Raw genomic sequence first — 121789 nt, 5'->3', positions numbered from 1 at the left:
ACTGTTTCTCTTCTCTTTTACAATGAATTTGACTTGAAGAACACTATTGATTCAAGGTCAAAGGTCAAGGTTTAAAATTAATAATGCTCAATTAGTTTCCAGATAACCTTAGTTCAACTGCACTGTAAAGCAAGAAAAGAACTGCAAATGTAAGTGCCAGAAAAACAAAGGTTGTATCTATCATGTTATCGTCAGTGTCAACATTGTCAAGATAATGTGTCTTTTATTTTTAGCGTGAAACTTGCAAACAGCATTGAATTGGAGCAAGAAAAAGTTAGGAACAAGTTCTGATCATCTTTTTCTTAGAAGATTGTATCAAAATCCTCGGTCATCTGACACTATTTCTATGGAATTGACACCATGGTAAATTCTTCCAACTTTTCTGCACATGCGTACAATAAAGAGGAAAAGTGAAGCAATATTTTTGTGTTGGGCTTTACAAGAATTATTTTTACTTTTATTTTTCTCCTTCAAAGTAGATTTTTTAGGTTCTGAAACCTGTAATTTTCTGAAACCTAATATCTTCAAGAATTGAACAAAATTTGCATGTGTCATGTAAAAATTCTACTTTTTATCAATTTTTCCATCACAGTGTCTCATTAAATTTATATGAGTTTTCCTCTTATTGTAAAATACTTCTCTGTATAAAATTCAAAATATTATGCTGAAAACCGAGTTTATATCGCATCACAACAAAAGTGTAATGGATTTACATTCAACTTATCTATCTTCAAATTCCCTTATTTATAAAGCAATATACCATTATCATCTGCATTTGGAGTTTTCTTCTAGTTGTAGATAGAATGTCCTATCGTTAAAATGTTAAATGTCCTACGGACCCAGTTTAACGATAGAATGCGTTCCGTGTATTGTCAATGTAGCAAAGAAAATACGGGAGATAACTCCAACTCTGTGCATTTACTATGAAAAATCCCGAGAGTTCCGAATGTCAACATGGTGTGTAAATTTGAAATGAGTAAAAAAAAACGGTGGTGAAAAAGTGTTGAATTCTTCCATTATATGGATTAAATTTTTAGATGAAAGGTATTAACAGTCTCAAAAAGGTTTGTTATGATTAATTTGACTATTATTTTCAATGCAACTTCATTAATTTTCTCCAAAATCGTTTCAGAGTGGTTCTGCTATTTTCTGCTACATTACGGGTATATGGGAGGCATTCTAACTGTGGTGAGGGCCTGTCCCAAGACACAATTGGATTATTCTAACTATTCTAGTTGACTCAATACATAAGAGCATGCTCTATGCATGAACAATATCTAAAATGAGGCAAGCTATTGACAAATAAGTTGAGGAAACACCAAGTCTTCTTTAAAGTCAACATTTTGCAAATTCTATGGTCGATAACGATGACCTTTGCAACAAATACTATCTATCATTAAGTTGAATGTTGACTGACATTTTCATACAAATTGTTAGGTCATTTTTCACACCAACTTGTCTACTGGTTTTTTCATTTGCCAGATCATGACAATTAAGTAGCACATGGTGAGTGTGACCAGTCTACAGGGGTTACTTGCTCCTCCATGGCACCTGACCCCCCCCCCCCCCCCCTTTGCTGAGTTTGAGAGGTCTTTGTTTGCTCTGCTCCAAATTTGTAGTTTCAATGGACTTTTCAGCTTGATTACTGTTCTTTATATTGATATTTCATTCAAACATTTACACTGACAAAATTAATCTGACCCAAAAAATTATATATCTTTGCTGTTATGGTAAAGTACTTCTCTATTTGAGTTATAGTATCATAACAAAAGTGTAATGGATTATACCTTCAAACCTATGTACAGACAGACAAACGAAGTGATTAAGGAGGTTGGATCCTGACATTAAAAGTAATGAGAATTTTTTATCAAGTATATTTTTAGAATTTATACACATAGCTTAATTAAAAATCAAAACAAAAAACTGGGGTCAATGCGCTTCTTTTGGCGCTACAGAGCATTTAGTTTGACCTTTTTGCACTGTAAAAACGTCTTACACATAAATCAACTTTTTAAGTTTTTCCTCCGATATTTTTTATTCAAATAAGTTCTGGGAACAAACAGTTTTATTTCATCTTGAATAGACCCATTAAAATTTTTGACAACGAAAATTTTTTTTAAATTACTCCGCACATTCAATTATTTGACCTTTTTGCACTCAAAAAATTTCATTTTGCTAGCATTACAAATTTAACAAGCAAAAAACTCATTTAAAAGTAATGACATTTTACTGTATTTAAGAAGAATGGCTAAAAGTATCTTGTATATTCAGAAAAGAAAGTTAAAAGTGGGGGTCTGTGATGTTAATTTTTAGATATTACTAAAATAGTGCTAATTTTGAGCTTAAATTAGGGCTATTTTTTTTTCTTGATTTTCACAATATATTTGATTTACTTATCAAATTTGATGATTGAATTCATGAAAGTTTATTAAATATATAATTTAGGACCAGTATAAAACAGTTCACTGCACAAAATAACTCTGTGTGCAGACTGCATGTAAAAATAGGAATCCAAACTTAACATACTTTACTTCGAAAGAGAAAAAATGATCATTTTCTTCTAAAAAACCTTCCGCCACAAAATATAGTTCCTCACTTAATGCTTTTGGTATGGAATTTAATCATGGAGTTTTAACTGAATATAGTTTATTTGGCATTGTAGAATCCAAATTTATTGTAAGAATTAAAGCATTACTCAGATTTTTTTATATATAGGTTAAAATAAAAATCTGCTCAAAAGCTCAGGAGCGAACCTCGTTAAGTCTTTCCTTAAAAACCGTTTAAGTTATGGTGTCACAACAAAAGTATGGATGGACAGACACTGTCACAAAGTAATTCCTATTGGGCTCTCGCATTTCATGCATCGCCCTTAAAAACCGATTGAAAACATACAAAAAACTGACACATTACCAGTGGTCTTTGACCAGTAGGGCTAAATATTATCAAAACAACTAAGATTAAAGTCATATTTCTAATCATGAGAAGAGGCCACTTTATCAATTATTAAAAATGTTTATTCATGAAATTATGCAAATATTTACATGAAATGAAAACAGTGACCAGTTATAAAAATTCAACCATACATTGTCTTGTGGATTATACAACCAGATTTCCTGTTTTGTTAGAGTAACGTCCTAAATAAATAATGCTTTTGCAAGTGTCAGTAGCAAACTGACTTCTGCACATCACTATGATGAAAACATTCAAACACATTTGTGTATCAACTTGTACTTCAGAGGAACAAGATGAAATCCACTAAACAAGAAGGATGATGAAGGCTGAGAGCAATTTTGAAGGAAGGATGTTTACTTAGAAACCGTGAACCTGAAAGGAAAAAAAAAATTCAAGTTGTTGCATAATACACATGTACTTCAACATTCCAAGCTATTGTTTTTATTTAAACAATAAAATGCTTTCTTTGGTTACAAGTTAGTACGGAAATTAATGTCGCAGCTGTTGCAGAAAAAATACATAACCCGTGTAAGCGTGTTATGTAAATTTTTTTCTGCAATAGCTGCAAAGTTAATTCCCATACTAACAACCAAAGAAAGACATTTTATTGTTTATACGAGGGTTGTTAGAAAAGTTCGCGGACACATTGATTTACGGAAAATCTATTGTGTACTGTAAGTATGACTTATATCTGATTAAATTCCTATCTTTTGTTTATTAGTATGTAAAAAATCAGATCCATTTACTAAAATTTTGAAAATTTACAACAATTTTTACTATGCGGTCATAGGAGTCACGGAGCAATCACTTGACGTTAAGTGACGTGACAACCAGATTTCAAACCCGTTAAGCTTTTTCATAGTTCTAAATATCTTTCATTTCTTTCGACTTTTCTTGTCTATTTTCTACTTAAAAATTAAATATCTTTATCAAGACATGTTACTTTTCTTCTATAATGTCTTTTGTGCTGTTTTGGATATTAGTGAGATCTTAAAATAAATGTCTACGCAGTTAAGAGATCAGATATGGAAACAATGCAAAATCCATAGGCGCAACGTCCATACGATAAGTTGGGTATTGAGGTATCGATTGAGTTTATCATTAAAAATGTTAATCCTTCCATTCTTATAAAGCTACTACCAATTGAATACTTTTGTCCTTTATACGTGCAGGCGATTTCCAGCAGCATCTAGAAGCATTTTAGTCTATTTTTAGACATTTTCCTGTCTGCACACATAATTTTTTGTAGCTCGGTGCTCCATGACGTTCAATGACGTTCCCATTCTTGGCTTTTTTTTATGCGTTGATTATTTATAAATGGCTATAAAACAGTCATACACCCTCCAATTTAATTCAAAATTTCGGCAAGTGACGTTTCATGAACACTGTAGCGACAGGTAAAATATCATAATTCTTTCTGCGCTACAACTGTGCGATTTTTTATTTCAATAAAAAGTATATGTAATGTAAACGTGCGAAAAAGTAGCATGCTCCGTGAAGCATGTTTTATCAAAATAATAAAGCTGTATATTTTTTAAGGATCACCGGAAAACACCAAATCTTTGTATATTTATTTGAAAATAGGTAAAGTTTTTATCTGGAGAGTTTAACCAGTTTCATGCAAATAGCGCGCTCAAAATAGAACTTGTCCGCGAACTTTTCTAACAACCCTCGTATTTAAATCTGTATAAATAATCATTGAAAATAGGATTAATTATTGTATTATTGATATGTACGTCGTACGTTTCATTGATGGAAGAGCCACTGATCAAGAACTCTGTCAAGGTGATATGCCTAGTGTTGTTCAACAACTGATAAACGGCATTGGTTTTCTTTAGAAATAAAGGAGAAAATATCCCGTGGATGTTAATATATTCAAGTGAAAGATTGACTGTTTCATTTTATGTTTTTAAAGGGGCCTGGACACAGATTTGAAGTCAATATTTTTTCAAATTTTCAAATAATAACATGACTTATATGTTGCTGTAGCATTTCACATGGAAATATAATAAAAAACTTATTTCATCTGGAAATTATTGAAACTACGAATTTCGGGATGCATTTGATTGATATATCCTTGCACTTTCTCAAAGTAAACTTTATCCTAAAATACTTAAGAAAAGTAGAAATTTTGTTGTGTATTAATGAAAAATATTTAAACTATAATCCAGAAAAATTCAGAGTAGAAATGTGAGAAAGCAAAACCAACTCACCAGTATAGTCAGTCCATGCTCAGTGATGTGTGCAGAGTTTAACAAAATGAACACATCCAGTGAAAAGTAAAATGAGACCTGTTCAACAGAGCGAACGTTCACGAGCACTTGCCAAAATTCCTTATACCTCCAACAGAAATGTTCACGAGCGCAAGCGCTGTTGAACAGGCCTCAGTTTTTGTAAACAGGGCACGAGCTTGTGATTATTAATGTTGACATTTCACCAGGTGTGTTCAATTTGTTAAACTCTGCACACATCACTGAGCACGGACTGACAAAACTGGTGACATTATGGGAAAAACATTTAGCGTATAAATTTTTGATATTATATAAAACATATTTCTAAATTTGAAAATGATTCAAAAAAGTTATTTTAATACGTAAAATAATATCATTTTAAAACAAAATACACAATTATAAAATAAAAACATTATAAAATAAAAACATGTACATATTATGTTGCGTTTGACTACGTACCTTGAGCTGTTCTTCCCTCGCAATTCCAATTTCTCTGAGGAAGTCTCGAATACGATTTCTTTGATCTCCCTGTAGCTGAATGACCTCACCATATTCTGGATGTTCCACCACTGTACCATTACAGGCAAATTCCTGAAATGTTGCAAAAACAGCATTCAGTCATTCACTTCCGATTTACATAGCAAATAATATATCATTTTTTATATTTCACAGATTGTTTCTTATCATGTTCATTGAACATAACAGTAAAACTTGTTTTGTAAGAACACAGATAAATATAGCAAATTTACAAATGAAATATAGTGAAAGGTTTTTTTTTTAATCAGCAGCCAATTTCTTAACAATTCTTGTAAAATTTACAGTTAAAAAGAAACCAATATGACAAATTTACGTATATAGTAGGGATGTCAAATCGGTCAATATTTGATAATCGGTTACTCGGACGATTTTCCGATCGAGTACCTGGGTACTCGGAAAAAGTGTTTATACATGTAAAAGTTTGAGACCTGTTTACCACATCGATTTTTTCTTTCGTTTATAACATGCTGTAATGCATGTACAATTTGTACATAAACATCGAGCCCAACGAAAACGATTTTTTTTGGTACTTAATTTATTTATCAAACAAACACAAAAGACATGATCAAATAATACACCAATAATTACAAATGCGTTACAGTTCTTATTTATGAAGACTATTTGGTCAACGGAAGAGAAGGACGCAACTTTGTAATGATTAGACTAGCGAGAGAGAATATCTTTGGGAACCGAGGGAATGGACTCTGTAGTGATCGCGAGTCGTATATTATTTAGGTTTGCAAATGCTTTCTTTGTGATAACTCTGAAAGTTAAGCATGTTAATTTCTCGATATTTACAACTCCAACCGTTATGCATAAATTATTCCACGTTTCGAACTGCCGTTGATGCCCTGGTATGCACAGCAAACTAAAAAGTGATTCCTTTAATATATGGTTGTTTCCACCCTATGCGCTTTTAAATTTTTTTTAATCTTCGATTATTTATAAATATTTATTCACTTTGAACAGTCTGATGAATCGGTAGCGGTATTTCTATGTATGTCCGATTTCGTTTCCGTATGCTAATTGAATAATCATAGAATAATTAATAGATCATAATTAAACGATGTTCATTGAAAACAAATAATGAAAGCCATCTCAAAAATTAGGGTCACAAGAGGTGAGAATGGCTGTGTACAGTGTCCAGTGATTAATTACTGTATATACACGAACACAGCCACAGGCGATAACGGGTATTAACTGGTGTAGGTGACGGTAATTACTGTATAGACATGGACAATGCATATTTAAATCACATTTTTTTGGTAAGTTTTTAATAAATATATGCACTTTGAAATATGAAAAAAATATACATCCGAGTAACCGAGTACCGATTTTAGTATTCGATACTCGGACGTTCGAGCGAGTACCTGGTTAACCGGGTACTCGTTGACATCCCTAGTATATAATGAACTGATTTCGTGTCTGTAGAAGTTCAAAATAAAGTAATTTATATCTTTTATAGTAAATTCCTATCTCAAAATTTAAACTATTCAACTGACATTATTTTTTGTATTTATATTTGAAAATCATCTGAAAACTCTTGTATTTTATACTTCCCTGAACATATTCGGTAGTCAAACTTGAAGAAAAAATTATACTGTGAATTTGTTATATATATTTTAACAAACTCGTTATATTGATACAACGAATTACAGACATAGCGAAAAAAATTCACGGATTCCCAAGAACTTTGCTATAACAGTTTTACTGTATCACTTCATTACTTCAGATGATTTGTTTTCTCTTACACTATTATTTCTTTAAAAAAATGAGCTTTAAGGACATACGCAACGTAGTTTGAACTTTTGTCTTTTTCCCTGGAGTTGAAGAGTTCCAATACTTAAAGGAACTGTGTGTAACATTTTAACGTCTATATATGGTGTTGTACACTTCTTCTAAAACAAGTTTGGATGAACAAAACATCTAGAATATATGTTTAGTAATTTTTGTATATTTTTCTTTGAATTATACAAGAATTTTCATCAATTGATATCTTTTCAAAACCCCTGGTAAGGCATGCTGATTTTTTGTCTACGAACATCTGATGGCACTATAATCTTAAATTAAGAATATCTTGAAAATTTATCAGTAGGTAAGGTACATTGCGTATGTCCTTAAATTGAATCAAAGTCATTTAAATAATTTAATTTTGAACCAGAAATAATTCTTCTGTCTACCATAGGTCAAACTGGTGAGTAACTAAGGAGGAACCATTACTATTTCAAAGTACACCTAATTTGTATCCAATTCAAAATAGGTAACATGTAATCACTATTTAATAGTGAACAAACCTCATATTCCTGAGAGATCTGAAATGACCAAAAGTGACACCACTCTGAGGAATAAGTAGTATTTGTTAGCTGACACTTTTGTGTTGCATAAAACTTGCTTATTCCTACTGAAAGTATCCTACCCAATTGTTTTTCTTTAGAAACAGAGATATATTCCTGCTCCAACATTATTTTATACATCTACAGATGTTGGGGTTGCCAAACTACAATTCATTTTCAATTAATTTCATCCTTTCCTTTGAGATCTGTCTGAATTCAGAGGTTTAAAAGTTTGCAATTTTCAGAATCACCATAACATTGGCATTGACAACAAAATATGCTTTTGTATTTCTAATGTTTTGTCCCCCTGCTTTTCAGTTTTTCTAAAAGTGACAGATATTAATTTGGGTCTGTCCATCTTTACCTCTGTCTGTAACACTTGAATTCATTTTGGTCTTTTGTATGATATATTTAAAAGTCCCTATGACTTGAAGATCTCTATTGATATGAGGTTAAAAGGTCAAGGTCTCAAATTTGTATATTGTTTAAATTTGTTTATGGATAATATCTTAAATTAACATCTGTCCTCAAGTTGGTGACATAATTACTTAGATAAGCTTGTTTTTTTTTGGTTTTGTTTTGAATCAAAATATACACAGTTACTTACAGTTATTTATAGTGTCTTTGTACATGCCTGATTTTTTGGAACATGGCAGTTATCAAATACATCCCTGCATATATGCTGGGTTAAAAAACATTATTAATCTTTCATTGAAAAAATTCCTTTAGTATCTAAAATTTATGAAACATTTTCTTCATTTAACTTCCATAAACAATTCTAACAGGCAATCACAGAAAATATAAACACCACTACTAGCTAAATTTTACAGCCAGGACTTATCTTTTCTCTCCAAAAAACTGGCAGATCCAGTCCCCAACACTAAACAGAGATACTTCCCAGCAAACATTTTCAAAAAGGGGATTGGGTAAGATGGCATAGTAGCTCTGTGATAAAGCAACTGCACAGCTAGCGAGAGGCCCTGGGTTCAAGTCCCAGTCCAGCAGACACTTTTCTCAGTCTATTATATTTGGTGCCCTTCAACAAAACCCATGAGTGGTCTATAGAAGTCTTAGCGAGACTTTTACCTGGAAAACCTCAAGAAAAATGTTTAAGGGAGATTGGGTACATTGGCCTGGTAGCTCATTGGTAGAGAGCCTGCACAGTTAACAAGGTCCTGGATTCAAATCTCAGTCTGACCGACACTTTTCCCTGCCTTTTTTACTTTGAATGTATGAATAATACCAGATGCAAGAAATTTCACAAAACACATTCACCCCAGTAGATTTAGAGTTACTAGGGTGACGTTAAACACGTTCCCTGTCTACATTAATCAGTGAATCATCATGCTTATTTCAGAATTTATGTGCTATGGATAATTACTAGGTTATGATTTTTTTCCCCAAATTCATTCTTAGTTTCAGTGAGGGTTATCCATGAAGACTTCCATGATTACTTTTACTGACAAATATTTTCTCCTGCTGTATCAGTCGATAAAATAAATTTTATGCACTTGCCTTTTTACAAGCTTTGACAATTTTTTTCAGGTCATAGTCTGTTGAAATTCCCTGTACTGTTGTCAGGGTTTTCCTTCCATTTCTCTGCTGGATTCGGATGTGAATTAAGTTTTCTTGAACACCGGCATTACCATCATCTGTTGATGCTTCCTTGAATGGATCTGTAAAACATTAACATGTATCATGATTTTGAAATATATGTAAACTTTACATTTTTTCTGAATATAAACACAAGAAGCATATGAAACATATGAAACAGTGATAAATCAATCATGTTAATCTAAGGGCTCATGATATGCATATCAAATCATGAGGTATATATCACAATACTGTAGAAGTTAATTTGTCTTACTTGAAAAACCTATGTACAACATAACAAATTGTCATTTTCCAAAATGGCAGAAAACAAGACAGATCTAAACAGTGTTAAGATATTTGTTTAATATTTTCTACTACTGTGGAGGTTAGAACACAAAAATATGTAGACAATCATTGACCACTGTATCATGATACATGACCATATCATGATACGTATCATATCATTAGATAGCTTGCAACATCCAGGCCTAATTAACAAGATGTTTTTATGAAACACTGATGTCTGTATGGCAGAAAGATTAATGTATTATTTTCTTATACGAGGGCCGTTCAAAAATTACGCGAACTCTGCTATTATTTACTCTTACAGATGTCATATAGAATTGAAATTTCACAGGAATACATTTCTTAAAGATTCCAATAAATTCTAGGTAAATTTTCTTGATTTTATGTAATATCTCATAAAATTATTACCGTTTTGATACTGCTGATGGTGATATATGGAGCACGGCAAAAACGTTGAAAAACAAAAATGCGGTATCCAAAATTTTATTCCTTTATTTTTCATATTTCACGATATTATTCAACAATTTTCTTAAAAATTTCTTTTTATTGTAATATTAAGTATTTAGATTTCTGACATAATATTTGAAGTATGAACAGAAATATTGTAATTTTTCTCTGATGTGACCCCTACAAAATCAACTGCAAAAATGACGTCTCGTGATTTGACGGAGCAGGGCACTTTTATCAAATCATGAGTCATGCTTGGAAAACGCCAACCGAGACCCCAAATAAGCCTGATGACACATATAATAAACCAGTGGAATTTCCGACACATCTCTACAAAACGTAAAAAAAAAAAAAAAAAAAAGAATTTAGACTGTTAGACCTTAGCCAAAAGGCAATCCGGGAGGGATGGAAGAAGTTCATTGGCAAAACACTAATCTGGACTGTTAAGAATGTGATTGAGATCGACTGACGTCAAACTTTACTTCAGAAATATCTGCAGTTTTGGGGTTTAACACAAACTATAACACACAATACTAGTTTTATAGTTTTGTAGTTTTTAAGTTGGTATATGGATGTTTAATCTGAGTGGATAAGGTATCCCAAACTATACAATATCAAATACTAAGGAGAAACATTGAGAAAATGAAAGCTCCCATTTTTTAAAATACCCGTGACGTTGAAGGTTTTACTGCGCTGTGACTTCATGATATGTCCTGTTAAATCACCCGAAATTAATACCAATTTACAATATTTTGATATGAAATTTTGATGACCATATATGAAAAGATTCTTTCATATTATTTGTGACTTTTTGCTTGATTATGTCGTCAAATATATTTTTTGTGCAATAATTCCGCGTAATTTTTGAACGGCCCTCGTACATTCTAACGTAAAACTTTGACAGCCTATTGTGACCCCAACCCATCTGGGGGTCAGGATTTGAACAAAGTTGAAACTTGAACCTACACTCTGTATAGAAGCTTTCAGGCAAGTTTTATCTCTACTGGTCAAGTGGTTCTTAAGTATTTTTAAAAGATGCCATTAAATTTTCACTCATTCTTAATTACCTCCCCTTGAAAGAGAGTGGGGCCCTTCATATCTATTTCATCTGTTACAACGATCAACATTTCCAATAAATCTTCTAACAATTGGCTGAATAAATACTTCTAACAACATCTTTAACAATTTTGATTCTCTAGACTTCATTCATATTGTACAATTTTTGCATTCTTTACCGCATCCGATGTGTCTAGTAAAACTTCCAACAATTGGTTGAATTATAATGTTTCTAAAATCCAAGAACCAATAAAATTTCATGTTACATTTAATCAATAAAGTAGGAATAAAGTGAAGCAAAAACAGATATAATCTGTATAATCGCAAAATACTGAGATACTTAAAAAGCAGAAAACAAGTTTTACAGTGGATTGAGCAAATCTAAATAGCGGAATTCTGCTTTAAAGTGGAAGAAAAACATACCTGAAGTATAGTCACTTCTTGAATTATTGCCATTCGATTCATTGCCATTCTTGCATGTATCACCATTATTTTTCATGAATATTTTACCTAACTATATAAAATTCTCTTTATCCAAATTTGCATACTGCCATCTGCCACCCTATTTTCACAACAAATGTCCATTTCAAAGTGTCAACTATCTCAATGCACTGCCAGATGCAGCACAGGGGCATCTTATCCACTCTGTTCTCTACTACACATATAATAAAGTGTCCCGCCACAGCATGATACACCCGTCAAATATTGTTCAATTGTCATAAACAGCTTAGAGTGCAAGAAAATCATGTCAACCTTGATACAAGGATTTCAAGAATTTTTCCATTCCTTATAATATTTGTTTATACATCTCCTGTGGTGTAGGCATTAATTATAACAAATATTATATTATAGATCCTCAACTGGTTGTGTTAGAGCTTGACAAATGCCCCCCCCCCCCCCCCCCCCTGCTTTTAGATTTGCAAGACATGATGCTCTGAATTAGTTAATTTTTCAAAAAATTAAATAAAAATATCATATTAATTAAACAATATCAATTTAGTCTTAACAACTTAATCTAATCTATATCAAATTAATATTAAAAATAAAAGGCTGGCCATCAAATGACATATGCTAAAAACTGACAAGCAGTTCTTCTGTCTAATTCCCAAAGGATACAGATAAGAGCTGCTTGATCAGAGATCCTCTAACAGAAATGATGAGACAGCTAGCCTCCCTATACTGAACTCATTAATTAATCTTTAACTGGATGCATGTCCACTCATTACTCCCAATGGATGAATGGATCTATACATACTATCTGCTTTGTAGTACAATAAAAATGCATATTTATGTTATTCTGAAATTAAATTTGAAGTCAAAGATTTTTTTTTTAATTTGTTACACAGATTTATAAAAAGAAACAAAAAACTTCAGTAATCTTCATGCAACATTTTTAATAAGGTTCCTGCATTACTCTAAGATTTGTAGGGACTATCTACCATAACTAAAACATTTTTTTAAATACTTGATTTTTTGTAGATTTAATGTTAGACTGGTTTTAAGCTGCAATTCATACTGTACATCGGGCATGCTGATTCCAATATCACCCACCCACCCCTTCCCGAGTAAAATTAGTTTTAATTATATTATACAATATCAAATTAGTTTATTATACAATATTAAATTAATTTATTATACAATATCAAATGTTTTAATTACTTTTCAGGAAATTCATTTTAAAAGTTAGGCTAGCCAACTATTTAATCCAAGATGGCTGATTCTTTTTGCCCAGTTCCCAAGAGATATAGGTAACACCTGCTTAATCAGAGATGCTCTACGAGTTAGCTCCTCACACTAAACTCATTAATTTCTCTCTAATTTGACATGCAATTTTCTGTTCTCAAATTCTCCTTGACCAGTGCTTGATAATTACACCCATGGGAGAGGTGGAATTTCTCTTGTAACATTACATTTGTTACAGATTGCTGTAAAGTATATAATAGAAAAAATAAGTATTTTCTTGATTTAACATTTTTTTAATAAGGATACTGCAACACTCTTGCATTTTTTAGGATTGTGTAATCTAATAGTAAAAGGACAGTTTTTTTTTTTTATTTCACTTATTAAATCAAAGGTCACAGTGACCATGAAATAGGTTGCTACACACCTTCTACCTAAGATGCATAAATTGGCCAAGTTTGATGATTCTAAGTCCAACAGTTTTCTAGTTATGAGCCGGACAGGATTTTTCCATATTTGGCCATAGCATCTTAAATAAAGGTCAGAGCGATCCACTTTAAATGTGCGACACACCTTTTATCCAAGAAGTATCAGCTGACAAAGTTTGATAATCCTAGCCCTAATAACATTAAAGTTATGAGCCAGACACGAAAAAAGCTACAAGATGGATGGATATGAACGCCATAACATAATAAGTCCTGTCTAAAGACAGACATATAAAAATACACAAAAGAAGAATCGAAAGTAGGACACGATTTGTAAACAAAGTCAAAAAACAACTTACTTGAGAAAAGTTATACAAACTCCTTATATGCACTAGCGCAAATAATGTCCTAGTACTTATCCAGGCTAAAATATTCCAAATATATCCAATGTAAATAGCTTTTATCCAAATAAAACTCCAGCTTTTGCACAGTTTGAAACTCTTCGCCCAAGAAATGATAACTCATCCACAGACGACAACCATCGTTTTTCGGGAACTTTTGGGACTTTTTGTATGGAGAGTGGTAAATTCTAAATAGACAGTAAAACGTCTGAAAAAATATTCATCTTATGGTAAGCATGCATGGCTGTAGGAACCTTGGGGGGGGGGGGGGGGGGGGTGTGTGCCCCCCCCCCCCAATAATTTTGCTGATATATAGATTACTATATTAAACATAGATACTCTTTATATACTATATGCTTGTGCCCCCTCAATAAAATGTCTGATGACCATTTTTTTTTTTTTTTTGCTTGTCGGGAAATTTTTGGTAGTGCCCCCTCAACTGTCAACTGAAAAATGTATTGCTGTGCCCCCCAAACTGAAATTGCTTCCTACGGGCCTGGCATGAAGATAATATAATTTTAGAGTCATTTAATTATCAAAATTTATTACACCAAATTTGATTTTAAAATTTGAATATATATTTTATAGAATTTATGAAAAAAGAAAAAACGGAAGTTGTAGAGTTATCTTTTCTTGGGTGAAGAGTTTCAAACTGTGCAGAAAGCTGGAGTTTTATTTGGATAAAAGCTATTTACATTGGATATATTTGGAATATTTTAGCCTGGATAAGTACTAGGAGATCATTTGCGTAAGTGCACAGAAGGATTTGTATAACTTTTCTCAAGTAAGGCCAAAATAAAATTATTGTTTGTTTGGAATTGGCCCCAGTGAAATACATGTACAACCCGCTGAAAAACTTTTATTGGCAAAATTTTGAAAATACTTTTTTTATCGTTTTACCATCTTACAATGTTTATTACGAGGTAGTTTGTTCATCAAAAAAGCTTTTTAAAATCGGGTTTGAACTCCACATTAATTTAACAACACCAGTCAATAAAACCCTTTCTTCATAGTATTTATGATATAGCGATTAGAAGATCCTCGACAAAATGAGAGCGGCCAAAATGTCAGACCAGGCTGGATGTGTTGAAGAGCCGAGCTAGCATTTACGAAGTTTGACGCTGACGCTCGTATGCTTCTCCATAAAAATGAATGGTGAATTAAAAATAACTGAAATGATATACAGTTTTAGTAAACACATAACCTGGAAAGAAATGTTGACAGAGATTGCAAATTGAACTTGACAAGTCCGTCATGTTGAAATTAAAAATTAAGGTTCAGTTCAGTTATCATACAAATAACATGGATCAGAAATATTTTATCTCAATATTGATAGCGAGCGGCATGAAGCGCCGCTCGTCACTGTGAGCTCTAACGACAACCCCTGGGCAAAGAGAAAATTCGGACTACTGCACATTCATTCAATAGAATTTTTTTCCGCAGTAACTTTGGACCCACAATGCATCGACTGTTTAAGCTATGTTCTCGCGAGAATGACAACAAAAGTTCAACAAAAAATAAACTGGTCTTGATTTAATGGATTTGATTTAATGCCGATAAATAGTATACAAAACGTTCATTAAAACATGCTAGCGTTCAGGCTTTGGTTTGGTAATGCAACTTACATACGACGTCCTGTGACGTCAGAGTCTAGACGTACAATATGTCACGTGCGGTTTGAAGAGATGGGTCTAAATACAGTTTATAAAAGTATCTGCGCTCGCCCTAACGGTCACACCGTCAACATATTAATAAAGGAAAATTGTTGTCCGTCAGTCTGACAAGTGTTTGAAAAGTAATGTTAAAATTGATTCAGCATGAAAAACACACTAGATCACATCAAGCACCCCTCTCCTTTTTCCATAAAACAGCCCAATTCTAAAGAAATTTCGTGTGGATATTACTGTTTATAATATAATTATAATCCCCCACCTTGACAGAGGATTATACCAGACATTCTACGCAGATAAGTACAACTTTGCAAAACTAGTTAGGATGGGAACATTTCTACAGTAAAAGATGGAATGTGTCTGCAAGTGTAATTTTTTTCTTATGGAAAACTACAATTTATTGTAACAGATCGAAGTTATACTCTACTCAAAACAGCTGATGTACATTGTTTATAATCCTGTCACTTTTTGACTAAATCACGCAAGTTCATCGCTTAAGTACAGCCAACTCACCAAAAGAAGCACCAAACGATTTGTCGATAGTGGTCATAAAAACGTTTTTGTGTTTACGGATTAGGTAAAAAATGAAAAATAAGCCGTGTATCTAGTAGGATGACAGTGGATTTTGACGGACTTCTATTAGGATCTCCCTGACTTCCGCTTGCTCTGTATACACAACATTCAATGACGTCATTATTTATTTATTTATTTTTTTAAAGCACACATTTTTTATAAATATTCTCTATAATAAGTATTGTTAGTTAATTTCCAAAAATATTCTTACAGTGAAAACAGAAAATATGTAGCTTTGATTTGGATTGACCCGGATATGAAAGTTTGACCCCAAATAAACTTGAGGCGAACTAGGGGTCGAGGTAAGCACGAGTACCTGCTCCTTCTTACCTTTTTTGCTTTCTGTCAGAGAGACAATAGTGTTTACATTTTTTAGAATCTGACAAGTATTTTTATATAGTATACTAGCAGAGGAACCGTGCGATCTCACAATATCTTTTGGTGAAACCTTTTCCTTACCTCACCGTGCTCTGAATGCAAGGTTGAAGGAAAACATGTTCGTGGGGTATGTATTGTGGTTATAAGCTCTATATAGATAGATATAATCCCAGAAAACCATGGAATAATCAATTGTGCAATGCATAATACTTATATATAACTTTTTAGGTATGAAAAGAAGTCAGAAAGCATGAAAGAACTCCTAGTATCGTTTTCATCGGTTGTATAAAACCATATCAACACTACATGAATGATTGCGTCTTAGCCAGCCATTTTAGAAAGCCCACAGTGAACACCGCCTTCAAATGGACGCTTATCAACCTCTAGAGAGTGGCGATGACGAAGAGTAAAGCTTGCATACAGTAGCTGTTGAACAAGTTATCAAAAATCGTAAGTGTATAAGATGTTGATGTAAGGTTACAAAAAAATCTTACCATAGTCACATTGATTGTTTCAAGCAAATATGAATATTATTTGTTTGGATTATTGACAGAACATTGACTTGCTCGTCTTGTCAGTGACTGTAGGTACATTTCAATAATGCTGAAGCTACTTAATCCATAAAAATGAACAGGATGCTTTCCAGACATTAACTTAAGTTGATGACAGCAATAACAATAATTTTATGCAAAACATTCTGCATCTAATGTAATTTTGCCAATTAAAAACTGATGAAATTTATGATATTCCATTTATTTGGTAAATTCTTTAACTTAATTAAAATGGAAAATCCTAAGCAAAAATATACAGACTAAGATTTAAAGATTTCTGGGGGAATGACATATTTTGTATACTGGAAGAATAAAAGCTTCATTTCAAAATTCATTGTACAAAATCTTTTATTTGTGGACGTTTTTATATTTAAGAGTACGAAAGATATTTTTAAACACAGCATTTATTTTATAGGAAAATTTTGATAAATGCATATTATGATAAAGGTGCTTAAAATGAAACTATAAAAAAGCACAGCAATAAAGTGTTCTTTAAAATTTGTAAGGGACGAGAGGAAATGTTATCAATGATAAACATAATTGTCAGTGTATCTGAAGCAAAACAAATTTATTAAGGAGTGTGGTTCAAAAGCATTTGTGTATGGATTTATGCATTACAATGATTGTTTTTTTTTTAATCACTGAAAAATAATTTTAGGTGTGGAAACTTGTATTAGTCAATCAGTGTAGTTGTTCATTTTCAAGGACAGCAAAATGGCAGAAGGCCATGAATTCTTCAATGGAATTTGTCAACAACAACAGCCAAGTCATTTGAAACTATGATTACTTTGAGAAACTTTGAAATGAATAATTTGCATTTTTGCATATTGATGTTATTGTCAAAGAAAATTCTTTTTTGTGCATTTTTATAAGTAGGTCATGATTATCTGTAGTTGATATTGTAGAAAATATTTATTTTATCTAAAATTAATTAAATACCAGTAGGTGCTTCTTTCTTTTGAAATAAAAACCAACAATTTTTTTTTCTTCAGAAGTGTGTGAATGATACTTATGGCCATCATTAAAAATTTTTGTTTGATGTACTTTGAACCACATTTTTCAAGGTGGGTAGGTAGGTAGGGTTTTTTTTTTTTTTTTTTTTTTTTTTTTTTTTTTTTTTTTTTAGCATTTTTAACATTTTTTTTTTCAGTATCTTACAAATTGAAAATTGTCATAAGAATAAGAGACTTAAAATTCATTGATGTTTTCATTATACACTGGTTAGAAGATATTTGTGTTTGACACACTAGACAGCTAGACAGATTTAATATATTAGATTTATTGCTATAAAAACTTTCAATCAAAAAAGCATCCTAGAGAAATTTTAAACCTTAATTTTAAAATGATGATGTCAGTTTCCCTATAAACCCCCCAAAATTAAAAAAAAAAAATTGAAGTATTAAAAATAATGATTAGGTGGGGGGCGATTTTGATGGGTTGGTTGGAGAACAAACAAATTATTTTTTATTGTTGGCCCACAGGATTGCCTTGATTTGCTCCAATTAGCACACACAGTTTTGTTATAACCAGACCTCAATTTAAATATGTGCATGTTTGATGCTCTGAAAACATGGCATGCTAGGCATTAAAATATGCTAAACATTTCTTTCCAAAAATCAAAAATTAAAATTCTTTATAACTCTGAAGTTCAGGTAAAAAATATATAGATGTGCATGTTTAGGGAGAAGTTTTTTGAAAAAAAAAAATTCTCATGATTTAGGAACTTGGAGCAGTTTCATTATGTATTGTATGTTAATGTCTAAAGTAACAGGTGATGTTAAAATTGATATTTAAATGCTGAGCAATACAAATGGCTTTAATTTTAAGCACATTTTCTGTACACATAATATTTTTGGGTGTTGTTTAGCCTAGCATTCTGCTGACGTTTCTTATTTTCACACAATCAGAGGAAGTAATCAGACAGTGCTTTCTTATTACTCATTGTGTTACTGTTAAATGAAGGCATGTTCTCATTTGTTGATAATTCTTAATTATTTTGTACAGATTGTTAACATGCAAACATCTTTAAAAAATAATGTCCTCTCAAGAATTTTAAACACAGACAAAGTCATTGTTGAGGTTTATAATATTATGGTTAATTATTTTATAATAGTGATGTTAGCATGCAAAAAAGTACATGCATATCTGTTAAACTAATTAAGATATATACTTTATGTGATTATCTGTATACAGGATATACCAATGCTGCAATATTTCATTATCTATGGGGAAAATGTGGAAATACCATGAATACCAGCACCATTTTGTTGCCTGATTAAGAGCCTCATTTTAGCATTGTATGAAGCATTTGTATCCATGGTGATAGTTTGCTCAAAGCGCAAAAAATCAATATGGATGACCTATTTCACCAAGTTGGTAGACATCCACAAGCTATTATTGTTTTGTAATGACAAGAATATTGTAATAATACTCATAAACTGTGGGTAATAATGTATTTATTTCAATCAGATATATTGTAACATTACTACATGTAGTTAATTTTTGCCTTTTGTTTAATAGAAATTGTTATATTAAAGGATCTGCATAAAAGTTTTGAAAATTAAGAAGTAAAATACTTTGCAAGGTGTCAGAACAGAAACTTGAATATTGATGCTTTGTTTTCTATTTGTTAAAATAAAACCAAAATATAACACATTGATGAAATCATGAAATATGTTACAAATGTAATGTGATACAAGCTCACTTTGTTAGATAATATGTGTTATTGTAGAAAATGATTTCAAAATGGCATAAAAAAATTCAACAAATTTTTTCTCTTCAAGTATAAAAAGATAAACCTTGTTTAGAAGTTTATGTGATTCTTGTAGGATCATGGAAAGCCAGGACACTCCGAGAGAATGTTCCTATCCTGCCCCTGTTGTCCCGGAGATGACAGACATCCAGAAACGGCTCCAAAAAATGTGTGAGGGTGCAGGAGGGGATGCACAGGTTAGAAAATATGTATACTTGCTTGCAAGTGAGTCTATAAAACAACCAAAAATTTCTTCAAGTGATCACTTATTAATACATGTATATTGATTTATATGTATTTTTTTTCAATGTATTAAAGATTGAGTTAAACTATGTTTTATAAGTTGTAACAAGATGACATTTGTTACAGTTTTACTGATGTATTTTTTAAATTGAGGGCAGTATAGCTGATAATCAAGCAAACCGGATCTTTTTATTTAAAGAAAAATGTCTGCCATATTTATTTATTTATTTTTTTAGTTTTGTAAGTGTTACTATAGTTTTCATGAAATACTGCATGTACTATTTAAATATTGGGGGGGGGAGGGGGGATTTAATTAAAAATTCTCAATCATGATTAAGACAAAGTTAAAATCTAGATCCCAGTGCTTGGATTTTATCTATAAATAGCCTGTGTAAATTATGAACCTGCCTAAACTCTGGTTGGCAGTGTGTGTGTTTACTGACCTAGTTTAACAACAAAGGCGACCTGCCACTTGAAATTCATACATCCAACTCATGAGGAGATGACGTGTTCCAGGATTTTTTTTTATGATTAGACTTGCACATGAAAATAAAATTTTAAAGATTATGTAGAGAGCTCGTATGAATGATATGCATATTTGTGCATGTGAGTGTGAAAAGCTAATTTCTGAACCATGTCTTTATAGTACATGTATAAAGATTCTATGTATATGTATCGGTATATCAATCTGCTTGGATTCACATCTACACTGGAATTTTTTTTTAAAGCAGACAGCTTGCAACTTGTGTAATTGTTTTCACTGAAATACAGATCATATTGATATGCATTCAGTGTAATTGTAGGACACTTGCTTTTAATAAGCCATATTTGTGCTGTTCTTGATAAGATTTTTGTAAGTTTTATTATACAAATATTATTTATATTCTTCTGTAAAGCTTTGACTCCTTATTGTAACCCCACCCTACCCCAGAGGATGTCCTGGAAAATGGTTATAAAATTTATATTTTTCAACTTCAAACAGAAAAATGTATAAAGCAAACTATAGGTTTTAAGTCACGTGACATATGACATGAGACACTAATTATATAACACGATGCATACATACTGTCTGGACTTGGCTTATGAAAGGCAGGAGTAGATAACTCCTTTGGGATGGAATGTTAGTGTAAAATAGCTTTCAGTCAAATTTAATGAGGAAAATTTTAAAAAAAATTATGTAATTGTTAAAAAAATCTTGAATATTGGATTTGAAATGTCAGTTGGGCAGCATTTTCTAATTGTTTCTATTCTTAAATTACCATAGAGGAAAAATACATAAGACAATCACAAAGAGATTTTTTTAATCTTGGTGAGAAAGATGAACTAGAAAGAGATGCTTATATTTTTATCTTTCTGTTAGCTACATGAAAAAAGAATTAAAAATAGATTTCTTATTTTTTTTAAAAAATTAAATAATTATTTATTTTCATGCTATTTTTTTTTTATTAGTTAATGTATAAATTTCCAATAGAAGTGGCCAAGTTTATTTGCAGTACACTCAAAGTTTGATAGTAATCCATGAAAAAATTGTTTTGAGCAGTTAATTTATTTAAAAGTGACATATATATATATCATTTGCATGCATACTTAACATATAATATATTGAGAAGTCAGTTTTATAGTCATATGCAAAGATATATCTTGTTTTATAAATAAATTTTAGTTATGAGTTTATAATGAACATTTTCAAAGACTTAATTAAAAGCATGATGATTAATTGCTCACATTTAAAAATAATTCAAAATGTTGAAGGAAAATATGATGGCTAAATAAAATTTCTGATATTTTGCCTTAATGTACAATGCATAAACTATTGTACATGACTTCCTTGCCGTCATTTTTAAAATGGAAAAAATGTATTATATTTGAATGTGAAAGGTGGCAAATATGAGAAGGTGGTAAATTAAACAAAGAGCTAGGTTATGGTCCTGTCGATACACCAATTACAGTAAAACACATAACAAAGTGCAAAGGACAGACAATTTTACTTCTTTGCCTAATCAACGTAGTTCATTGGATCCATTAAGTTCACAATATTTTTTTAAAGCAACAGGGAATGAAAATTACTTTGCTGTAAGCACCAATTTATTATCAGCATATTTGCTGTAATTGACTAATACCCTATGTTCCATTTCAAACATCAATATAAAGTAGAAACTTAGTCCTTTCATTTTCTATAAAAAAAAAAAAAAAAAGTTTCCTCTGAGAGTTCAGGTATTGGAAAATAGGCTTTATGTAGTGATGGGAAATCGGGATTTTTTTCATAATCGATTATCTGAATAATTGCATGCACTATAATCGATTAAAAATCGATCAATTTCAAATATTTTATTTGTTCATTTTTGAATGAAGAATAAATTGGTTAGAAATTCTGGAGTGATTTCTAGAATACATTTTTGAAATATTTTGTATCATTGGGTTCATTTATTAGATTGTTATAATTTAGGATTTAGTTAAATTCAGAGAAGAATGGATCAAAAATCAAAGGAATAATTTGCTTTTAACTAATATTTTGTGTAATCAATTATCAAGATTATAATATTATCTATAATCTGGGACCATTTCGATTAGATAATCGATTTAATCGATTAATCGGTACATCACTAGCTTTATGAAATTGTAATATTCTTGAATTTTGCAGAAAATGTATATTTCAGTACCTTCAGCAAAGAATTAAAATTTGAGCATACCCTTGACCCCCCCCAAAAAAAACATGTTTTATAATCTTCAGAAACAGTTCTATCATTAAATTATTGCAAATTTTGGATCAGAAGTTGTGCTCTAAATGAAATATTGAATAAAAGCTTGAATTTTTAGCCAATTTTGAAGAAATTTTTGGGATATGCAATGCATGATTTCAAAATGCATTGACTAGCAAGAAAAATATGTTATTTTTCAATAGATACCCAGTCGCCAAAAGTCCAAGTGATATTTCATGCATTGTCAATTTAAAGTGAGCACTTATGACTTTTCAGAAATTTAAAGGATAAAAAAGGCCTTAAGTGAACATTGCTCTTGATGCTTAAAAAATTCTGTCTTCAGAAAAAAGACTGAGTCAATACGCAAGTTTTGAGATTATCTCCCTTGGTGCGCTCTTTTGTTATGGAGGGGAGTTTTGTTTCTGCATAAACCGACAGGTGGGACAGTTATTTATATTGGATATGTTACATCTTCGATATACCGGTCTGTCATAACTGTCTATAGGGATGCTTTCATCAACTCAAAATAACTGAATTTTAGTAATGGCATCAATTAGTTTTTCTACCAAAAATCGGAAATAAAAAGAAAATTTCAGTGGATTAGACAACAGACAAGGGAAGAGACATGGATTGCCAATATACATGCGCATCTGATCATTGCACATCAGCATTCTGAATGACACAGCGACTTTTCCCCTTATGATAATTTTAAAAGATCCATCTGCGTAAACCGACAGGTGGGACAGTTATTTATATTGGATACGTTACATCTTCGATATACCGGTCTATCATAACTGTCTATATAGGGATGTTTTCATCAACTCAAAAATAACCGAATTTTAGTAATGGCATCAATTATTTTTTCTACCAAAAATTGGAAATAAATAGAAAATATCAGTGGATTAGACAACAGACAAGGGAAGAGACGTGGATTTCCAATATACATGCGCATCTGATCATTGCACATCAGCATTCTGAATGACACAGCGACTTTTCCCCTTATAATAATTTTAAAAGATCCATCAACTTTTTAGAAAAGGTTCGTATTCAAGGAAGAGTCTTTTTCACAAAAAACTATGAGGGTTCTTTTGATTTCAAGTACCCTAATTAAAAGTAGATTTGTAAAACATATTAAGTATAGATCAATATAATCATCAAAATCATCACTGTTTGACATCATGTATTCACGTATAATCTTTTCATAACATTAAATACATTTTAAAAGCCCTAGCCATCGTCCATTTATTTATGCACGTTTGTGTACATCGACAACCTGTCCCACTTCCATGCTGATATGGATACTTTTTGCATCTCTTATGTTGGAGAGCTATAATCTCGAAACTTGCATATTGTAGTAATATTTTATTGCTGTCAGAGTTTACCCAAGAGGTCCAGTAGGTTTAATCACAATTATCTGGAATAACTTCCCTTTAGTGCAATCTCCAGGAAGCTTAGTCGAAATCTTGCAAGAATTTGGGGTACAACATGCATGAGAAAACAAGTTATTTCAACCTCAAACAATAATCACAAGTCATGTGTGTTCTTATTAGCGTGATTAATGCTTCATGTTTTGCTTATATTCAAGTCATGCCTCTTTTTCCAAAGAAATTGATCTTGAGGTACTTAAACTTGTGCTTTGTTTTACAAAAGAAATCCACTGTTTTGTCATGAGCTACAGTGCATTCTGTTGAGTCACATTATTGTCCTTATCATGCAGGTTTAATGTATCTCCTTTCTTAAAGAGCTCCTTGAACTGTAAATCATGATAATACCTATTGAATAGTAATGAAAGTAATACTCGGTTATGAGGAAGTCACTGGGACTTTGAATTTTACTTCCTTATAACCTAGATTCTTTATATCCATATAAGAAACATAGTAAACAGTGTCCTAGGGGATTAATAAGACAATTCTTTTAACTAAGTTTTTTACAACTGAGTTTTACTGTACTTTCAATTGATCTGGCAAAATGTTTTTTAGGAAATAAAAAAATTAAGTGAAAGTGTTAAAAAAATTTCAAAACTCAAGTTAGTAAACTAAATCAAGTGTGTGTAGAGAGAGAGAGAAAAAAAAGCAAACACATTTCTTTAAAAGCATAAGAAAATCATATGAAATATACATTGAATTAAAAAAAATTGGTGTCTTTTTGATTACTACAGCTAGTATTAAAAAAAGAAGAAATTCAGCAAACAATAGATTTAGCAGTGATTAAAAATATATTTTCATTTTACAGAATTTCCCAGAGAAAATTGTTCTACCAGAGCCAAAGTCGAAAAAGAAGAAGAAGAAAAAGAAAAAGTGGGGTGCAGTTGAGCAAGATGATGTGGATCCAGTGGAAAGTATGGACACAGAGTATTCTGAATCAGAACCAACAATCCATGCAATGGAGTCGGGAGCCATGGGTTTTCCACCAGTGAACGTTCTAGAATCAGGAGCCATGGGATTTCCACCAACTCAGATAAAGCCTGGGCCCGTAGAAATTCCACCCAAGAAAGCAGCAGAGGAACCAACCACAGAAATCATCCCAGAAGAGGGTATTATGCATCCAATGGATGAGAGTGAATTTTCACCACACAGGGGTGGATTCAGAGGAAGAGGCCCCTTCAGAGGGAGATGGAGGGGGAGGAGAGGTTACAGAAGAGGGGGAGCACCACCATTTCATGGGCCTCCTCCTGGTGGACCATTCGGACCACTGCCCCAGTATCATGGTATGGAAGGGCCATATCAACAAGGATACTATGATCCCTCTTATGGCTATGACTATTCACAATTTTATGCTCAGGGTGGGCCCCCTCCAAACTATGGTACACCACCCATTATTCCTCAGGGTCCAACACAAAGTTCCATGCCTTCTGACCCTGCTGCATGGGCTCAGTCTGCAATGGAATACAAAAATAAACAAATGGCAACAATGGCAAACCAACAGCTAATTGATCCAAGCCAACAAAATCCACCTCTCCCACCTGTACCAGCAGAAAATCAACCGGATCCAAGTCAGCAGATACCCAATATTCCTATACCACCACCTCCCTCAGAACCTCCTCTACCATCCTCCATTCCTCTCCCTCAACCACAACCACCAGCACCTGATATTCCACTGCCACCATTAGATGTTCCACTGCCTCCATCTTCTTCCACAATGCCAACAGACTCACAAATAACACAGGATTTAAATGATTCAAACATGGACATTACACTACCACAGAAGAAAGCTTTAATTGATATGGATGTGCCAGCATTATCCCCAGCTGAGCCAGAGGAAGTGAAAAATGTTTCCGAGTGCATAATGCCCTCTGGAGAGAAGGCTCTTGTGGTAGAAACAACTCCTCTAGTGGGGCTTTCACCAACTGCTGAACTCTTGGAGATTGAGAGTAAACAAGAAATCTGTGATAATAAACTTTCTGACTCTACAGTGGATAAAGCAAAACCAGATACTTGTGAAGATAGTAATTTTGAAAACAGAGATGATGTTAGTGCATTCAAAGACACTATTCAGGAAAGTAAAGACACTGATTCTGAAAAGAAAGAGGACAGTAACGACAATTTAGAAAGCAAAGCACCAGTGAAAACAACAGCACAAATGCTTCTAGAGAAAATAGCAATGAAAAAGAAAGCAACTGAAGTGACAGAATCTGGAGAGGTGACAGAATCTGTGGTAGAAGGCTCAAAACCAAAGACAAAACCAAGCTCAAAATTCCTTTTGCAGCAATTAAAACAAGATGCAGGGAAAGTCCAGTTCAGTGTCAAACAGGGAGCATCTGGAACAAAGAAAGGAAACATTCTGCAGAAGACAGAAAAAACTGAAGCAGAAGACAATTCGAAACATAAGGGTGGATCCAGAGAATTGTATAAACCTTCTGCAGAGGATAAAGTGGCATTAATGCTGGAGACGATGACGCCAAAACAGAGGGATTCCTACATGCGTTATAAAGAACAACAAGAAAGAGAAGCAAGGAGAGAGGAAAGACGAAAGCAACGAGAACTGGAGAGAGAGAAACAGGTGGAGGAGAAAGATATACGGAGGAGGAGAGATAAGAGTGAGAGTATTGAAAAAGACATGAATAAACTAGACATTAAAAAAGTGTCCTCAAGTCCCAAAACAGACAGTACTAGTGAACAAGTGTCTAATGAGGACAAAAAGAGTTTAGGAAAAAGTGAAGAGAGAACTAAACCAGAAAAAAGTGATGGGAGTAAAGTTAGTGATGTTAAGGAGAGAGACATTCTGAGTGTGAATAGTGAATCTGACCAAGGTATCACAAGCATTAAAAACAATTCAGGTTTATCAGACAATCAGGACACACAGAAAGTCACAACTCCCCATACATTCAACGTGTCATCTCCTCAGCCAAACACAGACAGTTGTAATTCTAGTCAAACTCTACCTTCTAAAGTTCACAGTGTCAAAATTATTACTGTTGATAAGTCAAAGGACACAGAAAGCACATTGTCTGATAAGAAGAAGAAATCCAGATGGTCAGAGACGAAAGCCGATACATTGTCACCGAATGTGTCTAGTGGACCTCCCACAGCTGTTCCCATGGTAACAGATGCGGAGGTGTACTCACCTGATCATCCAACAGAATCACCAAAGACAGCAGTTACAGGTAATATATAAATAACCAGATGGTACAACTAATAGAGGATATTCAGTTTTGTAGTTGGATATTGAAATTATTTCATAAATGGGGCAGGATTTTTTTTTTGTATTTTTTATGAGTGCAAAGCACGAGTGAAAATATCAAAAAATCCTCTCCCATGAGTGAAATAAATTCCATATTCAACTACAAAACATTGAATTTTCTATTTATTTCATTTTCTTTGATTTTCCCTTTGCCTTTGTCTTTTCATAACGAAGTGTAGGCTTTTAAGGCATAGTTGAGAGGTTGTGAGATGTTACAGCTAAGTGATTGTTATGTTGAAAATCATAAACATGGATTTTAACAACAGTTTGGAAAACCTTTGAAAGATTTAATTGCTGTTAGGATGGTTTAATCACGCTCGCTATCTTATAACAAACCACTTTTGTGAAGGGAAGGAAAATCTTGAGTTTTGCCCCACTTTTGATATTTGTTCAAAGTGTGAAAGAATATCACATTGATATTTTTTCACACTGTGACAAAATATTACTTTTATTCCATTAATAAATTACAGTGTTTTCCTTTTGAAAATGTAATAAATACATGTATGTCATTTGATTACCATTTTCCATGTTTGCCAGTCAACTTATTTCTGTCAAATCTATTTTTAATATTGGTGAACTGTACTAGTGCTCCTAGTAAATTTTTTTGTTTTCAACAAGCAATACATACATGTATATCAAAATACATATAGTCAGTAACTTCACCTGTGTTTTATAATCCATCTTGTACCTGTACTGTACCTGTACTGTAGGGTGACCTTGATGCACTAGGATTACAAGAAATAATCTGCAGTCTGGATGGTTTTGACTACAATGAGCTCCTAGGTTCACTGAATATAGGTTGTTCTGATGTGCTTCTGTGCACAAGTTATAATACATGTACTTCATGGAATTGTGAAGTATCCTTGAAAAGCGATTTTTTAACCTGGTACATAAATTATAAAAACTGGTGTAGACACTTGACTGTATTCTGTAAGAAATTTATCAGTAGGATTCTTAGTTTTTAAACATAAGTATATAGAGTTTGCATTTGAACATTATTATCTACTTGAATTATGTCAAAAGAATATTGGTAACACATGTTCCCTAGGTTTATGATAAGTTAATTCTGGTCAGAATGTCTCGTCAATCAATTATTTAATCATAGTACATTATGTACAGGCCGCAGACACAAATTACAGCCGTAATAGACAGAAAATCAATAGATCAGTGGTGTAGGATGGTGAATCATTACAGATAAAATCTAACAATTAACAGTGGTTGTCCCTATGAACTACAGTTTTCAATCAGTTGTAATTCTATTAATGACATTTCGCCTTGTTTTAGAAATGTGTCATTTAGATGGAGTTTGCTTTCATTTTCATTTTTTAAAAACATTATTTTCAAAATTAACACTTCTGTTATTTTTCTCAACTTCTTGTAAGCATATTTAAAATTTTAATGTTAAGGAAAGGGTTTCCAGTTGCAATCCTGAATTACAGCTCTGTTAAATGTTAAAATGTTGTTAATGTACAGGAAACTCATACTACTAGTCAATTACAAGATTAATTTTGGTTTTAAAAAAAGCTGGCAAAATTGTCCTACTTTGTTACATTGTTGGTAAGAATAAAAAGACATATACAAAAGATATTTTGATATTTTTGAACTGTATTCACCCTTGACACTTTATTTTAGTATTAGTATGAATCTGGAGAAAATGTTTATAAAAATAGCTGTTTTTCTAATTCAAATATCAGGACTCTGCTGACATACATGTACATAAAAATAAGTACTATAGGGAAAAAAAGTTATTGTGATTTTTTTTATTTAACAACAATATTTCAAACATGCTGTCAAGTTTTTCTGATTTTAATATATCGTTGTTGATAAACATATTTTTTCAGGTGATTCACAGATGTACTCTCCAGAGAAATCTACCGGAATGGAATACTCCCCCAGTCACCCTACGGAGGATTACTCACCCAGCCGACCAACAGATACTCCTAGTCCCAACAGCAGAACAACTCAGGTAGACCAATGCAGCAGGCTCAAAGACTCCGCCATAACCTCTGACAAACAGACAGATAATCAGCCTTGTTCAGTAGAAGAAGGACAATCGCACAAAGAGAGTGGGGATGAAGATACCTCGCCAAAAAAAGCAAAGAAAAAGAAATCCAAGAAAAAATTACAGAGATCAGTTTCTGGATCTCCTGAAAGGAGGAAAAAAGAGAAAACGAAAGAAAAATTGGAGAAAATGTCACCTCAGATAAAAGAGAGTTTTTCATGGGACAGTGACGAGGATGTGCCGCATACAGATCGTGATTCTAAGCAGCATAATCACTCAAGAAGTACATCATATGACTCTGCTGATGATAAATCTAAAGAGAAATCTTTCAAAAATATTAAAAAGTCCAGATCACCTAGGCATAAAAAACATTCTCATTCTCGTTCCAGAAGCAGGTCTGTGGATAGTAGATCAAGAAAACGGTCATTAACTCCCAGGAAACATAGGTCTCGTTCAAATTCCGATAGCAGGTCAATCGATTCCATGAAAGATACTTGTAGGAAATATGATGTAAAATCTAGGTCATCCTTGAAACATAAAAGTAGGTCAAGGAGCAGGTCGACTTCTATGGGTAGATATTCCAGAAAAGATAAATCTGTGATTAAGACTTCTAGAAATAGATCTAGAAGTAGGTCAACAGATCTGTATCAAGAACGTGGAAGAAAGAGAAGGTCCACAAAAAAATATTCTTCACAACATTCTAAATCTAGAAGTAGGTCAAGAAGTAGGTCACAAGACTCAGGGAGAGATAAATCTGCCAAAAGATCAGTATCTCCAAAGTACAGGAAACAATCACTGTCACCAAAGCACAGGAAAACTTCCCGTAGTCGATCCTGGAGCAGATCTTCAGAGAGGGCTGTTGGGAAGAAAAAGAAAACCAAGAAAAAACAAAAAACTTACCAGTCATCAAGCCGATCGAGAAGTAGGTCTGTGGATGCTCCTTGGAAACAAAAAGATGACAGAAGTAGATCCATCTCTCCAAAACCAGGGAAAAGGAAGAAAAAACAACATAATTCTACGGATAGGTCTAGGAGTTCTTCTCCAGTGTATTCAAAGTCTGACAGAAGAAGAACATCAAACAGAAAACAATCCGAGTCACCCATGTCTTCCAGAAGAGGAAGAAGAGAATCACCAGGAAGGGGCGTACATAGTTCTGTCTCACCACGTAAAAGAAGGAATTCAATCTCTCCTGAATACAGAAAAAGATCTACTTCTAGTAAGAAGAGAGTTTCATTATCACCCAACCATTCTGATGAAGACAGAGGTGAGAAGACATCAAAGAGAAAATCAAGGAAAGCCAAAGATAAATCTTCTTATAAAAACTCACCTATAAAGGACTTAACTAAAGATGGAAGTTCATTGACCCCAAACAGAGGTCAAGAAAAAAAGCCAAAGGAAGATAAACAGAGAGAAGTATCTCCAGAAGTACTTAAAGAGAGAGCTCCAATATCATTCAAAATGAACATTAGTAAGCCAGTAAAAAAGGAACTACCATCTCTTGAAAACAAGTTAGATGATTCCATGGAGAAGGACATTGACGCAGGCAGTGATAAGGGAGATAAAACAGAATCAAGTGAAAATCTGGGGCATGAGCAGAAGCCTGATGAGAAGAAATCAGAAAAGCATGCTAGATCTAAGTCACCATCCCCTTCTCATATCTCTACACAAGCAATCAACAAGTCACCTGAAAGGGAATCTAGATCCAGGAGCAAGTCAGTGGATTCAGAAAAGGATCAAAAATTGTCCAAGAAGGCCAAAAAAGCAGCAAAGAAAGCCAAGAAGAAAGCCAAAAAGCTGGCTAAGGAGAAGAAGAAAGAAAGAGAGACAGAATCTTCGAATTCTCCTCTGAATTACAGCAATGAAAGTATAGATACTGATGAAAAGTCAATGGAAGTGACTGTAAAGGATGACAAAATAAAAGCAAAAGAGGATTCCAGAAATGCTGATGCTGTGCCAGGAAAAGAAGCGAGTCCAGAAAGTAAAAAAGTGAAGAGAAGATCCTGGAGATCTAAAAGATCAAACAGTGATGAGGACTCACAACAGACCTCACCAGAACAGGGTGCTACTAGAAAACTAAAGCGAATCAGTGTGGACATTGGTGCCATACCTCTACCGGGACAGGAGATCAGTAATGAACAACAGAAAGAGGTCAGTAAAGATCAAGTAAAAGAAACGTCAATTCCAACACAGAGGAACAAGAAACTTGAACAGGTTGATCCTATCATTACTGATCTCTCTTCAATTCCCATGCCTGATGAAATGCCTGTTACTAGCCACAAATCCCAAAGCATTGTAAGTGATCCTTCTTCTATAACCACCTCAGATACTCAGTCTGCTGGGAAACACGATGTTGGAGAATATCAAGGACAGGAAGAAACCTCAAAAACCAGTGAAAATTCTGATGCCATAAAGAGTTCTGAAGACTTAAATTCATCTCAAAGAGAGCAGAAATTAGATCCTGAGGATGAATCGGAAGTGAAAGAGCCAGAGAATTGTAAACTAATGAGAAGAACGTCCACAGATACAAATGAGGAGAAAATAAAAAGAGAACTAAAGAAACTGAACATAGATATGGTTAAAAGTACTTTTGATCTTGAAGAGGCCCAACCCAGACGAAGGTCAAGAAGATCATATAATTCAACAGAAAAAGAATCAGAAAATGAATCAAATGAACCAAGCAAAAGGGCAACTCGACGAAGATCCAAAGCATCACTCAGCACTGAAGATTCCTCAGGAAGTGAAAACTCAAAGACTGACACTATTCAAAGTGGTAGTGAAACAGAGAAACCAAGTACTGAAACTGTTCAAGAGAGTCAAGAAATAGTTGTGGAAAAGCCCACAAAAAGAAAGAGGAAAAGCCGATTTAGTGATGTGGATGACAAGGTTGATGTTGATCAGATTTCATTACCTACAGAGACGAAGAGTGAGGTGGATCTCAGTAAATTATCCAAAGTTAGTGTGACATTAGAACCAATTCAGATTGAAAAAGGCAGTGCAAGGACACCCATTAAATTTGCTCTGGCCAGCGTAACTCAGGCAATTGGAAAAGTGAAATGGGAGGAGGAAGATGGAGACTCGCATAAAGAAACTGTGGAAAATTCGGGAGGAAGTTCAGAGTATATACCTGACAAGGAAGACACAGAGATCAGCTTTAAAGTTAAAGTTGGCAATGAAACCAGCATGCAGGAGGGTGAAAAAGAATGTAATGCAAATGAAAGTGTAGAAACCTCAATTAAAGTTGATGTGCCGAAAGTTGTTACTTATCCTGGGTTGTCCATACCTAGTGTAACAGCAGACTCCATAGTAGGAAATGAAGGTAAAGGTGCAGCATCTTTGAGTAAAGATGATGTATTTCAGACTGCTTTGAAAAAAGCAAAAGAGTTGGTGGAAAGTAAAGTCATGGCAAGTGTAGAGGAACATAAGAAAATTTCCTCAGATGTTCCAACAGGAGAAGACAATACTGAAACAGTAGATATGGAATGTGATTCCAACTCAAACAGTCAGGAACCCTTCATCCTCCAGGGGAATGAAAATTACCCTCAAAACTCAGTACCAAATCCTCCTTTGACAACATTCCCAAAATTTACTGCAGGCTTTTCCTTGGAGAGCATTATTCCAGATTTTGGTATGCCACTACGAGACGGTCCATCATCCACAAACAGAAAACCTACTCCACCAGCACCTGTGCCTCCTCTTCAAATGAACATTCCACCACCTCCACTTAGTGGATCATTAGCAGCCAATTTCCCCATTCCTCCACCCCAACCTGTTGCTCCACCAACTTACTCCATTTCTATGAACCATCCATCAATAAATATTCCATTGCCAGGAACTGCTCCAACAGTGGCACATCCACCCGTTACATCTTTTTCTAACAGTCATCCACCAAAGATTTCTTTACCTCAGCCTACACCTTTGTCTGTTCTTCCTACAGATATTCCATTACCACCTCCACCACCTGAAAAAAAGACATCAAAGGAAGACAAGGTAGACATTTATAAGGCCTCTGCAGTTCAACCACCAAATCTTCCATCTGATATTCCTATGCCACCTTCTGAGAAGACAAAAATTTTGTCTAATTCTCCTGCTTTACCTATGCCCCCAGAGAAGACAAAAGCTTTAGATAATCCCCCAATACCTATGCTGTCAGAGAAGAAAAAACCTAACCCTCCTGATATTCCATTGCCAGAAGATGTTTCTACTGAACACACTGCAGAAACATACCAAGAGAGAGGCATGTCTGCCTCTGTGCCTTCAGCTGAAGTTGACCCACTTCCAGAAGTCATTCCTCTTCCTTCAGAAGTCAAGAAAAACAAATCATCTGAATCTCTTGAACCTGTAAAAGTTGTCTTATCTGAAAAACAAAGTACTATTCCTCCAAACTCACCGAGTATGTTACCAGAACAAGAAATAATAATCACAGAGGCTACAATAACAAATATTGATGAATCTTCAAAGAATATTTTTGCATTCAATCAACAGGCAGAGACTGTCACAAATATTTCAAAATTGGAGGAGAGAGTATCTGATGCAGATGAGGCAAATGCTGAGAATGTTAATGCATCAAAAGACACCAAAAACCCTTCAGTTACAGACGTACAACAAATGTCTTCTATTGAACTATCAAAACAGGCCCTGTTAGCAAAAGTCATTGCAAAACAAAAAGAAAGTCCAAAGGAGAAAAAGTTAGCAATAGGGAAAATTTCTCGCACTTCACATGTAGAGAAAGGTAAGGATGAATCAGAAATGAGTCAACCTATGAAGAAGACACCAATGATAAAGATAGGCCCTATTGTGATGAGTAAAGGTAAAGACTCGGACACTAGTACTGCATTGGGTGAATCTTCAGAGGATGGTGAAATCAAGTCTGAATCTGAGAATGAAAGCCATGGTAAACATAGAATTGCCTTTGATCCAGGTCGAAACTTACCCATATCTCCCTTGGTAATGGAAAAATCTCGTGAAGACTTGAATCCCGCTTCCTCTGGGTTTGGAGTAATACCAAAGAAAGTGATAGCTCCTCCTACTTTTGAAGGAGAAAATCCTTATGCAGAATCAAACCCACACAATGCATCAAGTGCTTCTGAATCGGATGAGTCCAAGTTTGATGATAGAGAATATTATAAGAAAGTGGATGAATTTCTGAAGAAAGTGGAAAAGCCTAAAACAACAGTGGAAAGAAAGTTTGATGAATTTCTGGAAAAGGTTAGAAAACCTAAGCCAGATTCACCAAGTTTAGAGGAAAAAGTAGATGAATTTTTAAAGAAGACAGAAAAGAAGGACTCAAGGGAATGCAGCTACGATGAGTATACAAGCAGCAAACGTGATAGAGATGACTATGACAGATCAAGGGATAGAGATAGAGATCACAAAGATAGAGAATATAGGGACAGAGAAAAGGATAGAGACACCAGAGACAGGGATAGGAAACGTAGAGATAGAGAATATGAGGATCGGCATAGAGAAAGAGATAAAGAATATGATGAAAGACATAGAGAAAGAGACAAGGAATATGATGATAGGCGTAGAGATAGAGACAAGGAATATGATGAAAGGCGTAGAGATAGAGAAAAGGAATATGATGATAGGCGTAGAGAAAGAGATAGGGATCATGATGAACGACAAAGAGATAGAGACTATGTGGACCGACATAGAGAAAGAGAACGTGATGACAGGTATAGAGACAGAGATTATGAGGACAGACACCGGGAATATGATGATAGGCATAGAAAAAGAGAAAGGAGAGGTAGTAGAGAAAGAAGCAGATCAAGGGAAAGGTATAGAGATAGAGGAAGAGAAAGATCAAGAGAAAGGAGCCGAAGTAGATCTAGAAGTAGAAGTAGAGACAGGGATAGGCGACATTATGAAAGGAGGTCCGGCAGAAGTAGACCTGAAAGAGAAGAGAGACGACACAGGGATAGCAGCGATGAGGAGCGATCACCTAAACATAGATCAAGACGCAGTAAGTCAGATAGAGAGGAAGAAAAGAAGAAAAATCTTACTGATGAATGGCTGAAGTTTGAGAGCCAGTTAGCAGCCAAAAAGAAAATGTTAGCAGAAACAGCTGCAACTTCCTCAGCAACTGCAGCACCTCAGCAACAGCCTGCAGTGCAACCAGCACCAACTGAATACTACCAGGATGCATATGGTAATTACTACCCTGTACCAGTGACCCAAGCAAATACCAACAGTGCCTACCAAACGTATTCACAATATTCAAATGTGGATCCAAACACTGGATATCCAGTACCTCCTCAGCAGACTGTGATGTCTCAGCCTCAGGTCTATCCTCATGACACATATCCTTCAATGCAGCAAGTACCAACCCAGACCTCTAACATGTACAATGTGCCAAATACTCCAGTTTACAATACTCAGGGACAGCCTGTTCATCAGGAAATGGTTTATGGTCAGGAGCAGACACTTCACCCTCCAGTCCAACCAACCCCTACTGCGGTGCCAAGAACAGCTGTTGTGTATGGGCACGTACCCACTCAGCCCAGTATTCTGTCAGCCATCTCTTCACCAGCTGTGGTACAACCTCCTCCGAACACCCCTGGCTATCCTGGTCAGCCAATCCAGCCACTTAATCAGGTATGATATTAACATTTTTCCAGTTTCATTGGTGCATTTATTTTATTCATGTACAAAATTCCTTGTAACTTTCTAATTGTCCCCACTAGGTAATTTAAGAAAATTTTCTATTAGAGAAACACACTTTTAAATGTTTATTTTTCATGTTCAGACATTATATAACACATATTAATGAATTTTGTTTCAGCCTGAAGTTGGTTCAGTTCCTCCAATGAACCGCTTGCCAAACATTGTACCTCAACAACCGGGTATCCCAAGATTCCCTTCCAAGGTCCCAAGCACAGCTGTCAGGCCTCAAAGAGTAAACTCTCCTCCTATATTTACACCTCCAGTTCGGCCCAGTGGATACATTTCACCTCAAATAACAGAAGAGAACAGGGGTGAGCCATCCACTCCTACACCTTCTGATGGTGAAGATGAAGAAATGGCGACTGGTGAAAAGAAAGAGGGAGCAGAGCCTCAACCCTCTCAACCTGTGACCACCTCAGAGATCGAGGGATCCTCACAACCAGCCCGTAATGTCAACAGACATCTTCCTATCAAACTGGGCTTCAAGCAAGCCATTAAAGACAGTGAAATATCACACCCACCACCGTCCTCTTCTCCACAGGTCAAGGAAGGAAAACCAGAGAAAGTCAAGTCCAGATGGAGAAGATATAGTGAACTTGACTTAGAAAGTCCCTCAAGGAGTACTATGTCTCCATCTCTTGATAATGTGTCTTCCTCCACATCTCAGTCAGAAACAGAAAATGTAGAAGAAAAGGATTTATCTGATTTAAGGAAAGTTGTGGAGAATTATGATGCTTGGGATCCATCGTGTGATCTTCTAGGGATACCATCATCAATTCTAATGAAACCAGAGACTCAGAAGAAAGAGAAGAAAGATAAAGAAAAGCAGATGATACAGAATGCCGATATTACATCACAGGTCACAGAGGTCAAAGCTGAAGATAAGGACAGCGGAACGAAGAAACCACCATTTGAGAATATAGATGATAATATTTATCTTTGTGAAAGGTAAATATTTGTTATAAAAATCATTTGGAATATTCAACATCTTTAAAATTTGTCGAAACAATTTTACTTATCATAAGATATAGCACTGAGCTCAGAGACCCTTTTTGAAGTGTATGTATATGTTTGGGGAGGGGGGATCTTGTAATTGTTCATAAAATTTGAGACCCTCTTAAACTTTAATATCTGTGGTGAGTTTCCTGAACTAAATACTTATACAGATACTTATAAAAGATATTCTTCTTTTCTCCGAATAATAGCACAGTTTTGTGCTTTGATGATAAAACACCGAGTACAAAGAATACATGAAACATGACAAAATACCTGATATGTTTTTTTCGTTAAAAGGTAAAATAATTTCTTCAGAGTATATTTTATTAATTTGTGAAAATACTTGTAGATTAAGACTGAGAGCCTCCTCCCTCTCAAACCCTCAACACCATATAGATTGAGGAATGCCCATAACCAGACAAAAACATGAACACACTCTTGCAAATAATAATGATTGAAAGAGCTTTTATATTTAAATTTTCCTCTGTAATTATCCATCATTACTTTATTATGACCTTCAAATAGGAGAATGTTTTAATTGGCTTATTCTGTTCTCATGTCCAATCACATTATCACCTACTAATTTTCAAGATTCTATGAATGCAATGATTTCAAAGAAACACTCTCCTTTTTTATCATGTAGACTTACGTAGGCCTATCAAAGATAAAACTAACAATGAGTATTATTGTTATTCAGGAAGAAGACAAAGAAGATGAAGGATGTCAGAAGGATGCTTTGTGACTGCACGACTAGTAAGGAGGATCGAGACATGGGGTACGAAGCTTGTGGGGAGGACTGCCTCAACAGGATGTTGTACATTGAGTGGTAAGATAGGTCTTTACTAGACAGGAAAAATTAATGTTTGAAGTCCAGAGTTTATTTCTGTCATTGATATTGGAAGGTTTTTTTTTTTTAAAGTAAATATTGGTTCAAATACATAACTTTCACACATTTTAATAGAAATTGGAGATATTTGGCCAACTTCTTATTAGTAAAGTTTGGAGGATGTTAGGGGAGGAATAACCACCACCCCTCACCCCTGACCCCTTCTTGTAATTTTAATGTTAATGGCCATTGTCCTTTGCAAATATGTACATGTAGCAATTTTTTTAAGTCAAATGTTTAATCTTTAAATGACAACATAGGATTAAATCTAAATTTCAGTGGAAGCAGATGTCCATGTGGAGAATATTGTACAAACAGGAGGTTCCAAAAGGTAACACAGACTTTTTATGTCATTTTCCAGCATTCTTTCTCAATAGATATGCAATAAACAATGAAGAAAAAGAATTTTAATTGATTCTGTTTTTTCCCTCAAGAAACAATATGCTGATGTAGAGCCATTTGAGACAGATTGGAAAGGAATGGGATTAAGAACGAGGGTGGCACTTCAACCGTAAGTAGCTTCTGGTTTTTAAGCCAAACTCTGTTGAGTGTTTAATGCAGATTAGAAAAGGTTATTTGAATCTCTATGTCAGGTGATATATTACAGCTGTGATCTGGATTTCATTTTCCTTCAGGGGTGACTTTGTGATGGAATATGTAGGGGAAGTTCTGGATTACAAACAGTTCAAGTCCCGAGTGAAACTGCAATCCAAAATGGGTCAGGAGCACCATTACTTCATGGCCTTAAACTCGGATGAAGTCATTGATGCCTCGTACAAAGGGAACGACTCAAGATACATGAACCATAGCTGTGATCCAAACTGTGAAACTCAAAAGGTTTGTTTACAATGTCTTAATTTGAATTTTAAACCAGTCATAATGTTTTGAATCAAAATTTGACTCAAAGCAGAAAACAATTCTGTTTTGGGGGTCAAGCTTGATCTTATTTTCCCTCAATGACCATTTTAAATGTATCTTTTTTCTTGCAGTGGACAGTAAATGGGGTCCTCAGGGTGGGATTTTTTGTCAAGAAGGCAGTAGAGCCAATGACAGAGCTCAATTTTGATTATCAGTTTGAAAGATATGGGTAAGTGAAGGAATAATTGTTCTAGCCAGCAATATGAAAATCTGTAGTTGCTTTTATTGTTATGATAAACATTTGAAGAGTGCTTAACTGAACTTTTTACTCATGGTTGATTTTAATTTGGCAATAATTCTTCAGTAAAGAGGCCCAGAAGTGTTTTTGTGGTTCTGAGAACTGTCGGGGTTTTATTGGAGGCAGTAAGACCACTCCACTCCGCTCTACGAGGAAACCTGAGGAAGAGAGGAAGAAAAAGACAGAATTTGAGGATGATCTGGTGGGATATTCTTACATTTAAGTGGAATTAAAGCTTTTACAAGTTTCATTTCAATTTAGGAAAATAAATGTCTGGGGAGAAAGAAATTGGTGGTTAAAGGGAGATAATTGAAAAAAATTATGCCTCATTTAGATGTATAACAATGTAAACATTAAACAATTTTTTTTTTTTTTTTTTGGACAACCGTCAGTACTGTCCATATCAAAGATCTTTTTGTAGTTCATTATGTTAACTGTTCACATGTTAATTTGTTCAATTGTTAAACTCTCATTGTACTAAAATACCTCATGTGGGGGCTTTAGTAAAATAAAAAGTTTCAAAGTTTCAAAGTTATATGTTTCAAAGATTTTTACTCTTTTTTATGTATAGCTGGATGAGGAGCTGGAGGCTATCACAGAGTTGGAGAATGGTCTGAGGAATAAAGATCATGTCCTCAATATCTGTCGTCTGATGGTGAGGGCAGAATCACCAGATCACAGAATCACAATCCTCAAGTGTTTACAAGTATGTAGTTAGTGTTAGTCTCTGTGTTAAGTTTACTTGAATGTACTCTTTTATGAAAATGTACAACAAGCTTTGAATTATGACTGTTTTATAATTCTTGCTTAGCCTGGGTATAAGTTCTGTGTACTGATATTTATATTCTAAGAGATGTAGAAACAAGAAAATATTTGTTTATGAAAAAAAAAACTGTTATACAGTGTGACTGTGTATATTGTAGGATACTGTTTGGGATAACTATTATACAATGTGTATATTGTAGGATACTGTTGAGGATAACTGTTTACGACTGTTTCTGGACTATCATGGCCTGGAATTACTATGGAGCTGGATCACAGACAGCAAGGAGGGACCAGAGGATGTCAAAATCATGGTCAGTTTTTGACAAATATTTAGCAAAGTAACAAACTTGCATGTAATTGAATTAAATCACAAGTTTATGGTGTGTATTGATATTACTAGATCTCTTAATCTAAAAAAAAGGCAAAATGGCACATTTCTTCAAACGTGTTGAATTTTTCATCTGTTTGCAATATTTCTGTGTTCAGTTGAATAATATTCTTTTGTATTGAATGTTTACCATTTTAGTACACACATGTATGTATTTCATGTGAATAAAAATGCAGCTCTTTTGTTTGTAGATTTTATCACTTCTGAAGAAGCTTCCAATAACTAACAAAAACATTCTTAAAGACAGTAAAATCCTGCCATTAATTTGTCGATTGGCTGGTCGGGATGAGAATGATGACCTTTCAACAGTCACAAACCCCATTTTTTCTACAACCCTGGGCCAGAGGGGGGAGACCAAGTCAATTCTTTCCTCCTCAACAGGCAAAGACAAGTCACAGAAAAAGAGAGTTAAATTTGCAGATGAGGCCTCTAGTTCTGACAATGAGTCACATTCTAGTACCACGGACACTCTTGGTGATTCTGCCTCTGGTGAGTTAGAATCAGAGGCTGCCCCGAGGCCAAAGTCTGAGTCCTTATACAAACAGGTGCTTGATAAGAGCCTGGGTGTAGGTTCAGAGATGGATCAAGAAGAAAGTAAAGAGGCAGGCGAGTCATCTCCTGCAGATTCTACTAACATCGAAGGGGAAGAAGGGGAGGAGAGAAAAGTGTCGGAAGAAGAGGGTGTTATCCCTGGGGATGAGGAGGAGAAGAAGACTGGCCCAGGGGATGAGCAAAAAGGGGTCCCAGAAGATGAGGAGAATGAATATAAAGGGGAGGAAGAACAGAAGGATGAAGCTGAAATGAAGAGCGATATTGAACTACAGGCAGAGGAACTATTGTTCTTATGGAAAGACCTGAAGGTTAGTCATTTGAATTATTGTCTATTTGTGGAAATTCTGATGTCTATTAAGCACTTGACTTTACAGGTATACTCTTTATTTATCTATATTGTAGGAATTATTCAAGATTCCAAAGAAACAGCAAGTTGAAGAAAGGAAAAGAATAGAGAAAGAATTAGGTTAGTTTACCAGATACACAGTGAAGATATTAATAGAGATGCAAATGCATGTTATAAGTGAATACATATCATGCACAGATCTAGAGCCTCTCTTGGAATTTAAGAGTTATTAAATTTCCATGTAAAAATAATGAAAAATGACCTTGGACCCCCACCCCCTTCCAGGAGTCAGGGACACCTATTGGAATGGAGAGTCGTGTATCTGAAGAAAATTGACTAAGGAAAGAGACCACATTACCCCCCCCCCCCCCCCATTAAAAAAATTCTGAGTCTGACATTTATTAAAATTGATGTAGGCACTCCCCCCCTGGAATGTATTCCTAGATCTGGCCTTCATATGCTAAATATTTGTGTTTTATATCTATTACATTTTTCTGCAAAATGTAATAAATTTTGTTCATGGTATACATTTTAACAAGACAAAATTTTAAATATTCCAAAGGGTAAGGCTCAATTTGATTTCTTTGTATAACTTAAGTTTTTATTTGGCAGGCACAACCAAGGATATTGATTTAGAAACACTGGAAATGATACAAGATAAAAGCAAACAAAGAGGTGAATATTACATGTACTTCTTTTTTTTTTGAAAGAACTTATTTATGTGTGTTTTTGTGTGCAATTCATTGACATAAGGCTGTTTGTACATGTCTGTCTGGATATTTCAGCTGCTGGTTGGGACACAGGTATCAGAAAAAGGAAGAGGGCTCCTCCCCCTCCCCCACCAATGGATGATGATGATAGGTAAAGAGAGTACATCCTGTAGACTGAAACAGGGCAATGAATGAAGTAATATTAACCAAGTTTTTTTTTTTTTTTTTTTTTACAACTGCATGGATTTTCCTTCAAATTGATTGCTTCAATTTTTCCAAGTGATGATACACATATTAAGAAATTTGTGTCATGCTTTTCAGGAAAGTACTTTTACCCACACCACCAAAGATCAGCAAGGCGGAGCACCGGAAAATGTTTGAGGCTAAAGTAAAGGCTAGAGAAGAGATGGAGATCAGAGAAAGACAGCAACAAGAAGCATTCCTGAACCAGTTCTACAGTGATCCCAACAACATTCTGTACTTCAACAGGACACCAAACCATCCACTGTATGGCATGCCACCAGATCAACAACTACAGATCCTCCAATCCCAGCCATTAGAAGTCCAGTATCAGATGGTACAGGGATACAACTCACAGGGTAAGGAACAGATATTAGATAAACATTGCTTTTCATAGGAGTTTTGTTTTTCAAACTTGATACTGTGTGATTTGATACAAGTATTTTAAAAGGTTCTTCTTGAACACTTTTGATAAGGACATGTAAAATGTAATAAGAATTCAAAGAGATTCACTGTCAGCTGTGTACTTGTTCACTTGTAATTGAAGTTCGTTCTGTGTTTGACAGAGGTGGTAGAGCAGTATATTGACCCCAATACAGGAATGCCAATCACGGTGGAACAACTCCAAGCCATGTATCAACATCAACAGCAGCCAGAGGTCATGTATACAGAGGATGGACAACCTATACAACAAGTCTGGCCACAACAACAGGTAGTCTACTGAAGTTGAGAAATTATTTTGTACAACTTTTTATAGAATAAGAATGAAAAGTGACACTTATTATGTATGATACACAAGTCAAAAATATTGATATACATGTATCACGATATGTTTTTTGCATGTCAATACTCATCCCTAATTTGAAGTTGATCCAAGTGATCAGTAACTATTTATTGTTTGGAAAGTTATGGTAAGATTCAGTTTCAAGTGAAATTTTTGATCAAACAGGTCCAGCAGCAATATGTGAATGCTGAGGGACAGTTAGTGTCTGTTCATCAGGTAGACCAACACCTGGTGTACTCAGGGGTTCCCCAACAGCAGATAATGACCCAGACAGTGGAGGTACCAGGCACACAGGTGACCCAGATACCTGGACAGCCGGTCTATCTACAGCAGGTAAGATATGTTCTCAAAATTTAATCTTCAATTTTTTTTCAATATTTCAGAAAATAAGTTTTTAAAGACAATAAATCACCATAATATGCATGTAGAGTTTGCCAGGGTTTTCCACGAACCTTTTTAATTTGTATAAACGATATAGTAGTCCTTTTTTGAGCCACATTAAAATATTTAGTGCCTCGGGAAAATTTTTCTGTGCCAAGTAAATTTTACCACTGTTACAAGAGAGTGATTGGAAGACAGGATTAATCATCCACGAAAAATGAATTGAAAATAATGTGTATTAAAACTGTATATCTTTACCCTAGCATTTGGATTTGTTTGTCATTATGACAAAATATCAGTGGTCAAAAATTCTAATTTTAAAATTTTAATGATGGAGAACCCTTTAAAAATCAAATAATTCTTCTTCAATCATAAGGTATTGTGACAAAAGAACTCAATAATGCTTTCATTTTCTTGGCATCAAAATTTTAGGAATATAAATGTTTGCTAGTTTAGAGACATACATGTATGTTAAACATTCATTGTCCATTTTTCTTTTCATTTTAAGATGAACAACACTGGCTCAACAGTAAGACTGTGTTGTGTAGTTGCTATCTTATAGACCATAAAATCATTGTAGTTTTTTATTTCATCACATATTGAATTACATATAAAAAGCACTATATTATTTTTGAATTACATGTACCGGTACTTGTACTTTCAAAGATAAGTTGTGACAATTTTTAAGGACAAAATTACAAAATTTACTGCCTTTGTTTGCTTACAGAATCTTTCATTCAGTTCTGTAGCTTGGCTTTTTATTATGTTTTTGCAGATTTCAGTTTTGAGTGTATCTTGTAGATTAGATCTCCTAGCTCTGTGATGTTTGCCACCATTAATTTCAGTAAAAACAAAGAAAGAAAGCATTTTTTTGGTTTACATTTTTATAGATCTTTATAAATTATTTGTATAAAGCAAGTATATAAGGAATGAATTTAATGGCTATACCCATTTTATACGGTATAAAGCGGTTTATAAAAAAGGGTAAACTGTTCCAACCCACTTTGTACCGTATAAATTGGGTAGCTATTAAATTCATTCCTTACAATTTAATTTTCATTCATTTGTTGTAAGCAAAAAAAGATGATTGTTCTTATAAAATGACTTCAATTGTACAAAATTTAAAAGTAACGTCAGGCGGATCGATACGTTTTTGACGCAAGTCATTGTGACGTAGGCAACCCAATTTATACGATATAAAGTAAATTTTTTATCCAATCAAATACCGCGTTATAACCAGAATTAAACTGTAAGTATGTGGAATGTTGTTTTATTCATCTGTAAGTGACATTGATGGAAGGGCTCACTTCTTAAGAAATCTTTCATGCAGAGGGTTTTAAATAAAATGGATCTTACAAGTTTAATCCACTGATTAACAGAAATTGTTTTTTATAGAAATAAAGGAGAAAAATTTCTACAGTAGTTTTCACTTGACAAGTTTGCAATTATATTGTGTATAAATGAGATTTGCTACCTCAATTTTGTCATCTAATTTTACTTAAAGATTTTTTTTTTCTTTTTCTTCCATTTTTGCTTTAATTTATGTATTTATATACCCCAACTCTTTATAAATTTATTCACAGAAACTGATCAATTTGTAGAAAGATGTTTTACCATAGGATTTGCTTTATGGATATTGTTTGTACACAGAGTGTATTGTGTTACAGATTGGTCCATATGGTACTCAGACACAGCTAGCAGTTGTTCCCCCTGTTGCCATAGCCACCACTTCCTCAGCTGATGATGATGATCCCCCTCCACCTCCTTCACCCCCAAAACCAAAAATAGAGAAGTTGCCTCCCAACTGGAAGTCTGCCAAGGACTCTGAGGGAAAAACCTATTACTATCACACTGTCACAAGGTATGTCTAAGTGTTACACTGCAGTAATGTTTTCCATGCTTTTGTCTAGTGCCCCTCAGTTGTAGAGGAAAAAAGGAAGAGGGAATCACTTAACCTTTTTTGTGATAATTATTTCTTGTTGAATATAGAATATTTAATTCAAAAAGGGGACAGATTAGTTTGTACCTGTCAGTCAGTCAGTTGAAGTAGACCAAATGTTGTCCCATCAGTATCTTACTAACCCTTGATTGAAAGACATCAAACTTGATGCACTGGTTCTCCATAAGATGACTCAACGGAGTTGGGGGAGCTTATGTAATACCCTCGGCGTAGGTGTCAGCGTCCAAGGTTAAAGTTTTTGGAGCAGTTTTCTTTTCAAGTACTTCTATGCCCTATATTAATCAGAGATGCATGAAGGATGCTTCTAGTGTGTTTCATTGTACCAGTCAAGATTTCAGATGCTGCAGTTTCAGCTAAAGAATGACCAGGTTAATGTTTTTGGTGCAGGTTAAAGTTTTTGGAGCAGATTAAAGTTTTTGGAGCAGGTCTCATTTTCAAGTAACTATAGGCCCTATATTGACCAAACTTGCATATATGATATATGATACATCTAAGGATGCACAATACTGAACTTGCTTCGGATGCTGGATCTGACCTACATTTTCCGGATGAGTGACCAGGTTAATGTTTTTTGAGCAGATCTCATTTCCAAGTAACTATAAGCCCAATATTGACCAAACTTGCATGGATGATACATCTAAGGATGCATACTACTGGACTTGCTTCGGATGCTGGATCTGACTTACATTTTCTGGATGAGTGACCAGGTTAAAGTTTTTGGAGATCTCATTTCCAAGTAACTATAAGGCCTATCTGAACCAAACTTGCATGGATGAAGTATCAAGGGAAGAACACTCAAACTTGCCTTAGATGCTGGTTTTACTTACATTTTCTGGATGAGTGACTAGTTTAAAGTTTGTAGATAAGTCCATTCCCAAGTAAGTGCAAGCCCTATCAGACCAAAATTGCATAAATGTTGCATCTAAGGATGCACACTACTAGATTATTAGTTTAGTGTGGGACTTTGCCTTACTTAAAGACAACTTTCGTTGAGATGAGCTCTGTAATCTCTGATTACCTATGTTTTTCGTAAATATGAAATGTGTGCAGATGATTCGTACAGATGCTTCTTAATTTAGACAAACTCAGTGGGATCCACCTTCCTGGGATGGTATTGAAGCAGACGACTCCATGGATCTGGAGTCTCCATTGTACGAGGAGATTGTGAAGGTAAGGGTAAGTCTGATCTTATAACTACTAGAGATATATTGTTCTTACTATAGAATTTGAGTATCATTTCTGCTAATATTACTCCTGGTTAAAAATTCTGCCAATTTACATTTTCAGTTTAGTCAGAGGGTACAAAATTTTGCAGATTTGCATGCAAAACACAGATTTTTCAAATGGGTTTTCTCATTACAACACAGTTATGTGCAAAACAATGCACACAAATGACCCCATTACATTGGTATATATAGGTATACTGTGCATTTCTACCTGTGGAGATGATGCATGTATCATTTCACATGTCCAAATCTATTACAGGGCAAGAGTAAGAGGGCCACAACAGCTGCAGCAGACACATCCAGTGAAACTGTGAAGAGAATCAAAGACCAATTTAGACGACAGATGTCTTCCTATATTGTAGTGTGCCTGAATCCATTCAGAAAACCTGACTGCAAGGCTGGAAGAATCAATTCTACAGAGGATTTTAAACATCTGGCAAGGAAGGTAATGTACAAAAGGATAAAATTAAATTTAGTTTGACAATTACATGGGAACTGAGGCTAATGAGTCCTTTGATCGTTTTGTAAATTACTGCATTTTTTTCTTCATTGTAACTAAATGAATATCTGATTTGTAGTTAACACATCATGTGATGGCCAAAGAACTGAAACATTGTCGTCATGTGGAAGATCTGGAGGTCAACGAAAATGTGAAATCCAAAGCCAAGGACTATGTTAAGAAATATATGGGCAAGTTTGGCAGTGTTTATCGTAAAACGGGCTCACCAGATATTTGAGACATATTATCATAAAACAGATTAAGCAAATATCTGAGACCTTTTATCATAATACAGGCTCAACGGATATCTGAAACTACATTAAATGAATTGAATATACGTGCTTATTCTGATTTTTGGAAAAAGAATCTAAAGAATACTTGATGAAAGCAAACCAAATGTTACCACAATACAGAAAATTATGCGTTTTAACATTTAAAATGTAAAACTTGAACAGTGCTACATCCTCTAACTTACAATAGTCTTATGTTTCTTTGCCCAAAATATCCGGGATGGGAGATAATATCCAACACACAAGGTGTACTTATTTTATTGTTATGAAATTCACTAAATTTCATTATTTTTTCCTAATGTTTAAAATAGTTCAAATTTGTGACAGATAAATTTGACATATAGTATTAGAAACAAGGAAACAGTTCATGTTAAGAAAATGGACTTTAAGAGTATTGTAATATTTAATATTTAACAGTCAAATATTATGTTGATCTGTGAATGCATCAAACAGCAGGTTATCAGAAAAGGCAGCAATTTTTATATGGTTTGTATGTTTAATTGTTGTCTTCTAATCCAGCAGAATTATTGTTTTAATTGTGTGCATTCTTGAACCATGTGGCAATAATTGAATTGGCGTGTTTGTGTTTTGTTACAATTCCTTCAATTGAAAGTTAACATTTTTTATGTCACATTATTTTTACAACATGAATCAAATAATTGTGGTGGACATTTTTACAAGAGGATTTATGTTTGTGAATTTGTATGAGTGTAATTTTTGAGGTATTTTTCTTCTAAAGAAATATGTGTCCTATGTGTTTACTAGTATTAAAACTGAAATACATTTATTACAAATACTTAAATGGCATTTAAAAATACTAGTACTCCATAGCTATGAATGTTGAATGAAATTGTCTTTTCCAATAATAGTTTTCATAATGTGTCAAACATTGAATGAAGTGCTTATATGTTTCAGTCATTTTTTTTAGAGATACATGTAGTCATATGTAATAAATTTTCATCTATCATTTTGGTTTAAAGACAGATGTCCCTCATTTTAAATAAGTAAATGTACATACTCTGTTTTATAGATGTTTAGTTATTTTTAATTGATAAAATTATTGTTGCTGTGATATAACAGCAGATTATTATTTTGAATTAAATTGTTTTAAATTGAAATAAATATTTGTTAAAGTGTTTTCTCTCTCTCTCTCTCTCTCTCTGTAGTTGACCTTTGGTGTCAACCACACCAAAATATCAAATCTTGTGGGAATCTAAAGAAAGGGGGGGGGGGGAATTTCAGAGTTAGTAAAAGTATATACTGAAGCAACTAAAAAATGACTTTGACTGGAACACACACACACACACACACACACCCCCCCCCCCCCCCTCGGAAAAAATTCCTGGATTTGCGCCTGCAAATATATACTAAAATGAGCTAAAAGGTGTAGCTGCATAATGACCTTGAGTCTTAATATTGTTATCTCATACCCTAAGATATCTCCAAGATTTTCCTCTGTGCCACAAAGTTGGAGATACAGAAGTTTGACTTTCAGCTCTGTGGTTTTAAAATCAGGGCAAAAAAATCTGATGAAATTATACTATGCTTTTCTGATAGTGCTTTCACTTTCTTACCATCAGTGATGATTCTGTTCCCATATTTAGTGGAATTCTGCTAATTTGAATCCAATACTCTGATATTTTCAATAATATTTCGATATGTTGGTACTTTCTGTTTTTGCAGTGATCGATTTCCCTTTTCGTCTGGGTAAAAAATTCATGATGCATAGTCCACGTTTGGATCTAGTTTGCATTATCAGACACAGTAGATAAACACAAATGTAGGGATGATCCAGACTTCTGACAATGGTGTGGCTGTTCATTCAGCCAAGTCAGAATGAAAAAGTTGTCAAACAAACTGTCACACTTCAGTATTTTCATCACTCATTTAAACCTCTTTTGGGCTTCCTAACTGTACTCTGTGAAAACTTACTGCTCCTTATTAAAGGTTCACCAATAGAGATACAAGAACCACTGGTCTTACAAGGAGACTGAAGACATGTGGATCACAAGATATCAGAGGCTTCTCTTGCTATCAGTGGTTAGGTGTCTGTCAGGATTAACTCCATTTTCAAACGGAGAAATGACGCTACACTAAGGGAATAACAACAAGAGGCCCAAGGGCCTTGAATCTCTCTTCTGATAAACTGTACAACCTATCACTTCTATTTGAAGCCTCTAAGTATCCTGTATACATGTATTTAGATAAAGCCTTGAAATTCCAAAGGTAGGTCATCATGACCTACAATTTAGATGAAACACTCTGAGAACCCAAGATGGTTCTAAGCCAATAAGTACCTGAGAGTAGGTCATGGTGACCTACTTATCACTTGTCATTCTCTGAGGACCCAAGATGCATCAACTAAGTTTGATGATTCTAAGCCAATTAATACCTAAAATATTTTTTAAATTATAACCATAAAATGTCAAAAGTAGGTCACAGTGACCTACTTTTCAGATGACATACTTTGAGGACCCAAGATGCATCAACTGACAAAGTTTGATGATTCTAAGCCAATAAGTACCTGATATTAAATAAAGCCAAAAAATGTCAAAAGTAGGTCACAATGACCTACATTTCAGTCAACTCACTCCGAGGACCCAAGATGCATCAACTGACAAAGTTTGATGAATCTTAACTAATTAGTACCCGAAATATTTCATTATAGCCATATAAATGTTTATGGTCACGGTGACCTACTTTTCAGAAGACGTACTCCGAGGACCCAAGATGCATCAACTGACAAAGTTTGATGATTCTAAACCAAATAGTACCCGAAAATATTAAATACAGCCATAAAATTTCAAAAGTAGGTCACGATGACCTACTTTTCAGTTGTCATACACCAAGGACCCAAGATGCATCAACTGCAAAAGTTTGATGATTCTAAGCCAATTAGAAATATTTAATGAAAGCCATAAATATTCAGAAGTAGGTCACGGTGACCTATTTTTCAATTTTTGTACTCCAAGGACCCAAGATGCATCAACTGACAAAGTGTGATGATTCTAAGCTAATTATTATCCTAAATATTTCATGTTATAGCCATTTAAATTGAAAAGTAGGTCACGGTGACCTACTTTTCAGTAGACGTACTCCAAAGACCCAAGATGCACCAACTGACAAAGTTTGATGATTCTAAGCCAATTAGTACCTGAAAATATTTCATTATAGTCATATAAATTGAAAAGTAGGTCACGGTGACCTACTTTTCAGTCAATCTGCTCCGAGAACCCAAGATACATCAACTGACACATTTTGATGATTCTAAGCCAAATAGTACCCTAAATATTTAAATATAGCCATAAAATTTCAAAAGTAGGTCACGGTGACCTACTTTTCAGTTGACATTTTTTGAGGACCCAAGATGCATCAACTTACAAAGTATTATAATCATAGGCCTTAAAATGTTCAAATTATGCCTCTAAAACGCTTTGAAATCGAATGCCTGCAAAGTTCAAAAAGTAGGACACTGTGACCTACTTTTTAATAAATATGTTTTATGGCCCCAAGATGCATCATCTAACAAGATTTAATGAATCTGAACCTCTCAGTATTCGAATTAATGACCTTAATTGTTTTGAAAACGATTAGCCATGAAATTCAAAAAGTAGGTCAAGGTGACCTACATTTTAGTTGACGTACTCCGAGGACCCAAGATGCATAAACTGACAAAGTTTGATGATCATAGGACTTAAATTGTTCAAATATGCCTCTAAATCAATTTGAAAAAGAATGGCCATAAAATTTAGAAAGTAGGTCACCGTGACCTACTTTTTAGTCAAGGTCCTTAGATGCATCAACTGACAAGATTTGATAATCCTAGTCCTTATAGTAAGCAAAAAATCTACATTTTAATAAAATGTAATTTTTGGTCAACTTTGTAGTGACCTTGAGACCACGCCCTTTGTCCCAGGGTGATGCCTTGAACAATTTTTAATCTACAACATATCCTCATCCTTTTGTGTAAATTTGGTGATAATTTGCCCAGTGGTTCTTGAGAAGAAGATTTTTTAGCAACCAGTTCTTTTGTTTCTATTTGCCTAATTATCTCCCCTTGTTTAAGGGTCACAACCCTAGTTTTAGTATAAATGAGAGCCCTTGGGCCAAGGATATCCTGTGACAAATTTGACAATAATTCGCCAATGGGTTCTTGAGTTATGGCCCATATTCTAAAAAGTTTACGCACACCGCACAAATGGCCATAGCATTAGCTCTTTGAGCCTTTGGCTCAGAAGAGCTAAAAATCTAAATCTAGAAAATTATGCATATTTTATTAGATCATAATACTGCTAGATATCATTAATAAAATAAATATAATTTAAAACAATTCCAGATTTCTGCTAAGCACCTTAAGATTGAATTTCTCTATAAAAAGGTGACTTTCTTTTCTTCATGAAGCAAGATGTGTTTCTATTGTTTATTCTTAATTAAATGATAGTTTAAACAGTTGTGTCAGATAGGAGTGGTATACATGGCAAAGAAATGAACTTTTCTTTAAAATCTGTTTAAATATAAAAACTCAATCATAAATATTAGATCAATTTATTGTCATTCACCAACACATATAATTACAATTTACACTTACTTTGACTAACAAATAAATTACATTTGTATTTTATCAAACAAATCAGATGAAATCATGCACCAAGGCCAAAAACCATAACAATTTCATCAGATCGTTTGTAGTACAACCTTTCACATGAGAAAAAACATTTATATTGAATGAACCAAAGCTGTACAATTTGTCCTAGGGACATTAGCATGACTAGACGGTGGTGGCAATAAGGTCTCTGTGAGAAACCTCACCAAGAACTTGGTGAGGTATCTCACAACATCTCAGTGAGATATCTGACGTCCTTGTCCAGCAAGAGACACTTCTGTATAGATTGAGGCGTGTTTCATATACTCTGCATCTTCTTCATGAGGTCCTCTAAACTCTCACCGGAGTCCTCGACTTGAGCAGCATTGTCATCCTACACACAAATGAACATCAGGAAGCCATATTTAAAGGCGCTTAGACACAGATTTGAAGTTAATATTTACTCAAATTTTCTTTATAATTTTATGACTTGTATGTTGCTATAGCATTTCATACAAAAATTTGATAAAAATCTTGTTTTATCTGGAAGTTACTGAAACTTCGAATTTCTGGACGTGTTTGATAGACACATCCTTGCACTTTCACAAATTTTAACTTTATCCTTATTACTTTAGAAAAGTAGCAATTTTGTTGTTTATTAATGAAAAATATTAAAACTATAATGAAGAAATTCCAGAGTAGAAATGTAGAAAGCAAAATCCTCTCACCAGTATTGTCAGTCTGTGCTCTGTGGTGTGTGCAGAGTTTAACAATTGAACACACCTGGTGAAATGTAATATTAACAACAACAGAACTCGTGCCCTGTTTACAAAAACAGTTTACATTTCACGGGTGTATTCAATTTGTTAAACTCTGTACACAACTACACAACACTGAACACGGGCTGACAATACTTAAGTGAGTGGGTTTTGCTTTCGCACATTTTTACTCTGAATTTTCTGGATTATAGATGTAATACAGTGTATTATTCATTAATACACAACAAAATTGCTACTTTCCTTAAGTATTAGGGATAAAGTTAAAAATTGTGAAAGTGCAAGGATGTGTTAATCAAATGCCTCCTGAAATTCGTAGTTTCAATAATTTCCAGATTAAATAAGTTTTTAATTTTATTTTCATGTGAAATGCTATAGCAACATATAAGTTGTGATATTATACAGAAAATTAGAGAAAATATCAACTTCAAATCTGTGTCTAAGCACCTTTAACCCATTATATATTACATTCTCTCTTTCTCTCTCTCTCTCTCTGGAGAAACCAGCTAAATATAAACTTCTAACATCTTAATTAGATAACAATGAATGAAAATCATTTTCATATACAGTAAAACTCATTTAGTATGAACACGGATATAGCGAATTCACAGATATAGCGAATTTTTCTTGGATCCCCAGCTATATAAATTTAACGAATTTCTTATACAGATATAACGAATTACGGATATAGCAAAGTAATTTCACAGGTCCCAATGACTTTGTTATAACCGAGTTTTACTGTACTGTATGTTATTGCTATGAATCAGATCCCACTTTATAAAAGCTTTCCTTTGTAAATTTTCAGAAATGAAAGTTTGGAAATATAAGATTTCTTGCAAAGAAATGAAAACAAGTTTCCATCAGTAATCTCCTTTACTTGTGTGGGTGCTGGTTTTGTGTAGGCTACAGTGACCCCCTTTGTTAGTATTGGCATGTCTCCCTGGGCCTGCTTCAGTTCCTCATCAGTAGTCTCAGACACAAGTTCTATCCCTGTAAATGAGATAACTTGCTTATTTCATTGCATCCGAAATTTTTTTGCACAAGCACTTGAGATGCCTCAAGAAATTTTAAGGTATGATTGAGTATAGTGTGTGTTTATATATATTTGAAAAATATGTTACATTGGTGATTCTTACATAGGCAAAAGGGGCTCACATAAATTTTATATGAAATTCACATGAATTTCATGTGAATTCTTTGCATGAGAAAAAGACGAAAAATAAGACACATGAAATTTATGTGAAAACTTTATGTGATTTTGACATAACTTTCACATGAATTTTAAATGAGCATATCACATAAATATGGTGCAAAGAAAACTTCACAGAAAAGTTCTAAAAAAAATTATGTGAATTTTGTACAAACCAATTCACATGATATTCACATGAAAAAATATTGGCATAATTTTTACATGATTTTTGCATAATTTTCAAATAAAAAGAAAATCACATGAATATCAAGTGTCAGAGCCACTTTTCCCTGTGTAGCTACTATAATATGTACATATGTATATGTGCAATACTTTTCTTAAAGATGATATAGATATACATCTAAAATCTTCCATTTTATTATAAGCACTAAAAAATGATGAAGAATAATTAATATGAGTCAGATTAAACCATCAGGAACTGGTAACTACAAAACTAGAACCTCTGGGTTTCAAATTCTACTATCTGAGGATCCTTCCATCATGATTTCCTATATATATATCTGTGACACTGATAACAAAACAGAATTACCCCATTCATCATCATGGACAATGGCTTCTTCTACTTTTTCTTTCACTTCCTCTTTTGGTTTTGAGGCTTCTCTTTCCTATTGCAACAAAAATTAATAATGTAATAATGTTAAGACAATCAATTCATAGGGTAAAAAATCTACAACAAAGATCAGGCAAGTGCAGATCAATTGGATATTCTTTTGCATGCAAAACAAATCAATGTATTAAGACAAAGCTGTAGCTATAGAGAATATGAGAATTGAAAAAATATTTTGCATAACTTTAATAATTATCACCAGAATTTACTTCACTTCTTTGTTTGAAAGAAATATTTTGATTACCTGTACATTTGAAATGTTAAACCTTGATTTAATCTTTATTTATAACCCCTCCTTTTTTACGTCCTACAGTCTACCACTGTTTTCCTGTTCACAGATGTCTGACTTATCATTGCTGATTTTTCTTTATATAAGTACCTGGTAAAGTTTTTGCTGTCTTTTACAATGGTTATCATCACATTGTGGGTTTGGTTTCATGGCCATTGTTGGAAAAAAGTCTTGTAGAGCATTATAACCCAGATAGTATGTCACATCCCCAAACTTCAGTAAATACCTACAAATACATATATACATGCATAAAATCAATAAAACCAAACCATTCAGGATTGCACAAGCATAAAAGCATTCTACTGTCTACAGCTTGAAAATGTCTTCATGATAATGAATACATGTAATTTATACCAGTAATTAAACATTGATAAATTTCACTAACTTGTAGAAAAGGTACACATTCCACTTCATATTAATTACTTTTTAAATGGATGCTGTATTTCATCACAAAGATTTATGTTATTAGTACATGTAGCGGTGTAAAATCTAAAGTGGTTTATCTCTCTAATTTGACTAAGTTAATTCTGGAGCTAGCACAGAAATCTACAATAGCTGTGTTGTCTGGTAACATTTGAAATGGGAAGATGTTGTACTTGAGAGTTTGTACATGTACATATTTTGTACAGGGTTACTTGAGAGTATTCTGTACGTATATTGTACAAGGTTACTTAATTGAGAGTATTTTGTACATTTTTTTGTACAGGGTTACTTACTTGAGAGTATTTTGCACAAGGAAGCCTGCAACAATAGCCATTGTGGTGGGAAGACTTGCTGCACACACTCCTTCTCTTTTCAAAGTTTTCTCGTCTGTATTTGTAGCTACAACTAATGGTGGAGCACACTGAAAAAAAAAATAGTTTTGTTATAAGACATACAAAATTAGTTTTTCTCTACAGTTCAATTCTGATCCCCTCAAAAAAACAAAGGGATGTTAGGAGATACAAGAAGGTGGTACACAAACAGACAATAATATGAAAGATTTTAAAAGAAAAGGATTTTTATTCCTATCTCAAGGATATAGTGGTACAAGTATCTATAAAACTGGTAGCTATAAACTCGTCACCAATGTCTCTATCTATTGAACTATTAAAGATAAAATATGGTCGATAACATATCAAAGTACTTAAACACTTGCATATCTCTGACACCCCCCCCCCCTTTTTCTGTATAATGATAAAAGTTTCCAGTACTTTTATCACTGACTTTGAGGTTAGCATTTCTTTGAATTTTTGAAGAAATATAGACTTACAGCAAAACAAGAGGTTTCCCCTGGAATGATAAACTGTATGTGTCCTGAAACGGCATTCTCACTGACTCCCGACTCAATCCATGTTTGTCCAATCTCATTACAAGCCTAAAATCAATGTTGTGTACACTAAATGTAGGTAAACTCAATTGAATTAATAGACTGTTTGTAACTTTCTCAAATAGCTGAAATTCTCCTTACAGATGCCCATACTTTATTATGCATTAGTACTTACAGTATTTATAGTCATTCTTGCTTCAAAATTATCTACACAACTGAGAACAAGATCTACAGGAGTATCCTTTGTCAATCCACCTTTCCTAAAACATTGGAAAGATAGCTAGTTTTACCATGTTGAAATCTAAATGTTTTTTTTAGAATATACACAGATAAAATGATCATGCATTCTTCAAATTTCTCTTACCTAATTTTGTCCATAAAATGATTAAAATTATCTACTGTTGTTATGTTGTAATTGTAAACTTCAAACTCCACATCAGGATTTATCTCCCTTTAAACGAATAACAAAAAATACTGGTATTAAAGATAATATAGTACAGGTGCATCGTACTTAAAAAAGGTAAATAATTATACGTACACAGAGAACTAGACACTCACTTTAATGTTTTTTCTGCAGCTTCTACCTTGCTCATACCAGCTTGATGTGGTTGAAAGAAAAGTCTGTTCATGTTGGCAAGTTCCACTTTATCATAATCAAACAGCAACAACTAAAGTTAAAATGTTAAAACTTTATCTCACAAGTCAATAATTATGTAGCTTGAAAATCATGCTGCATAATCTACATTTATAAAGATAACATTCTCAAGGGATTAATAAAATGGAATTTCAAAAAAAAATGAAATCAATACATATAAGATATTACTTAAAAAACATTAGGTCTGGTCAATAATTATGTAGCTTGAAAATCATGCTGCATAATCTACATTTATAAAGATAACATTCTCAAGGGATTAATAAAATGGAATTTCAAAAAAAAAAATGAAATCAATACATATAAGATATTACTTAAAAAACATTAGGTCTGGTACTTATTTTTTTTCTCTTCAATTTTTCTAGACAGAAGTGCATTTCCGTAAATTTAAAATTTTGGTCTGCAAGTGTTCAGTATTTTTTAGCCAGGGAAATTATCATCAAGGACTGATGTCCAGATGACAAATATTTCCTCTCACACTATTAAAATCTTGTGCCTTAATTGTAATTCAAGTTGTTAATTCTTTGCTTACCAAAACAAAAGATCTTTCGAGAACGATCATGTAACTAATCAATAATACGAAGAGGTGAAAGCGTGAGTTTGTTTACTGAATAAAATTTCATAATTTAACCATCTTCTTTCTTCATGCTATGTTCGAGCATTTTGTTTATTAATTTATTGATAAGTACTGGTAGACTATTTGACAGACCTTCTAGCACCCAAATTTTGTCCAAATCACCAACTTGCCACATTTTTTTCAATATGCACCTGCGAAATTCCATGTTTATGATTGGAATAAAACTAATTATACATCTGCAACATCAGCAGACTTTGTAAATAGAATTATTCCAATTTCTCTGTGGAACAAAAAGATTGGACTATACAGCTTAACATATACCCAACTTCCATCATTAAATTTGATGACGCTTGTTCTTGAGATACAGTCAAACATCATTATCTAGAACTCAATGGGATGAAGAGAAAACTTTGAGATATCCGACGATTCAAGATTCAAAGATAAAATACTTTAAGAATATAAAGCGGTTGGGACTTCCAAATCACTTTGACATATATCCATGGTATTTGAGATATCAGTCTTCCAGAAACTGGAAGATCAATTGTATATCAGTTGATGTAGTACCTTCCCAATTCCACACCTGGTCAACATCTCTGCTGTTACACTGCCTACTCCCCCTACTCCAACCACTGCAACCGTAAAGTCTCGGATTTTCTGTAAGAAGTAGATTTATTTAATGAACTGTAAAGTCTCGGATTTTCTGTAAGAAGCAGTTTTAAATGAAATATTACATGAAGCTTCACTGTGACAGCATCTCATTATTTTTTTATTATTATATGGTAAATACATAATACATTTACCTCATAATTATCCACAATGCCCATACGCTTTAATGCCATCAATCGACTGAAATGGAAGTATTTACAATTATACTAACAGAATGAGGGAAATGATTCCCATTTTGATCTTCCCATATACAGAAACTATGTTCTAAGATTATGTCATAACATTACAATATTCTCATAGAAAAACCAACATATAACAATATTAATGTCTTACAATCATGCTGTAAACACTACAATCCTTCCATATGGTACATCACAAAGACCTACATGTTCAAGGTAAATTCTACTTGTCATTCACCTTGAAACAAAAAACGATTCATATACCTAGTCGATGATAACTCTAAGTTATGTAGTCGTTTCAACTCTCTTTTGGTATACCTGTATGGATTAGAATCTACAACTTCGGAGCTCATTTGTGCTATTTTTGTTCGCATAGCTCCACCTTTCCTCCGCTCCTCCCTTAATTCTCGCTCGAGTTCATGGATCTTTTTCTGTAAATCTTCGACAGAAGCCATTCTTATTATTTTCAAAAAGTTTCCTCTATAAGATTATTTAAATAAATTTCCTTTACTTGACGAAAAATTGAATTCACAGATCTGTTTACTTCCACGACGTGGAAAAGGAGGAAGTCGATGTCTTGTGTACCTTCAACGCTGGAGATCTTATCAAAGGGAGATAAACAAGGAAGTTGAATTATCTTTTATCTCAATATTTTATCAAAAGATAATTAAAATGGTAATTATATATAGAAAAAAAGTAGAAAAAATGGGACGGTTCCAGGAATATATTTCTTTGCCGAAAATGATTTATATAGTCTAAAAATCTTAAAGTTATTATTATTTTTTTTTGCATTTATTTTGTACAAACTTGGCTTTGAAAAGAAAATCTCAAACGCCCATTTTACTGAGGAATCTATGTACTTAGCTTCCTTTATCTATAAAATACCAAACTGATGCCATAACTTACATGAATATATGCTCTGTTTAGAATAAATGTATGGGTACATGGATATACATGTATGGATTGATATATATACTATATCTTTGCATGATTTTTACTCAAAACTAAAGTGTGAAAATCTCCATATAAAATTTTGTAAATTTATTTTAGGTCTTCATAGAAAGTGCTCAAATTTTGCAACTTTGTCAGAACTTGGTAGATTTCCATTACACCTTGATGTTGTAAAAAATATAATGAACTATGTGAATAGACTAGAAAATCTTGGGACTTCTTTCCCATTATTGCAGCATACCTTCAAAGTAAGCTTAATGCTAATACATGTAAATCGCAGTCATGGTATGGTATAGTATGTAAATTTCTTCAAATTGCTGGGTTAAACCATATTATTACCATAAATAAGCCATTATATTTCAAGAAAAAATGCAAAGAATTATTATATAATCATTACACAAATGAATGGTACAATATGAGAAATTTACAAAAAGGAAAACTTGAAACTTACATAAAATTTAAAACTAATTTGGTTTTTGAAAATTACCTAGCACTGTTATCACCTGAACAACGCAAAGTACTTACAAGGTTGAGGACATCAGCACATAATTTACCAACAGAACGAGGTCGTTACTTAGGGATTCCCAGACAACTAAGAACTTGTACAAATTGTTCTTCTCACCAAGTTGGAGATGAAATTCATTTACTCTTTGAATGCCCAAAATATAATTTACTTAGGCAAAATATGTATGAAAGTATACAACAACATTGTAAACAAATTTTACTTCTTGATAACATGAACAAATTAATATGGATATTGAATTGTGAAAATTATGATGTTCTTAAATCCCCTTGTGAATTGATCAAGGGAGAAATATAATGTGTCTTCTACATGTATATAGAATTTAAAAACTGTATACTTTTAACACTCAATAAATGTTAGTTTGGTCATAAGATATGCAAACATGGTGACTTATAAAGTACCAATGCACTGTCCCGTGGTATCTTTTGCAATTTAGTGGAATATATCTATTCAGTATGTATTTTTGTATATGTATATCTCTGGCTTTTTTGCATTATGGTACACGGTGGTACTTGTTTATACTTTACAATGTATTTCAAATTGTACATGTTAGCAATTATCTCAACTTATGAACCATGAGAAAATTGACTAAGTACATGTATATGTATTAAGAAAATGCTGAATATTACTATTATCACATTTTGTGAATAATTATTATATTTATATGTTCTGTTTAATAATCATGTATGTAATATGCTCAAAAGGGCCCCGGTTTGGAATAATAAATAAATAATAATAATATACTAGAGGAGACATTAATGAATATTATACTTTCATGTAAATTAGTTGAATCTGATTCGTCGAGAAACATTTGTTAAAAAACACTATTACCCGCTGAATAATGAAGCCACGCCCACCAGCGTAGCAACAGTTAACATTGCTTGACGACGGGTGTTATTCCAAAAAATATTGACTGCGCAGAATTCATGCGCGCAAGGTTCCCTGTAATATGTATTTGTATAAAACATTCAGTATAATATAATAAATACTGCATGTAGTTGAGTGTAACATTGAAAATTTTCACCCCTCGAAAACCATTGTCAACCTCGGCTGCGCCTCGGTTGACAATGGTTTTCTTGGGGTGAAAATTTTCAATGTTACACTCAACTACATGCAGTATTTATATATTGTTAATTATGTCCCTGACACTAGTATTCTACACGTACAGAAGTGTTGAACATTGTTGGGGGTGGGGTGGGGGATGGACGTTTATTTAATATGAAAAATGATTTAAGCTCAAACGTTTTTCTATGGCCATAAGTTTTTAGGCAGATGAACCGTTATGTGTATGTATGTATTTTTTTTCTTGAAATACATGGACTTATATCGATATCAATTATGGATTTAACATCTTCGAAAACCGCTTCATTTATTATTATCATATTTTTTTTTAAGATTTAAAAGTGTATAATGATAGTTGGATATTTCTACCATTATTTATTTTGCATGCACCTGTTTCTTTTTTCTTGAAAAAAGTCTTATTTTATCTGCTGTTGATGACTTCATTTTTATTTTGCATAAAATTTACATAAAATACTAGTATACGTACTATTTGGACATGGCCAAGAACTCAATATACATGTACAACATCGCGGTTAACGTCCAAAATAAACCGAATATAAATATTCACGCAACCTAAATAATTAATTATTTCAGACAAGGCTATAGATTTCTTCCCTAAAATGATTTCAGCATCGTCTGTCAATCAATAAATGATATTAAACATGTATTCCTTTTCCGGCTCACGTTAAAAATGATTTTTTAAAATTGATTTAGTGAACTTTAATCTTATAACTGAAAAACAGTGTTGAGAAAATACATATGTACCAGTGGCGGATCCAGGAATTTCATAAGGGGGGCGGGGGCGCAGTGCGTAGAAGACAGGGGGTCTGGGCGGTTTATTGAAGCCCCCATGGGTCCAGGGCAAAGCCGTAGCTGATGGGGGTCGGGGGCGAAGCCCCCGGAAGCTGACGAATTCTTACAAATAAGAGGTGCTTTTTCCTTGATTTTAGTATAATGAACATATAAGTTCTACATACAACAAATTCAAACGGGGGGGGGGGGGGTGTACACGCCCGGCGCGCCGGCCCTGGATCCGCCTTTGTGTACAAGGTGTACAAACAATATAATAAACAGAAAATATTACAGCATGAAGAAGGGATAACAAGGTTTACTAGTATTATATGATTGAATAATTCTTATCTCTCTGACTGGCTGAGATCCAACATTGTACAAAAAATACAATGTTATTTTCACCTGCACGTCACTTTCCAGGTGAATATAATACTTTTTTGGACGTAAATTTTTACTTTTAAGTTAGTATAAAAATGTTCATTGAAAGATTGGCCCCCCGTTAATGAACATTAACATCCTTCATGAGTAAAATTTGTAGTTATGAGAAATCTCCTCTCCAAAAATAGGAGATTTCTCCTAACTCCAAATTTTACTTCGGGAGGGGGGATCAAAAATTTTTCAGATAAGTTGTCGATTCTTTCTCCTTGTAATCCTCCCTTTTTTTAAAAATAAATCCTTTATACGTCCCTGAATTTAGTACAAATGTATATCTAAATCGCACCTACAATAGATTTTGAAACAGATTGTTATGTTTATTTTAACCCGCTTCTCTCGTTGAGTTTGGCTAGGACTTCAGCAAAAGTAAACACGTAAGATGACATGGATTGTTTAATGAATTTGTATCAATTAATAATTGAATCATATTAAAAAAAAATATTGTTTTTTTTTTCAGTCAGTAAGATGATTTGGCCTATTTCGAAGTACAATATTAACCTCGCCATTCGGGCTCGGTGAATATTGTACCCCTCAGGTGGCTAAATAATCGTATTGACTGAAAAAGTAATAATTAATTGTATAGAAGTTAACCAAGAAAGCAGAGAATAGTGTGATTGTGCTTTGCAAATACATGTAATAAATTGACATTTTGGGAGAAAAATCTAAACTGATGCATTGTATCTTTATTAGGCCATTAACAAACACGTCTTTTTATTGAAATTAAATAAAGAAAGGTCTTTATCCAATGACTTAAAAGATATCTCTTTAAATTAAATTAATTTCAAAAATAAACATGATTTTGAACAGAATGTTATTTAACTTTAACACATAGCCCCAGTTTACATTAGACAGGGAAATAATGATTTCCGTTGAAAGGCGTTATTACAAACGGTGGAAAAGAACTTGTTTAATGAAAACTTCTATTTATGCATTATTGATTAAGAACTATGGACAATAGTGGTAAGTTATAGGTTAAATTAGTACGCTATAACAACATATTGACGAAAACTGAGGGGAAACTAACCCCTTTTTGATCAAAGAAGAGAAAATACTGGAATTAATATCTTAGCTGTCTCTAATCAAGTAAGAATCATATTTAAATTCCTTCATGTTTTTAAATTAATTATTACTTAAAATATGATAAAAATACTAAAGCATCTGTAAATTTTAAATCTCTTAATAATCTAAACTAATACTCTCTCTCTCTCTCTCTCTCTCTCTCTCTCTCTCTCTCTCTCTTAATCATAAAAATAAGATAAGCATATATACATGTATATCAGAAATACCGAAAACAGTGCCAAATCAACAACTTACGAATTTCTGCTTGAAATGGCATTAGATTCAATCATATTCATTTTTGTTGTGATTTATGATACACAGTATTTTGTTTCTGACTGTAAACATGTTCTCCTTTGCAGAATGGAGAAGTCATCAAAAAGGCCCTCTGTATTCTCCTTGAACAGACCAAAGTCAACAAAGTCAAAAAAAGAAATTATGTTCGAACTTCAGAAAAAACTTGTAAGTAAATCAAGGTCTCCTGATTGTCACACAATATTGTCAACACAACTCCTACATAATTGAAACAGGGCCAATAAAACCTCTCTTGCTTTTTGTGTTTGACCACAACATGTCGTAGATGCGCAGTAAGATTTTGGATTTCAATGAGTCCAAAGGATCCTAAGGGACCTAAGAAGGCTTTGGTTTGAAAAATCACGCTTGCCAGTGGAACCTCCTACATTTTTAGTGGCGATTAGAAAAAAAAAAGGTTTCGTAAATCTTGAGACATGTCCCTGCAAATGTTAAGTAAGGTTTCCAAAAAATGCATGTGACATATCTAAATGTATATATAATCATTGGTAGGTTTATTTTAACCAGCGCTTATTCGCATATTAATTGTTTTTATACCCCCCCCCCCCCCGCTTGAAAAGCCGGGGGAGGTATATAGTGATGAGGGTGTCCGTCCGTCTGTCTGTATGTCCTTCCGTTACGCTTTGGGGTATACATCTCTTATCCGCAACTCCTTTTATATCATTGAATAGAATCTTTGTTACATAGTGCCATTGTGCACCTCCTATTTTACTTTTTGATCGGACACATATTTTCGGTTTCCAATAGCAAAAGATAAACACTGTCATTCTTTCTGTTATACTGAGGGGTACCCAACTCTTATCCACAACTCCTCCTATACTTAATGATACTTTCACAGAATCTTTGTTATTGTCATTGTGCACCTCCTATTTTACATTTTGATCGGACACATATTACAGGTTTCCAATAGCACATAGACAGTACCATTCTTTCTATGATATTGAGGGGTACCCATCTCTTATCCGCAACTCCTCCTACACCACTGAATAAAATTTAATGATACTTTCACAGAATCTTTATTGAATAGTGCCATAGTGCACCTCCTATTTTACTTTTTTGATAAAACACTTATTTTGGGTCTGCCATAGCAAAATATGGACTTTCTCGTTATAAACATATGGGAGACGGGTTGGGGGTGGAACATTTTGTGAGCTCAGTGCTCACAGTACCTATTTTACTTTTACTTTTTTGATCGGATACTTATTTTGGGTCTCTTTTAGCAAAACATGGACTTTGCAATTATAAACATATGGGAGACAGGGGATATCATTTTGTGAGCTCGGTGATCATATTACCTCTATAGTAATTCGCTGGGACATGTATCATCCTCACAACGTCAGGGGTCTGAGTCGTTGGATGTCCAACAGCAAAGTGTTGTCTCAGACCGGGTCTGACGTTGTGAGGATGGTAACATGTTGACTCAGGACCCCTGACAAGGTGAGGATGGTAACGTGTTGACTCAGGACCCCTGACAAGGTGAAGATGGTAACGTGTTGACTCAGGACCCCTGACAAGGTGAGGATGGTAACATGTTGACTCAGGACCCCTGACAAGTTGAAGATGGTAACGTGTTGACTCAGGACCCCTGACAAGGTGAGGATGGTAACGTGTTGACTCAGGACCCCTGACAAGGTGAGGATGGTAACGTGTTGACTCAGGACCCCTGACAAGGTGAGGATGGTAACGTGTTGACTCAGGACCCCTGACAAGGTGAGGATGGTAACATATTGACTCAGGACCCCTGACAAGGTGAGGATGGTAACGTGTGACTCAGGACCCCTGACAAGGTGAGGATGGTAACGTGTTGACTCAGAACCCCTGACAAGGTGAGGATGGTAATGTGTTAACTCAGGACCCCTGACAAGGTGAAGATGGTAACGTGTTGACTCAGGACCCCCTGACAATGTGAGGTTGTTAAGTGTTGACTCAGGACCCCTGACAAGGTTAAGATGGTAACGTGTTGACTCAGGACCCCCTGACGATGTGAGGATGGTAACATGCTTTTAATGTTGACTCAGGACCCCTGACGAGGTGAGGATGAGACATTTTTATAAATCTGAACATATATAGTTCACAAAACTTGCACACATGTTGCGTCTTTATTGAGTGGAAGGTTTAGATGGCAGGGTCTCCCCCCTCCACCCCGTTCATTTTTTTTAGTTAACAAAATTCTTTTTCAATTTTACAAATAATATATACTGAGTAACTCTTCAGCTTGTTTTGCTTTTGTTTGTGTTTTTTTTTTAGTTGATAATTCTTTTTCAGGTTTACAAATCACATGTATATATAACTCTGTGGAATCACAAACTTCGTAACAAGGGGGGGGGGGGTACATGTAATCATGTAGGTTTTCAAAATGATATATAGATAATACCCCCAAAATGTATGTACATGTACTGGCTGTTAACCACGGCCGGTCTCGCTTGTCTTGCCTCCTGGAGAAGCGAGATTGACCGTGGGTTTCCAACGATGAGGACGTTTTCACTTTTTCAGTTTTACAACGGGTATTGGATACATTGTACTTTCAGCTTTTTTCTTTTAAAAAGATATTTTGTATATATAGTATATATTAAGTATAACGGGGATAATTCCAGGACTGTTCTAGCTAAAATTTAGTGTCTCATTTTTGTGAAATCTAAAAAATACCGAATATTCGAATCTTAAATTCATATTCGAATATTAACTAATCGAATGAATATACGAATGTTCGAATATTCGTTGACATCCCTAATATATACTTTTTCACGATATAATGAATTGACTAGACCTAGTGATAATGCAGGGATTAAGAATCTCGCCATATTTGAATAGAAGATAAGCCGCAACTTTCAAAAGAACTTCACCTGATAATAAATTTACAAAATCTTTAATCTTTCAATTTCAAGTGTACTGAATATTCTGTAAGGCAAGGCTCAGTGGGGTCACAAATGAAAACGACAAATCAATATTTCTGATTAATGTGTACATGTATTTACAGCCACTTCATAAATGCACGTTTGACCGTCAGAGAAGAAGTTGGGTGGGCCCCGTTAAACCTCAGCAAACCCTCCCGTCCCGCTGGGCAAAAACCAGAGGTGCAGTGTTCGTGAGTAATGCAGTTTTACTATTTTTGGAAAAGACTTAATACGTATAGTAAATATATTTTTTTCATCCACATTTTAAACCTCTCTGTGTATTAAATATTTATTCGACATATCAGTGTAAATTGATAAGTTTTAACATATGCAAATGCAGGATTATTCAATAAATTCTCTGTCCATTCAACACTTTTATTCACAGTTTCTTGGTCTGAAACCATCTACCAGAAGATCGATAGATGTCGAAAATTTAGTGAAGGCTACACAGTTGCTGGTGAGTTTCATGTGACATTGAAATAGAACCCAAATTCATACGATCAAAAAAAGTATTTAAATCTGTCTGTTTTCAGAGATCATCAATGAATAACGATGACAAAAACGATTCATCTGAAAAAGATGAAGACTCTATGGTAAGTTTTTATATCGTCATGCTTGTCTGAATTTTGACCAAGGAAGACATAACATATTGGTAGAGCTTCCTGCTCTTTTTAATCAAACAGAACTTTATTATAATTATAACATATGTTAGGCCTTTGGCAAACCTGGGCAGAGCACTTGATATTTAGGATCGACCAATTAACAAATTAATGATATTTCAAGAGAAATGATCGGTGTTTCGTTGTAGGCTGCAATTCTCGACAAACCAGTCATATCAAAACCGTTCAAATCATCCAGTAAAACTATTTGGACATGTCCAAATGCACTGAAACCAGTATCTGAGAGGTATATGTTTACTAAATCATTGTTAAATCCATTATTTCGTAGAGGAAACTATTATTTTCACTTTACTAAAACGTCAGAACAACCAGAACTGAAGTGAGTACTTTTTTCTGCGATATTCTTCTCAGGTGCAAAGAATTTACGTTTGAGAAAACGAAGGCAAACCAGGGTGAGAAACAGGTGTCCGCGGCTACTAATCTACAGGCCGTGTATCTAAAGAAATTACTGGACGAGAAAGAGAAGGAAATCAAATCACTCCAGAATCAGCTTCATAAAGCCAACAATGAGAACGTGAAACTAATACAGGAACTAGAAGGGTAAATAAAGCCGTAAAAAAGACTAGTGGGTTAATTTAAAAGGAATCATTTATGTTGCCGAAATATATATGATTTAGCGAGAATATGAACGAGTGACTCGCAAACATTCAGTGAAACTTTAAAGCTGAAATATACTAAATTTAAACAGGAAGGCTTTTAGATATTTTTATTTCATTAGAGTCTACAGTTAAAAAAAAGATTTACAGATATTTCTTTGTACAAACTTATAATCTACATTTTTAGATACAGGGGAAAAAACTATGATGAAATGTATAAAGAGAATTTGACCAATAAAGACCACTTAAATCGAGTATGTCGGGAAAACATTCTGCTGCACGGACTTTTACGGAAGCAGGGTAATAGACGACTACAGAGACCAGAGGGCAAAGAAGCAGAGGAGAAGCATAATACGGAGCATAGAGAACGATTGAGACTGACTAAATCTGCCAAACCCAGACTGTATTAATGCTGCGTTTGCTAGGCTGTACATGTTGTTCCAAACACCGGATGACTTTCCTCAAAAGGAAAAATTAAATCATTTGTAAATAAAATCCACTGTCTCAAACACTCTATGTGTTAATTTTTTGTGGACGTTTTCATACTAAAATTGATTACAATTATTACAACTTGACACCCAGAAACATACTTAGTATATCATATAAAATTTGGTTGCTATGTGTCTTCGTTGCCATGGTAACAGTAGGAAAAGTTTGAAATATTGAGATTTTTAGCTTCTTTTAATATTTATTAAGCCTTAGTAAAGACCAAGAAAATCAAACAAACCATTCTCACAAAAATATGATACCTTGTTGCCACTTATGCTACAAAGGAACTACATGTATTTAGAATATATCTCTAAGTGGTAACCATGGGTACATAGAAGTTTTGGTTAAAGCTGCTATCTTGAGAAAAAAACATGGAAATTCAAGACTTGCATATATACATCTTTAGGACCTTGTAACTACGACAAGATAAGAAAAATTGGGATTAATTGCTACTTTGCAGTGTAACCATGAAAACAACGTATCAGTGGTTTAGAGTGATATTTTTTGCTGCTTTAGATGGAACTAAAGTTGAATATCATATATTGATGAAGTTTGATTAAAAAAAAATGATACTATTGCTATGGTTACCAAGAAGAGAAAATGTTCGATTTTGTTAACTTCATAGCAATATTTAACCCAATGTGGCAGCTTCTTGCATCCAGTTAGAGAATATATGGTAGTCAAAATTAAAAGTCAGGTTAGTTGTTCATAAATATCAATCATGAAAGTTTTGGGAATCTACATACAAGGGTACACGCATCCGAGGAAAAAAATTATTTTCAGTTTTTTTATAAATATTTTGTCCCTTAATTTCCATAGCAACGCTCTATATAAAGAGTTTAATTTGAATGTGTTGAAATGTGAAAATTAGGACCACACTAATGCCTTTAAAAATTTAACATTAGTTATATCGAAATGTGCTTTTTAAAAAGATAGGGTCAGATTAAAACATACATAGATTCCTTTGCGGTATTAAAACCATGACAATCATTGCCAACCAATTAAAAATATCACATTTTGTCCTTGGTATATGTTACAATGATCTTTCTCTATTATTTGGTTGCATTTCAACCTACAATTGCTTTTGTTTTTGAGTGTATGACTTTATAAAAATGAATGAATAAAATTATTACTTTTGAATACTAGTACTTAGTTGATTTCCCAAATACATGTATGTTTATTATTCTTATATATATTCTTTAACTTTTGGAAACAGTCATTACCACTTTCATGCATTGCAACAAACGTTAAGTATAGGACCCTGAACATGTCCAAAAATGCCATTTTTCAATTTTTAGGGCATGTTGCCATGGTAACCATGAAACAAAGCAACCAATTTTAGAAAGATAGAGTTGAAATTTGGACTTATTATTGAGTCATGAATAAGAATTAGATGACTCGACTAACAAATGAGACCAGAATCGTGTGTTTGCCATCCTACATCCCTTAGGTCTGGTTAAAGTAATCTTTTCCAGGCACTTAAGAACCGAGAGGGGGGATGCCCCAATATATCAATAATTTTGTCGGTATATAATGTATAATTGAAAAAGGCTTGACTAAATGGACTTCAAGTATTTCTCGGAAAGATACGAATGTTGTGTCATAAAAGTGTATTTTTAAGGTAAAATGGGTCTTTGCTCCATGTTTTTGTTAACCAAAATGTATATGTTTTCGAAAATTTTGAGGATAAGCTTTGAAAAAAAAGGAGCGAAGATCCAATCATATCGAAAAATTGTGTTTTAGTTTGAGAAAATGATCCTTTTTGCCCTCTATAGTGTGCGTATGCTATTTCATAGGCAAATGATTTCAATCTTGTGAGATTTATGCCAATTGTGGAGATTTTACATAAAGTATACTTTAATTTTAGATGAAATATCAAAGAAATATTTGATATAATTGAGATATAACTTTCCACCTTCATGTTTGTTGCACTATAGGCATTGCGCTCGCCTTGTTCGACCATCTTCTTTATATGCACTGAGTAGACCAGCCCATTTATTAATGATACGCATTTTGGTCGCAAGAACTTTTCACGAGCCTGTAAAGATTAGATCCTTCACTTTCCCTTCTCAAATCAGAATAGAATAGTAACAATTCAGGCACGTAGCAACGTTTTTCAAAAGGGGAATAATTGACAAGATACCAGAAAAAAATCACATGAAAAAAGGAAATTCCCAAACCTCGAAAAAATTATTTCGTTTTGGTGGGTGGGTGGGGGGGGGGGGGGGGGGTATGTTCCAACTTTCGATAAAAAAAAATTATTAGCACTACATTATGTGCCAGGATTTGTAAACAGAAAGTATGCATTTGTGTGTGTGTGTATGTGTGTGATACAGCTTGAAAATTTCCGTACCGAATCAACAGTAGTTCCTTTCGGAAAAAATGGGGGGGGGGGGGGCTGCCCAATTCCCCTGCTCTCTCCTGATATTACGTGCCTGCAAATATCATCTGTTTTCTTTTTTTCTGACAAATATAACAGAAGAAAAATGACCAATGTGGTTGCATGATAGTAGTTTTGAAAATATGGTGTCGAAATTTTCCAGTATGAAATTCAATAGGAACCCAAGCGTCTGCTTGACATAGAGTAGCAAGTGTTTACATGTTGGCAAGTCGGATGAGAGAGGTATAATATGTATGCTGTTTTGGATCTCGTAACCAGCCTCTATAACCAGGCAGAGCGCATGCGTGAAATAAATTTCCATCGAGATCGGAAAACAGCAGAGAGGAAATTCGGAATATATAATGGAAACTAGTAATGCGGAATGATACTATAGTCAGATGCAGAAATTTTTGCATAATTCCATCAACTTTTATTTAAAAAAGCAGAAGAATAAATGAATCAACTTTACAGTTAGTTTTTATTTATTTATTTATTTATTTATTTATTTATTTATTTATTTATTTATTTATTTATTTATTTATTTATTTATTTATTTATCTATTTATTTATTTATTTATTTATTTAATTTATTTATTTATCATTCTTATAATTAATTAACTAAGTAACTGATTAATTTATTAAAAAAATATATATTTGTATTTTTTTTTTAAATTCATTTATAACATTCTTTCCTTCATTTATTAATTATTCCATCCATTAATTAATTATCTATTAATTAATTCATTGATTTATTAATTTGTATGCATGTTTGTTTATTTATTTATTTATTTATTATTCTAATAATTAAGTAATTGATTAATTCATTAAGAAGTTCATTTATTTGTTTATTTATTTATTTATTATATTCATTCCTTCATTTATTTCGTATTCTATTAATTAATTAATTAATTTATTTATTTATTTATTTATTATTTATCTATTTATTTATGCATTCATTTATTCGTATTTTTATTTATTTCTTTATTTTTTATTTCTTTATTGATTGATTGATTTATTTTTGCATTTATTTATTGATTTATTTATGCATTTATCATATATTTCTTTTATAAATTAATTATTTTTACAGGGTTTGTATACTTATTACCAGGGTCTGTTTATGTATTGCCATAGTTTGTATACCATCACCAGGGTCTATATACCTATCACCAGGGTCTGTATACCTATCACCAGGGTCTGTATACTTATCACCAGGGTCTATGTACCTATCACCAGGGTCTATATACCCGTCACCAGGGTCTGTATACCCATCAACAGGGTCTGTATACCCATCACCAGGGTTTATAAACCTATCACCAGGGTCTATATACCCATCACCAGGGTTTGTATACCCATCACCAGGGTCTGTATACCTATCACCCGGGTCTCTTTACTTAATTATCACCAGGGTCTGTATACCTATCACCAGGGTCTGTATACCTATCACCCGGGTCCGTTTTATCTATCACCAGGGTCTATATACCTATCACCAGGGTCTATATACCCATTAACAGGGTCTGTATACCCATCAACAGGGGCTGTATTCCCATCACCAGGGTCTGTATACCTATCACCAGGGTCTGTATTATCTATCACCAGGGTCTGTATACCAATCACCAGGGTCTGTATATCCATCACCAGGGACTGTATTATCTATCACCAGGAACTGTATATCTATCACCAGAGTCTATATACCTATTACCAGGGTCTGTATACCTATCACAAGGGTGTGTATGCCCATCACAAGAGTCTATATACCCATCACCAGGGTCTGTATTATCTATCACCAAGGTCTGTATACCCATCACCAGGGTCTGTATACCTATCACCAGGGTCTGTATACCCATCACCAGGGTCTGTATACCTATCACCAGGGTCTGTATTATTTATCACCAGGGTCTGTATACCTATCACCAGGGTCTGTATACTTATCACCAGGGTCTATGTACCTATCACCAGGGTCTATATACCCATCACCAGGGTCTGTATACCCATCACCAGGGTCTGTATACCTATCACCAGAGTCTATATACCCATCACCAGGGTCTGTATACCTATCACCAGGGTCTGTATACCCATCACCAGGGTCTTTATACCTATCACCAGGGTCTGTATACCCATCACCAAGGTCTGTATACCCACCACCAGGGTCTGTATTATCTATCACCAGGGCCTGTATACCCATCACCAGGGTCTATACCCATCACCAGGTACTGTATTATCTATCACCAGGAACTGTATACCTATCAACTGGGTCTGTTTACCCATCACCAGGGTCTGTATACCTATCACCAGGCTCTGTATACCTATCACCAGGGTCTCTATACTTATCACCAGGGTCTGTATATACCCTCCACCATCTATAACTATCATCAGGGACTATATACCTATCATCAGGATCTGTATACCAATCACTAGGGTCTCTTGACCCATCACCAGGGTCAGTTTATCTATCACCAGGTTCTGTATACCAATCACTAGGGTCTCTTGACCCATCACTCGGGTCAGTTTATCTATCACCAGGTTCTGTATACCAATCACCAGGGTCTATATACCCTTCATCACGGTTTTTTCTTCCCTTGTGCAGGGTCTAGTTCCCATCTTTTTAGTAGGGTGACCTTCAACATAGTTTGCATTATGAAAATGAATCCAATTACTTTTTAGGGTGTCTTCATAAACGTAACATCTTGTGGAAAACGTATGAGTTGTTTAATGAACTATAATGATTTTATTGTGATTAAGATGCCTTGACTCTAATGTAATATTGATCTTATTTACTTTTTATTTTGTAGTGTAAGCCTGTCAAGGAGGAAGCAAAGGATATAGAAACTTATAACAGTGGACAAAGATTTATATTTGTGTGGAAATATCTTTACATTGTAAATGCCAATGTATCCTGATTCCTCTATTGCATAAATCGAGAGAAAACTAAAAATTCCATTATGTTGTTTACTTGTTCCAGAGAAAATGTGAAGATATACATATCTACATAATTAATCAATAAAGTGTGAAATGGTAAAAATTATCATAAAAGAAGAGCAACCAACACAAAGTTCAAATTTCTTCTATGTTCATGACAGTAGAACAGTAGGATAATTAGTGCCAAAATATGTGTTCTACAAACCCTAGCTGTCATGTTGTCAAGGAGACCCAGTGTATTTTCACTGCATGGAAATGATATGGAATGTCTTTAATCGTTTTTTGTTGTTTTTTTTTCTTTTTGGTTGGGATACAATCGTCTATGGCATATTGTGACTGTCGTCATATTTAAAATTATTATATATTTTTAAAGTGGGATGTTCTGTTTAAAAGCTTAGGACCAAGGATCGAGTTATGATTTGAAAGTCGATCAAACTTCAATGTCAAGTTTATGAGGTTAAAAATCAAAGTATATTTGGAAGGTCTTGTTACAGCTATGTTCATGTACAAGAAAATATTAAAGTCCTGCCTCATCAGGTGCAAAGCTTTGGCCAGGATTAAAAGTTTTGTAAAAAGAAAGTCAAATGCCAAGGTCAACGATCTTAGGCTATATACATTCCAGTGACTTGTTATAGTTTTGTCACGGGTATTGCACAGGTCAATTATGAAAACATATATCTCATTCCATACTAAGCTTAGGTCAGGGTTATTTTTTTTTATAAGTATATCAAATTTCACTGACAAGGTCATAAGATAAAAAAAATAAATTCAGAAAGATTTTGTAATTCGTAATTCATATGTGGAATATGAGAGTCCGATCTTCTCAAAATTATTATATATTTTCTATTAGATGAATATTTCTTGAAATTGATAAACTAAACAAAAAATTATGACCAATGTTCAAATTTTTGTGATGAACAAACACAAAGACTGTCCCGGCGTATTTGCTTTAGCAATGGAGAATAATTGAATAAAATTCCATGAAAGATAAAATGATAATTATGATAAAACGTTTTATTTGAAGTAGTGATATATATATCTTTCCAAATTAATTTTATTAGCAATACATATATTCAAAGAGTAAGGCGTAGATAGTGTATTAACCCCCCCCCCTCCATTTATTTTTGTAAACTTTAAAATATCATGCTGGCAATTTTTTTATGCTTGCTAAAATAAAAACTGATATATGAATAATTTACGGTCTAAAATTATTTCATATATAACACACCGCCCACACGTTAGGTGCCTGCAAACATCTATGTGCAACAGAGGCAATTGATGTTACTTTTTTGTATATATGAGGTAAAAAGTTTTTTTTTTTTTGTTATAAATACCTCCTGCATTTACAAGTGTGGTTTGAAATATTAAAATTTTATTTTAAGAAAATGTTCCGAATATTCGACTATCGTTCGAATAATGTTATCGAATAGTCGACTAAGGAAAATAAATATTTTGACATCCCTAAAAATACACAGTAACAAGATTTCGAATATGAACTTTTCGCATAATTAAATATGAATCACAGGGATTTTTTAAATATAATTATGAAGTATACACAATTTCAAAAATAAATCACAAGATAATCGAATATGAATTACAAAATTGAGTGTGTTTCTTATCTGACTATATCTTTGCGATTTCAAATAATTCTCCCATGTATCGTACATTTTTGGGCAATTTCATAGAAAGTCAGTTTTTCTAATCATGTGCAGGCAAACACAGTCTGTGATTAATGTGTTAACTGTTGATTCTACTTGTTTTATAAACAAAATATTTCATAGAATTTTCCTACTAGATGTACAATTTGCAACCAGTTTAAGTGTTCTCAATTCTTTAATTTATTGGATAAGATAAATTAATCGAACGCTTTATTCGCATTTTTATGCCCCCGTATCGAAGATTCGGGGGTATGTAGTTTTGCCCTGTCCGTCCGTCTGTCTGTTTGTCCGCAAAAACTTTAACCTTGCCCATAACTTTTGATTGGTTGGAGCTATGACTTTCATATTTTACATGTGTATTCCTTGTGACAAGACCTTTCTCTGGGTACCACCATATTTGACCTTGACCTTGGAGTTTGACCCAGTTTTGCAAAATTTTATCAAACTTTAACCTTGGTCATAACTTTTGAAAGGTCGGTGCTTTGGCTTTCATATTTCACAGGTGTATTTCTTGGGAGAAGGCCTTTCCTTGGGCACCATTAATTTTGACCATTTGACCTTGACCTTGATTTTTGACATACTTTTGAAAAAAAAATTAACCTTATCCATATCTATTCAATCGTTGCTACCGGGGCTTTCATATTTCACAGGTTTATTCCTCGGGACAAGACCTTACTTTGGGTACCAACATATTTGATTTGCGTTTGAGAAAGTTTAACCTTTGCTGTAAGTTGCCATACGGGGGCATCAGTGTTTCACAAACACATCTTGTTTTCCGTAACGGTGATTTTTGTACATCAGTATTGGGGGAATTCAAATTCATACTTTAACATAAACTCAGTAGGAAGGAAAATATTTATACAACAAATCAAATAATTTGCAATTATAAAATGTTAACTTGTTTTATAAAAGATAAAAAATTGTAATAACAAATTGTTAATCTGAAATTATAATTTGATGAATTGTAAATACAAATGAAATAAATAAAATCTGTAGTATTTAGGTGCCTTGAAAATCTATAGTGAGGTCGTTATTATTGGTCGACCTTTCCCTACACCTTGATCTACATGTTTAGGCCTTGAAATAAATTCCAAGCAACACATTCCAGACAATTATTTAGCCATCCTTCTTTATTTATCATGATAGTTAGACTGACAACACTTTGTTATAAATAGTGACTTTAACCCACTTCCCCCAATAAAAATTCATGTAATCGATAGGTTATACCTCCTTAAATTTAAATTGAAATTTAAACTTAAATTTTCAGTGCAGGCGTTCATTAAAAAATATTTTTACAAAGTCGCAAAGTCCAAATGTAGACTTCAAAGCTAAGTATGCATGAAAGTTTGATATGTTTGATGTCAAAGAACATATCGTATTAATTTCTCGAACGGTCTATAACATGGTCATTTCAGGCCAAAAATAAATAAACAAATTAGTGAACAAATAAACGTACAAATAAACCTCATTTTACAGCAAAGGACTTTCTCTTCTTTAGTGAACAAAATTATCTAAAAACTATAATGGTTATTATCGAATATTTCAATTTAATTTTGTTTGGTATTTCAAATTAAAACAAAATGTGTTTGTGAAACACTGATGTCCCTGTATGGCAGCTTTTGACAATGGTTAAAGTTTCTCAAATGCAACTCAAACTCAAATATTAAGGACATACGCAACGTACCTTACCTACTGATAATTTTTCAAGATATTCTTAATTTAAGATTATAGTGCCATCAGATGTTCGTAGACAAAAAATCAGCATGCATTACCAGGGGTTTTGAAAAGATATCAATTGATGAAAATTCTTGTATAATTCAAAGAAAAATATACAAAAATTATTAAACATATATTCTAGATGTTTTGTTTATCCAAATTTGTTTTAGAAGAAGTGTACAACAGCATATATAGACATTAAAATGTAGCACACAGTTCCTTTAAGTATTGGAAATCTTCAACTCCAGGGAAAAAGACAATAAAGTTCAAACTACGTTGCGTATGTCCTTAATAGCTGAAAAATGTTGTTACCCAAAGAAAGGACTCTCAGTGAATATATCTGAGAACTAAGAAATTCCAGTCACTAACCATTCAAAAGGTTTAGCTCAGGTTAAAGTTTTTTAAATGTGGGTCAAACTGCAAGGTCAAGGTCAAAGGGTCAAATTAAAGGTACCCAGGGTAAGGCTTTGTCATAAGAAATACACATGTAAAACATTAAAGAATTAGCACCAACTGTTCAAAATATATGGCCAAGATTAAAGTTTTTCAAAAGTATGTCTTATTCCAAGATAAAGGTCAAAATTTCAAATATGTCGGAACCCAAAGAAAGGATTTGTCACAAGGAATACACATGTGGAAAATAATAGCCCTGATACTAATTTCTCAAGGTTAAAATTTTTAAAAGTTGGTAAAACTCAAAGGTCAAGATCAATTTTTTTAATATCCGTTCAAAGGTCTTGCTACTATGAATACACATACTAGTATAAAGTATGAAAGCCCTTGCACCAACTGTTGAAAAGTTATAGCCAAAGTTATATTATTGTATAAATTCTTGAAAAAGTGGGAAAAACTCAAAGATCAAGGTCAAAAAAGTCAAATATGTTAGAACCCAAACAAAGGCCTTATCACAAGGAATGCACATGTGAAATATGAAAGCCATAGGTCCAACCAATAAAAAGTAATGGGCACGTTTTTGCGGACAGACAAACAGATGATGGGTATACAGACCCTGGTGATAGATGTACAGCTCTAGTGATAGATAATAGAGACCCTGGTGATAAGTATACAGACCCTTTTAATAGATAATACCGACCTTGGTTATAGAAATACAGACGCTGGTAATAGATATACGGACCCTGTTAATAGGTCCACAGTCTCTGGTGATAGGTATACACACCCTAGTGATGGGTACATACAGACCCTAATGACAGATAATACACACCCTTGACATAGATTTATAGATTTAGACCCTGTTCATAGATACCCAAACCCTGGTGATGGGTATACAGACCCTGGTGATGGGTATACAGACCCTGGTGCTAGGTATACAGACCCTGGTGATAGATAGTACAGACCCTGGTGATAGTTATACAGACCCTGGTGGTAAGTATACAGACCCTGGTGATAGGTATAGAGACCCTGGTGATAGGTATAAGGACACTGGTGATAGGTATATAGACCCTGGTGATAGATAATACAGACCCTGGTGATAGGTATACAGACCCTGGTGATGGGTATATAGACTCTGGTGATAGGTATACAGACCCTGGTGATGGGTATACAGACCCTGGTGATGGGTATAAAGACCCTGGTGATAGATAATACAGACACTGGTGATGGGTATACAGACCCTGGTGATAGGTATACAGACCCTGGTGATAGGTATAAAGACCCTGGTGATAGGTATAAGGACCCTGGTGATAGGTATATAGATCCTGGTGATAGATAAAACAGACCCTGGTGATGGGTATACAGACCTGGTGATGGGTATACAGACCCTGGTGATAGGTATACAGACCCTGGTGATAGGTATACAGACCCTGGTGATTGGTATACAGACCCTGGTGATGGGTATATAGACTCTGGTGATAGGTATACAGTCCCTGGTGATGGATATACAGACCCTGGTGATAGGTATACAGACCCTGGTGATAGGTATACAGACCCTGGTGATGGGTATACAGACCCTGGTGATGGGTATAAAGACCCTGGTGATAGATAATACAGACACTGGTGATGGGTATACAGACCCTGGTGATAGGTATACAGACCCTGGTGATTGGTATAAAGACCCTGGTGATAGGTATAAGGACCCTGGTGATAGGTATATAGATCCTGGTGATAGATAAAACAGACCCTGGTGATGGGTATACAGACCTGGTGATGGGTATACAGACCCTGGTGATAGGTATACAGACCCTGGTGATAGGCATACAGACCCTGGTGATTGGTATACAGACCCTGGTGATGGGTATATAGACTCTGGTGATAGGTATACAGTCCCTGGTGATGGATATACAGACCCTGGTGAAAGGTATACAGACCCTGGTGATGGGTATACAGACCTTGGTGATAGATAATACAGACCCTGGTGATGGGTATAAAAACTCTGGTGATGGGCATTTACACCCTTGTGATAGGTATACAGACCCTGGTGATAGGTTTATAGACCCTGGTGATAGATATACAGTTCCTGGTGATAGATAATACAGTCCCTGGTGATGGATATACAGACCCTGGTGATGGGTATACAGACCCTGGTGATAGATAATACAGACCCTGGTGATAGGTATACAGACCCTGGTGATGGGTATATAGACTCTGGTGATAGGTATACAGACCCTGGTGATGGGTATACAGACCCAGGTGATGGGTATAAAGACCCTGGTGATAGATAATACAGACACTGGTGATGGGTATACAGACCCTGGTGATAGGTATACAGACCCTGGTGATAGGTATAAAGACCCTGGTGATAGGTATACAGAATCTGGTGATAGGTATACAGAATCTGGTGATAAGTAAAGAGACCCGGGTGATAGGTATACAGGCCCTGGTGATGGGTATACAAACCCTGGTGATGGGTATATAGACCCTGGTGATAGGTTTATAAACCCTGGTGATGGGTATACAGACCCTGTTGATGGGTATACAGACCCTGGTGACGGGTATATAGACCCTGGTGATAGGTACATAGACCCTGGTGATAAGTATACAGACCCTGGTGATAGGTATACAGACCCTGGTGATAGGTATATAGACCCTGGTGATGGTATACAAACTATGGCAATACATAAACAGACCCTGGTAATAAGTATACAAACCCTGTAAAAATAATTAATTTATAAAAGAAATATATGATAAATGCATAAATAAATCAATAAATAAATGCAAAAATAAATCAATCAATCAATAAAGAAATAAAAAATAAAGAAATAAATAAAAATATGAATAAATGAATGCATAAATAAATAGATAAATAATAAATAAATAAATAAATAAATTAATAGAATACGAAATAAATGAAGGAATGAATATAATGAATAAACAAACAAACAAATAAATGAACTTCTTAATGAATTAATCAATTACTTAATTATTAGAATAATAAATAAATAAATAAATAAACATGCATACAAATTAATAAATCAATGAATTAATTAATAGATAATTAATTAATGGATGGAATAATTAATAAATGAAGGAAAGAATGTTATAGATGAATTTAAAAAAAATACAAATATATATTTTTTAATAAATTAATCAGTTACTTAGTTAATTAATTATAAGAATGATAAATAAATAAATTAAATAAATAAATAAATAAATAAATAAATAAATAAATAAATAAATAAATAAATAAATAAATAAATAAATAAATAAATAAATAAATAAATAAAAACTAACTGTAAAGTTGATTCATTTATTCTTCTGCTTTTTTAAATAAAAGTTGATGGAATTATGCAAAAATTTCTGCATCTGACTATAGTATCATTCCGCATTACTAGTTTCCATTATATATTCCGAATTTCCTCTCTGCTGTTTTCCGATCTCGATGGAAATTTATTTCACGCATGCGCTCTGCCTGGTTATAGAGGCTGGTTACGAGATCCAAAACAGCATACATATTATACCTCTCGTCGGATCGAGATCATCTGCAAATTTGAAAAAAGGTAAACATTTTGTTGTAGAAACACCTCTTATGCATCTGATTGTTATAATTCACTGTCTTTTTTGTGTATTTTTGTGTTTACCCGCCGATAAATTAAAATTTACAATTTTATTTCATTTGCTAAGCTTTACACTAACCATACAAAGAGAACTCCTACCAGAATTTCCTCAGATTTTGTAATGGAGAACAAAAAGAGTCACGATGATGATACGATGGACTTTAACAAACTTGAAAAAGAGCTGGCGATGGCGGTAGAACAGGATCAACGGTATTGGAGAGAGAATGATGCTAAATTTAGAGCAGTCCATCAAAAAGTTGAATCTTATGAAGAATTTAGGTAAGCAAGTCAAGAAATGGATATACATACTGTTCTCATGTTGTCGATAAGGTAATACATGTGTTGTTATTTCAGAGATGTTAATTGTGTTATTTTTTCAAGATATTTTCAAAATATTTTACCAGAAAATAATTTACCTATTTTTCATGGGTTCAGGCTTCATCTTAACAATCTATTTTGTATAGAAATGTGCTGAAAATTTTACTAAGGAACTAAATGATCAGTCCAGATATAAAAGCTAAGCCAAGTCGTATGAATATTGAGCCTCAGTAGCGTCATATGTTAATATACACCTGTTCTATACACCACTCCAACAAAAATTGGAAGCTATTTAAAATCTGTGGCTTTTGACTAGGATTAAACTTTGGCCAGACAGAATAGCAATAACAAACAGGAAAAGACTGGTTAACTGATACCCCCCTTGTTACAAATCTAAGTGCTATTGTTACATGCTTATTTTTTTTTTTCAGAGACATTGTTCTTGCTTCTCATATAAAGCCATTAGAGAAGGGTGACACATTGCAAAATGTTACATTTGATGTCAAATGGAACTCTCATGCAGAAAATAGTAAAGCAAATCCACCAAGTTCTCACACATCTGACATTAAAAAGGTACGCTAAAAAGGGTAGAGTTTTTGGGAAGTAACTGATGTTTTTCAACTCTAGTAATTATTAGAAACTCCAGACTACACCATTGCATCAATTCTTATGATTTTAAATTAAAGCTCGGGTATTTGGGTCATGGTTTATAAATATGCATGTACCTGTTGACTTTTAGGTACATACATATTTATAAACTAAGACCCAAGTGGCTGTGAATTAAAGTTGTCATAAACAATCATTCAAAACTTCTAATTTGGATGTAATAACAAGATATAGAAATGAAATGATGGCTACAACAATGAAATCAGGTGTTTTAATCATTTGACAATTACCTTTAAATTATAAAGACCATTCAGTGAATATATACTTAACTTCTAGCAAGTTTTGTTCCTTGTTTGTTTGAAATCCATTTTCTGCTTTGACCTGAAATCTCTGAACAACACTATATTTTTTTAGTACCCGGTATATATTCCGTAAGATTCAACTTGGCGTAGGGAAAAAGAGTTTGGAAAGCAACTTGTTCATTGGTTTTAAAAGCTTGGATAAGTCTACGTTGTACAGATAACATGAGGCCAATATAAATGCCTCATTCATGAATAAAGAGACCAAGTTATAGAGAGAGGAACACAGTTTAATCAACCTAGGGTTTTCAATGAAGCTTTAGTGTCAATAACATACCCCTTTCATTTTTTTTTCTTTCCAAAAAAAGTCAGATAAAAAAAATCAGCTAAAGAAACTTTTGATAATTTTGTTGTACGTAATTTGTTTCCCCTCAAAATTTAGGGTAAAGACAGGGTACATGTATATTGCTAGATTACAAAACACACTTAGGGTATAGATGTGAGGTCAGTTACTTTATATTCAAGTTATAAAGAGCAATGTAGATAGATATGGAAACAGTTTTTCATTTTTGGAGAAAAAAAAAAACTACATTACTTTAAAAACTGCTCATATTAATTTGGTCAAGACTGATTTATTTTTTATTTACAAAATTATTGTTTATAACAATACTTGTACTACTGATTGATTAAGTCTTGAATTTAAATATTTAATTCTTTACATGATGGGATGCTTTCATCATATACAATGTGAAAACATCCCCCCTCCCCTCCTTCAAAAAAAAAAAAAAAAAAAATGAAACGAAAAACAAACAAACAAACATGGGACACAAAAAAGTTACCAGCAAATTTTCTGTTCCAGAGCTCCAATCTACCCAAAGACAGCCAGGAATTCACAAGAGATTGGAGGCGATACCACAAGTCAACAGCTGATCAGTATAACTTCCTGTTAGAAATGGGTGGTGCTCATCTTGGACAAATTTTTAAAACTGACATTAATCTTCTTGGAGATTTTTTGATAGCACTTGATTCAAAATACCAAGATCAGGATAGTGAAAATGTGACTGAGATTCTAGAAAGTTTGTGTTCAGCTCAGAGATTTATCCTGTCTTTTCAGTTCTTAAGTGGAAAAGAAAAGAAGGCATGTGAATCATTAATATTTAAATTAGAAAAATCAAATGAAGACTCTGCTTGGAAAGAAAGGATCAGAAAATTAAAATCCTCTTATCATATGAAATAAATATGTTGAATCCTATTTTGTATGCTTTATTTGCTATAAGCTAAATATATCCACATAATAATTATGATTCATTCTAAATCAAATATGTGTATATTTCCATGAATTGTAAAGATTCAACTGAAAAAATACATTAAGCTAAAAGCATTTCAAGGTGACACTGATTTCACATACATCTGATTTTGGATTAAAACGATATTTTAATTCTGCTTGCATTACTTAGGTTTATTAATATTTGAATATGCTCTGTTCTTTCCCACTATAAACCTTTATCCAGCAGTAGCATTTATAATCCCATAAACACAATTGCTCTCAGTTTATGCAATTTTAATTGTGTCAGACTTGGGCATTGAGAAATATGTGACATAAAAAGACAATGTCGTTCAAGAGTATATATAGAAAACATACTTAAATAGATTAACTGGTAGATTATAATTAAAGTCTCTAAATAAGGAAAGAATAAGTATCAATTAACATTAATTTTAAACTTTTTGAAATTAATTTTAAGCAACGTTCAAATCTGTACAATAAACTTAAGATATCTCCAAATAAAAGACGTGCTTAAATGAAAATAATTTACATACGTATAATTTTACACTGAAGGAAAGATAATTCTTCACAAAGGTTATGTTTAATTATGACTTAACGAAATGATGTCACACTAAGCAAAAGGACATGAACTTTACAACATTTTCTTAATAATTTTATGTCAAAGATTATTTGAACTCCAAAAAATGAATAAAACATGCTAAAAATTGCATGAAAATATGAAATTCTTTTCTTATAATTATCTGTTACAGAGGTAAAATACTTTGAATGATGATGTCATACTTAGCTGTTTATACTTTGAATTATGATGTCATAATTAGCTATTTATAATGGGATATGACAAGTGAAAATGAAATGAAACAAGAAGATGGTTAAGATGACATAAACTGATTCATAAAATAGGTGTTAAGAAATATTGTGAATATTGTATGTGATTCATTTAGAATTCATATTAAATCAGATAAATCTGCTGATTGTCATCAATTATTTTTTTTAAGACAAGCAGTCGTGCATAAATCCCAGTCAGCCTTTCCTCTGTCACTGACTTGACAAAATCATGACATGCAAATACATTGTATAAGTAATAAACAATGATATTCAGTGAACATGGCATTATATTTACATTACACATGTATTTTGCTTATAAAGTGTGTGGAAAGCTAAGGCATTCAAAACAACATAACATAGACAGGGGGTCAAAAGGTTAAGGTATGCGTTTTATTTTGACGTCACAAATGCTGAACACCGTGGAATTACGTCATAAGCGAAATTCAAAATTCACGCTCACAATGAACAGAAGCTATTGCAACTGCTCTTCCGTTATTTGCAACTTACCCGAAGGATAATACAGGGATTTTGAAATATAAATCACATTTGCAGGCAAGGCAAGGGGTTAAAAATATAAATATAAGCATTGAATCATTATTCTTTGAAAGATATAGTCTCATAACTCCAACGGTGTGTGCAAACAAATTTTCATACAGCGCTCACGCGCATTAATCAATTTGTTTGCACACACCATTGCAGCTATGAGACTATATCTTTCAAAAATAATGATTCAATGCTTAAATGAAAAGCAATTGCTCTGCAGGATAAATTCCATGTTGTGCTATGACATTGAGTCGATGACCTTACCTTGGCTTTACACTCGAATAATTTTTGGAGAAAGCATGCTGCAAATTAGGGACAACTGAGTTTCTTCTCTGACTGTGATGTCTTATTTACTTATGTTTAGCAACCTTTTATTTCTGGATATCATTCCTTCTTATCCTATACCTTTCAACTCAAATATAAATGCTTCTTAGTGAGAGCATTTAGGCCTTGAATAGGACTTGTCTTACCAACCATCAGTTGGACCTTGACCATCTCAGTAATGCCATTCATTGTAATAGTGGGCAGGGTATTCAGTTCCCAAATTAAAATCTACATCTGGTATAGATGATTCATATTATTAAATTTAAACTGATCATTCCATATTTGAAACAACAGTGAAAAAAAAAGGTTCAAAATTTTATACCAACCACTTAACTACAATAAATCATGATCATTTTAGTGCACACTTTATTGTAAATTGAATATTTGAGATACATGTGTATTTCTAAAAAAATTATAAACTGTCTTTCTTTCTGTAATAAAAAAAAATCATTGACCAGCATGAATTTTATTTTTGTGACAAATGAGAATCTAATAAAACTTAGACATGACTCAAGCCGATTTATACAGCTTGTCACTTGTTGAGAAAACCCCTGTCCATATGTCCAGTCCCTCTTTGAAGTTTGTTTCTGTTCCTCTTCAGTCTGTCTTCAACAGAACTCTTGTCTGCATGGCTTGCCATCATAGGACTTTAAAAAGAAAAAAAAACATCATGAAACCTGGACTATATTGGAATTCATTACAATACTGTAGTAGAAGTCTTGGTTAAAGTTTCTGCCAAAAAATAAGGAAAAAAAAGAAAAAGAATGCATTTCACTCTGCAAGAGTGATAATTAAAAGTTTTTCTTGCTTTTTAAGTGGAATATTCATTATTAATATGTCTAATTTTGTCTGATTATCTTGTGTCTTACTTGAGGAATTCTGGCTCCTCTTTGCTCCTCAGGGCCTCTTCTTCCTTTCGGTCCTCCTCGGTGTAGCGTTTTACATTAGATTTCCTCTGTTCCTCCCTCCACTGGGCATTCTGCATCATTTCCTCCAATTTCTTCTTCTTTTCATCTTCTGTTAATTTCCTTTTTCAGAAAATAATTTACAGGGAAATAACAAATAAAAGATCTATGCTTATTATTGCCATCATAAGATTTATTATTGGTCTAAATCAACATCGTTTTACTAAAATTTACAGAATTTTATTTCACATACTTAGCCACATACAGTACATGTAAATACAAATGAATTTTTTGCATCAGTCATTAAATAATCAATAAAAATCACAGATTCAGCATTAAGAATTTGTCCAATCTGATTAAAATCAGATCTTTGTACAGCGACCATCAGAATTTCGGAGCGTAACAAAGATCTGATTTTAATCAGATTGAGTATTTGTCATAGTCAGGTGTGGTTAATATTTTCAAAACACATGTAAGATCATCTTGTACATGATTGGTCTGAAATTTTCAGGTAAATCTAACCTTCTCACTGGGGATCTACTCCTGTCCCTGTGTGACCCAACCCCTGACCTTGGTTTTGGAGATTTAGAATGCTGCCTTGGTGACCTTGACCTTCTGTTTGTCCTTGAATATTTGTCATCTCTCCTATGATCTGGTGACCTAGATTTCTTTCTCTCTTCTCTCTTTCTATGTTCTGGGGAATTAGAGACTGCTTTTGTGTAAGATGACTCGGTGTTTTTCAGTTTCTGTGAGCAAAAAGACAATCAGAATCAAGTATTGGTGGCTCCAGTGGTTATTTAACAGGTTGTTTAAAACTAATTTAGCTCTCAGACTTAATCAGAACAAGATGTGTTTGTGAAACACTGATGCCCCCGTATGGCAGCTTGTGGCGAAGGTTAAAGTTTCTTAAATGCAAGTCAAACTCCAGGTAAGAAATCAAAAATGTTGGTACTCAAAGAAAGGTCTTGTCTCGAGGAATATACCTGTGAATTATGAAAGCCCTAGTACAAACCGTTGAAAAAATATGGTGTAGGTTAAAGTTTTTTTTAAAGTAAGTAAAACTGCAAGGTCAAGGTCAAATGGTGCACAAGGGAAGTTCTTGTCACAAGTCATACAAATGATCGTGAAATGTGAAAGCCCTAGAACCAAACGTTCAAATGTTATGGCCAATGTGAAACATTTTTAAAAGTAGGTCAAACTCCAAGGTCAATGCCAAAATTGTTGGTATCCAAAGGAAGGTCTTGTCACAAGGAATATACATCTGAAGTATGAAAGCCCTAACACCACTTGTTCAAAAGTTATGGCCAAGGTTAAAAGTTTTTCAAAAGTAGGTCAAACTTCAAGGTCAAGGTCAAAGGTCAGAGTTGTTGATATTAAAAGGAAGGTCTTGTCACAAGGAATGCATATATATGTGAAGTATGAAAGCCCTAACACCTATTGTTCAAAAGTTATGGCCAAGGTTAAAGTTTTTCAACAGTAGGTCAAACTCCAAGGTCAAAGGGTCAAAGCTGTTGGTATCTAAAGGAAGGTCTTCTCACAAGGAATGCATATGTGAAATATGAAAACCCTAGCACTTACTATTCAAAAGTTATGGCCAAGGTAAAAAAAATTCAAAATTGAAGTAGGTCAAACTCTAAGGTCAAGGTCAAAAGGTCAAAGCTGTTGGTATGCCAAGAAAGGTCTTGTCAGAAGCAGTACACATGCAAAGTATGAAAGACCTAGCTCAAACTGTTCAAAAGTTATAGCCAAGGTTAAAGTTTTTTCAACAGTAGGTCAAACTCCAAGTTCAAGGTTAATGGATTACATAGTTGGTATCCAAAGGAAGGCCTTCTCACAAGGAATACATTTGTGAAGTTTGAAAGCCCAAGCTCCAAGTGTTCAAAAGTTATGGCCAAGGGTAAAGTCTCATAAAATTTTGCAAAAGTGGGTCAAACTCCAAGGTCAAGGTCAGAAGGTCAAATATGATGGTGCCCAATGAAAGGTCTTGTCACAAGGAATATACATGTGAAATATGAAAGCCATAGCTCCAACCAATCAAAAGTTATGGGCAAGGTTAAAGTTTTTGCAGACAAACAAACAGACAGACGGACAGGGCAAAAACTATATGCCCCCAAATCTTCGATTACGGGGGCATAAAAAAGAGAAGAAATAAAATTTCAAATTAGATGAATGCTTATGTTATACATTTGTGTGTTATACAGTTATGGTTTTCCAACTGATCATGATAATTGATATTGACGTTAAGATAAGTAAAAACCCAGACATACTTGCCAGATTGAACAGGTGGCAGTTTTGATTGTTAAAAATTTCACAGCCAGTAGTTATTCTGAACTTTTAACATTTGAAATGAATGATAAAATCAACAAGAATTTATTTCTGTTTGTTGTGAAATTAAGTGGAAATTTTATTTACTTGACACTTTCATTAATGAATGATAATAATTCTTTTTTAAAATTGATTTACTTAATGAATCATAGGCTTTGGGCAATGCAAGCCAAAATATTGTTTAGGCAAAGAAATTATAGAGTTTATTGTCAGATGGAGATGTGAGAATTTAGGGTTCATTGATTCTCTGACAAGAAGGATAATTGTGATGGAATATATGTCTATTATTTCTTTATAAATCTTTAAATCAAAATGTCGTTTTTATCCAATTTAGCCCCACAAGCTAAGTTATTTTATTTTTTTTTTTTAATTATAAATACATTTCGTTTAGAATATCATAAGAGTTAAAGCAACATTTTATATGAGTGAACAGAGGGATTGTGAACCCTGAGTTAATGGTCTTTCCCTGAAAGGTTTCAATGTATTAACCTTAAGGTTTGTTAATAGAGCTTTGGTCTCAAAGTCTGTCTGAATCATACAGTGTTTTAGTGGAAAAAAATAATAATTTTATTTCGGCATTTAAAGTTCATAGAGTTTGAGATATTGAGGTTTGACTGTATTTTTTATTTAGGCACTATAACTTACAATTAAACCATATTGTTTGAGAGGTCTTCTTTCTGGTTCACCATCACTGGCAGAACTTGAACTACTTGAACTTTCTGACCTTTTGCTGCTTTGTGTTTTAATCTTCTTTGCAGGGAGACTGTCGCCTTTATGGGGCGACTCCTTCCTGTTTTGTCTGTATATAGGCCTTTCCTTCCTCCTATCTCTACTCTCCTCCTCAGAATCTGTTTCACTGTCAGATGAGTCATGTCTTTTTGATTTACTAGTTCTCTTTGATTCTATTTTTCGCCTGTATTTCTCACCAGACCTTTCATCTGATTCAGAACCTGAAGACTCTTCTCTTTTCTTTCCAGCTCCTGACCTGTTTTTCCTATTATCTTTCTCATCAGACACAGAACGTCTTTTAGAAGTGTAGCCTTCTTTTTTCCTTCCTCTTTTCTGAACTTCCTCGGATTCACTTCCTGATGAATCATGCCTTTCTCTATGCCCCCCTCTGTGCTGATCATGTCTCCTATCCTGAGTTTGCCTTCTATCCTGCTCCCCGGATCTTTTCCTTGACCTACCTGAGGAATTTCTGTACTGAGGAGATGAATCCCTATATCTTTTATCTTGTGAGTTATGGGGTCTGTCTCTAAAATACTGGTTGTGAGAATTGTCCCTTGATTTTCTAAAACTTCCTGAATTTCCTCTGTCATCTTCAGGCTCTTTCCTTCCTCTTTCCTGATATCTTTTCTCAGGCCTGGATTTTGATACCCTGTCATGATATGAATCCTCTCTGTCTCTGTGTTCTGATCTTCCCTGCTGTCTTTCCTTTTTTTGGTCACCTCTATGTTTCCCTTTGTTTGATTGTTTATCATCATCATCCTCTCTTTTCCCTTTCTTTTTATTCAAGATGTTTAAATATTTCTTCATCAAATCATCATCTGAATCATCTGACCCTTTTTGCTTTTTATGCTTCTTTTTGGCTTTCTTTTTCTGCTTTTCCAGCTGAATCAGACAAATTTAAAAATGGTTTCAGCAAAATTAAAACAGTTATATATTTCATAGGGTAGTGGTTACATTAAATAAATCAAAACTATGCCACTCACATTTTTCTGTAGTTGTTTCATTCTCACTGGATTTTCAAGAAGTCTCTTTTTTACATCTTCTTCCCTTTTTCTATGAAGAAATATAATATTAAATTGATTTATTCATTACTTTCTCATCAGACAGGAATGTAACAAAGATACTTTAAAACTGGCTAGTAATACTCTTAATTCAAGAAAAAAAAATCACAAAACTATTTTACTAATTTTTTAGACTGTTGGGCAACAAAAATATCTTTACTTTGGTACTTGATTTTAGATAAATGATCATTGCAAAGTCAAAACGAATACTGAAATACCTAATAGCAAACAGTGGGTCCTCTCTTGCTTTGTTCTGCATATCAAGCTGAATGTTGGCTTTGATTCTCTCATTGAACAGTGCAATGTCATCTTGAAATTCAAAGAAAAACCAATAATCCTAAATTTCTTTAAAAAATCACTAAAAAAAATCTTTGTGTTGCTTTTAAGAATGCATATGTGTGACTTGTAATCTTCAATTTACGTTTATTAATGGATTTATAGTTTAAAGTATGATCAATTTATCTATGCTAAGACATTCCTCAATGTTGCAGATTAGATATTCAAAGAATTTTTTCACAAAATTCTAAAACAAACAAGCATAATACACAGTATCGTGATTACCTCCTGTTTGTCTTACTGTTGTTCTTTTGAAGCAAAGTCTAGGAACCTCTAACATTTCTAAATCTGGTAAGATTTCCATGACATAAGACTTTTAACGCTAGTGACAACTGAATGACTCAAATAAGTATTAGTTGTATGCTGAAAGTACAATGTGTTGCCAAGGGTTGCACCGTAGATAGTGTGTCATCTTAGAGTATTTTATCAACTTCCAAAAGTAACAATTATCAAAAAAAAAAGGTTGAATTTAATTCAAAGAGTTGGATTAGCAGAAAGTATCTCCAAAATTGTAAATAAAAGGACTAAATCAATTTTATTAGCATGGTTTACTGAATGTTCTGCAAGATATTTCTCCAGTACTTCTTTCTGATATGTCCTTAAAAAAATTACAGTGATCAGATCACGGTGTGTATTTAACAGGGCATTATCCTCAGCTGACAGATGATTCCTACCTCCACTGCAAAAGAGTTTCTTTTACTTAAGTAATCGCGATATCAAGTACTATAGTATTTCAATGCAAAGAAACCTATTCTTTTATAAATACCATCTTTGACGACTTCCACAGCTTCCTCAATGTGCCTGTCCACTGGTTTACCCAGTAGATAATCATTACTGTCTGGTTTACTTTCTTTGCGCATCCAATCTAATCCTCCGGCTGTCCCTTCCCTACAATTACAAAATCCTCCTGTGAAGATTCATATATATGTAATTTAATTTTAATTGTAATACATGTATGTCATTTGATTGGATAAGAAATTAGTTTATACATGTATCATATAACCTGTGTTGCCTATATCACAATGACTTACATAAAAAATGTAGCAATCTGCTTCTGTTACTTTTAACATACATGTATGTTCTATTGAAGACATTTTTTGAAGGAGAAATTGTCTTATTTTCTGCACTAAATGATGGAATATTAAATTATAAGGAATAAATTGAATAGCTACCCAAGTTATACTGGTATAACCTGGGTTGGAACAGTTTATGCGTTTTAATTAACCGCTTTGTGGTTTATAAAGCGTAAACTGCCCCAGAGTTGAATATAATGTAATATGTAAAAAAATATGAACACTAATGTAAATTCACTTTTGTTGCACATTTTCAGCCAAAAAAAAAAAAAAAATCAAAAGGAAGGGGTGCACGCTATATAGGTCAAATCGGAATTCCACATCATCCACAAAGTCAATACTCTGGTCATCCAATGACCATGTACATGTAAATATTTCAAATTAGACCTCAACGAAGTAACTTAGCATCATCTTATGGCCAGCCATCCTCCAATATTTTTCCATCTTGAGTCACAAGTAGGGCAAACAAATCTGGTAAAGGACCAGCAACTTTATATGTTTACTGGTCTTGTGGAGCGATGAGTTAAAATGCTAAGCTGCAAACACTGTCTACAGTGCTGTGCCATGTTTCCCCTTTCTAGGAAGTCTCAAATTCCAAGTGCAATATCAGAATGAAGGTAGTTTAAAGCTTATTTAAAAAAGATTCCACTGAAGATAATACTTTGAAACTTCTAGTATTTTGTAGCATGACCTTGGCTTTTAGTAGGGCTAGGACAATACAACTTTTTCTATATTGATACGTATCATGATATTTGAGCCACGTACGATACAATATGTACCACGATACGTTTAATTGGTTATAAAATCATTTCTTTTAATTGAAATGAATAAAACATTCTTCACAAATAGGAATAATTTATTCAAAGAAGTTGTATATCTGTTAAAAACAAAATTATTTTACACAAGTGGCTTTAATTATTATGTATTTCATATTTATTATTATAGTTATATTTAGCATATTAATTTTATATATTAAGCCCAATATGTTAAGTAAACAAAGAACAACTGTTAAACATAAGTCAGAATTTTTTGTGATATTTTGTGATATTTCTTCATACATATCGATTTGTGTATCGTCCTCACACAGAATCGATATTATAGATATCTCGATATATCGTCCCAGTCCTAGCTTTTAGGACAGTTTGAATTTGTCTCGGTAGGGTGTGGTAAAGGCACTGTCCAGGAGTCAAGGAATTCCAGATCCAGATTATCTTTTCTTGGGTGAAGAGTTTCAAACTGTGCAGAAAGCTGGAGTTTTATTTGGATAAAAGCTATTTACGTTGGATATATTTAATGTTAATAATTCAAAAATAAAGCAATCTAATCAAATATTGATGCAACTATGCTATAAAAACTTTACAGGAGAAAATTTACACATCAAGTTCTGTAAAACTATACTAGGTCTGAATAGGAAAAGTACGAACCATGCCTCTCTTTCAGAATTAGGTAGATATCCTTTACATTATGATATTATCAACATGTTACTTAAATATTGCTACAGATTAGAAAATTTAAATTCAGATTTCCCTTTACTAAAAGATGCATTTATATGTAGTAAGGAACTTCATTTCGCCCAAAAAAAAACTTGGTACTCCTCAATAGAAAAATTACTAAAAATTCTTGATATCCCAAACATAATGTCCTATACTAAGAGTAATTTTATGAATTCATTAAAACAATCCATGAATAAAAAATACTCACTTGATTGGCAACACTCAAATGAAACACTAAAAGAGGGCAAACTTGTCACTTATTTATTTCTGAAGAACAATTTTAGATTGGAAAAATATCTAATTTTATTAAAACCTGAATACAGAAAACCAATATGTAGATTACGTGTATCAGCGCACAGACTTTTAATAGAATTAGGTAGATATAATAACACACCCAGATCAGAAAGAATATGTAAAAATTGTATGCTTAATCAAATTGAAGATGAAGAACATTTCCTTATTCACTGTAGCAAATTTACAAAGGAAAGAGAAGACCTATTTAACCTGATCTCATCTAAAGTAAAACATTTTACAGATCTGCCTGATAAACAAAAATTATTCTGGATTCTAAATTGCGAAGAACTAGATATACTAAACTCTCTTGGAAGATTTTTACAAACAACATTACCATAAATTTTAGGAATGTAACTTTTTTTTCTTTTTTTTTTTTTTTAAATTATTAATTATGTAAAAGTATGATACTTTCAAGTATATGGTTTAGTAATGTATGCATATATATATGATGTACTGTATATATACCTATAAAACAAGTCTTATGTTCATATAAAATATTTTAGGTATTCCCCTAATTGTATGTCTTTTCTATCAATCAAGCAATTCTTTCCCTCTTATGTATATGTATATTGTATTTCGTGTGTATGATCATAATCATTATATACATTTTAACAATGTACTTTCTTTTTGCCCCATGAGGGCCCTTAATTGGTCAATAAACGAATTGAATTGAATATATTTAGAATAGTTTAGTCTGGATAAGTACTAGGACATTATTTACGCTAGTGCATATAAGAATTTGTGTAACTTTTCTCAAGTAAGTTGTTTTTTGACTTTGTTTACAAGTCATGTCCTACTTTCGATTCTTCCCTTGTGTATTTTTTATATGTGTAGTAGAGAACTGAGCGGATAAGATGCTCCTGTGATCTGTTTTTGAATAATCAGATTTTAATAAAACGTTACTTACATTTTCTCCTTCAATAACTGTTTCATCTTTCTTTTCTCGTCATCCATTATGTTCTGTGCGATATCTCAAATTCTTTAAATATATCTTTATCCTTAAAAATTGGTAACTTCTCTGAAATCCATAAAATATATAAACGTGATATATTTTTGTAATTCAGAAAAATCAAGTAGGAAATTCAAAGTATAATATAAACTGAGAACCAACATAAACTTTTCCGGATTTAAAATAGACATGCGCTCCTCTAGTCGGAACATCACTCGGCCTTTTCCGTCAATTTTTTTTTCTCCGCTTTGACGGAAAAGGCCAAGTGATCTTCCGATTGTCATGCCCCTCCCAACTAGGTTCGCATTTCATTAGCAATATTTCATTTTTTGGTCAGATATTTTATTTTATGACTTTTTTCCCCTTTGATGCTAACGAGACTTGCAATTCGAACATAGGCCTAGAGTTACTGAATTTAGGCTAGCAACCCAAGTCCCTCAGGTTGACTTCGGGTCAATACAAACTTAGTTAACTTAAAGGTTAAAATTTAAGGACCGCAAGGTACAAGAACTTGTAGCAACTAGATTATTTGTTTCCTTCCTCATCAAACACTTATTTGCAATCATTTAACATCAAATCAAGCAATTAGCAAGCCAAAAAAAAAAAAAAAAAAAATTAAAAGGAAAACAAAACAGTGCCTCGTTTCCCTCCTGAAAGCAATTATATACATTTTCAGAGGAGATTTTAAGCTAGGATACTCGGCTCTTCATTGTGGAAGTTTTTAATTAATGGAAGAATTTTCTTTAAAAAAAATGGGTAACACTTAGTTTGGCAAGCAGATGAACTCTACAATATATACAAAAAATGAAGACACCTCTTTTCTCCGATTAAATAACGAGATATGTTGTCACTGACATTTTTATAGTTTTCCTTTCGTGCCAATACCAGAGCAGCGACACGTTCATGGCGGGTAGTAATTATTGGTCCAATTATATAGCTAATATTCATTGAATTGTTTTTAATGAACCTCAGTTTTATGAACAAGGAAATTGGCATGTCCGTTCCCGACTTCGGATGACACAAAGTGATAATGCCATTAGAACTATCAGTAAGAAAATCTCTGCTACTGAAAGAAGAGTGGGACATGGGGGACTGGCAACATCTTTTATCTATGAAAAGCCAAATGAAACAAACTATGAAATTCTGACCCCTCCTGCGGCAGCTCATTTTCAAGGTTAAAGTTTTTAAAAGTAGGTCAGACTCCAAGATGCAGGTCAGGAAGTCAAAGATGTTGATACCCATATGAAGGTCACGTCACAAGGAAAGATAAAAATGAAAGCCGTAGCCCCAATCATTCAGGAGTTATGACCAAAGTTCAAGTTTTTCGAAACCCGATCAACTCAAAGGCCATGTGGTCAAAAATTTTGTTCATGAGGTCAAAATTTTGGTACCCAAAGAAAGGCCTTGTAACTAGAATTACATGTATGTGAAGTATGAGAACCCTAGCACCAATCGTTCGAAAGTTATGGTCAATGGTTTTTCAAATGTAGGTCAAATTCCAAGATCAAGGTCAGAAGATCATGCATAATTGTTGGTATCCAAAGAAAGGTCTTGTCACAATGAATATACATGTGAAATATGAAAGCCCTAGCACCAACTGTTCAAAAATTATGGTCAAGGTTAAAGTTTTTGCGGACGGACAGACAGACTGACCAAAAACTATATGCCATTGAATCTCTGATTAATTACGGGGGCATGAAAAATAATGATTAGATGCTGTTACTTTTTAAAGAACCAATATCTCCTCCATTCCCAAACTAAACCTTACCTTCGGCGGCGCTTTTTTGTTGCACTTTTTGGGTATTATTTCTTGTATTATATGCCCCCCCCCCCCCGGACAAAATAATAAAGTGTATACATGTATTACTCGTTATCTTGATACTTCATTTACCTTTCAACGGTCCCAATTAACATGACCTCAACATTGATGTCGGAATGTTAATATTTTGAAACCGACATTCAAAGGCAATAAAGGCTGTTTGGGACCGTTGAAAGGTAAATAAAGTGACAAGGATGCCTTAAAATATATGGTTAATCAATGGATACTATGCTTTTGTAGAGGAAATATGTATACATTACATGAAATAATACCCAAGACGTGCGACAAAAATCGAAGGTTTTAAAAATACTTGGATCTGAGCCCTCTGGTTTCTCTGTCCAAATTTTCTCCAGTTCCTTGCCAGAACATCAAAACAGCATCGGAAAATGGCAATTTAATCTTACAGGAACATGACACTAGCATTAATCCAAAATTTGATGGAAATGCTTCAATATCCCATTTTTACCATGTTTACAAAAAGTCAATGAGAACTGTCGACATTTGTGCAGTAATACCACTTATCTGTCAAAATAGGTAGGATGTGCTCTTGCACCGCAGCTGGTTTGTTGATGTTCTTTATTTCTTCAGTTCTAGTAGCAAAGAAAACTGACGACATAATGTGAATTGGCTATAATGTCGTGGGTACTTGTATAAGAAAGCGAGTACTTTTAAACCTTCTCTCTATAAAAGGCATACTTTTCATAATTCTAATTAGTTCATTTGTATAAAAATGCCCTTGAATCACTTTTAAAATAAGTACATGTACTTTCAAACAATGAAAATTGCGACAGTTAAGATTTTTGATATACTAAGTATTTTTCTTATCACACAGAAAATTCGGTATATTATTGTTATCCTCTGCCGTCCATCACTCTTATCATCCGTTCTCCTACATTTTTAGAGGTAGCCAAGAAATTCTTTTTGCCATTATATGACTTGGCAATGTGTAATATAAGATTTTGAATTTTTGGCGTCAGGGGTTGTCATTGCAGGCCAGTAGGATGCAATTTCAATTGGGGGGGGGGGCACAACCAAACATTTACAGTTTGGAGGGGCACTACCAAGTAAGTATTCAAAAAGAAAAAAAGGTAATTAGACATTATTGAAGGGACACAAGCATATAAAGTAGCTATCTTCTACAGTATACTACATGTATATATCGACAAAATTATTGGGCGGTGCCCCCCCCCCCTTTTTACCCCCGGTTCCCACGGCCAAGCATTGGCCTAGGGTGTTGTCCAGAAATCAGCTTTTCATTAGAGGATAAAAGAGAAAACTTGGAATAAAGTAGTTATCAATACACTTGACACTTGCCTCTGGCAAATTCTTTTGGTGGATCTATACCTTCATGCAGAGATCGCATGAGCTTTTTAATATTTTGATTAGATTTATTGACTGTAGAATAAGAAATAACAGGTGAATGGCAGTGGGGGCAATTAATAGGTAGGATTTAAAGTGTGCATAAAGGGAAAGTGTCGTTTATTGTCGTTATGAGGATGATATCCTACATTGTGTTCTCAGGCCACCACCTCGTGCACACCAAATTCCTTGCAAAATAGATATATTTGATGGACATTATGTATCATCTTAAATTATTTTTCACTCTGTTTCCGAACTTTGCCTTTCTTTTTAAAAATTGTCTTCTCATGAAAGCCTTCAACAATGCAATCTTCAAAAATATTCTTCTTTACTCCTGGGCTTTAAGCAGTTAAACTGTTACAATGATTGTAACAAGCATTGAACCTTCTACCAAAATTATGAAATTCATGGCCTCAGGGTCAGGGGTTCTAATGATCATATAGTGAGAATACATAAATTCTTTAAAGAAATTTCTCTCGCCCCTGTATATTTAGCAGAAACTAGGTACATGATTGTGATGAGCAAGGGTGCCTCTTCCAAAATTGTGAAATTTGTGGCCCCTTGATCAGGAGTTCTGTTGGGGGGGGGGGGGGTGTCTATTGACGATATAGTGAAAATAAATGCATTATTTCTTTGAAAATCTCCTCTTCTTCTGTGTAATAAGGAAATAAAATAAATGGAGGATGATGATGAGCAAGGGTGACTCTTCCAAAATGGGAATTTCATGGCCCCAGGGCCAGCGTTCTGGTGCTAGGATGGATCGAGCTCTATTGATTATAAAGTGAAAATGAATTATTTCTTTGAAAAGCTTTTTCTGCTCCTGAGTATCAAGGAAACACACAATGTGTTTGGTTATGATGAGCAAGGGTGCCACTTCCAAAATGGTGAATTTCATGGTCCCAGGATCAGAGTTCCTTGTGTTAGGGTGGGGCTCTATGGATAATAAAGTGAAAATGCATTATCTTTTCATTGAAATTCTTCTTCCTTTTCTACTGTGTATTAACAAACAAACTAAGAGCAAAGTAATGAAGAGCAAGGGTGCCTCTTCGAAACTTGAGATTTTCATGGTCCTTAGGTCAGGGGTTCTGGTGTTAGGGTTGGGCTCTAGAGATAAGATTATTAAAATGCATAAATTCTTTAAATATCTTCTCTTCCGAAGGATATTTTGCAGACAAACTAATTGCATGGTTATAATGAGCAGGATGCCTCCTGCAAAATTATGTTAAGGCGGGGCTCTGTTGAATATGAGTATATAGTGAAAAATGCATTTATTTTGAAAATGTTCTGTTCTGCTCCTGGGTATTTTCAAACATCCAATCTGATTAATATCAGATCCTCAGTGCTCCTTTTTTAACTGTATGTCGCTCAAGAGGCAGAATATCGTTAAAAAGGGAGCATCGAAGGTCTGATTTTAATTAGATTGTCAAACATAGTAAATGTATGATTATTATGTTCAAGGGTACTTCTTCCAAAATTGTGAATTTATCGGCCCCTGAGCCAGAGGCTCTAGTGTTAGGACGGGGTTCTATTGATTATACAGTGAAAATGCATTAATTCTTTGAAAAACTTCTTCTCTTACCTGGGCACTGATTTAGGAGACACTCTAAGTGTGTAGTTATAATGAGCAAGGATGCCACTTCAAAAATTATTTATTTCATTGTCCCTCAGTTAGAGATTTTGGTGTATGGGTGGGGCTATGTTGAAACTATATAGTGAAAATGCATTATTTCTTTGAAATTTTTCTGCTATGCTCCTGGACATCTAGGAGACAAACAGAGTACCTAGTTGTAGTAGTAGTGCCAACATGAAAGTGAATGAAATGCGTGCCCTTATAGTACTCATTGTTGTACTCAAGCATTATTGTTTTGATTAGTTTGCATGGTGGTAGTGTTGGATGGGAGCAAGTACCGAAAAAGTAGATAGATCTACTTTAAGATTTGTTACTTAGTACTTAATTACTTAATTATGTTATTGATCACTGATCAACCTCTTTCTCTTGCTCTTTTGCAACCATACCTTTATCTATCAGTTTATTTAGTTTTATTTGAAACTTGTATGGATCCTTTACTGTAGTGTATTATACTCAGGTGACCGTTAAGGTCCTTGGGTCTCTTTTTCCAATGCATAATTACCGCTTATGGGATAGTAAGGGATAGATGAATAATGTTCAGCAGGTCTCCCTGTGGTTTAACAGCCAGGCCCTTTACCAGGGCGCTTGTTTAGAATGCACTGTTGCGTGACAAACATTATTGATATTATAATAATGTTCTAAAACGTTAATTTCCTGAAAACATAATTAATGCAGGTACACGCTTTAAGGCTATTTCCGAAAGACAAAATTTTCATAACCTTTTGTTCTTCATTAAAAGCAAATTTTCAGAATATGCCTAATGACATAAAAAGTGTCAATATGTGTCATCAAGGAGATGAATCATTAATGTTCTTGTATATAGTCATCAAGTTATTTGAGGTATATTTTGGGATTATGGGGGTGATAATCAACCTGGGAACTGGAGAAGGGGTAAAGCAAACACCCCCACCTCCTCAAAAACTACTGCAACACCAATATCCTCATGGCTTTAACATTTCAGACTTATCCTTTGCATTTTTTAGCCTTTAATCTCCAATCAATAGATCTAATTTAGATATTACCCACACTTATTGACGTCATTTGAAAGGTGTAAGTCCAGATTTTGCTTACATATTATTCTAAAGAAGACCTTTGGAAAGGTAAAGATAATACCATAAGTTAAGGCACTAATTGGTTTCCTGTGCGTTCTTGTTTGTTTATTTGCGGCTTTTTTAGTCAATCATTTACATATCACATGGCGTTAATCATGGTAATATCTCTAGGATAAAACATAAACTTCATCTCCATCTGTCGATGATATGTCCACTGACCAGAGGCTACCAATTTTCTTTACGACATTCTCTTTTTCCCCCTTATTTTAATTTCTTCTATTTCTGATCTGATTCTTGTGCCAGAGGCTGTAACATGACTCGGAAATGTCAAAAGAAGACAAGAGCAAGTTCTGCATTGGTTAAAAGTATGTCTTTGTGTTCCTCTGGGCAGATCAATTGAATGAATTCCTTCTGTAATTCACTTGTAAATGCCATATTCATATATTTCAAGACAATATTGGTATATTTGTAGGTCATATGTTCATAACTGTACATGTACACCAGCTTCTATCTCAAATCCAATTACCTATCCTTTTGTCATGTTGTAAATTTTGAATTTACCGAGTGGCAGTATATACAAAATTTACATGACAACTAGTTGTCATGTTTTAATTTTTGTATTTAATGCCAACTAGTTGTCATGTTGTGATTTTTCTATTTACTGCACCCGGTAAAGTCAGAATTTCCAACATGACTCTTTCTTTGCACAAAGTTTTATGTGAGATGTACATTGGCTTTATTAACATTGCAGATATCCTGACATGAATGTAGACCAGCAATATGTTAAATTTCTCTGAACGTTGAAGGTAAGAGTGATGGCATGACCTTCAGGCAATTCAATTCTTTATTTTCTCAAAACCAGATCATTGGTACATATACAAAAGGTACAAATATACAAATATATACAAAGTCAAGGGTTAAAAATTGACCAGTACATTATATAAAGAAAAAAAAAATAAAAGAAAAAGGTAAATACAACCAGTTATAGAGGATTAAAGGACAGACAGTTTTGAAAATTTTCTCAACAGACATTTTTGTATTTCTATACATTGTTTGTGTTCATTAATAAATCTTGATAATGTTTGGATTTTTACAATATATATTTTGAAGAAATATTTTTCTGTCGTTCGAGAAGTACTTTCAATAACAAAACATAATGAAATTCATCACCAATACGTTTACAATTAAAAATTGTACAATGATGTACATGTTTTTAAATTTCTGTCAATATTATTCCATCTGCCTTTATCAACTGGAAGATGATGATTACACGCTTCTAGTTTTGTGAGTGTAATTCTTAAATCTTAAGGTAAATTCAGAAAATAATTTTTGAGACCAAAACTCATTTTAAAAATTCTATTATTGGTTTCTTGGAGTTTCCTTAATAACTGACTTAAGCCAGTTAACGTTTGATCGATGCACATATAATTAAGACAGCCCACAAGAATTAAGGAAATCTTTTATACATGTACATTTTATTCATAGGTGTATAAAAGACCCATCTATATAACAAACCTTATCGTATAAAGGTAGGAATAAATCACATTTGTATATGTAAAGTCTGTTTCCATGAGTTGTTAAAATGTTTGCCCAGTACATAACCATTTCTAATTTCACAAAGTGTGTATCTACCTGTTTCCCCATACAACATACAATTTGGAGTACTAGATCAAGGTTTAGAATAAATTTCGGAAATTTGAAGTGTACTGGTACTTTTTCTATTAAGTCCAAATTTTCATATCCCCAGGCTTCGGAAGAATAAAGTAAAATTGGGTAGATGACTTTCTCAAACAAGTCTGACAGTTTACCTTACAGTTAATCAGTAAATTAAAATAGCGAATTTTTATCTAAAACTCCATACACTGCTTTCGATGCAAACCTTTATTGATGGTTGTTCTGTTTAAATGTTTCTTTGCATTCTATGTTTTAATACTTTTGACTACAGAATATTCCGCTACATGATCATGCAATACATACATTGTAGGGCTAACGGCGGGTGTGACCGATCGACAGGGGATGCTTACTCCTCCTATATAGGCACCTGATCCCACCTTTGGAATTTGCTATGAAAATCAATAACGAATATATATTATCAGCTGTACAATGACTTTTTTCTAAAACCTGTTTGAAATTCATTGATTAACTTATATCAGCAAAAATATTTCAACGGTCACACAATATACTAGTGAAAAGTACAGATTTATATCCAAGAGTTGAGCTTTCACGATTTATTAGAATTATATTACCAGTACTTTCCCTAGAAAATTAATAATTGATTAATCTATAAAAGTGTCAGATAAGATATAAAATCAAATAATCTATTTGAATTACATTACCGAGCGAGTTAATAATTTATAGTAAAAAAAAAATCAAATCTAAAAATAATTGGCAATTTTTCAAAAATATTCAGGCCATTTGTGTTTGCATTTGTACACTTTAACACAGTTATGCATACTACATGGATACATTTCCTTTTTAGATGTAATCAATAATGAAATGGGGCGGGGGTGGGGGTGGGGGGGGTGGGGGTGGGGTACAGAGACATTTGCTACTGAAAGATATGCAGTGTATTACCGCGGTATCTAGTTAATTTCTAAAAAAAAAAATTTCTTTTAAACAAGAAAATGCAAAATGTTTTTACTTAAATTTTGCATATTTTTTATGAAATGGCTTTTATCTTCCTATTCTTTTTTCCCTAATAGTTAGATTAATTTGTATGCACATTGAATTTTAATACTTCATACAGACCCTTTGAAAACCACTATTGATAAAACATCCACTGATATAGGACTTAATTGTCATTTAATTTAATATAATGGATAATATTGCATATATATAAATGATATCATTTGTTCATTAGTGGAAGCTTATCCTATAAACATTTAATAGTGGTTGAATAATGATAGTCATATCTTAATGGGTGTAAACGTATCCCAAAATACTGCATTATATTATTCACTAGTGGTTACTATTAAGCTTTATAATATATAACTATACAGCACTCAACATAAACAAAATCATCATGTCCAGCATTACTGTATCAACTGTAGGTGTTAAATCCAAAAAATATCTATATTTTCAGACGTTATGCAGACACGCTTTATCATAAGAACTAGGTACATAAATACAGTTCTTAGTCATGTACTATACGTTTTTGTGGCTTTAATGATTTCACTATGTGCCATTTGCGAAGTAGGATATCTTATATGTATAATTTCCCGAATGACATAACTCTGTTATGTCTGTAATTGGACCATGAAACAGACGGCAAGCGTCCGATCTACTGTAAGAATAAAGCACTCAACCAAAACGAAAAATCTATAAAATAACTGCATAATTTATGAAAAGTATTTCTAGACATTATATCAAGATTTTTTTTCAGTTGATTTAACCAAAAATCAGAGTTTGATGGGAAAAATATGTAAATGCTTGCCGTATATTTAATTTTAATGTGGCACCAAGAGAGAGAGAGAGAGTAAACAACAAACACAGATCTATTGTGCTGCTAAGATTTTGGTCGATAGAATTTATCGGATTAAAACAGGAATTAAAGGTCTATTCACGATACATCGCTAATCACAACTGTATTCTTGTTTAAGTAATATCCTTATTCAATCAAAAGTCTACTGGAATGACATTAAAAGTCTCAAATTCGCCGTGTCAAGCTTATAAGGGCTCATTGTGATTTAATTTGAGGCTCACTGTCACCTATTCCAGTGAACTATGTCGATCGGCCAACGTGGAATCGTGAAACAAACGTGAACTAAAATTGACTTCAGGTATACATTGTCTCCAAACTTTAGAAGCATTGTGTGAGAGGGACATTCCGTTGCTGTATCCAACAAAAATCGAATTTTTAGTCTATTGATTTCACCTGCTTGGATTCACGCACATGGCTACTTAAAGGTGCGAGGAATGAAAAAAAGGGAAGCGGAACCAGAATTCGCTCGACATCTATGAAATATTGATGCGAAATCCAGTTTCATTTACGATTGACGAGGCACGAAAAACAATTCCTCTCTGTTGCACTTGATACGTGCTTTCAATTTTTACCTGCAATTCAAGGTATAAACATCGTTGCGCGAGTGTATGCATGACATTAAATGGATTTATAGGACAATTTTCCTTGCAACACAAAAATCTTTAAAAGAAGTTTTGTTTTTACAATCTGCAGTTAAACTTTCGGGGATATAGTTTTTTGGAAAAATTATGTCTACAGAAACTGCAACCACTCCAGGAAATAAAACAACGGATTCCCCAAAATACCGCTGGAGAGCTGAATTTCTAGCGGGACCAGGAGGGTTTGCGTGTAAGGAGATGATATTCAGTGACTGGTTTAACACAACAGCTGAGGCCGTCAATGACGCAAATAAAAATGCTGACGACGAGGTCCATGAATTTCCCTTCGCCAGGAATATACTGAAACTGGTTGTAGAGGACGAAGATGGCAAAGAGAAGGTAGAACTCAGGGGGAAGTCAAGGGAACATTGATCTCATATCGAGGATTTTCATATTTTTCTACCAACTTTGAACGATGAAATTTTGGCCTATTTTATTAAAGACTTACTATATTATTTCAATTTTGGGGGTCATCTTGACAGAGTTTTCAATGGCTTATTCAATTGTTGGTAACAATCTTTATAATATATTTGATGCTTTGTAATTTTTATTTGTTACATTTTGCATTGATCAGTATTCTGGACATCTCGTATTTATAATACATTGTAATCCAGTTAACGCCGTCCATTTTGACCATTCCATGATTGTATCAGTATTCTTTGATGCGCTGGACATTCAGAGGCTCAGAGCTATTTTGTCTTACTACATATATGTACAATATTACAAGATATTAAAAAAGATATATGTATTTCACGATTTAACCGCAAACCTATAGTATGAATAAACATATTTATGTATTGATATGTTCTGTTTCAGTATTTCATTTCTTTGTGCAAAACTTTCCTGATAATGATCTTAACTGGCGGTGAAAAATACATAGGTACCACAAAAAACCTACCAGTTTGACATTTAAGGGAAGTCATGCTTCAATATCATTATACACTGTTAATACCTGTATATGTTCTGTCTTACTTAAAAAGCAATACAATTGCAGAACTATCATGTTGCAACGATTTTTTTAAAAAAAAAATATGTTTATCTTTTTACGAAGATATTTCCATCAATAGATGAATTTTACTGTAAGATAATGTGTGAATCTGATGCTACCAGTGAATACTATATTGCTCGTAATCTAATACTCTGTGTAAATCGATATACATGATCCAAAATCTATCCATGTTTGTTATCAACCTCTTTGCATAATGCATAAATCCTGATTATCACGTAGTGAGATGCAAACAAATCTGAACTGACAGCAGAAATATGCATAGAATTCCGAGATGTGTCGTAATATTTAAAGTAATTTAACCAGTTTGATAACGTGCTGTTTATAGAATTAAAGTAATCAATTCAGAATTGTCTACGCCATTTTTTTGTATATCAGTGACCGATTTTCTATTCATTTGTCTTAGGAAAATCTTGAATAAAAATCTCGCGTTAATCATCGAGCAACTCATCTAATTGATTTTCAACAAACTAGCAGTCATTATTCCCCGTTTTTAAAGCTGTTTGCACCATGTAGTTCAAGATTATAACAGTGAATATTTCAATAAAACGACAATAAAACTATGGCACCAAAGTACTCCGCAAAATAGTTTAAGGAGAAATTGGGCATGAAGGTTTTTAGATGAAGAGTCTGATAATTTGTTGATCGATTTTATAATTTGATGTTATTTACCCAATTAGTCTCGTTTCAATATTTTAAGTACACCTCTCTGTTCTGTAACGATTTCCTAATTAAGGTATCGATATAAAAGCATACCTAATAGGTTCCTTTGATGCAGACCGTATTCCGAAACTTCAATGACATATTGATACACTGTATTAGGGGTATGTACAAAATCATCAAGGTTTCCGCATTAACTAGTATGGAAAATGAGAATTAAAAAAATTGTAATTGATTTGCGTTGAAACTTGCCGCAGTCTCCATATGTTTTGACATTTATTTATCTACCTGATCAATGCTTTGTAGAAAACAATCCGTTAATAGACATATGAACTTGTTTATTTGAATGACAGCTATTGAAAATAGCTGACCAAGGTTTCTTACTTTTGTTATTAAGAACTGTAAATAATCAATGCTTGTAATACTTTAATGTACTTTTTAGTCACTAGTACATTCAGGTGTTCAGAGGGGTACATATCACCGAGAATTTGAATTTTACTGATCGAAACTTGGTTGTTTTTTGAGAAATCTTCTTCTTTTTTTTTCTTTCTTTTTTTTTTTTTTTTGCTAACGGGATTCAGTAAAGGACAAGGTATGGTAACAGCCGACTTTGGCCCCTTATTTGATGTAAAAATCAAAACAGTTAAAATTGTGATAATTTGCAGTTGAGAACATAAAATTTTGTTTGTTTTAAAATCAGTAATTATTGTGATTCAAAGAGTGCAGGGAGGCCAAAATGGGGTGCCAAAGTTGGACATTTTTCCGAATTTTCTCAATTCTGATGGAATTTTGTCAAATTTGAGATACTTTTCACTTTGGAAAACATAGAGCACAAACTTGCCTATCTGAAATTTTAATAGACAAGAAGCATCTGATACTAGTGCATGAAATATATAAATTTGGTAGATAGGCAAGCTTGCGCTCTGTGTTTTCTGAAACAAAATGTGCTATAAAATTGATGAAAATTTGCATAAAAATGAGAAAATTCGGAAAATGATATATCTTGTGACCTTTGTGTACCCCATAACTTAGAATCAATACTCATTTATAAGAGTGATAACAACAGGTTAGTAATGATGAACTATTGCATCGCTCCTGGAGACACCAGAAATCAGGGGCCAAAAAGGGGTCTTAGCCTATCTTGTCCTTTGCAAGAGTAAAAATTGAGAATGCATGTAGTTAATCGTATACTTTACAACCTGCTCGATGAGAGACTTTGCAATAATGTTCATGTGAAAATACCCTTAATTTTGATAAATTGCTTAAATTTCAGCCCATTTCTAGAATTTTTGTAGATACCAAATAAACAGAAATATGCGTAACAGAGAAAACCGGAAGAGGGGAACATGAAAAATGTTTCAGACGCACTATACCATATTTATACAAGACATGTTCAATATCACAAACTTGATTCATGGCGGCTTTATTTGAACAAGATGAGAATAACGAACAATTTATATCAATACACAAGAGATATTTTTCAGTTTAAAGCATGTTTCTGTCCGTCGAGGGGGGCTTTTAATTCGATTGTTGAAATTGATTACTCGTCATCAGTGAGTCTATGTACGGAGCTTTATCTCGCGCGTGACTTTCCTCTGTCCTAGAGATCAATGGAAAATTTTCAAAGATGTTGCCGGAGCAAAAAATTAGGATTCCCAGCTGAATACACAGAAATATGCTAATACACTGGATTGAATTGCAAGTAGCTTTAATGTGAACACTGGATTAATTAAAAAAGTTCGCCTGAATAGTTTTTTTATCCTGCTTCACAAAATAATTACTTTGAAAAGTCTAAGTAGTTGTAGAAAGAAAATTGAAAGCTTATTCTACATGTATTTAGAACTGAGCGTGATTGTTTTGTTCCTATTGGCAACTTGTCTATGACGTAATCTAGCATTTTAAACAAAAACTTTCATAAATCTTTTGGAGGAATAAAATAATTGTTATAGTTTATGCTAACAGGTGCCTGGATTTATATGCAGAGGTACATGTATGTATGATACCTTATAGCTGCGAATGACACAGCGATATTTTTTCTTCACTTTGAATTTATTGTAATGTCTATCACCAAAGACCTATATACAGCACTGGTATCACCGACCATTGCAACAGTCTGCGGAAATCATCGGCATCAACACAAGACAAAGATCAAGGGTATCAGCATATCCTTTTTGTTATCTGAAGATAACAATAATTAAGTTTCTAGCACAGGCACTTGGGGTCTGGACCCCCCCCCCCCCTTTTCCATTTTTTTTTCTTTTTAAATATGGGGTCGAGTCACCTTTTTCCTATTTTTGTATTCTAATATGCACTATATGTTATCAATAATGTAACTCTTTTGTCTCTATATGCTGTTTTTAAATATACCGTTTTCGACTGATACATAAAAAGATAGAAGGCTTGCAACTCTTTTCTCGTCGTCTGCCTCACCTCGCTTAAACTTCGCCTGATTATTTATCTAAAGCATATGAACACATGGAATATGCATACATCAACAAATTTGTTACACATTCTTCTTCCTTTTCATATTTCCATTTAATTTTTATGTGCCCCCGATTTGTAAATATTTCGATTAAATCAACCGCATCTAGGGTAAATTTTGTTGATGTGCACCAGCTGGGACGGAAGTGCCCGGGTATCATCATTACATGTAATGTCATTCGGAACATTAAATGCGAGAAGGAATAAATCCCGAATTTTCTCTTCATATAAAATGTAACGGTAAGTTCTGTGAATAACAAGATAACTTTAACTAGCAAATTTTAATGGACGAAGATAATACTTTAAATAGACGACCTAAACAACCAAATTCCACAATACTGTTATTACAAAGCCTGGAATTTTTTTTAATGAAGAACATTTATAAAGTTAGAGTTACCGTTATTGCACTTCCGTCCCAGCTGGTGCACATCAACAAAATTTACCCTAGATGCGGATGATTTAATCGAAATATTTACAAATCGGGGGCACATAAAAATTAAATGGAAATATGAAAAGAAAGAAGAATGTATAACGAATTTATTGATGTATGCATATTCCATGTTTTCTTATTCTTTCGATAAATAATCAGGCGAAGTTTAAGCGAGGTAGGGCAGACGATGAGAAAAGAGTTGCAAGCCTTCTCTCTTTTTATGTATCAGTCGAAAACGATATATTTAAAAACAGCTTATAGAGACAAAAGAGTTACATTATTGATAACATACAGTGCATATTAGAATACAAAAATAGGAAAAAGGTGACTCGACCCCCGATTTAAAAAGAAAAAATGGAAAAGGGGGGGGGGTCCAGACCCCAAGTGCCTGTGTTCTATTTATCATTTACATATACTAAAGGAAATATGCACGTAACTTTTTCCGGTGTGATTTCCGATCAACAACGTCACAAGTGAGTGGACTGCGAGGGAAAATTTGCAAGAGAAATCTTGAGTAATTAAACTTGCTAGTTGGCACACAATAAATTATTATAATACATGTTCTATGAATGCGTACAATCTGATTGTCTGTAATACTATGTATTGAATAATTAGTCATCTGTATTTTACCTGCATCTAAGAGAGGAATGAGATGAAGTGTTTATTTCAAATGTTCATTCAATTCTAGAGCGAATGTCCTTTTCATGAAATCATATAATTTTGCCTCATGTTGTAAAATTCTCTGATGTACTCTTAATATGATGCAATATTTTTATAACACATATTTTCTGACAAAGGAATCTCTTTTCATAGCTATAACTTTCGATTCGTTGTGTAAAACAAAGATACGCTTACAGAAAAATCATTGGGGATTACAAGTTTTTACTTCTTTCATCCAAACTCATTATATCCAAACAGAAAGTGTTAAAAGTATATTGGAGCTGACCGAGTTTTATTTTTTTTTCTATAGTCTCAGATGAGCGCTTCCATCACAATTTAAATTATATCAAATATAGTTTGATTTATTTTCAAAGAAAATATCATTAAACATTAAAGCTTCATATGATAAGTTCAAAACCATTATTCATCAATTTCGAACTATTTTAGTCAGATTGGATACATACAAATAGAAACCTACAGATCGACCATTGCTGTCAAGCGCGCGAGGGAGTTGTCGTTATTTCCAGAGATCTGTAGTATTTGAATTTACTGTCGTGTCAATATATTAGTTGAACTCGATGGGTCTTTTCAAAACAGAAAGTTTAAGGAAAAAAAAGATCTGTCAATCGAACATCGTTTGAAAGCCAAAGTATTTAATAAATGCATTTTGGGATAATGCAAAATGTGATAACGTTGGTACAGATTATAACCAAGGTTTCTTTATAAGAGTTTAGTGTAGGGTGTTAAGGTGCCCAAAATGATTATACTTAAGAAGAATATGCTAAGAAAATGCTGCCGTTGACAACGTGGTGCTGGTAAAGAAAGACAACTACTAGGAGGTGTATACAGGTTAATTTTTTATCAAAAAAAATATAGCCCCTAGATAATAGGAGCAATATATAAGTGCCTGTAAAGCACTTACTTATGTAAGTAAAGCATGAAAAAGGATGAGCGTGATAAGGAGAAACGAGCGTTTAGTAGATAAAGTGAAATTGCAGAGAGACATTAAAAAAATCGTGGCTTTGATAAAGTCACACACTTTTAAATTTTAATTTAAAATGTTCTCTTTTTAAAATTGATATTAAGGGTAGATAAACACCTTTTTGGCCCCTGATGTAAAAAATGTAATATGTATAAATGCAAGGTTGAAAGTTTATGGAATTTCTTATTTGAATATTTAGTCAGAAAAGAAGTAACTTTTCATCTGAATTTTTTTTTTATCGATTTATCTTTTATCGCCAAAGACATGCATCTTACAGCATTGAGTCTAGTAGTAAACAACAAACATACAAAAGTGCATGCATTGTTTGGCATGGTAATACATACACATGCAGTTTATATGTTATTTATAAAAAAAAAATAATAATAATATACAATTTGACCATGTATATTAAATAAAAATGATTCTGTGACATTTTCACGTAATTAATAGCAGGTTGAAGGTAAATATGAACTAGCGGCTCAGAAACCCTTGGCTAGCGAAGATGGGAAATTGAATGTATTTTATATACCATGAATCACGTAGACTAATTTCAAACAGTTTTTCTCTTATATTCATAACCCAACTACGTGTATTTAAACACTTTTTTCACATTCCTCAAGCAACAGATTATAACAGGCTAGCAAAATACAATTTTCACTTTTGAACAGCATAAACCTAAATTTAAAAATTCTAAGTAACCTTACTACCGTCGTTGGAAATCTCCCACGCAGTTTCACAACAGATCATTACAGAGTTTGTAGAAAACATATTTCAAAAATTGTAAGTGCACACTTTCTATATCTTTTTCAATATGAAAACCCAAATTTCACATCCATAATTTAACACACTACCAACATAAGTATCAAACAAAGACAATATTGTTTCTTGCTGTTCAATGGACTTTATATGAAAGAGCTATGTACTTAACTTTCTAAATTTATATTAGAATGCGCTGTGGAGGAACTTATCTCAAGATACCCCTCTCTTCTAAAAAAAAAATCTATCTCATATAAAGGGTGAAAATTCAAAACCAAATTAGAAACGATCAAATCAAACAGAAGACCAAAACGTATACAAAATTGTGAAACACGTGAAACACGGATGCAGCTCATGGCCAAGGTTAATATTTTTTCAGATGTAGGTTAAACTACAAGGTCAAGGTCATGGGGTTAAATATGTTGATATAGAATAGCCCTGTTACAAGGAATACACGTGTGAAATAAGAAAGTCCTCGCACTAACCATTCTGAAGTTATGACCAAGAATAAAGTTTTTCATAAGAATGTCAAGTGTGAAGATCAGGAGGTCAAACATGTTGGTTTTCAAAGAAAGGTCTTGTCACAAGGAATATACATGTGAAATATGAAGCCCTGGCACTAATTCAGAAGTTATTACCAAGGTTAAATCTTCACGTAAGTAGATCAAACTCCAAGGTCAAGGTCATGGGGTCGAAAATAACCAAAGAAAGGTCTTGTCACAAGAAACACACATTTGATTTGATTAGAACCAACAGTGCAAGAGTTATGGTCAAGGTCAAATTTTCACAAAAGTAAATTATAAACTCAAAGGTCAAGGTCGTGTGGTCAAAAATGGTTGTAACCAAAAAAAGGTCCTTATCACAAGGAATACACGTTTGAAATATAAAAGACCTAGTACCAGCCAATCAAAACTTATTGCAAAGGTCAGAGTTTTTGTAGACAAACATACAGACAGACGGACAGATGAAAATGAGATTTTATATACACATGTGTTTGGATTTTTATAAAGTAATTAAACACTTAATATTCATAAACCAAATTTCCCCGGAGTTTTTAATTGTTATTTATAGTTATTTCCTGCTTAAAATTTTGATGGGGGGGGGGGGTAATTTTAAATTGTTTCATTCAAAAGTTTCGTGTAGCGAATGAAATTTAGTTCAGAGTATTAAACATATGATTCAATAACAAGAGAGTCATGTCTTTAACTGTTTAAATTCAAAATGATAATCAAAATACTGATTTAATAGACAATGGTTCTATTAATGATTACAGTAGAAAAAAGTATTATAGGGCCTTTTTTCTGAATGAAGTACCTCTTCCGAGTCCGCTTCATTCACAAAATCACTTTCGATTGACCTCGCACTTCTGTGCACTCGTTACCTTCTCATCAAAGACGCTACATTCAATAGTAAAAGTAATACTTCCACTTTCAGTCGATACCTCTTAACCCCATGCCATCAACATCGACATCCGTGATCAAGTTCCGGTATCCAACAACTCACTTAATACTGAAGCATTTTGTATGTCAACTACGTGTAATTTTTGGAATCAAAACTAAATCTTTGAGGATTTTCTTAACTGTATACACTGAAATTAATTTTGTGACACACACATGAAAACAAACAGGGTTTTAAATTAATGTACAGTGTATGTTTTACTTCATCAATGAAAATCATCCCCTGTCGATCGGTCACATCCGCTGTAACCCCTCTGTATTAATCAGGTAAAATAGGTAATCCGTAATCAAAATGAGTATAAAACAATGACCTAACAATTAGTATGAAACATGTCAAATTACAACCTAATGATAGAATGTTTTTTGGAAAGTAATTATAATTATAAAAAAAATTGTGAAATGCTGGCTTTGAACAAGATTGTTGAAAGCCTTATAACATCAACTTATTGAAAGCCTTATAACATCAACTTATTTATCAGTAGCTTGCCTCGGTTAAAAATTGATTGTTCTCAGGGAGTACTCTTCCAGTTAGTTTAGTACGGCACGCCAACTTCACAAAAATGAGCTAAACATAGTTAATAGTTGATAAATTAGTTTTGATATTTGTAAACTAATATTTGTAAACTAAAGTTTAACTAGAGTTAATAACTATCTTTCTTGACATTATAAAATCGCTAAAATTACTCCTCGATAAAAATTTATACCAGTTTTTGGGGATTAATCGTTAAATTTGCGTCTCGCTAAAATTTCCACTTATACAGTATAACTGGTTAAGTTTGAAAACATTTCAGGCTTTAAATCCGGCATCAACGCACAAAAAGCAGATACTACTTTCATAATGGTCATGAGTTGAACAATATTTTACCTGCACAACCTGCGAATTCTTTAAAAGAATATTTTTATTAAACTTTGTTTTTCTACTGAGACCCCAACCTACACCCCCCCCCACCCATCACCCCCACTTCGGGACATTATTCAAACACATCTAAATCTACACTATGACAGGAAGCTTTCATGTTGCCCTATTATTTATCAGATAAACTATGTCTCGTTAACCATATTTTACTAATCGGGAAACTGTATTTATCAGATAAACCATGTTTAATACACTTGTAAATAATTGTTTTCTTTCTAGTTTATCAACTGTAAAACTATGTTTAGGTCATTTTTTTGTTAACTGGTGTGCCATAATTGGAAGATATAAACACCATATACAGTGCTACTATAAATGCATGAATTGAGGAAGTTCAGAATAAAAAAAATTATTTAAAGTTCAGAATAGTTACTTGTAAAAACAATAAACAAGCTCTGTAGAGCTTTTGGCTGAAGTTGACACTGGAAAAGCTGAAGTCATCCCGTTTCTCATATAGTTTATAATTGTTAGAAATTTTGAAACATTTTGCGAACTGAACGGATATAACGAATTATGTTTATTGTTGGTCCCTGGCACTTCGCTATATGCGGGTTATACTGTATATCGACGGAGACTGTGGAGACCTGTTGAGACCACAAACACCATAGCAATGTCTGAGCGACTGGACAAGAATTTTCCACTTTCAGTGCATGTGACACTGATTCATGTTCATCTTACGCCGTATATTATATTATTCCTTTTTGAAATCTTCTCGGTTTCAAATTTTAAAGGTTATACAGTACATCACTGTAGATCACAAAATTTTCGAGCGACTTCGTTTTTGTGATATAGCTATTTAGTATTTATAAGCGAGACAAAATTTTCTTGAATTTCGTCATTGTTGTATATAATCTAGATACCCGAGAATAAAATTACGCCCTAATATATACATGTAATAGTAAGTAAAAATAAATTTCTTACGAATAAGAAATGATGTACAGTAGTTTGGACAATTTTCTACTTTAATTCCTACTGATCTTGTCCTTGTTCCAGTGATCTTGTTTTTATTAGAAATTACACAAATTTCCGTCATACTTTACCATCTAAAACTCTGGCTTACTTCAACCGTTATACTAGCAAGCAAACGTTCCAAAAGACAAAAAAAAAAAAAAAAAACAAAAAAAACAAAAAAAAAAAAAAAAAAACGATATTCCACCGATTGTTGATATTCAAAACTTATATCTTTCGTGTAGATCAGTAAATCTTTGAGTTCCAAACCTATCAGTAACATTAAAAGATGATGACCTTAACACATCAATGTTTAAGAATTTGTATTATTCTAAATACACCTCAATAAATTAGATAATTTTTCCAATACAAACTAGTATATACATGTATGTCATTTCCACACTTGAGGTGCAGTGGTTGTCCCTGATTTTTGTTTCCTCATTAGAAAATACAGTATCAACATTCTACGGGGGAACGAATGACTTTTACCGGGTAAGATGTAACTAATATCACTTTTGACCCCCTTGCTCCTTTCAGTGGGTTTAGAGGGAGAAGGGGGATGTGTTTAAAAATGGAGATCAATTAATGAACAAAAGATGTGAAAACTACATCCTTAAGGACAGATTCAATCCATCTTTCTAATTTTCCCTCTCTATGAATCTTTGTCCTGGTGTCTACAGTTACATACAATGTATACCTGCAACAAATGTACAATGAAACGTGCGTTCAGTTTTTGTCTTACCTCAGATATACATGTACAGTACAGACATGACCGTATAGCTGTATAATTTTTGGTATAAATTACAAAATAAAATTTGAATTCAATGCATTTCAAGTTTTCCTTAATAAACAATTTAAAAAAAACATGTTTTAAGGTAGTTCGATCATCAGGTTCTGAAAATCAGCTTTTCATTAATTGAAAATGCTCACAAAAATGCGTGTATTTACCCATGAAATTTCTTCAAAGTTCATCAGTAAAGTTAATCATATTATATAGGGAAAAATTATCAAATCGCAAACATATTTTCAGTAAATGTGAATAAAAGCATCAGCTATGGGTTTTCTAATTGAAAATTAATCAACAAATATATTTTTGGATTCAAACTATGGTATCCAGGCATTTGGAGAAAACTGCATATTTTGCACACTTAAAGCTATAAGACCGCGGAACATTAACTGGCAAAATTGGAAATATGCAGCTTACGTCATTTCCATCTGTTACAGTCAAAACATTTAATGATAGACAATGAAATGGGCGGGTACAATTTGACACGGACGTCCGAGAAAACATTGGATTGAAATTCTAGTTTGATATTCATTTTCAATCCACCTCGACTACGCTAGAACGCACGGTGTTACTGATTGACCCAGAGAACAATTAATTTGAAATATATATAAATAAGAATTTTCTATCCCGTGTTTTTAAAGAAATATAAAGGGGCAAATATTTGATTTCTGTTTGGTATATGTATGTGTGTGCTGGGGGTGGGGGTGGAGGGGGGCTGAACGATCTTGGAAATGAATAAGAAAGTTTTCTTTTAGTTTGGACAACCCCTCCCTGTTTTTGTTTTCCAGAGAAAAAAACTAAAAAATAAAAGCTCTTGTCATCCTAGAAATTAATATATTCTTCATGTGAAGGCATGATCTGACTCGACAATTTTTGACAGCTCCCCCCCCCCCCTTTCTAGAATCAAATGGCCGTCCCCTGAAAAATAATCTCGGTCTTCTATGACTTTGACGTGTCCTTAAAATTATAGGCTAAAAACTCATCTAAATATGAATTTCAAACAACATGTACATGTATTTGGGATTTGAATTTATTTGTCTTTTGGATCATACATTCACACTTAAGGTTTGAAAACAGCTCAGGTGGATTGAAATTGAATTTCAATTTTTTTTTTTCAGTGAAGAAGAAAGTAAATAATGTCTTTTGTCATCCTACAAATAATAAATATATTCTTTTATGTGAGGCATAACCATAAATAATCTAATTCGACAAAATTTGCCAGCCAGCCCCCCTTCTAGAATCAAATAGCCGTCCCCTAAAAGAAAATAGCTATATACTATAACTTTTGTGGGTCCTCAAAATATTGGATAGAAATTTGTTATACATTAATTTCAAACTACACGTATTTGGGTACTGAAATTATTTGTCGTTTCGAACATTTTTTTCATTTTGCGAAAAATAGCTCAGGTGGATTGAAAATGAATTTCGAATTGCAATTTCAATCCAATGTTTTCGCAGACGTCCGTGTCAAATTGTACCCGCCCATTCCCCTGTATATCATCAAGTGTTTGACTGCGAAAGATGGAAATGACGTAAGCTGCATATTTCCAATTTTGCCAGTTAATGTTCCGCGGTCTTATATGGCGTATCTAAGCTAAAAAAAAAAATAAATAAAAATACGAGACTGAGTGTAGATAAACATGATATATGTTATTTACGTTCAAATTAAAATTTTCACCGATTTTGAACTTGAATAACCCCACGTTTCTATAGTTAAATTGACTTTAAATGTGTCTGATATTTAAATGCTGAGTCGCTAAATAAATCGGTTATTGTTTTAAATTTCTAATATCTATGAAACGCGATTGATTTAAATTGTGTAATTTACAGGAAAGTCCTATCTTTATATAAAGTAATAAAACAAATAGAAAGATCTTTTCAATTTTATTTAGGCTGAACTTATCAAAAATACGCCATATTTGATTTTAAACAGTATATTAGTATTAATTCTTCTATTTACTTCAATTGTTATATACTACCTAATGTATAAAACGCTTGTGTTATCATTGCAAGACATCATAGATCACTTCTGATCTAAAAAGCATTGCTATCTAATGCTAGATTCAATTCAATTTTGTTTCTCCAAAAATGACTTTTTTATGCCCCCGAATTGAAAGATCCCGCTGGTATATTGTTTTTGTCCTGTCTATCTGTTTGTCTGTTTATCTGTTTGTCTGTCTGTCTGTTGTCAACTTTAACCTTGCCCATAACTTTTGATTGGTTGGAGCTATGACTTTCCTACTTCACATGTTTATTCCTTGTGACAAGACCTTTCGTTGGGTACCAACATATTTGACCTTTTGACCTTGACCTTGGAGTTTGACCTACTTTTGCAAAATTTTATGAGACTTTAACCTTAGCCATAACTTCTGAACAGTTGGTGCTTCACATGTGTATTCTTTGTGACAAGGCCTTCTTTTGTATACCAACAACTTTGACCTTTTGACCTCGACCTTGGACTTTGACCTACTTTTGAAAAACTTTAACCTTGGCCATAACTTTTGAACAGTTGGTGCTTTTTTTTGGGGGGGGGGGGGGGGGGTTCAAACTTCACATGTGTATTCCTTGTGACAAGACCTTCCTCTGGATATCAACCTCTTTGACCCTTTGACCTTGACCTAGGGGTATGACCTACTTTTGTAAAACTTAAACGTTGACCATTACTTTTCAACGGTTGGAGCTAGGGCTTTCATACTTCACAAATGTAATTCTGGTGACAAGACCTTCCTTTGGATATCAACCACTTTGACCTTGACATAGGAGTTTGACCTACTTTTGAAAAACCTTAACCTTCGCCATAACTTTTGAATGGTTGGTGCTAGGGCTTTCATACTTCACATATGTAATCCTTGTGACAAGACCTTCCTTTGGATACCAACAACTTTGACCTTGACCTTGACGTTTAACTTACTTTTAAAAAACTTCAACCTTCGCCATAACTTTTGAACAGTTGCAGCAAGGGCTTTCAAATTTCAGAGGTATATTCCTTGAGACAAAACCTTTCTTTGGGTACCAACATTTTTTTATCTTTTGGCCTGGATTTTGACTTGCATTTGAGAAACTTTAACCTTCGCCATAAGCTGCCATACGGGGGCATCAGTGTTTCACAAACACATCTTGTTTTTTGGTACTTTTGTGGGGTACAAATATCCATTTTTTTACAATATCATTCAATAAACTTTCATTTTGCGTTATTTAATTTTTGCATTGAGGGCAACAATGAAAATGTTACAACCAAAAAAAAATCTGTATTGTGTTCAACGCAAAACATCATAAAATTGATTTAAACATATCTTTGATATTATATGAAAAGGTATTGTGTCAAAGTGGGTGAGTCTGTTAGGAGTATAAAACGCAAATAAGGCTTTGTTTCATAGAATTTGAGTTTATATGCCCCCGTATCGAAGATTCGGGGGTATATAAATTTTGCCCTGTCCATCCTTCTATCTGTCTAGCTGTTTGTCTGTTTATCCGCAAAAACTTTAACATTGCCCATAACTTTTGATTGGTTGGAGCTATCGCTTTCATATTTCACATGTGTATTCCTTGTGACAAGAACTTTCTTTGGGTACCACCATTTTTGACCTTGACCTTTGATTTTGACTCAGTTTTGCAAAAATTTTCCCAACTTTAACCTTGGCCATAACTTTTGCACAATTGGTGCTAAGGCTTTCATACTTCACATATATAATTCTTGTGACAAGACCTTTCTTTGGATACCAACGACTTTGACCCTTTGACCTTGACCTTGGAGATTGACCTACTTTGGAAAACTTTATCCTTGGACACAACTTTTGAAAAGTTGTTGCTAGGGCTTTCATACTTCACATATATAATCTTTGTGACAAGACCTTCCTTTGGATTCCAACAACTTTGACCCTTTGACCTTGACCTTGGACTTTGACCTACTTTTGAAAAACTTTAACCTTGGCCATAACTTTGGAACCGCTGATGCTAGGGCTTTCATACTTCGCATATGTAATTCTTGTGACAAGACCTTCCTTTTGATAATAACAACTTTGACCCTTTGACCTTGGACTTTGACCTACTTTTGGAAAACTTTAATTTTGGTAAAAACTTTTAAACGATTGGCGCTTCAGCTTTCATATTTCACCAGTATATTTCTTGTGAGAAGGCCTTTCCTTAGGCACCATTAATTTTGACTAGGGATGTCAATATTGTCAATAATCCATATTCGAATTTTTATTAAAAACTGTCAAGTCTGAAAGCCAGGAAATAATTTGATCCCTTCAAATGGAACTTGCATTATTTCGTAGATCAGGAAAAGGCTAATAATAAAGCAATAAATAATCATTATTCCCAACCTGACTGACCAAAAAGTGTGTTTTTACATTTGGAATTGTTGTGTTTTTCTATATCGACGCAAAATATAATAACTAAGAATATAATAATCCAAAAAATATCTTATTACAATTTGCGTTATTAAATTTTGCGTTGACATCAATGTGCTGACCCAAACTTAAAAATGAATTTAAAATTTAAACGTTTGAGAACAACATATTCTAAAAAAAAAAAGAGGACTTTAGCAGGAAAACGAGAAAAGTAGCGAAATTCAATATATGTACCATACTGCAGATAATTAGATCAAGATTGTTCAGGGACTAAAAATATCAAGTTTTTGCAATTCATTTCTGAGAGAGATTCTGACCGTTTCATGAAATTATCATAAAAAGTTTTGCTCACAAGCTGCATTTCATCGCTTTTGCTCCGTGAGCGGAAGGTCGTGTGTTCGAATCACGGCCGCGACTTAGCTAAGTCGAAAAAAAGGTAGCAACTGTCCCTACGCCAGGCGCTCGGCACTTTGAAGTGAAAGTTGCAGGTCATTCGGATGAGACCTTACGAACCGAGGCCCTGTGCCACGGTAGGCGTTGGCACGATAAATAATCCTCACTGTTCAATAGCCCTGAGTGCCGAGTAAAGGTCTAAATTTGAAGCCCTTTGCCGATATACGGCGACGTCTCGAACGGGACATAAAACAACATACTTGTAAACAATCAATCAATTATCGCCTTTGTGTTAACAAAACTATACTTTGACGTCATAGACCAATATCATGACGTAACAATGTATTTGTACCAAAATGTAATTTAATCCAAACCAATATACATAATTTAAAAAAAAAAGGTTATTTATCCCAAATATTTGGCTTAAAAGGCCTTACATATTTTTAACGATTTTTTTAAAGGGGAGAAGAAAAAACTGTGTAAACATTTGTCTATCACCTTAGGGTCATTCCTCAGTCCGGGTGCATATAATGAAAAAAAAAATAAGATCGAAACTGACGCGAACTTGCATTAAGAATCATCAACTCACAAGACAAACGATTTCCACCATACACTTTAAAAATGTTATACATGTATGCTACATTTGCTAGATCACAGTGTCTACTTACGGTGTTCATGTCCATATTTGCTTTGTTGTAAACAATGATGCATTGTGACGTCATAATCATTGTCACAGGCCCTTGGTGATTTCCGGGAGAGGCATTACTTCCCATAGTCTCGTCCCATGATCCCTTGCACTTCGTTATTTCCCAGTGGTTATGAAAACCATATAATTTCTTTATATGTACATGTACACATTCAAATAGATCTCTGAATTCACCAAAATACAGTGTGTCTATCCATGGTATCTATTGTACTTACATCAAAAAGGGGAAAAAATCATAAGTTTTAAATTAAAAAAATGTCCTTGGGAAAATGAAAAATCATTGATGCATTTTCTATTTGATTAAGCAACAGATGACCGAATATTTCGGGGACGGGGAGGGGGTGATATTTCAGTTCCATGTTTGCAAAATGTAAACACAAAATGTAATGTTAACATGACATTTGAGACTTTGAGGAATATAATGTGTGAGATATGAAATCTTTTTAATGAGTGATATCTACTGTATTTAACGGTAAACATGAAATAATAGAGAAAACGCACCCCATACCAACCAAGGACCCCATTGTCACTCCGAGGGCCATACGCAAGAGCTGCGGGAGTGTTCGGAAACACTGCCCTGAGACATAAGGTTTGGGAGCTTTGGAAGCTCGTACAACTGGTTTCAGACCTTGAATAGCTAACACACAGGACAGCTTAGAAACATTGATATAAGAATCATTAGAGAAGCATTGCTTTGTACATATTTAATAATCTAATTCCACATAATTCTTGTTTAGTTTATTTTGACCAATCAAATACACGTATAGGCATAGGTAACGTAAGGAAAATTATATATCTCTTTCTCCATGGCTGGAGAACCCACAGTACATATCACTATATATAAAAGTTAGTAAATAAGTATGTATATGTATGTATATATATATATATATATATATATATATATATATATATATATATATATATATATATATATATATATATATATATATATATATATATATATATATATATATAAAATAAATTGTATGAATACATATTTACCTTTTAAAACCTGACATATTGTTCATGTTGGATTTTTAATCTTTTGTCACTTTTACGGAAAGGTGCGTAACCTCATTCCAACAAAGAATATGATGTTTCCCACAATAAAACAATATTTTTTCAGATAAATAAAATCTTTATTCTTAAAATAATATAAACAAGAGGCCCATGGGCCATATCGCTCACCTGAGTAACTTTGGCCATGCTGTTCTTTACCAGATTCTCCCCCTTTTAATATACCTAT

At 33.6% G+C, this 121789-nt stretch overlaps 7 protein-coding genes and 1 long non-coding RNA gene across 8 annotated transcripts; 5 read left to right on the top strand and 3 right to left on the bottom strand.

The window, feature by feature from the left end:
* Positions 1-2992: 2992 nt before the first annotated feature.
* On the bottom strand, positions 2993-16307 carry LOC133178993 (eukaryotic translation initiation factor eIF1-like). Its single transcript, XM_061313662.1, has 4 exons — positions 16145-16307; positions 9569-9729; positions 5643-5774; positions 2993-3324 (listed from the first exon to the last, which is right to left on the bottom strand). The coding sequence occupies exons 1-4, from the start codon at positions 16179-16181 to the stop codon at positions 3310-3312; spliced, it is 345 nt and encodes a 114-aa protein (XP_061169646.1). The 5' UTR covers positions 16182-16307; the 3' UTR covers positions 2993-3309.
* A 165-nt stretch (positions 16308-16472) lies between these two features.
* On the top strand, positions 16473-17022 carry LOC133179381 (uncharacterized). The gene is made up of 3 exons (XR_009720108.1): positions 16473-16506; positions 16605-16709; positions 16811-17022. It is a non-coding gene; the product is annotated as an uncharacterized LOC133179381 (long non-coding RNA).
* Positions 17023-19946: 2924 nt separating this feature from the next.
* Positions 19947-34090, top strand: LOC133179235 (serine/arginine repetitive matrix protein 2-like; the record flags this gene model as incomplete). The annotated part of the gene is made up of 3 exons (XM_061314025.1): positions 19947-20082; positions 25060-27430; positions 29349-34090. Coding segments are annotated over exons 1-3 (7230 nt in total), but the record flags the coding sequence as incomplete, so codon positions are not given.
* LOC133178985 (histone-lysine N-methyltransferase SETD2-like) lies at positions 34051-48486 on the top strand. Its single transcript, XM_061313651.1, has 21 exons — positions 34051-36103; positions 36291-37120; positions 37866-37994; positions 38334-38385; positions 38489-38565; positions 38690-38891; positions 39044-39141; positions 39277-39412; positions 39782-39916; positions 40176-40286; positions 40555-41223; positions 41318-41381; positions 41874-41936; positions 42047-42122; positions 42293-42570; positions 42778-42923; positions 43161-43328; positions 45044-45237; positions 46416-46506; positions 46822-47007; positions 47141-48486. The coding sequence occupies exons 1-21, from the start codon at positions 34115-34117 to the stop codon at positions 47297-47299; spliced, it is 5853 nt and encodes a 1950-aa protein (XP_061169635.1). The 5' UTR covers positions 34051-34114; the 3' UTR covers positions 47300-48486.
* A 3394-nt stretch (positions 48487-51880) lies between these two features.
* On the bottom strand, positions 51881-58724 carry LOC133179380 (ubiquitin-like modifier-activating enzyme 5). The gene is made up of 12 exons (XM_061314150.1): positions 58517-58724; positions 58154-58199; positions 57918-58007; positions 56683-56792; positions 56489-56575; positions 56300-56384; positions 56068-56172; positions 55532-55659; positions 54906-55041; positions 54449-54524; positions 53587-53699; positions 51881-52327 (listed from the first exon to the last, which is right to left on the bottom strand). Exons 1-12 carry the CDS (start codon positions 58651-58653, stop codon positions 52253-52255), a joined length of 1188 nt encoding a protein of 395 aa, XP_061170134.1. The 5' UTR covers positions 58654-58724; the 3' UTR covers positions 51881-52252.
* Positions 58725-63380: 4656 nt separating this feature from the next.
* Positions 63381-67925, top strand: LOC133179378 (uncharacterized). The gene is made up of 7 exons (XM_061314149.1): positions 63381-63479; positions 66307-66414; positions 66609-66680; positions 66757-66816; positions 67032-67129; positions 67255-67443; positions 67687-67925. The coding sequence occupies exons 1-7, from the start codon at positions 63381-63383 to the stop codon at positions 67907-67909; spliced, it is 849 nt and encodes a 282-aa protein (XP_061170133.1). The 3' UTR covers positions 67910-67925.
* Positions 67926-80738: 12813 nt separating this feature from the next.
* Positions 80739-83142, top strand: LOC133179377 (coiled-coil domain-containing protein 103-like). The gene is made up of 3 exons (XM_061314148.1): positions 80739-80947; positions 81418-81559; positions 82751-83142. The coding sequence occupies exons 1-3, from the start codon at positions 80790-80792 to the stop codon at positions 83126-83128; spliced, it is 678 nt and encodes a 225-aa protein (XP_061170132.1). The 5' UTR covers positions 80739-80789; the 3' UTR covers positions 83129-83142.
* Positions 83143-85307: 2165 nt separating this feature from the next.
* LOC133179376 (pre-mRNA-splicing factor CWC25 homolog) lies at positions 85308-94090 on the bottom strand. The gene is made up of 8 exons (XM_061314147.1): positions 93992-94090; positions 90991-91112; positions 90107-90197; positions 89811-89880; positions 88744-89709; positions 86296-86519; positions 85738-85896; positions 85308-85515 (listed from the first exon to the last, which is right to left on the bottom strand). Exons 1-8 carry the CDS (start codon positions 94036-94038, stop codon positions 85401-85403), a joined length of 1794 nt encoding a protein of 597 aa, XP_061170131.1. The 5' UTR covers positions 94039-94090; the 3' UTR covers positions 85308-85400.
* Positions 94091-121789: the final 27699 nt, after the last annotated feature.

The sequence above is a fragment of the Saccostrea echinata genome, unplaced genomic scaffold (genome assembly GCF_033153115.1).
Source record: "Saccostrea echinata isolate AGI-Se365-2 ecotype Australia unplaced genomic scaffold, CSIRO_AGI_Sech_v1 ptg000004l, whole genome shotgun sequence".
Taxonomy (NCBI): Eukaryota; Metazoa; Mollusca; class Bivalvia; order Ostreida; family Ostreidae; genus Saccostrea; species Saccostrea echinata.
This window is presented reverse-complemented; position numbering and strand designations above follow the sequence as displayed.

Excerpts from the sequence above, each read along its gene's own strand:
- LOC133179378 (XM_061314149.1), top strand. The coding sequence starts at position 63,381 with ATGGAGAAGTCATCAAAAAGGCCCTCTGTATTCTCCTTGAACAGACCA. Across the intron at positions 66,415-66,608 it reads AAACCAGAGGTGCAGTGTTC|TTTCTTGGTCTGAAACCATC; the intron begins GTGAGTAATGCA and ends TTTTATTCACAG. Across the intron at positions 67,444-67,686 it reads CTAATACAGGAACTAGAAGG|ATACAGGGGAAAAAACTATG; the intron begins GTAAATAAAGCC and ends CTACATTTTTAG.
- LOC133179380 (XM_061314150.1), bottom strand. The coding sequence starts at position 58,653 with ATGGCTTCTGTCGAAGATTTACAGAAAAAGATCCATGAACTCGAGCGA. Across the intron at positions 56,385-56,488 it reads CATTTTATGGACAAAATTAG|GAAAGGTGGATTGACAAAGG; the intron begins GTAAGAGAAATT and ends CCAATGTTTTAG. Across the intron at positions 56,173-56,299 it reads CAAGAATGACTATAAATACT|GCTTGTAATGAGATTGGACA; the intron begins GTAAGTACTAAT and ends CATTGATTTTAG.
- LOC133178993 (XM_061313662.1), bottom strand. The coding sequence starts at position 16,181 with ATGACCACTATCGACAAATCGTTTGGTGCTTCTTTTG. Across the intron at positions 9,730-16,144 it reads ATCGTTTGGTGCTTCTTTTG|ATCCATTCAAGGAAGCATCA; the intron begins GTGAGTTGGCTG and ends AATGTTTTACAG. Across the intron at positions 5,775-9,568 it reads TTGTCAAAGCTTGTAAAAAG|GAATTTGCCTGTAATGGTAC; the intron begins GCAAGTGCATAA and ends GCAACATTTCAG.
- LOC133178985 (XM_061313651.1), top strand. The coding sequence starts at position 34,115 with ATGTCTTCTATTGAACTATCAAAACAGGCCCTGTTAGCAAAAGTCATT. Across the intron at positions 41,937-42,046 it reads AGATAAAAGCAAACAAAGAG|CTGCTGGTTGGGACACAGGT; the intron begins GTGAATATTACA and ends TGGATATTTCAG. Across the intron at positions 45,238-46,415 it reads TACTATCACACTGTCACAAG|ACAAACTCAGTGGGATCCAC; the intron begins GTATGTCTAAGT and ends TTCTTAATTTAG.
- LOC133179376 (XM_061314147.1), bottom strand. The coding sequence starts at position 94,038 with ATGGATGACGAGAAAAGAAAGATGAAACAGTTATTGAAGGAGAAAAT. Across the intron at positions 91,113-93,991 it reads CAGTTATTGAAGGAGAAAAT|GGAAGGGACAGCCGGAGGAT; the intron begins GTAAGTAACGTT and ends TTGTAATTGTAG. Across the intron at positions 85,516-85,737 it reads GAGGAGCCAGAATTCCTCAA|TCCTATGATGGCAAGCCATG; the intron begins GTAAGACACAAG and ends TTCTTTTTAAAG.
- LOC133179377 (XM_061314148.1), top strand. The coding sequence starts at position 80,790 with ATGGAGAACAAAAAGAGTCACGATGATGATACGATGGACTTTAACAAA. Across the intron at positions 80,948-81,417 it reads GAATCTTATGAAGAATTTAG|AGACATTGTTCTTGCTTCTC; the intron begins GTAAGCAAGTCA and ends TTTTTTTTTCAG. Across the intron at positions 81,560-82,750 it reads ACACATCTGACATTAAAAAG|AGCTCCAATCTACCCAAAGA; the intron begins GTACGCTAAAAA and ends TTTCTGTTCCAG.